This window comes from Haliotis cracherodii, unplaced genomic scaffold, assembly GCF_022045235.1.
Source record: "Haliotis cracherodii isolate W230 unplaced genomic scaffold, xgHalCrac1.p SCAF_13, whole genome shotgun sequence".
Taxonomy (NCBI): domain Eukaryota; kingdom Metazoa; phylum Mollusca; class Gastropoda; order Lepetellida; family Haliotidae; genus Haliotis; species Haliotis cracherodii.
In genome coordinates, this window is record NW_027266268.1 from 20596696 (window position 1) to 20740874 (window position 144179).

The window sequence follows — 144179 nt, forward strand, 5'->3', positions numbered from 1 at the left end:
AATGACACTAGGATATATACTTCGCAAAAGAAGTTAAAGGACACTGATATTACTGAGTTACAGTTCTTTAACTTCTTTTGAGTAGAACTGTATTCGACGTAATAAGCGCCCAGGGCACTCTGAAAAATTGGAAATAGGGGACTCTTATTATTTGGTGAAAAAAAAAAAGAGTTCACAAATACATTTCGTGGTTTATGCTGACAGCCTGAAATGTTTATATACAACAGATATATTTTTCCAGAATTTAACTGCCCATAATTAAGGGTGCATATAACACACGAGTGTGTATTATACGCGAATAAATTAGTCTTGTGTACATTGATCAATTGGAAGGGGTGCTAATTGGGATTGTTCACTAGCCAATATATCAGCAAATATCGCCGTGGGTGCTTATTAGAGCAGGGCGCTAATTACGCGAATACGGTATATATTGATGACTCGTAGATTCGGAAATGTCTCAAGGTCAATGTCTACATGGCACAAAAACAAAAGGGATGTCAATGCTTTTTTTCAGTTAAAGAGTGACTGAGTGAGTGAATGAATGATTTGGGGCACTTTCAGCAATATTCCCGCAATATGGCAGGGGGACACCAGAAATTGGCTTCACACATTGTATCCTTTTGGGGGTTTGAACCAGGGCCTTCGGTGTGACGAGCAAATGCTTCCATTACAAGGCCACTAAGCCACCCCTTAAGTCAAGCTTCTATGACCATAAAAATATATCCTCAAATTTTATATCAAAGAAAAGAATGTTGAACTAAAATGTCGTTTGAAACGTATATATAGGATTGCGCTTTCTTAGTGAAGCGCAATTTCTAGTACTTTTTTGGGGGGAACAGTCCAATCTGGGATTCGAACCCTCACTTTGATAGTGAGCCACCTTATCACAAGCCTTGGTGGCGGAGTGGGTTAGGTTGATGACTTTGTGCTGACGATGAGGTTCCTCGCTCTGAAAGTGGGTTCGAATCCTGGATGGGACTCAACCCCCCAAACATACTAGAAATTGCACTTTACTTAGAAAGTGTAATCCCAAATATAACACACATTACATTTGACCACTTTTTTAAAGGCATAGCATTCATTAATGTGGTTTGTTAACCTATTTGTAAGGAAAGGGCCTCAATCAAATAATTCCACTTCTGATTTTCTGTCTTAACAATGGATAACAGGTCTGTCAGAGGCTTAGAAATATAGATCAATGCTGTAGATCACAAGGATCTTTTTAATATTTGCAACATTAAAGATAAAATTCAAAACAACTTAGAACTAAAATTAATATAACTGGATAAAAAAATTCTTGAGCATATAAGAAGCCACGTCAGTTCATAGCAGGATCAAAAATTAAAATATGCACAAAAACATAAGATCAAACTTTCTAAGGCTACATGCAGGTGAGCAGTGGTTAAAAAGGACTATTTCAAAATAGTTCCATGTTTGAAATCTAGTGATGTCAAGATTCACGGTACACCGGTGCATCGTCGGCAAACTGCACGATACGATTCATTCAAGTTGGCATCGATTCACATTGAACTCCATATCGATTGTCCATGTTGATCTGGCATTGATATCAATGAGCAAGTACAAACATTTTTCTAATTCTTCATAACTTTCTTGGCCATCTTTTGGAAATAAAACTTCTCTGACCAGCTTTTCCTTGCTGCCTGTCATAATACAGTACGTAAGTTTGTTTGTTTGTTTCTTATTATTTTCTCATAAAGAATACTTGACTTGACTCAGTGTCGACTGATATTAGTCAGGTGTCCTTGACCTTTATGAGTGAGCCTATGGACTTTTCCCAGTCAAATGACTGGGTTTTCCACACAAAATGTCATACATGCCGTATCAAGATACATATCGTATTGTGGCTTCTGTAATGAGAAAAGTAACGTATCGTGTGACACTTGAATCGCGACATCCCTATTTTAATCGTATCGGCTTAAGACACCATTGCTAGGACCAACCATGTCCATATTCAGCTTCATAGTCCTGAGGTATCTGACATAAAACAAGAACATGAATGTCTGCATCCACAGCTGGGATGTGTTTTACAATGTTCCATCTTCCTGCAGTAACCCTTGGATTCCCTTAAGACGCAGACCAATCTCATTAGAATCCGATCTAAGTTCTTGCTGCCGCTGAGGGCATCCCATTACGGTTCACGTCAGAAAGACCTTTCGCGAACTTTGACCGACCACTGAAATGACTAACAAGAAGTCGACATCAACCAATTTGACCGACCACCGAAATGTTTAACAAGAAGTCAACATCAACCAATTAGAAAGCAGCTTTCTCAAGCTTTATGGCACTCGTTTCAACCTTGCGACTTCCATTTCAGACCATGCTTGAAAAATATGTTGACACAGTTCTAGATAAAAATTATGAAAACTGAACAAACAAACATTCCGGAATGTCTAATATATGGTTGAGATTGTACGGCAGTGCTTCCCATGTACTTTGTAACGTCTCCTATGTTCAAACGTTTATCGCACGGAAGTGAGAGATAATGTTGACGGAATCAGACGGGCCGTAACTGTCGTTCGGAATACCCCGTATTAAAGTTTTCGTGGTTGCATGATTAGACACATTCCGACTGTCACTTTCATGATCTGGTAAGCAACACTTTGATTGGTCAGATGAAAGGTCGTTCTGACGTGACCCATAATTGGACGTCCTCAGATCTTTGTTTAGCGAAACGAGAACTAAGATCTGATTTGAATGAGATTGGATGCAGACTAACCTTGGATTTTAAAATTTTCAATGTTACAAATTTCAATCTTTACTCTTGTCACCCTTGGAACCCCATCACAATTATAATGTAAGCTTTTACCCAAATATTTACAATTATTCATCTCCACCATGTGTCCACCATATTCCCCCTCAGCCCCCCTTTGCAATCTTCAGGTAAGCTGTGATCTAAAAATAATTAATTTACAAATTTTCATCTTAGGCTAAAAAAAGAAAAGAATTGGTTCTCAAGCAATGGCTTTTGAAAATATAGTGCGGGCCGGTGGGGGGTGGGGGTGGGGGTGGGGGTGGGGTGTATGTCAGCAAATAAACACTTGTGTAAACAGTGGGAAAATGTGTGTGTGTGTGCGATGTGCGTGTTTGCAAATAGACAGTTGTCTGACCAAATAGACAGTTGTCTGACCAAATAAACAGTTCTGTATAATCAACCTGTGAAAGGGCCTCCCTACAAAAATGTATTCCTTGATGAATAACATACTGGAATACAGTATTTGACTACCGCTGGAGTTGGAATATTTGAGGATTTGTTTTTTGTTTAAAAACGAAAAATGTGCAACGGACATTATGATGATGCGTGCGGTGCCTGAGAACCAAGACAATTATACAATACAGGATCGTCACGATACGATATGTATCACAATACATAGGTCACAATACGATACGTATAGTGATACACATTTTTTCGTCAAATCCTGTGGAAACTTCTTGACTCTAAATATTTCAGAACAGGTTCAAAAGGAAAGGCTAGCTGTAGGGCTATTATTACAAGTGAACTTGAAACACTAATTACAATTTTTTTTACTGTATTTGTGCGACAAAAACGCTTGGGGGTCATTAAATGAGTAGTAAATAATTAGTTTCAGTATCGATACAATAAAAAATGGATCGTGTATCATATTGACACATGAAAACACGATGCATCGGTGCACTGATGTATCCTTTCATCCCAGATAAGGATACAGTGTTAAGCTGAGATATAGCTGGAGTATTGCTAAAACCAGTGAAAAACCGAACACACTCACTCATGCTATAAATCAAAGAGCTAAGGGTTCCCCAGACTCATATACTATATCAGCAAACCTCAACAACCCCAGGACCCTCCTAACTTCCGACACTCCAAGTCGTGGGTGCGTGAGACGGCTTTGACTCGCTGTGAACAGTATTTTTAGTTACATCACAGTGAGAGAGTGATGGAAAGTCCAAAGGGATAGTGGGTAGGTCTTGGATGTCGACCACCTTTGTTTCTCGGGCTTGGTATGGTGCTTACAAATCAAAGATCGGAATTAAGGTAGCCTGGATTCAAACCCCAATCAACAGATCCTTCTATGAGCAAGGGACGCAATTCTACACTGTTATTACAGTGTTAAAATTATTACTATTATAACATATTATAAAACAACTTTTTTTAACCAACTGTGCATAATTAAAACTAGTGAATTAGGAAGTTACAGAAACTAATACGGCAACATAATTGACATCCTCTGTATCTCCAGAGCTTGCAGATCGGTAAACAATCCCCTCGACTCAACCCTGTGGTTCTCAAATTACCTGCCCTTGATTTTCATAAACATTCAATCTCATTAAAATCAGATCTTAGTTCTCGCTACCGCTAAACAAATATCTGAGGACCTCCCATTACGGGTCACGTCAGACCAACCTTGCGTTAACTTTGACCGACCAATGGAATGACCAATCAGAAGGCAGCTTTCTCGTGCTTTATGGCACTAATTTCAAATTGGCGACTACGCTTTGAAACATATTTTGACAAATTCTCGATAACAAATTTGAAACCTGAACAAAAGAAAATTCCTGGAATGGCTAATAGATGGTCTAGATTGTATGGATACAGTCGTTAAACCCGCAACTATCATTCAGAGTTAAAGTTTTCGAGGCTGCATGATCAGAAATCACATTCCGACTGTCACTTTCATAATCTGGTAAGCGATGCTTTGAATGGCCGTATGAAAGGTCGTTCTGACATGACCCGTAATGGGATGTCCTCAGATCTTTGTTTAGCGGTTGCGAGAACTGAGGTCTGATTTTAATGAGATTGCATTAACATTTTACCCACCAATCAAACGTCAAGATCAGGAAAAAGAAAATTGGTAAGGGAGGTAACTCATATTGCCTAGAAACCAAAGCCACCGCCAGTTTTGATTGACATGAAGACATCCTTTCCTTCAAAAAGTGTTTTAGGTCTTTTTTTTGCGTACCAGTCAGTTCGTCAACGTTGAATTTCACAACCACTATCGTAATCAGTGATTGGCTGCTATGTTGTTGATATCGCCAACTCAACATTGAGGATGGTTTGTAACTGATTTGGATTGGTACGTTAGACCTTGTGGTGTAGCTATCAAATTGGCTGAAGGAAATCAAGAGCGGGTAATTTGAGATCGCAAGAACCACAGGGATGGGTCTATGGGTAGTGGGTTTACCGAAATATGAGCCCTGGATTGAGTGAGTATGGTTTTAGCAATATTCCAGCAATATTACAGCGGGAGACACCAGAAATAGGCTTCACAGATTGTACCCATCTGGGGAATCGAACCCAGGCTTTTAGCTTCGCTTGAACCACTAAGCTACCCCACCGCCCTGGAGATACAGAGGATGCATTATTTAAACAACAATAAAACATAGACATTATTATTGGATCATCTTGTACAAAAGGTGACAAAGTAGCACTTGATACATCAAAACATGAGTGTTCAACATAGATTGCCATTGTGTAGGTAGTCACTGCCCCAGTCTATATCTGTTTGTCCCGGGTGACACTGATACGACTCTTGAGGTATTTTTTACTGAGATGCATCTTCGCCAGTGCCACTTCCGCCTTCTTTGAGGGCATCGGCATTGAGTCAAGGGTGTAGCCAGCGTTGGCTGAGTCCGGAAAGCGGATGATATGTATTGAATCCGACATTGTTCTGTTATCGTCACTGGTGCTCGTCCCCTCTCCCTCCTCGTACCCCCCCACTAAGTACAAGTTGCCCTCGTGTTGAAACACACTGAAGTGAGTGAGCTCGGGGAGGTTGATAGTCTGGATGAGGTTGACGTGTACCAGATTACACACGTCCATGCTGCTATTGTCCAGTTTGAACAGCTGTAGGCCCTCAGATTGGCTGGATATGACGTACACATCATCATCGATAGTCACAGCCTTTAAGTGTTCACTGAGAGGAGAGGGGAGGTAACCAACCTGACAAGCGGTTTTCTTGGACACATCGAAGTACTGAATCGCACTGCTGAAGTTGCCATCTTTGTCCAGCCCCCCAAAACAGAAGATCTTTTCGTGAAGGACGGCCATTCCTGCTTGGTGTACGGGGACTGCGAGAGTACCGGCCTGATGCCATCTCTCCCCCGAGATGTGGTATTCATCTATACAAGCCACAAGATCACTTTCAGAGTCAAGCGAGTCTTTCATTCCTCCGATATTGTACAAGCGGTCGCCCACGGCGACAGTGACATGATGCCACCGGCCGTGTGGCATGGCCTCTCCCTTTATCCAACGACTTTTCTCGTATCGGTACATCACTTTCACATTTTTGGATCCACCAGTGAGAAAGAGGCTTGATCCGTGCACACAGGCTGCGGAACCTTTCCCGATATCACACGGCAGGTTAGTCAAACTGTACCACTCGTCACAAGTAAAACTATAACAGTAGACACTTGTCTGGTTCTCGTTTGCACGATCTGTTGCACCACCTATGATAAACACAACCTCTTCCGTATCGGCAGACTTCCGCGGTGTCGTCCTGGGACTGCTAAAATCTTGTCGTCGTGCAGGCATCATCTGGAAATTCTTCGCTTCTTCGACAAGATCTTGAGCTTCCTTACTCTTCCGGACGAGATCATTCTGCTCAACTTTGTGTCGAAGGTACTCAGGGGTCGTCAAGGGCAAACGCACAACCTCCAACAAATACGAGAGCTGAGTTTTCCGCCATTTGTTGTTGCCGTGGTCCGCCTCGACCCAGCTCAACACAGCATCAGCCACAGCCTCTTCTCCACAAATGATGAGCTGGTCACTTTCAATGATGATCTTCAGTTCATCGGGCGTCAAGTCATTAAAGGACTCAGACGACACAAGTTCCTGGAATGATCGACAAATGGTTTCGAACGCTGTGGTGTTCATTTTCTGGAAGTTATGCATCTTGGACATCCTCCAGAGGGAGATGCAGTTGTTGACTCCGATCTTCTTAGACAGGAACTTCTCACAGTAGTCCTGGAGACACTTGATCTGGAGACGGGACGCCACCAGGAGGACGTCCTGGGCCGTGTCCATGTCCACGATGTCCTCACACTGGTACATGAACAGAAGGATCCTGTAGAACACATCGGCGTTCACATCCGGTAGATTCACACGATTCTCAATACTTTCTCGCATCCCTGATGTGAACATTGCCTCGAAGTAACACGAGAACAGAGACAAAATGAATTTGTGGCATTTGAACTCTCGGCCTGCAACTGTAACGATGACATCCGAAAATTTCTCGTTATTGAGTAGGCCGCTAAGTCCTCGCCTGATAGTCTTTGTGTGCTCGTCTTCAGGGAAGCCCATCTTGTCTCACAGTGGCAGTATGGCTGAAACAGTCATTGGGGTTGAGACATGATAAAAATACGTAGAAGCAAAAAACATAAAGCTGTTTGGTCTGTTGGTTTAGCATCCTCTTTATCTCCAGAGCTAGCATTTCCATAAACCTCCACTAATCCCTGGATCCTATCCTGTGCTTCTAGTGATCGCAAATCACCCACCCTTGATTAACAATTTACTGACCAATCAAATGTTGACATAAGGGTAAGGGAGGTAACTCTTATTATCTAAAAACCAGAAACACCACCAGTTTTAATGGACATGAAGATTTCCTTTCCATCCAAAACATTTTTGGGCCCATGGAGGGTTTTCTCTTGCATGCCAGTCAGTTTTTCGATGATGAATTTGCGGGAACCACGGAAATGGATCCAGGGTTAGTGTGGGTTTACCGAAATGCTAGCCCTGAACATAGAGAATGTTGGTTTAGTACAAAAAACTAAATGGTCATTGTTTTAATTACAAACTAAGAGGTAATTGTTTTAATAAAAACTAAAAGCTAATTGTCTTAAATACAAAGCACTTTTTAATTATTCTAATTATAAACTAAATGGTAATTATTCTAATTACAAACTAAATAGTAATTGTTTTAATTACAAACCAAATGGTCATGTCTTAACTACAAACTAAATGGTAATTGTTTTAAATTCAAACTAATTGGTAATTGTTTAATTAAAAACAAAATGGTTCTCATTAGGTGTTCACAGTGTTCTAATAAGGTGTTCTTACAAGGTGTCCTCATAATTAGGTGTTCATGTGGTGTCCTCATAATAGGTATTCATGGGATCACAGAAAAGCCGCCGTTAGTTTGATCGATTATTTAAAAAGTAACTGTCATGTTTCATGTCTTTAATTTTCAGGAAGCCCTAAAACAAATTGAAACTATTTTTTAAAAGTATTTTCTGATTTTTCCATTTGGCTTTGGTTGTTAAATCAGTAAACTGATATGTGAAGTGTCTCCAAACATTTCAGATGCTTGAAATATGCTCAAGTGCAAAATTAACTGTGACCAGGTTCGTATTTGTCATACTGTGATTTTTTATGTTTGTTTGTTGTTTAACGCCGCACTCAGCAATATTACAGCTATATGACAGAAGTCTGTAAATAATTGAGTCTGGACCAGACAATCCAGTGATTGACATCATGAGCATCGATCCACGCAATTGTGATACGATAACATGCATCAACCAGCTCAGTGAGTCTGACCACTCGATCCTGTTAGCATGGTTAGTCGCCTCTTACAACAAGCATAGTTGCCTTTTATGGCAAGCATGGGTTGCTGAAGACCTATTCTACCCCGGATCTTCACCGGTATGTGTATGAATATCATTTCTTGACATATACATATGTTCATAATAGTGCTGGCTATCGATATAGATAATAGAGATCGATAATCGCTAACTATATATCGATCAATTATCGATAAATATCAGAGAAGTAACTTTTAGCAAATATGCAAGAAAGTCCTGAAAGAAATCAACAGATTGAGCAGCGACACATTTATGCATGGAAATACCTTGTGGACATTTGAGATATAAGAAAAACGGTTGCTTTCCGTCTTTGACAATTAGTGACAATAACACAGCTGTTTCGGTCAATATAAACTTTATTTTGGTCAATATAAACTTTATTTCATCACAATAGTTTTTATCGATGACAAAAATTTCATCTTGATAACCGTTAATATTTCTTCCTATTGACGATAATTCTCATTATCTATCTTTTTAGCCAGCCCCAGTTCTTATGCTGTGCAAGACAAAGCTTTGTCTCTTTCAAAGAGATTACTTCCTGGCTTTCCTGGGCATCTGAAATGGAAGATAGAGGCGTCATTAGCAAAACATAGGCATTAGGATAGCATACAGCATCACTGCATTGTATCTTTACATGTCTTTTGTAGATGAGCCCAAGTTTCAGCCATATCTGAAGTGCTGAGGTAAACATCAGGACTGAATGGTGTTACAGGTGTACTGCGATACGCTTTTCAAACGATGATGTAAGCAATAAAACAAATGTTTGTTTGTTGTTTAACGCCAAACTCAGCAATATTCCAGATATATGACAGCGGTCTGTAAATAATCGAGTCTTGACCAGACAATCCAGTGATTGACATCATGAGCATCAATCCACCATGTCAGCGAGTCTGACCACCCGATCCTGTTAGTCACCTCTTACGACAAGCATAGTCGCCTTTTACGGGAAGCATGGGTTGCTGAAGACCTATTCTACCCCGGATCTCCACGGGTCGGCATTATTTTTAGTTTGGGAGGCTTCCTACATCTACCGGTAGTTGTTTCTGAGCGCTGGCAAGGGAGTACCAATGAAGAAATATTTCTGTTCTGTGTCAGCATGGTGAGTTTTATTGGTACAAATTGAAATTTACAAATCAAGGTGGTGAAAAATTGAAGCTGAATCATTTTGGAAAGGAGTTTAACCATGTTGTTAACAATGACATAATTAAGAGATTATCATTGATTATTGCTCTCGTGTGTTTCTGCAACGTGAATATCATATCAAGAATAAACAAGGGAAAAAGTGAGCAGGGCTCACTAATATTACCCCAGACCTCGACTCCAACATATTTTCAAGTACATGAGAAAAAGCAATATTTTCTCAGAAAATCCACTTCTTGAAATCAAACTATGCACTGTACCTCTCCTATAGGTATAAAACTGTACCCACAATTGGAAAAGAATGAATGAATTTGTTTTAAGTTATAGGTCACACCGATTTTAAGTAAAAAATATACTTGTTCAAAACATGAAATAAATCATATCTTTTCAGAAAATACACATATTGAAATTAAACTTTGCACTGCACATCTCCTATCACCCCTATTAGTATAGAAACTGTTTCCTAAATGTGATAATTTTCAGTTATCATGGTTAAAGGTCACACAAATGATTGAGTAAAAAAGTCCAAAAAATGAAAACTAGCTGTATTTATTCAGAAAATCCAAATATTGTAAAACAAACTTGGCACTGCACCTCTCCTACCTGTATAGAAAGTGTTCACCAAGTTTGAAAAGAATCTATGAGGTAGTCTTCAAGTTACAGGTTTGCACAAAAAAATGTCCTCGGAAGAACAACAGCCCTTTCAGGTGGGGAGTACAAAAATTATGTATTGTGCGCACCAAAAGTTGGCATATACAAGTTATATTCCTAATAATATTTTTACAATATGGAAAAACACTTGGCTAATTATCTATTTATGAACTAATGATCAAGATGTAAATAAAATCTCCTGTCTGTTTTCCATCTGATCTGACCATGGTGAAAACAACATCTCAGTTTTGACAGAATGTTCAAAGTAATTAAAGACAATTCTTACCTTTCCTGGCATCAACAGAGATGAATCTGATCTGCAGCCCTCTGGATGTGACACATAGCGTACATCCAACACAACTGCAATGAGGCAAGTGGCCACTCCCTCATATATACCATTGTATACACCATTATCAGAACACTGATGAACTGGCACCAGGCCATGGAGAAATTACTGTGCATCGATAGTTTGATATGATATCCAGAAACTTCCAGGGATTCATCTAGACCTGCTCAGTGACTGATATTTGGCCCTGAGTTGGAAGCAAATTTCAGGAAAAATCCTCAAGCTGGAAATAAAAATTTGCCAAGAATTGTTACTATAAATATTGAGATGGCTAGTATTTCCCTGACAACAGGCTCCATACACAAGAAGAAAAAACTTTAATGTTTAGTTTAACATTTTTGCATTGAATGAATTATAAAAACACAACATTATTCAAGACATTTCTGACTTTGAGCAACATTACATTTTCTCCCAGTTTGTCCTGGGCGTATACTGCATACATCACCGTTAAGATGAGTTTCTCTGTAAGATGTGTGTTTGACCTTGACCATGTTGACTCTGTCAGACGAGACTGATAGGCATGGCTGATAGGTTAACTCTCGGTTGGTTTACCATAGAAATATACCCTGGGTACAAAACAATATACAGAGACTGTGAGCTATACTCAGATTTTTGTTGCCATATTTTCTCGTACACCTGTCCAAACACGGCTCTTAGCATCATTTTCAGTAAATGTTAGCGTTATCATGTGGTGTTTTATTTTATTAGCTCATGTTACTAGACCAATCAGGATTTTACTAGACTCAGGCTTCAGACCACACCTGGACCAGTTGCTTCAGTCGTGCACTGGTCTGGTAAGATTAATTGGGCAGTTTAATACACTGATCCCTAGTTCCAAAATGATTTATCTCAGTACACCAATATCCTGACATACCCTATATTCGAACATTTTATCAAGCGACAAATCACTATTAAATACTTTTGTTCAAAATTAAGTGTTGTTCGAAAATAGGATATTTAACAATATATGCTCAAATTGAAAATGTATTTTGTCAAAAGCTATGAACATACAAACATGAAGTGGATCAATTTTCTCACTGTTGCTGCATCCTTAAACAGAAACAGCAGCCGAGGCAATAAACTTGACATGTTTTAAAGAACAGGTTCACATTCATAATTGAAATATTTGGTGTACTTAAATAGTTTGGGAGCAAGGGGCATAAACATATCACTGAAAATCTGACGTGCACACTGGTCCATGCAAAGTAAGATTCAGATCTTCTTAGAATGTTACGACTGAGTGAAACCCAGTTATCCAGAAACCAGGTGATGCCGGAAAGTAAAAACAGAGCAGTAGCCATAACAATGATTTACGTGGAATACCAACATTAATATAAATAGGGATAGGGATTAGATCTAATAAAAAGCAGTCATCATTTCAAAACATATGGGACACATATTCCCCCAGATGAATTGGGTAATATTCAAGAAAACATATAAGGGTAATTTTGTTTGGGGGCCATTTTTCATTCTCGAGGAGTATGACAACAGATCGGCTTATGTCAATGACCCAATAACTCGGTAAAATTCGGTGAATAAATAACTCGCAGCTGGCCAATGTAGCAAGTCCAACAATCCTCCCTATTGTCGCGGTACAATAATCACGCACAACACATACTGTTATAATTAACCCGTTGTTACAGGCCTATCGCTCTTGACCCACACGGCATTCTGACAAATGTGACGTGACAAAGCGTGGACTTGGTGGATATGAATTTTAAGGAAAAATAACAGTTCCCATAACCCACATCTTCATGTGTGTGATAAACTTACCATAAGCAGAACAAGTCAATGTATCTCCAATCTATACAATTCACAAAAACAAACGTAGTTTCGCACTGTTTGATCGATCCTGGTTAACCGTGGTGCAAGTTACTTCCGGGGTTGGGTAAGTAAAAAGTTACAATCAAAAGGAAACGGAAAAGGCATCCTTGATAATACAATGCCTTTCTCGAAGTGTCTGTCCACAATCTACTGGCATCTCAGGCGTATTTTTATTATTGGACTAATGGAGGTTGCATTAACTGGTGATTGTTACAGCTTAATCGCTTTTTTAAATCAATTTCACGGAGGTACTATTGTACTGTTTGGTACTGTTCGTATATATATTTGTAGAGGAAGGAGGTTTTAATGGGTTGGGGAACCATCCTTCCTGCTGACCATTACTGGTCGATGTTTTGACTTTGTTAGTGACCCGCGTGAATTGAGACATCGTCCCTGTATTAAGAGCAATCATTAACTGCTTGATCGATCTATCTGCCGCGACTGACAAAGGCTGCCTGTAACCTAGTCCCGTACGCGTCAGGAAGAGGCATGTCATCTCCGGGAACTGGACAATCCGTCCCCACGGGCATCCGTACACCCAGACGATCTTGGCGGACGCGTACACATATGTTGGATAACCCGTACCCACTCGTACCTCATAAACTGGATGACTCGTACCCAACTGTTGGATAACCCGTACCCACTCGACTAATTACAGACCGCCGTCATATAGCTGGAATATTGCTGAGTGCGGCGTTAAACAACAAACAAACATTATACATTGTTTTAATAAAGTGATATTGCATATTTATTGTATGCTGTGCAGTGTTCACACCCTACGCATCATGCTCGTGGCACTAGAAATAAACTGATAATATAAAATGAGTGAGTGAGTGAGTGAGTATGGTTTTACGCCGCTTTTAGCAATATTCCAGCAATATCACGGCGGGGGACACCAGAAATGGGCTTCACACACTGTACTCATGTCGGGAATCGAACCCGGGTCTTCGGCGTGACGAGCTAACGCTTTAACCACTAGGCCCCGAGAATATAAAAGAAATACGAGTTGTTTTATTTTATGTAATTTCTGTTCAGTGAAGACTTGGGTGTGAAATGAATTTACCGTGTTTGAAATGTTGTAAAACTGTGCCCCCCTCCCCCCTACCCCAATTTTTTATTTTATTGATTACCAAAGATAAGTGTCTAATACATCCGTGAGCAGTATTGTATTATGCGAATTTTTAAAAATAAAAAAATAATATTTGAATTAAATAACATTTTAAGAAATAAAACCATGTAGAAGTAATCTCTGAGAGCTGTCTAAGCGCCAGTACAGTTATTGTTTTGGATATAATATAGTTAACTTAACATAATCTCATTGTAAAGATAGGATGTGTCTAGTGTGCGTCATTTCCAGTAGTGGCCTTGTTGTGGGAAACAATAATGAATGATGCGCACATAAAATATTCCCGGTCCTGTGCAGCCAATATCTCATCACACATTGAGGATTTTCGTGCAAATGAGTTTCTATGACGCACATTTCCAAAGTTCATTGAGTCTTTTCTTACTGTAAGTGAGTGAGTGAGTGAGTGAGTGAGTATGGTTTTACGCCACTTTTAGCAATATTCCAGCAATATCACGGCGGGGGACACCAGAAATGGGCTTCACTCATTGTACCCATGTCGGGATTCAAACCCGGGTCTTCGGCGTGACGAGCGAACGCTTTAACCACTAGGCTACCCGACTGCCCCTTTATTAATGTAAGAAGAGTTGGTGTCCGGAACACAAGCGGAGACACAAGTTCAGTTAATGTATTGTGGAAACGACGCGATATTATATAGTACCGTCTGAGGCGACATAAAGGGGCGCTGGGGTTGTCTAGTGGTTAAACGTTCGCTCGTCACGCCAAAGACTCAGTTCGATTCCCCACATGGCTGCACTGTGTGAATCTCAGTGTTGGTTTATCCGCCGTAATATTGCAGGAATATCGATAAAAACGGCGTAAAAACCATACTCACTCACACAATGCTTTTAGTACCTGTCGGGGTCCGTGCCGAGTTGGGAAAACTTGACAGCACTAGATTCGTCCAAACGGCACCAGAGCCTCGTCCTGAACACGAACATCAGTTGGAAGGAACACGGACGACACAAGGCGCTCATCCTAACCCTTATACTACCTCCACGATGGTGCGTCATGTCCCTCGCAGTGATATTGCTGGAATATTGCTAAAACCGGCGTAAAACCATACTCACTCACCAAGACCAATGAATGTGTCATTTGTAAATATTAGCGACAGTGCGTTGACGCTTTGGGCTGCTCCCTAAACAATGAAAACAATGGCACAACTGGCGTGAGCTAGCTCCGCAACATGACGTGAGAAACATTAACCTCAGTGAGAAGTACTGACAATAATTGTACAAATAAGTACAAATAACATAGAGTGCGCTGAGAAAGGTGCATTTTCTTATTTATGCCATGAGTGAGAATGTCAAATGTTTTATGAGACGGGATGAAATTGTTATTTGCTGAGAAAAGCCAAACGATCTATTTAGTGCGTATTTTCTCACACCATGGTGTTAATCGGGCAGACATAAAAAAATCCGACACGAAAGAATTATCGATTTTATAGTGATAAATAGAGGTTATTACGTGAGTGAGTATTTGGGATGGTGAATAAATTGTATAAGAATTAATATTGCATTTAGCATTTAACTCTGGGTAGGAGGATGCTCCGCTACCAGTGCCGAGTGATCCATTGTCTTTATAGCAGCAAACACGATGCTCTACAGTCCGACTCCGTTTATTACACTCATAGTAGGTGAGGTGAGGTGAGGTGAGGTGAGGTGAGGTGAGGTGAGGTGAGGTGAAATTGGGTTTAACGTCGCGTCCAAGATTATTGCTCTTATATAGCGACGTGCATGCACGTGTATGTATGTGTGTGTGTGTGTGTGGCTGCTTGTACTAGTCTGGACTGATGCAGATTTATAGTGCTAGCACACTGAGATACCATGCCGCAGTTTAACATGAATACCCACTCAGACACAGTATACTGACTCCGAGCCGACCAGTCCTCGTTTTACCCCCTTAATGCCGAGCGCCAGACAGGGTAACAACGGGTACCATCTACCACTAGACCACGGAGGCGGTCCCACACACTTATAGTGTGTGCGTGTGTGTGTGTGTGTGCGTGCGTGCGTGCGTGCGCGCGTGTGTGTACTAGTCCGTACAAATGACGGTTTGTCTGCATGCTCATTGACATACCATCCGGCAGTTTTAACAGCACTCAGACATGTTTTGACCCCGAGCCGGACCGTCCTTGTTTCATCCCCATATCACCAGGCAGGGAAACATCAAATGCCATCTTTTATCGACGTTTGGTATGACTGTTCTCCGGGTAGACGAGTTAGCAGGGAACGATGCCGCCACGATTAAAAGCGTTGCAATGAGTTGAACAAATCTGTGCGTTAACATCCTTTAAAGTGAGTGAATAAATTATGTTTAACGCCATTTTAAACAGTATTACAGTTGTATCACGGCGTGTCAGTTTAATGCGAGAGGAACGCCCGAAGTGATGCTTTTCTTGGACGTTTACCGCGTTACTTATACCCACTTGCACGGGTATGGTGATGACAAACATAGAAACATATTCGGGGCGGGGCGGTATCGAATCTACAATCATAGGTTTCTGGCGTACCCAAGAGACGCAACTCTGCACAGCGCTATGTAGCACCTTAAATGACCGGGTCACCCTTGTCCCCACATCCTTAAAACAGTGTCCGTCTTTTTCAGATGATGCATACTCACAAAGGACGAAACTGGAATAGCTGGAATATTGCTGAGTGCGACGTTAATCAACAAAGAAACAAATTTCATATTACTATAGTTAATCTGGCATGGCATGACAGCAGATTATCCAGTAATAGTGTGTTAGTGAGTGAGTGAGTATGGTTCTACACCGCTTTTAGCGATATTCCTGCAATATCACGACGGGATAAACCTGAACTGGGATTCACACATTGTACCCGTGTAGGCATTCAAACGTGGCTCTTCGGTGTGAGGCCTCCTCCGTGGTCTAGTAGTAGAGCGTCCGCCCGGAGAACGGAAGGTCTGGGGTTCGATTCCCGGCCGCGTCATACCCAAAGATGTTAAAAGATTGTACTTGTTGTTACCCTGCCTGGTGCTCGGCATTAAGGAGCTAAAACCAGGACTGGTCGACTCGGAGTCAGTATACTGTGTCTGAGTGGAATATTCATGTTAAACTGTGGCATGGCATCTCAGTGGGCTAGCACTAAGAAATCGGCATTAGTCCGGACGAGTACAAGCAGCCACACACACGTGCATGCACGTCGCTATATAATCTTGGGGGCGACATTAAACCCCATTTCACTCCCACCTCTTCAGTGTGACGAGCGAACGCTTTAACCACGAGGCTACCCCCCTCCACTTAGTAATAGATAGAATGATTATTTTATTGGAATATAAAGGTACAGCTGCGAGAACAACGGGAGCGGCTAATCCCAGCTTTATTGTTCTCGGTAACAGTTCCGTTTAATCCTAACAAAGAACTTTCACGAGTCCCCGGTCTGTCTTAGAGCAAAGCCGAACTATTCTAGTTCCACGAATAACAAGGCGTGTAGTGAAAAACGTTACTTTGCTCGTGACAAAAATATTTCACCGATGCATCTTTGTTGGCGACAAATATATTTTACTTATGCATCTTTACTCGTGTCAAAAATATTTGACCGATGCGTCATTGATGCGTCGTGATAAAGATGTTTGAGCGATGTCTCTTTTCTCATGCCAAAGATATTTGATCAATGTATGCTGACCGAAATAGAAACGAATAAATGTAACGAAAACAGCCCAGTAATGAAAGGGTTAACCTCAAATACACATTGTAGTGTAAATCAATTCCTATCATTGCATCCAAACTGCTTAAGGTGTTAAATGAAAGCTATATTCAAACATATTGTTTTGTTAATGACGGTTCTCGGGCAATAAACGTTTTATGAAAGGATGTTTTTCGCCAGTCGCCTTTCCGCCCATCTTATTACTTCGGTTCATTTCATTGAAACGCCAATAATAAAGCACCAAAATGCAGTAACTTCATACAAAGTTACAATTTTGATTAACAATAGGGCAATGATTGCCACACAGATCTCGGCTTTGAACTATTCATTTCAAGGGATAGTCCTGCTGGGAGAGTCTTGAATCACGATGCCTCGAACGTCCCTGGTCGTCTTGTGTGGACTACTTGCCGTCACGGCGAGCCGAGGTACGTAGACTGCATGAGTGAGTGAGAGGTTGTTTGTTTGTTTGTTTGTTTGTTTGTTGTTTAACGCCGCTCTCAGCAATATTCCAGCTATAGGACGGCGGCCTGTAAATAATCGAGTCATGACCAGACAATTTAGTGATAGAGATCATCGATTATCTCTATCATCGAATAGAGATTCATCAAGCCTGACCACCCGATCCCGTTAGTCGCCTCTCAAGTATCCTAGGTAGACGTTGGTGCTCTACCGGATATTTCTCTTATGACAACACACAAGTCCGTCTGTGGGTCCACAACGTTTATTCGTGATCTTAATATGTCTATATAACTTCATAGTAGTATGGCCAAGCAGGATCTCTGAGGCGTAAGAGTGCCAACCTGCCTAGCCGCTGTCCGAGGGTCAAGTCCCACTCACAGAAAGCGTACTATCTTTAACTCTCACTGTCAGACTGCAATGTATCGTGTTACGTTACATACATGGTCAGCCTGCAGTATCCCGCACCTCATCCACAAAGTTCAGCTTCAGTGGCCAACCGGCCATTCTCTGGCATTAATTACAACCCGCTGACCCGCACATGACTCTGTGCTGCTGGCCATGGTAATGATACCCCATGCTGCTGTTATAATTTGTATTGGAAGCACTTTGTTTATTTAAATAGATATAATCAACTTACTTAATTAAGGGAAGATATAAAACGTATATACACTCCCTGTTAAAATATATAGACTCCCTGTTAAAACCTATATACCCTGCCAACTGCCTCTGATACAAGCTTAGCCGCCTGTTACGGTTGCTGAAGATCTATTCTAAGCGGGATCTTCACGTGTGAATGAGTGCGTTTGGTTTTATATCGCTTTGAACACTACCTCTGTTAAATAGCAAGTCAGCTTGATATGGAAGGAAAGCCCAGATAGATGCAGATCTCAGACGTTTACTAATTTTGGTAAAGCCACGGGTATGATGCGGACAGACCTCGAAACAAATTCGATCTGGGATTCCGAACCTCGAACATAATTCCTGTCACGTCGAAAGGATACATCTCAACCTCAGATGACTTGGTCTACAGCGGTTCTGTGAAAAGAGTAATGCGTTTCAAATAAGTCTTCAAAAGCGGTAATTTTGTTTTGTTTGTTTTCATTGCTTATAGTTGAAGAATATTTATATTGATTTTAAGATATACGTTGATTAAGATATATTTCCTGACAGAAAAATGTTTTTAACGCCGCACTCAGCAATATTCCAGCTATATGACGGCTGCCTGTAAATAATCGAGTCTGGACCAGACAATTCAGTGATTGACATCATGAGCATCGATCCACGCAATTGGGATACGATGACATGCATCAACCAAGTCAGCGAGCCTTACCACGCAATCTCGTTAGTCGCCCCTAACACAAGCATAGTCACCTTTTACGACAAGCATGGGCTGCCGAAGACCTATTCTACCCAGATCTTCACGGGTCGGTAATTTGGTAATATATATATATATATATAGTATATGTAGACATGTTAAGGGACGCAAGGAAGACGAGGTATGATCTTAATTTTCTCATATAAATTATGATAATTCAAGAGTCTCAACTGATAGCATGAGACAGCTTGGAGGATTGTAGCCTGTGACACCACCCTGTGGGAGTGTGTTATCCAACATAGCCCATCACGGTCTCCCGGACAGATCCAATAAGAACCCCCCGTGTCTCTTCACAGATCATAACAGCGCTGACGGAGGGAGGGACAGGGGGAAGAGGTCCACTGTCATGTGTCCCCCGGACTGGGAGTCGGGCACGTTCATGTGTTACAAGGTCGTCCTGCTCAAGGTCAACTGGATCAACGCTCTGGTAGGTGTACACGTTGTTTGGTGGACGTTTGTTTAACGCCGTAAAAATTTACAGATACGACGATGACCTGTAAATAGTAGTGTCTGGACCTGACAAACCAGTGATTGATATTACGAGCAACAATCCACCCCTTTGGGATACGGGCCTAAACACCCGATCCATTAAGTCGCATCGTATGACGGTGTCGGTTGCTAGGGACCAATTCTAACCCAGAATCCCTTAGGGGGGTGAGGGTGTAGGGGGGTTGGGGTGGTGGTCTGTGGGTGTATAAGCGGGTGTACTTCTAGATGTATCTGTAGGTGTACCTATGTATCTGTAAGAGTCCATACACCTATATCTGTAGGTGTACTGTATTGATGGCAATCACATGTTATATGGAAGTTTGTGCAGGGGATACAAGCTGGTAAGACTGCTGGTATGTAGGCTGGTATTCTGGTTTGTATTTTCTATGTATGCGTGAATGTTGGTATGTATGCCGATATGCTGGTATGAATGTTGGTATGTATGCTGATATGCTGGTATGAATGTTGGTATGTATGCCGATATGCTGGTATGAATGTTGGTATGTATGCCAATATGCTGGTATGAATGTTGGTATGTATGCCGATATGCTGGTATGAATGTTGGTATGTATGCTGATATGCTGGTATGAATGTTGGTATGTATGCTGATATGCTGGTATGAATGTTGGTATGTATGCTGATATGCTGGTATGAATGTTGGTATGTATGCCGATATGCTGGTATGAATGTTGGTATGTATGCCGATATGCTGGTATGAATGTTGGTATGTATGCCGATATGCTGGTATGAATGTTGGTATGTATGCCGATATGCTGGTATGAATGTTGGTATGTATGCTGATATGCTGGTATGAATGTTGGTATGTATGCTGATATGCTGGTATGAATGTTGGTATCTATGCTGATATGCTGGTATGAATGTTGGTATGTATGCTAATATGCTTGTATGAATGTTGGTATGTATGCTGATATGCTGGTATATGCTGGGATTTAACGTCGCGTGCCTGCGTGTGTGTGGCTGCTTGTACTAGTTCGGACTGATGCCGATTTTATAGTGCTAGCCCACTGAGATACCAGTTTAACAGCAATATCCCACTCAGACATAGTATACTGACTCTGCGTCGACCAGTCCTTGTTTTAGCCACTTAATGCCAGGCAGTGTAACAACAAGTGCCATCTTTTAACGTCTTGAATGTTGGCATGCATGCTTTTATACTGGTATGTATATTGATATGTGTGCTGATATGCTGGTATGTATGTTGGTATGTATGCTAATATATAATTTCATCTACAGGCGTATACTTGTTATATGTGAAAGAGTATATGTCTTTTATGTGGAGGGGCATGTATGTACATGTATACGAGTAATATGTTTTATGTACAGGATTGTTCGTGCTCTATGTGCAGGTGATGTGTTTTTATGTGCAGGTATGCACGTGGAGACTGTTGTGTTTGTCAAAAGTTTATACCTGTTTCAATTGTAGTGAGTGAGTGAGTGAGTGAGTGAGTGAGTTGGGTTTAACGCCGCTTTTAACAGTATTCCAGTTATATCACGGAGTGTCAGCTTAATGTGGGAGGAAAGCCCGAAGTGATGCAGGTCTCAGACGTTTACCACTTCGGGTATGGTGCTGACAAACCTTGAAACATAATCGGGGCGAACCGGGATTCGAACCCACAATCATAGGTTTCTGGCGTGCCCAAGGGACGACTTAGACGACTGGTCCTCCCGTGCCCCAATTTCAATTGTAAAGAACCTGGGACCACACCGAGGTGGACACATAGCACAAGCACTGAGTACGATTGCGTGCAGGCCGCCGTCAAATGGCGGGCGTTCTGCTCTGCGTCGTAGGGCACCAGACACATACTTTTCATTCAAATTCCGTGAGTGGCGGGTGCCACCGGCAGGCCAGGACAAGCTTCGGGGGCACGGTTGGCCCAGTCGTCTAAGGCACCGCGATTCGCTGTGCAGAGTTGCGTCGCTTGGGCACGCCAGAAACCTATAATTGTGGGTTCGAATCCCGGTTCTCCCCAATTATGTTTCTAGGTTTGTCAGCACTATACCCGTGCTCGTGGGTTTCACCGAAGTGGTAAACGTCTGAGACCTGCATGACTTCGGGCTTTCCTCCCACATTAAGCTGACACGCCGTGATATGGAATACTGTTAAAAGCGGCGTTAAACCCAACTCACTCACTCACTTTACCCTTTACACGAACACCTGGTGTCGTCACAGGTTCTCAGTGATCCATTCCTATAACTGTCACCACCATTTTGCAGCTTACGCCCAGAGGAATCTGACGTCTCATTCTCTGGCGTTGACGTCTTAATAGCTTGATGCTTTACTTAATCTACACAACTGTTAGAACCAAACCTAGTGTGTACCAGTATGTCAGTGTAACGGTGCTTGTGGTGGCCGATAGTAGTAGCCGATATACTATCTAAATAATCACAAACAGCTGTGGGGGTGAGGCTGATGACGTTTATTTATATATTGTAGGTACGCGTGTACGTAGGTCAGTCTTAAATAATGAGTGAGTGTGTGAGTTTGGTTTTACGCCGCTTTTAGCAATATTACTGCAATATCACGGCGGGGGACACCAGAAATAGGCTTCTTTCAATGTACCCATGTGGGGAAACGAACCCGGGCCTTCGGCGAACGCTTTAACCACTAGGCTACCTCACCGCCCCCTGAAACAATGAAATAACACACATATATATATATATATATATATATATATATATATATATATATATATATATATATATATATATATATATATATATATATTTCACTTTCATTAAAAAAAATAGCACGTATCTGTACAATACAACACACGTATCCGTTCAATACATCCATATACACAGATACAAAATATATTAATGTATATTATGAAGTGGTAATGAACATACTTTATGTAACTTTAGGAAGTATTACAAATCATAGAATATATCGAATAATGTGTCAGTTCAGTAATGCGAGCAAGACGCATTCACATCATCGCATAGGATGTGTCATGCTCGCGTTAATTCCACGATTTACAGTACACCTATCTCTTTATGCAGATGCACTGCGGCGCGATGAGGGCTCACCTTGTCGACATCAACTCTCGCGGGGAACAGATGGAGTTGGAGAGGTTGCTGCGCACTAAACACACAGGTGAATATACTGACTAGCCTTGTACCCGAGGTGCTTGTTGTTACCCTGTCTGGCGCTCGGCATTAAGGGGCTAAACAAACAGGTGAACATACTGACTAGCCTTGTACCCGAGCTGCTGGAATATCTCCCCATGGTACTTGTTGTTACCCTGTCTGGCGCTCGGCGTTAAGGGGCTAAACACAGAGGTGAATATACTGACCGGCCCTGTATCTGAGCTGTTGGAATATTTCTCCACATAAAGGGAAAGTTAATAATCATCCCTCTTGTCATCCTCTCCGTGGATATTTTGTCACTCTAAATCTTTGAGCTCACATCTAAATATGAAACATATGAAGCGGTCTCATTGGTCTCTATTATTTCGAGTTCAGGTGGGTAAATCAGCGGAAGGGTATTGGCTGTTTGACAGTTGAACGATATATCACGATATGTCACGACATATCACGATATATCATCGATATACCTAGAGTTTACGTCTTGGACAAATTCTCTTGGCAACCCGAGAAGAAATTCCTATTACTATTCGTAAAGAAACATGTCAGAAACGATAGGAGCACAGTTGGCGCCCATGGGGATGCCTTCTTCTTGCCTTAATGTCATGGATGTTACCATTGTCCAGTATTTCACATATTGTATCATTTAACCTTAATGTCATGGATGTTACCATTGTCCAGTATTTTACATATTGTATCATTTAACCTTAATGTCATGGATGTTACCATTGTCCAGTATTTCACATATTGTATCATTTAACCTTAATGTCATGGATGTTACCATTGTCCAGTATTTCACATATTGTATCATTTAACCTTAATGTCATGGATGTTACCATTGTCCAGTATTTCACACATTGTATCATTTAACCTTAATGTCATGGATGTTACCATTGTCCAGTATTTCACATATTGTATCATTTAACCTTAATGTCATGGATGTTACCATTGTCCAGTATTTCACATATTGTATCATTTAACCTTAATGTCATGGATGTTACCATTGTCCAGTATTTCACATATTGTATCATTTAACCTTAATGTCATGGATGTTACCACTGCCCAGTATTTCACACATTGTATCATTTAACCTTAATGTCATGGATGTTAGCATTGTCCAGTATTTCACATATTGTATCATTTAACCTTAAAGTCATGGATGTTACCATTGTCCAGTATATCACATATTGTATCATTTAACCTTAATGTCATGGATGTTACCATTGTCCAGTATTTCACATATTGTATCATTTAACCTTAATGTCATGGATGTTACCATTGTCCAGTATTTCACATATTGTATCATTTAACCTTAATGTCATGGATGTTACCATTGTCCAGTATTTCACATATTGTATCATTTAACCTTAATGTCATGGATGTTACCATTGTCCAGTATTTCACATATTGTATCATTTAACCTTAATGTCATGGATGTTACCATTGTCCAGTATTTCACATATTGTATCATTTAACCTTAAAGTCATGGATGTTACCATTGTCCAGTATTTCACATATTGTATCATTTAACCTTAATGTCATGGATGTTACCACTGTCCAGTATTTCACATATTGTATCATTTAACCTTAATGTCATGGATGTTACCATTGTCCAGTATTTCACATATTGTATCATTTAACCTTAATGTCATGGATGTTACCATTGTCCAGTATTTCACATATTGTATCATTTAACCTTAATGTCATGGATGTTACCATTGTCCAGTATTTCACACATTGTATCATTTAACCTTAATGTCATGGATGTTACCATTGTCCAGTATTTCACGCATTGCATCATTTAACCTTAATGTCATGGATGTTACCATTTCCAGTATTTCACATATTGTATCATTTAACCTTAATGTCATGGATGTTACCATTGTCCAGTATTTCACATATTGTATCATTTAACCTTAATGTCATGGATGTTACCATTGTCCAGTATTTCACATATTGTATCATTTAACCTTAATGTCATGGATGTTACCATTGTCCAGTATTTCAAATATTGCATCATTTAACTTTAATGTCATGGATGATACCATTGTCCAGTATTTCACATATTGCATCATTTAACTTTAATGTCATGGATGTTACCACTGCCCAGTATTTCACATATTGTATCATTTAACCTTAATGTCATGGATGTTACCATTGCCCAGTATTTCACATATTGTATCATTTAACCTTAATGTCATGGATGTTACCACTGTCCAGTATTTCACATATTGTATCATTTAACCTTAATGTCATGGATGTTACCATTGCCCAGTATTTCACATATTGTATCATTTAACCTTAATGTCATGGATGTTACCATTGCCCAGTATTTCACATATTGTATCATTTAACTTCAGATGATATTGCTTTCATTTGTGACAAATTGCCCTGACATGTTGCAGATATAGATGCAACGATATCAATGGTCACCACGTTTAGTGACAAATTGCCCTGAAATGTTGCAGATATAGATGCAACGATATCAATGGTCACCACGTTGAGTGACAAATTGCCCTGAAATGTTGCAGATATGGATGCAACGATATCAATGGTCACCACGTTGAGTGACAAATTGCCCTGAAATGTTGCAGATATGGATGCAACGATATCAATGGTCACCACGTTGAGTGACAAATTGCCCTGAAATGTTGCAGATATAGATGCAGTGATATCAATGGTCACCACGTTGAGTGACAAATTGCCCTGAAATGTTGCAGATATGGATGCAACGATATCAATGGTCACCACGTTGAGTGACAAATTGCCCTGACATTTTGCAGATAAAGATGCAGTGATATCAATGGTCACCACGTTGAGTGACAAATTGCCCTGAAATGGTGCAGATATAGATGCAGTGATATCAATGGTCACCACGTTGAGTGATAGATTGCCCTGAAATGTTGCAGATATAGATGCAACGATATCAACGGTCACCACGTTGAGTGACAAATTGCCCTGACATTTTGCAGATATAGATGCAGTGATATCAATGGTCACCACGTTGAGTGACAAATTGCCCTGAAATGTTGCAGATATGGATGCAACTATATCAATGGTCACCACGTTGAGTGACAAATTGCCCTGAAATGTTGCAGATATGGATGCAACGATATCAATGGTCACCACGTTGAGTGACAAATTGCCCTGAAATGTTGCAGATATGGATGCAACGATATCAATGGTCACCACGTTGAGTGACAGATGCCCCGCTGACCAAGTTTCTCGGTTGGGATCATGGTATACAAAGTTGAAAAATCAAATGATTTGACATAATTAAGGGAATTATAAAGAAAGTCCATTATATTATATTTATTACATTACATTACATTACATTACATTACATTACATTACATTACATTACATTACATGTTATGTTATGTTATGTTATGTTATGTTATGTTATGTTATGTTATGTTATGTTATGTTATGTTATGTTATGTTATGTTATGTTATTTTATATTCCGCTCTTATCCAGTTCTCGTATCTGTTCAAATGTGGTTTCTTTGTTCCCCGAGCAGTGGATCCGTTTGCATTCTAGTTATCATTCTCAACTCCCTGGGGATTGTGGTTAATCTTTAAGACAAGGATTTAGTGGTACATTAGGCGAACCATCAGTATATCTGTCAGTCAATGAAAGGCCTGTATATGCTCAAGAAGCCGCCCATGGTCCCTTCCACAAAGCCACTCTAGCGCTACGACTACGACAGGTCAGTGTTAATATAACACGTCAACGTGAGAAAACAGTCATTCTCTGCCGAAACAGATTCCATTGGGCGTAAAAGGCAACATATGTTGAAATGGGATATGTGAAATGGGAAAGGTTGAGTACACCTGCCCTACCGGTAGTACCCGCAACTCACACAATCCTGCCCTACCGGAAGTACCCGCAACTCACACAATCCTGCCCTACCGGTAGTACCCGCAACTCACACAATCCTGCCCTACCGGAAGTACCCGCAACTCACACAATCCTGCCCTACCGGTAGTACCCGCAACTCACACAATCCTGCCCTACCGGTAGTACCCGCAACTCACACAATCCTGTCCTACCGGTAGCACCCGCAACTCACACAATCCTGCCCTACCCGTAGTACCCGCAACTCACACAATCCTGCCCTACCCGTAGTACCCGCAACTCACACAATCCTGTCCTACCCGTAGTACCCGCAACTCACACAATCCTGACGTACCGGTAGTACCCGCAACTCACACAATCCAGCCCTACCGGTAGTACCCGCAACTCACACAATCCTGCCCTACCGGTCGTACCCGCAACTCACACAATCCTGCCCTACCGGTAGTACCCGCAAACCACACAATCCTGCCCTACAGGTAATATCCGCAACCCACACAATCCTGCCCTACCGGTAGTACCCGCAACTCACACAATGTGCATGAAAAAAGCAAGTGTTTGTTTCTTGTCTGACGCGGTACAGCTGTCATACGACGGCGGAACGAAAACAGAGAGACAGGGAGAAGTTTTATGAGGGTTCAGAACATTACACGTAATCAAATTTAAAACCAGTTTTCAATTACATAAAAAACAAACAAGCTCTAATTTCTTTTTGCCCATCAGTTCAAGCTCATTATTGAGACGTCGATATTGGCCTGAGACCGAAGACACATTAAAAGAACATATACGCATAGTAACAATCATATCTTCAATGGTGATGTACATGATCACGTTTCAACTCAATGATTTATGTGCAGACTTTGGACCATAAAAACATCCGGACCACAACAGTCGTCCTTCATTATCTGAAGCATTACTAAAATCACTCCACGACACCAGACAAGGCGCTTTCACCTCCTCAGTTGATACAGCATGATACACAGGTCAATGTAAATTTCGTCTGGTATCCTCGATTATCCAGGGTAGTTTATCTCCATTTTTACGATTAATATCCTAGACCCTTTTATCCCCACAGCTTCGTTCTCTCATTCTCGGAAGAAACCATTTTTTTACCAAACGAGTGGACTTTCTATGGTATCTCAGTGAGCTATCACTAAATATCGGCATCAGTCCGGACTAGTACAAGCAGCCACACAAACACACACAAGTGCAATAATCTTGGCCGCGACGTTAAACCCCATTTCACCTCACCTCACCTGAAACATCGTGATACGCCATTAAGTCTTTGTCTTACATGTTTTGAGTTAGTCGCCGTGGGACACACCTAGTACACTTTGGGAATCAAATCCCATTTCACCTCACCTCACCTCACCTCACCTCACCTCACCTCACCTCACCTCATTGTAACATCTGTATGCACCTGTTGTATACCCACCAGGCTTGAAGACCGAGAGGCTGTGGATCGGGGGAAGTGACCTGTCCAGTAGGGGTCAGTGGCAGTGGATGACCGCCCGGCAGAACATGTCCTTCACCCACTGGTACCAACACACACAGCCCCCCGTCAACAGGGGGCTGAACTGTGCCCTGCTCATGGGGGCCACGTCTCTGTGGGGGGCCAGTGACTGTACGGCACTCCATCCCTTCATCTGCGAGGCAGGGTAAGCCAAGGAGACAACACCCTGGATCTCCCCTAACGCGAAAACCATAGTACCATTTTGCATAGGGTTTAACAAACAATGTAAGTTGTGGACCAATACCATCACATAGAGGGAATTGCTTCAGACCGCCACTAGTGATGATGTTACTCTTTAGAGTTATTATTTTTTAGACATGACAACATTTCTCTGACATGTTTCAATGTTTAGTTTTACATTTTTGCATTGAATGAAATGTCAACATACTCCTGAATTTAAGAAAATACGAACTTATGTTTTTTTTCCAATACGTCTGCCAACATCTTCCCGAGACAAGAGAGTTAACTGACTTTAAAAGTCCAGTTCCCACCCTTGCCGAACTAGCTATAGGCTGGAATTCCTGGGCTCGATCGTAGCGCCACCAGTGGCTATTACGAGTTATGTCCCTTCTATGCCTCTCCTATTGACCAATCAGATTCCATCTCTCGTATCACTTGCATTTGCTTCAAACAAAACGGTGGCGAACAGTCAAGACGATCTGATCGATAATCAAGATCTATATTGAGATAAAACGAGTCTTACATCGCGAAGTGCATCAAATCACGTGAGCATCTTGATTAAAAAAATGAAAAGATTTAGAAAATATCTGTTGACAACGAGTTAGCGATGCACATGCTTTGCAAATCCTGCAGTCGACCGAAACCTGCATGACACTTTACGAACCGGATTTCGATTTCTGTGCGCGATTTTGATTGGACTACGCATAGACTCGTTAGTCCAGCCAAAATATAACTCCATAATACCAGCCTAGTTCGGCAAGGGTGGAAACTGTGCTTTATAGTCAGTTAACTCACTTGCCTGGGGAAGATGAGTTAAAATATGATGCTCTGCACTGTCATTAAGACACAACCTGCTTTAAAAACCTACATATGCATGATATAGACAATATTTCAGTTCAATACTTGTATTCTACAATCCGTATTATTTGTTTTACATTCAAAGAGCACAATATTTTTAATTTGAAGGAGTTGGGCTTGATATGTAATATTATGGTTTCAGACCCTCGTTGGTGATGGATTCGACTGACTAGACGCTAGATGTACAACGCTGCCCCTTTGACAGGCGATAAAGTATCATTTTAATCACATAAACTGAATAAAATGTATGATGCAATAATTTTTATGTAGTTGTTTTCCGTTAAATTTGAACCGGCCGATGGGTGGGATGAAGGGGCCATGCGCAGCTGAAGGAGTGTTTGTTTGTTTGTTTGTTGTTTAACGCCGCACTCAGCAATATTCCAGCTATATGACGGCGGTCCGGAAATTATCGAGTATGGACCAGACAATCAAGTGATTGAGATCGTGAGCATCGATCTACGCAAATGGCATACGATGACATGCATCAACCAAGTCAGTGTTCAAAGCAGCTCAGTCGCACACAAATATGTTGACACGTCGTGGTACAACTGCAATGCAGCTGAAAGCGTGTTAAATCCCTCACTCGTTACACATAGCGGTCACTCTTTCACTGTTTTGTGTTTGTTTGTTTGTTTGTTGTTAAACGCCGCACTCAGCAATATTCCAGCTACATGACGGTGGTCTGTAAATAATCGAGTCAGGACCAGACAAACCAGTGATTAACATCATGAGCATCGATCCACGTAATTGGGATACGATAACATGCATCAACCAAGTCAGCGAGCCTGACCACCCGATCCCGTTAGTCGCCTTTAACGACAAGCATGGTCGCCTGTTACGGCAAGCATGGGTTGTTGAAGACCTTTTCTCACCCGGCCCATTCTTTCACTGTATCGATCTGGTTCGGGCTTACCACACTGCATGTCAATGGTCCCTCTTCCAGGCAGTTTCGTATACGCACAAACATTACAAACAAACCAGCCTTGTCGTCGATGCGCTTTTGTTCTGGAACGATTTGATTGTTTGGAATTTGGGGAGTGCCCTGAAAAGGTAGGTGACAAAATAATATGTCCGGCCCACTTATTCCTGTTTCTGACTGGAAGTTGTCACAGTTTGTCACGATGATTTTGGAACCCAGCGGTCCGGCAGAACGAGGATGCGTGGCATATTGATTCCAGAGATGTCTGGCTTTGATAAGCTATGGATGCTGGATTCAGATGATGCAAGTATAACCCACACGTGTGTGATCGAGGTGGGGTGCAGAGAGACAGAGAGATATGCATCATAGGAGGGGAGACAGCTGTGCCAAAATTTGTGTGAGTGAATGTTGTTTTACGTCCCGACCCCCAATATGCCAGCTATGATATAGTGCGTGAGTGGGTAAGTGAGTGAGTGGGTGGGTGATTGGGTGGTTGCGTGAGTTAGTGTGTGAGTGAGTGGGTGATTGGGTGGTTGCGTGATTTAGTGAGTGAGTGAGTGAGTGGGTGATTGAGTGGTTGCGTGAGTTTGTGAGTGAGTGAGTGAGTGGGTGATTGGGTGGTTGCGTGAGTTAGTGTGTGAGTGAGTGGGTGATTGGGTGGTTGCGTGAGTTAGTGAGTAAGTGAGTGGGTGATTGGGTGGTTGCGTGAGTTAGTGTGTGAGTGAGTGGGTGATTGGGTGGTTGCGTGAGTTAGTGTGTGAGTGAGTGGGTGATTGGGTGGTTGCGTGAGTTAGTGAGTGAGTGAGTGAGTGAGTGGGTGATTGAGTGGTTGCGTGAGTTTGTGAGTGAGTGAGTGAGTGGGTGATTGGGTGGTTGCGTGAGTTAGTGTGTGAGTGAGTGGGTGATTGGGTGGTTGCGTGAGTTAGTGAGTAAGTGAGTGGGTGATTGAGTGGTTGCGTGAGTTTGTGAGTGAGTGAGTGGGTGATTTGGTGGTTGCGTGAGTTAGTGTGTGAGTGAGTGGGTGATTGGGTGGTTGCGTGAGTTAGTGAGTAAGTGAGTGGGTGATTGGGTGGTTGCGTGAGTTAGTGAGTGAGTGAGTGGGTGATTGGGTGGTTGCGTGAGTTAGTGAGTAAGTGAGTGGGTGATTGGGTGGTTGCGTGAGTTAGTGAGTGAGTGAGTGAGTGGGTGATTGTGTGGTTGCGTGAGTTAGTGAGTGAGTGAGTGGGTGATTTGGTGGTTGCGTGAGTTAGTGAGTGAGTGGGTGAGTGGGTGATTGGGTGGTTGCGTGAGTTAGTGAGTGAGTGAGTGGGTGATTTTGTGGTTGCGTGAGTTAGTGAGTGAGTGAGTGAGTGGGTGATTGGGTGGTTGCGTGAGTTAGTGAGTAAGTGAGTGGGTGATTGGGTGGTTGCGTGAGTTAGTGAGTGAGTGAGGGGGTGATTGGGTGGTTGCGTGAGTTAGTGAGTGAGTGAGAGTTTTTGTTTGTTGTTTAACGTCGCACTCAGCAATATTCCAGCTTTATAATGGCGGTCTGTAAATAATCGAGTCTGGACCAGACAATCCAGTGATTGACATCATGAGCATCGATCTACGCAATTGGGATACGGTGACATGCATCAACCAAGTCATTGAACCTGACCAGCCGATCCAGTTAGTCGCCTCTTACAACAAGCATAGTCGCCTTTTATGGCAAGCATGGGGTGCTGAAGACCTATTCCAACCCGGATCTTCACGAGTGAGTGAGTGAGTGAGTGAGTGAGTGAGTGAGTGAGTAAAACGCCACTGTCAGTAATATTCCAGTTATAACACGGGACTGGGCAAACGGATTCAAGTAATTAACCTCCTTTATTTCAGACAACTTCAGACGCGATTACTCACCGACTCACGACAGGGATAACGACAGCAGCCAAAATGAATCACTCGCTCCCCCTTGATATTGACCAGCACGTCATAATGAATTCTGTTGCCGATATGATGTATCAAGCTTTTGTCTACCAAACCAAACTAGCTGTTCCGCTGTAGTTGACAGAAATAGTGTGTTAACTTTATAGCTTCTAACAATTGATTTCTCAGCGAACGCTTGCAAATGTGACAGATGGCACCTAATTGCGCATGCGCATAACCCGACTCGCCATCACGTTGATACAACAGCTGAGAAGGAAGGTAGGTGAGCTCTCTGTTTACATCGCGACTGAATATGCACGACAATGGTTAAATGATTTGAAAGAGCTTGAATATCGGCTGAAGACATGTGTGTAGAAGGCGGGTGTCAAGAAAAGTTGACACCGTGGGGCTTTTCTAATTTAAAGTGCGGCAGTGTACAGAAATACTTGTTTATATTTCTAACATTATTGAACATGACGCTGGTTCACTCTCGACAATGACGATGCTGACAAAATGAGAACAAAACAATCAGACATGTAAATAAACCTGTTTAGTCTAGAAGCGCATTCTTCCTGACAATCTTGTTTGTCTAAATATTGTCTCCCGACATTACCCCAGACCCGTGATTAGTTAATCTGGAAAATTGTCAATCCGTACGATTTCTGTGTATAATAAAAATAACAATAAGAACAATAACAACAACAACAACAACAACAACAACAATAATAATAATAATAATAATTGTACGATTCCGACCATATAAGCTTATGTTTTTCCTTATCAAATTGTGATACAGGTTTTCGCCAAAGATGGGCGTATCATAAAGTCAGTGAAATCTAGAATCCGACCATGTCGTCATTGATACGCCAGCTACATTCCATATACTTCGTGATAGCAAACTTCTATTAAATGAAAAAAATGTTTTATATCAACATTTTTTTTAACAAGTCATATTATTTATTTATCGCCGCATTCGTGTTGTGCGATAACCTTTGATCTTATACAAGTTCTATGACGCATATTAATATAATAATTGGATATCATAAGTATCGATTATCTTAATGAGATGGCAAATGTGGAACATGTTTTATAACCCTGTAATTGCTATAGTGTTTCACTGCGTCAGGTCAACGAGGTTTGTGCTGACTCAGATATATATATTCAGTACTTAGCACAACACAACAACACAACAACACGAGCGTGTCACGAATCAGACATATATTGTTTCAGGCCATGGTGTTCCCGATGCGTGATAGCCTACGGCAGTTTGGTTACGGGCCACTAATGGCGACGTATAACCTATACGTATAAACAGGTCAACTGTAGAAGTATGATGATGAATTGCCCTATCTTTCATAGTCAAGTATCATATCAACACCATACAAGGGTTTAGCAAGCTGTAATTATATCTTTGTTGTCGAAATAAAGACAGAGTTACATATCTTTCTATAATACCAAAGTTCTGTTGGTAGAGAGAATAAAACAGATGAAATGAAATTATTGTACAGCGTAGTGTTCCTTTAATTAGTAGTCATACTGGAATAGTTGTAGTAGTTGTAGAAGTAGTGGTAGTAGTAGCTGTAGTAGTAGTGGCGGTAGCTGTTGTAGTAATTGTATTAATAGTAGTAGTATTAGTGGGACCTGTGAAGACCCGGTTGGAAGAGGTCTTCAGCAACCCATGTTTGTCAGAAGAGGCGACTATGCTTGTCGTAAGAGGCGACTAACGGGATCGGGTGGTCAGACTCGCTGACTTGGTTGATTCATGTCATCGTATCCCAATTTCGTGGATCGATGCTTATGATTATCAATCACTTGATTATCTGGTCCAGACTCTATTTTTCACGTTCCACTGCATATAGATGGAATATTGCGGCGTTAAACAACAAACCAAACCAAAACATTATTAGTGGTTGTGGTAGTAGGAGTAATAGCTGTAGTATTAGTATTAGTGCTAGTAGCAGTAGTAGTGGTAGTAGCAGAAGTATGTGTAGTATATGTTGTAGTAGTAGCAGTATTTGTAGTTGATGTTGTAGTAGTAGTGGTAGTAGCAGTAGTATTAGTGGTGGTAGCAGTATTTGTAGGAGCTGTTGTGGTGGTAGTAGCAGTATTTGTCGTTGATGTTATGGTATAAGCAGTCGAAGTAGTGGTAGTAGCAGTAGTTGCAATAGCTATAATAGCAGTGACAGTCGGACTGAGTGCGTATTTGTACCTCATGGTTTGTTGATTGGTAGATATAAAATATTTATGGCAATTTGATCCATATAAAAGCTATCAGCGCCCCAAGAGTTACCTCCCTTCCCATATTGATTTTCCTAATTTTTTAAAATTTAAATTTCTAACGGGTGGAATTATTTAAGAAATCGTTATTCCACACATGTGAAACGTTGGGGTCCGTAAGCCAAGCAGTACGAGAACGAGTTTAAACATAACGTAATCGATAGGATTTAACATATGTATGAAGCATTAATCACACGTACTCAATAGGCTACAGCACCTGTACATAGGCATGGTCAATAAAACCAATACGATCTGAATGATACAGTATGTTTCTGGATGTGCAGACGCAGGCACGGTACACGGCAACATGCAGGACCGTCACAATACACTATTAGGCCTGTGGTCGTTGATTATTACATGTTAACCTACCCGTGAAGATCCGGGGTAGAACAGGTCTTCAGCTGTCCATGCTTGCCGGAAAAGGCGACTATGGATAAAGAGGCGACTAACGGGATCGGGTCGTCAGACTCGTCGACTTGGTTGATACATGTCATCGTGTCCCAATTGCGTAGATCGATGCTTATGGTGTCAATCACTGGATTGTCTGGTCCATTCTCGATTATATCATATAAAACATGAGGTCATCAAGTTGCGAGAGCGTGTTCGAATCTCCAGAAATGCCGTCTTGACAGAACAATGTTTTATCGTGATATAAACCATGCTTCGTTCTTCGTTATTATTTGCGATTTATCACGTAGAGCTATCTTATAAACATGGGTAAAGCATAATCGTATACGTAACGCTATAAAACTACCGCTAATGAATTGTGTGATTGGCGTCTAACGTGCATAGTAGAACTTGCATGGGAGTACAAGAAACGGATGATATCCAGATATCCATCCTTCTCTCGTGATGAGTGAGTGAGTGAGTTGGGTTTAACGCCGCTTTTAACAGTATTCCAGTTATATCACGGCATGTTAGCTTAATGTGGGAGGAAAGCCCGAAGTGATGCAGGTCTCAGACGTTTACCACTTCGTTGAAACCCACGAGCACGGGTATGGTGCTGACAAACCTAGAAGCATAATCGGGCAAACCCGGATTCGAACCCACAATCATAGGTTCCTGGCGCGGCCAAGGGACGCAACTCTGCACAGCGAATCGCGGCGACTTAGACGACTGGGCCACCCGTGCCCTCCTCGTGATGAAAGATAACGACGAGCAAGCATGATAAATTTGGAACTGGATCCCGTCCGAAGTGGTCAGTGTCCAGCTCTTATCAGTGTTCATGAAAACTGTGCGTGTAATGGACGACCGGACCGGGCGTGACCACAGCTGATAACGGTCAAGAAATCGATGGTTTGTCCACTAATGTAATGTACACATGGCGGATATTCCAATCACTCATAACCCCGCGTGTGTGTGGTCACCTGGACACCGGGCTGGACTTGCCGGACAACGGGGGTCACCCACACACAGGTAGGTCGTGCTGGGATTCTACACGAAGACACGTGTACAGTTTGGCTGGGTACACTGCAGGGGACAGGATTCTCATATTTCTGTAGCCAGGTGAGTTTACGGTACTCCACTGTCAGTTATATTCCAGGCGGTTTTGGCAAATTTCCAGCAGTATCAAATCGAGGGACAACAATGTGGGGAATCGAACCTGGGCCTTCGGTGTGACGAGCGAACGCTTTTATCACAAGACTACCCAAACGCCCCGTTGACGAGGATGACTAAAATGAGATTGATATTTCTTAATGTATGTCATCCATTTAAAGGAAAATCCTCCCAATGCCACCTGGCTAATTTCACGACATCTAACACCGACGCTGAGATACAGTTGCTCCCACTATCAAACACTGATTTTCCAGTGCAAGGCCCAGTATCACTGTGTCGTCCATAAGTGTCTTTAGGTACTTTTAAATACATTGTTTCTATCCAAACTGGAGATATCTCCACGGGAGAGTCTTGGAGACATGGCTACAAATATATTGTACCAAAATGTTTTGCAGACCATTGTGACGTTATTACCATGACGTCACAATCGAATTTAATCACTAATCTATCTGCTACTGAAGCTGGATAACGGTACTCTTTACAATCAAGACACTGGTTACTTCTCTTAACAAACTAATAAAGTAGGAACAATGATGTTGGATGAAAAATATAACGTCACCTTGTGTCTTTTGATATAAAAAATATCAACGCTCGCCGAAAAAATGCTAAAAATCCTCGGTACGTTTCGGAGTATTAAACCTTTATTGACGACAGTGATATATTTGATATTAAATCCTGAGAAGGAAATTGTGTTTTGAAGTCACACACACACGCACACACGCACGCACGGACGACCGCGGGCAACTGGGAATAGTCTGTTTTTTTATCTTTAGGTAGTATATATATATACAGTTTATGTTAACTGGTATTCTAGTGTCCTAGTATCTGTAGGTGCGTGTTACAGACCGCTACTTGTACTTTGTCCATGTTGGACACTCACGCCCGACGAGACCCAGGTGTTCTATACCACAACAAACACCTGCATCAAACACCGTTATCGTGTACTCTGACCACACTGAACACATTCTTCACCAAAGGTTTGTTCCCACCCAGGTACGTGGGGACAGGTCATGAGTAAGGGTCGGGGGTCAGGTTCGTGAGAGGGTGCTGGTAGGGGGTGAGGACATCGCGTGGGCGGTAAGGAGGTATATAATACCTTCCCCGGACGCCCTCGCTATTGTTTCCTGTTCATCGATTGGAGTTTGACAGGGAGGAGCTCTCTGTGGTATGTTATTTATGCTATCAGGTGACGTTCTACTGTAAACGATATCATATTAGAATTGCAAGCTTATGACAATTTTATGTATATCCCACATTCTTGTATATTATTTACACAGTGTTTGCCTTGGTTTACGGACTTAAAATATCGCAAATGTGGAATATAATATAAAAATAACGGATTTATTTTCTTACTGTCGAGTGTAACTATTTTTTGTTATGCAAAAACTGCAACGTATTCAGATAAGGCGCGAAACAGTTGTCGGCGAGGAACACCTCACCCCACGTTTATTGTTTCCAGTATTACATAGTTGTCAGGACGTCAATGTACATGATATAATCTGAATAAAATCAGATAATTTAATCCGACTCAATACCCTTCCTCGGAGGTCGCATCAGCTGATATAAATGCCAGGGTGGTGGGGAAACCTGGTGGTTGAAGCGTTCGTACGAATTGTATTAAGCAGATTGGTGGTGCTATGGGTAAAAGCAGGAAGAAACGATTTGATTTTATTCCTGAAAAGAGTTCCGCGAAACAAGCAGTGAAAAGAGGCACTATAATGTAGCCCATTGTTCTGTTACAGGTTTTAACTTTTGTCCGATCTCTGACCTTTAAAAAAAATATTGATTCATTTGAGTATCCACATATTTACGATGAAGCTTCAGGGACTATCAAATGACCGCTTGCCTTGCATCTGTCTCGTCCAAGACGCACGCTTACGTAATGTTGAGCGCATATATAAGTCATTTAAAATGACAATATCATAATATTTATATTAAAAGTTACTCAAGAATAACAGATATCTTAGGAACTATATATTTGAGATATTTTAGAATATCATTTAACAAATTCCTGAAATATCACAGTTTTTACGTGTACATAGTATCAATTTTAAGTGTTTTTTTTAGAACGAGCTTAATTCATAAACTTAATCCTCTTAACCATCTTGACAGGTGACCTTTGCTTTTGTAGACACTTGCGTTTGTGTACCTATTGCTGTTTATTAAACGCCGATGGAAAATTATTAAATTAGTCCCTATACAATCCCCCTAACAATATCACTAATGAAATAGTGTAACATATTAACATGAATACTGTAAATAATCACGTCACTCGATAAGTTTACCTGCGCGATTGTCTTCCTGTAACGCGAGATCACGTGACTGTCAGTACGCTGGGGCGGTGGAGCGTGTATCACATATATATTTCCAGAGGAGACTGGGTGGAGGGTTGTTGACTAGCTGTCTTCTCTATTGCTAGGTAAGTCACTAAGAACAGTTTGAACAAGTAATATATACCTAAGCCATATCGTGTGTTAAAAACAAAAGCTATACTTATTTCCAGCTTGATATTGAGCTATTATTATATTCGTGTTATCTTGGACTCTATCTGGCCGTGCTGTGTTCCGCACACTGACAGCGCTGATATAACTGACGGAAAAAAATAAGGTAAGAATAAGCATTGAAGAAGAAAGTTCACCAAGTTCAAATATAAACGGGGGCGGTTGGGCAGCCTAGCTGATAAAGCCTTTGCTCGTCACGCCGAAGACCGGGGTTCCCAATATGGGTGCGATGTGTAAAACCCAATTCTGGTGCCACCCGCCGTGATATTACACTATTGCTAAAACGGCGTAAAATCATACTCACTCAATCAAATATAAATGCTTCAAAATGGGAAGCCCAGTGGTTAAAGATTCCACTCGTGACGCCAAACAACCAGGTTTGATTCCCAAAGTGTACTAGGTGTGTCCCACAGCGACTAACTCGAAACATGTAAGACAAAGACTTAATGGCGTATCACGATGTTTCAAATCCACAATTATCCAGTGTATTACATCTCCATTCTGTTGTAATTTATAAAGTTTCGTTTTGAGACGGATTCCAACGGCGCGACGCTAAATATAGACCTCCAATCAGATCACTCTCATGACCGAGAGAAGTTTGCGATAGAGGAGTGAGTGAGTGAGTGAGTTTGGTTTTACGCCGCTTTTAGCAATTTTCCAGCAATATCACGGCGGGGGACACCAGAAATGGGTTTCACACATTGTACCCATGTCGGGAATCGAGCCCGGGTCTTCGGCGTGACGAGCGAACGCTTTAACCACTAGGCTACCCGACCGCCCCTTGCGATAGAGGAGAGGTTGAGGCGGTGACGTCATTTCCGCACGAAATTATGTTGGCGAATGGCTCCAGGGTATTTATGAGGATTTATGATGAATGGAGGATGACTATTATTCCAAATTGATGCCTCTCCTTTCGGATGTCCCGGTCTGTTGAGTACATTAGTGTTAAAGCGTTCGCTCGTCACGCCGAAGGCCCGGGTTCGATTCCCCAAATGGGTTCAATGGAGGAAGTCCGTTTCTGGTGTCACCTGCCATGATATTGCTGAAATATCGCTAAAAGCGTCATAAAACCATACTCACATACTTGTTCGGATGTCCCCTTATTTCATTCTGTGCCACACAGAAATGGCGTTCAAGTAAACAACTTTCAGAGGATGACAATTATAGCATTGCAAATAAACGAGCACAAATATATTTTTATATTACAAAGAGTAATAATTGTGTTTGTTAAGGGAAACATCTGTCGGTGGTCTGGTTGATACAAGGCCAGGCTTTTAATAGTGATATTGATATTGGGTGACAGGTGCGACCAGGAACACCTTGCCAAACGTAGAAGGTGCTCCAGACAATCACAGTTGACACGACATAACTGTGTATGATATATAGGGGAATGTTGGGTAGCCCAGTGGTAGGAACATTCTCCCGTTACGTCGAAAACCCGTGTTCGAATCCCAACGTTCATTTGTATGAAGCCCATTGCTGGTGACATGACATCCCTCACTGTTCATGATGAATGTGGCGTCATACCTATCACTGTTCATGATGAATGTGGCGTCACATCCCTCACTGTTCATGATGAATGTAGCGTCACACCCCTCACTGTTCATGATGAATGTGGTGTCACACCCTTCACTGTTCATGATGAATGTGGCATCACACCCCTCACTGTTCATGATAAATGTAGCGTCACACCCCTCACTGTTCATGGTGAATGTGGCATCACATCCCTCACTGTTCATGATAAATGCAGCGTCACACCCCTCACTGTTCATGATGAATGTGGCATCACATCCCTCACTGTTCATGATAAATGTAGCGTCACACCCCTCACTGTTCATGGTGAATGTGACCTCAAACGTTTCACTGCTCGTGTTGAATACGGCATCATACCTATCATTGTTCATGCTGAATTTGGGGCGGTCGGGTAGCCTAGTGGTTAAAGCGTTCGCGCGCCACGCCGAAGATTTGGATTCGATTCCCGACATGGGTACAATGTGTGAAGCCCATTTCTTGCGTCCTCCGCCCTGATATTGCTGAAATATTGCTAAAAGCGGCGTTAAACCATACTCACTCACTCATGCTGAATTTAGAGTAAAACCATGCTCTGTTCATGATATCCGGGAAAGATTAATCAGTCCATGTACAAACGTCAGAAAGAAGCCCACGTATATCCAGAGGTGTGGGATCCCAAGGAGTGTGTTTACGTTGTTCCGCCTTATCAATGTCGATCAGGACACATAAACGTTTCAATATACACGATCACGCCTTTGAAACAATCGGTGGTTCGTTTGACTGAAAAAAAATATAGTCCAGGTCGATTACCGTGTTCGTTCATGTCAAGGTGATCATTGCCTGTACACAGAAATATGTATCAGTGACAGAACTGACTGGAGTATACACGTTGAGACATGAACATACATGTGCCATAAACAGTATCCTTTCGCGTGTTGCTTTGGTGTAATACAGTTGTGACAAGCCGTTTTCAATATTCTGTACCGTACATACTTGACTAATATTATTATAAGGAATTATATATCCTCGCTGGGGGCATTTGGAAATACTATAGCTGCTCTTATTTTACATAATGTGTTACCGTATTCGACGTAAGACACTCTTATTAGAATGTTAATTTGTCGAAAAAAACAGAGTTGAAAGATATATTTCGTGGTTTATGCTGAGAGCCTGTGATGTTTATATACGAGAGATATATATTTCCAGAATTTAATTGCCCATAATTAAGGGTGCATATAACAGACGAGTGCATATTATACGCGAATGAATAAGTCTTGTGTACATTGATCAATCGGAAAGAGTGATAATTGGGATTGTTCACGAGCCAATATAATAGCAAATATCGCCGTGGGCACTTATTGGAGCGGGGCGCTTATTACGTCGAATACGGTAATTGTCCTGAAGGTGTAAAACTGTCTATGTAGAATATGATATATTTGTGTTTTAAATATTGTAACCTACAGTGTTATTTATATAAGATACACACAAGCCGCCAGGGCAGTAGCTCTTGAGACCTCGAGACACGGTTGTGGCAAAGTATTCCTTGACTTCATAACAGCGGATTTATGGTTTGTAGATTCATTTAACTAAAAAATAGACTAGAAATGCCTAGATGACCCATCAATAACTTTGCGGAGACCAATATTTAAAAAACAAGACTGAGTTGTTTGGATCGTTCGATTTATGTTGAAAATTAAATGCTGATTCTATTTAAAGCGCGGGTTGTTTACTAATTTATAATGCCGTCGTCTAGATAAGTTTCTGCGAGACTAAATACATTTAAAATCGAAAAGAAACATTTCCATATTTCCATTTCCTCATCTCACCTTAATTGAGATGCCCCAAAATTGATTCGATAGGCAACCATCAATAACCACTGAAGGTATGGCGGTATGACGGTATGAATGAAGATATGACAGTATGAAGGTAGATGTGACAGTATGAAGGAAGATATGGCAGTATGAAGGTAGATATGACGGTATGAAGGTAGATATGACAGTATGAAGGAAGATATGACAGTATGAAGGTAGATATGACAGTATGAAGGTAGATATGACAGTATGAAGGTAGATATGACCGTATGAAGGTAGATATGACAGTATGAAGGTAGATATGACAGTATGAAGGTAGATATGACGGGATGAAGGAAGATATGACGGTATGAAGGTAGATATGACAGTATGAAGGAAGATATGACAGTATGAAGGTAGATATGACAGTATGAAGGTAGATATGACAGTATGAAGGTAGATATGACAGTATGAAGGTAGATATGACGGTATGAAGGTAGATATGACGGTATGAAGGAAGATATGACAGCATGAAGGTAGATATGACGGTATGAAGGTAGATATGACGGTATGAAGGTAGATATGACAGTATGAAGGTATATATGACGGTATGAAGATATGACGGAGTGAAGATATGGCTTCATCTTTTCAAAAGATCTGTACGCAGTTAAATCACAATACAGCACGTGTGGAATTCTTTTATACATTCTGGTGACTATCTGCGCATGCCCAAACCGACTCCACCAGTCATGTTACATACGTCTTCGGAACCATTAAAGGCTGAATGTTGGTCAGTACAAACCACACCATAAACTACTTTAAACATCATTGTCTTCTGTCACAGTTTTATGTGGATGTTGATATGAGTATTTATGAGTATTGTTATAAACCTGTTTGATTAACTCCTGGGAGAAGAACCCTAAGATATTTACAACGTATTGCAAATATCTTTCCGAATAATAATGTATGGCAGAGGTCACGCAAAATATATGAGCGTTGTTTTTGTGACACTTCATGTAAAGGTCGACACTTTCCTTAAACTTGGAATTAAATATAACGACGCGAGGACAGTTGTTCTTCTTCCGCCATGTTAGTTAACTTAAGAAGAAGACAAAAACAATGGTACGGTGCTGCGAAGCACTTTGACTTTGACAGGTTTGTCAATAAGGTTTTTTCTATATTTTTTGCAATACGTCAAAGAGATTACTAATTTAAGGAAGCCTTTAAGGGCCATTTGTTGTTTCTTTTTTTCTATTGAAATATCAAGATTCTAAGTTGAAAGTTTAAGATACTAAGTTGAAATTTCATGGTAATAAGTTGAAATTTCAACTTATCTTAAAATTTCAACTCATTAGCTTGAAATTTCAACTTATTAGCTTGAATTTTCAAGATACTATGTTGAAATTTCAAGATGCTATGACCGAACTTTGACCGACCAATGAAATGACAAACAAGATGTCGACATCAGCCAATCATAAAGCTGCTTTCGCGAACTTTACGGCTTGTTTCAATTCCAGGCTACAATCGAAAAATATTGATTCAAAATTTGAAAACTAAACAAAACAAATCATGGAATGTCTTACAGATGATTGTATGGGATTACTTCCCACTAGAAGTCTCTTCCGTTCAAAATCTATATCCCATTGATGTGAAAGTTATACGTACAGACCTAACTGTCGTCAGGAATACACCGTGTAAAGTTTTTCAAATTGCATGATAAGAAAACACATTCCGACTGTGACTGTCCCGATCCGGTAAACGACGCTCTGATTGGTCGGATGAAAGGTCGTGCTGAGGTGAGATCCGTGATGCTATGTCCTCAGATCTTTGTTTAGCGGTAGTGAGAGCTGAGTCTGTCTTACAGACCCTGATACAAATATATATCAAATACAGCCCATACAAGTCTATAATGTGTGAAGCCCATATCTGGTGTCCCCCGCCGTGATATTGCTGGAATATTGCTAAAAGCGACGTAAAACCATATTCACTTACTCACTATAATGTTTGGCAAGTCTAGATTACTTCAGTATCTGGAATGAAGAGAGTCACTGGGTTCCCTTTTATTATATTTTTATTAAGATAACTAAACAACTATTTTTTCTGTACGATATGTTCATTTCAGAGACTAGATGTTAGTCTAGTGAGAGCTAAGATCTGATTTTAATGAGATTGCATCACACCAAACCATAGCACAAGATTCACCCATCCCACCTCCCCCAAAGACAGGTCATGACACGCTAAATGGAAATACATGTACACTCTTAAATATTTATGACCTATCGAGCGCCTGTTTATTAAGTTACTGTCAGTATAAACACATTGTATCTTGGTGTCTCAAGTTCTATTGTTAGCTTAGCGTTTAACACTGTAATTCCCTGCCCCTATTGCTCCTCCCTAGAACAAACAGTCACCGCGGACCCAGCCCACGACATCAGGTCCAGTCGTACTTATTATACACCCTTACCGCCTCAGTGGTCTAGTGGATAGAGCGTTTGCTCAGAGAACGTAAGGTCGGTGGTTCGAACCTGTGGTTGCGTCAAACCAAAAGAGGTTACAAGATGGTACTTGTTGTTCACCTGCCTCGGCACTAAGGGGATGAGACAAGATTTGCTCGGTTCGGAGTCGGTATACTGTGTCTGAGTGGGGCATTCGTGTTAAACTGCAGCATGGTATCTCAATGTGCTACCACTATAAAACCGCATTAGTCCAGACGAGAGCACGCAGCCACACACATAGTGAAGTAAATCAATGACGTTAGACGCGACAATATACACACAGTGAGCCTTCATCATACCCAGTGCTATATTGTATTGCCTTTATCAAATGCATTGTTAACATGATTTCCTGCATAATCTTGATTCTTGAACTGAATCCTGTGAATAATGTTTCAAAACGATCCATTAAGTCACGTGATCCAAATGGGGGGTGGGTTTAGTCGCGGGCGGGTGTGTGTGTGGGCCGGTGGGGGTAGGGGGGGGGGGGGGTAGGTGCAGGGGTGTTGGGTGTTGGGTGGGCGTTTAGTTGAGGGCGGGTATGGTGGGTTGTTGGATGCAACCAGTCCTTTACAATTGCCTGCCATTACTCTGTCCAGATAGATTTTCACAGTTACATCCATGTCATCAATCGTACATGTAACAACGTTTTAGATTATTCACTCAGTGGCGGGTCCAGATGGGGTTCTGGGGCTGGCCAATACCCCATTTTAACATCTGATGACATTTTATATGCGCATTTCCAACCATGGTAGCATGTTGATTTGGTTTACATATGGTCTTTTTGAGTTTTGGGGTAGACACCCCCAACCCCCATCTCGCATTCGAATGTAGTTTGATAAGGTGGCTTTTTTAGCGTCGTATCATTCGAAAGGACTTAAAACGAGGCCCAGTGTATTTACCAAACAGATGGGAGTATAATAATCTGTATAATAGAGGATGGTTAAAATCGATGTTGAACGAATCACATCGAAGTCTGAAACACCATACAGTTGAGTTCCCGGCGAGTCTGGCCAGTATCAAATTAACCTGTTCTCGATCAAACGGTTTCATTGCAATAAAACGACCCAGCCGATTAGATTGTGTTACATCCAAATGAATATTTATAGTCCTACGCATATGATATGTTCATGTGTACAAGTGATTAGATTATTTGTGTATGTCTGACGATTCTTAAAATACCAGTGGGAATTTTATAGCGCATTCCAAAGAAACTTATTAACACGGGTTATTTACGACGAGGGACAAGGTCAGTATCGAAGAGGTTAAGTGTGTTTGCTTAGAGTGTGTTATCGGTGAATGGCTATCACACGTACAGAGACTGTTTTCAGTCTCCGTTGACCCGTGGTCATTGAAGCCATCCCAGTTCGAAATCTCAGTGTCGAATCTTGTTAGAGGGCTAGAGGGCTGAAACAAAATGCAACCTCCCCCCCACCCCACCCACACCCCACCCCCACCCCCACCCCCGTCCCTTCCATAACATGTTACACAGTTAAATGAACATTTGGGTTGAATACCGTATTAATTTTAATCATTTTTACATCTGATATGTGGCTACGTGTAGCCCAGTCGTCTAAGGCGACGCAATTTGCTGTACAGAATTGCAAAATCTGTGGTCGTGGGTTCGAATTCCATATTCGCCTTATTGTGTTTCTTGGTTCGTCAGCATATTGTTCTCGGTGGTTTCGCCAAAGTGGTAAACGTCCATGACTTGCATCAATTCGCGTGTTTCTCCCACATCAAGCTGTCATGTCGTGATAACACTCAAATACTGTTCGTAGTAGCATTAAACCCAACTCACTCAATTATATTTGATGCTGTGATTGTTCCATGAAGTGGTAACTTTGAACAGTCTTACATTTCGTCACACCTAGTTACATGGCATGGCATATAAAATTTATCTTGACGTGCACATTGCGATGCTATCATAACGGTCTTAATGCGGGCGTGCGGGGGTTCATGATTTCGCGTTAGCGCACACGCGTGTTTATTACAAATATCTATGTTATATTTTAAGACACAAGTGCAACTATACTTTCCTTATACTAAAGAAGACAGCTGTTTACCTTATGTCTTGCTGCAAAGAAAAGTTTTATCCTAACAAACGGAGTATGTGTCAATGTCGCTTCCCACAATAGAAAACACCAGGTGTCTCTTGATCATGTTTCTATTCAACAAAACGTATTTTCACAGAAAAACCTTTACTTTGCGTATACATGTTGATACCGATATAATAATATCGTAATATAGCAATCTGAAGAAGCTAAAGAGCACCCGACTATTTCATTGGTCAATAGTTAATCTGTCATGGTTTCTGGCGAATCCAAGGGACGCAACTCTGCACAGCGAATTGCTTCACCCTTTTGTTTAAAGAATATGTTGTTGTTCACAAGTTTCGGTATATAATAGCTTCGTATCCTTAACAACCTTTGAGTAGTATTGTCAGAAAGAAAGGACTTGAGTTGTATTGTTCGGCTGAAATCAATATCGCTGGAACGGATATTGTTTTTCAAAGGCTGCTATTTGATAGGTGGCATGTTGCAGATTGTTATACAGACAACAGTGCACATATGCATTCTTTCAATCGTGTCAATTTTAAAACAGACTTGTCCGTCTAGTTCTAACTGTCAGTTCCCGAGGATACATAATGGGCGCGTCCATTATGAGAAGGGGAGATCGGAAGATACCATTATTAACGAACTGTATAGCAGAAAATGTACTCAATAGAAATTCTCGCTGTATCATAGCTTAGAAATGATAGATTTGAGAGTATGATTATTTTGAAATATTGTTTTGTTGTGTTGTTTGTTTTGTGGATGTTTCACCCGATCCCCATTTGACTATGCTGTGTCGTCATGTAGCTTAACGGTGTCATAATATCAACCACTGGTTTACCTTACTCGATTATTTAAAGGCCGCCTGACCCGTGAAGATCCGGGTAGAGAAAAGGTCTTCAGCAACCCATGCTTGCCGTAATAAGCAAATATCCTTGACGTAAGAGGCGACTAAGGGGAGGTCAGACTCGCTGACTTGGTTGATGCATGTCGTGTCCCAATTGTCTGGATCGATGCTCATGATGTCAATCACTGGACTGTCTGGTCCAGACTCGATTATTTACAGACCGCCGTCATTAAACTGGAATATTGCCGGGTACGGCGTAAAACAACAAACAAACAAACAAATAAAGACCACCTTCGTATAGATGGAATAGGACCCGTGAAGATCCCGATCAGAATTTGCTTCATTCTAATATTTGTCGTAAGAAGTGACCAACAGGATCAGGTGGTCAGGCTCAATGACTTGGCTAATGCATATCATCGTGTCCCATTTGCAGATCGATGCTCACGATGTCAGCAATATTCCAACTGTTGTTTGTTGTGTAACGCCGCACTCAGCAATATTCTAGGTATATCACGGCGGTATGTCAAAATAGGAATCTGGACCAGACAATCCAATGATTGACATGCCTCCCGCGTGAACCCCCCACCCCCAAAATGTCTCTCCCACTCAGACCTTTGGGGGACCGTATCCATTTCTACTGCGACAAGTCTGACACAATAAATTATTTCGGAGTTTGATAGACAGCGCATCAATTAACCCACATGCATGTTATACGTTCTAAGTTCCATACAAAACATGATACATGGACAGTTTGGAGTGAGAATGAAGTATAAAGCGAAGTGAAGAACTGAGCGGGAAAAAAAGTGTTCACCCAGAGCGTGGAGGAGATATGCTTAAGGGAAGTAACTCGTCGTGTATTGTTGACTGAGCATTGTTGTTTAGCGGCAGGGTGCCCACATAGGAAGCGCCACAGCTTGTCATCTATCTTCTGTCGCAATCCGCCATTGACCTGAAAGTAATGGACTTGACCATGGCTTGTCTGTTGTTCGGCCGTTTGTCTGTTTGAAATGTCACCTGTGACAATTGAAGCTTTTTTGTCCTAAGAGTTCTCGTGATTAGTTGGATGTTGATAGTTACCTGAACTTGGGCCATCAATTAGTGGTAGTGGAAGTTGTAGTAGTAGTAGTAGTAGTAGTAGTAGTAGTAGTAGTAGCAGTGGAAGTAGTAGTAATAGTTGTAGAAGTAGCAGTAGTAGTAGTAGTAGTAGCAGTGGAAGTAGTAGTAATAGTTGTAGAAGTAGCAGCAGCAGCAGCAGCAGCAGCAGCAGCAGTAGTAGTAGTAGTAGTAGTAGTAGTAGTATAACAGGTGGTGAGGTGAGATGGGGCTAACGTCGCGTCCAAGATTATGGCACTTATATAGCGACGTGCACGTGTGTGGGTGTGTGTGTGTGTGTGTGTGAGAGTGTGTGTGTGTGAGTGTGTGTGAGTGTGTGTGTGTGTGTGTGTGTGTGTGTGTGTGTGTGTGTGTGTGTGAGATACCTCGCCACAGTTTAACATAAATACCCCACGCTGACACAGTATACTGACACAAAGCCGACTAGTCCTTGTTTAGACCCTTAATGCCGAGCGCCATCTTTTAACGTCTTTTGGTACGACGCGGCCGGTGATTTCCCCGGACTTTGCGCTCTCTTGGGCGGACGCTCTACCACTAGACCACGGAGGCGGTCAGTAGTGCAAGAAGTAGTAATAATTGTAGTAGTAGTAGTAGTAGTAGTAGTAGCAGTGGTTGGAGTAGTGGTAGTAGTAGTAGTAGTAGTAGTAGCAGTGGTTGTAGTAGTAGTAGTAGTAGTAGCAGTGTTTGTAGTAGTAGTAGTAGTAGCAGTGGTTGTAGTAGTAGTAGTAGTAGTAGTAGTAGTAGTAGTAGTAGTAGTAGTAGTAGTAGTAGTAGAAGAAGAAGATCCGGTGTAGAATAGGTCTTCAGCAACCCAGGCTTGCCGTAAAAGGCGACTATGCTTGTCGTAAGAGGCGACTAACGGGATCGGGTGGTCAGGCTCGCTGACCTGGTTGATGCATGTCATCAATCTCAATTGCGTGGATCGATGCTCCATTGCTGGTCCAGACTCGATTATTTACAGACCACCGTCATATAGCTTGAATATTGAGTGCGGCGTAAACAACAAACCCACCACCTCCACTAATTCGGCAGGGATCTACGCTCATGGATGTACCCTCAAAATCGGAGCTATATTCTGCCCCGACACACCCATTGGTCGTTAATGTGTGTGTGTGTGTGTGTGTGTGTGTGCGTGCGTCTCTGTGTGTGTGCGTCTCTGTGTGTATTCGTGTGTGTGTGTGTGCGCGCGTCTCTGTGTGCGTGCGTGTCCTCTCTGTGTTTGGATGTGTGTGTGCGTCTGTGTATGTATTCGTGTGTGTGTGCGTGCGTGCGTGCGTGTGCGTCTCTGTGTGTATCGATGTGTTTGTGTGTTTATGTTTGTGTGTGGATGTGTGTGAGTGTGTGTGCGTGCGTGTGCGTCTGCGTAACCGTGTGGGCGTCGCGTTTCACCGACACTTGATGTCCGATAGTACTTCGACATCCACTTGTATGTGACGTATGTAATGTGTTTGTGCGTACGTGCGTCTGCGTGTGATGTCCGATAGTAAAGCCGAACAGTACCTAACGACATTAATATCGTCATGGTGTTGTTGGTATCAGTAAACTGGCAGCATCTAGTCAGTAACAGCCCTAGGGAAGGCAGTATACATTGCTTAATGAAGTCAACCGACCTGCGTGCCGAACCGTCACCACGTAGGGAAAACAATCCCTGTCAAGCCAGTACACCTACCACTGAGCACACACCTGCCCTACAACCACCACCAGTGTTGACAAGCGTCCTTATACGACCGGCCGCCTTGTACCCACGCACATCAAACCTGCTCACACGGCAATTTCGCCCCCTTATTTACCTGACACACAAAAAGTGCAACTACGTTTCTTCTCAGGCTAATAATTTTTTAAATCCTTGAAAAGAAATCTGTTGTTAATGGTGGTGCTTGCAGTACCCCTATTGACACTTTCTGTACAGGTGTTCGCAATTCGTATTGATGTGCGTGATGTCGAAGTACCGTAGCTACTCTTTTAAGCTTCTTCGTCGAAATTATATTATTATATTTTTTTAAATAAATTAAAAGACTAATTCGAATCACGATAAGTTTATCCACATGGTAAATAAAGATGGTCTATTTGTATATAGGTTCACGATGTTAATCGTAGTATCTAAACAAGCAAATACAGTCGAACCCCGTTATCTTGAGCCTAGCGGAATATCGAGATATCTTCGAGATATCCGGACATTCGAGGTAACAAGAAAAGGACATCCAGACAGATCCATAGCAATACGATTGCATATGCGATATACTACTATATGTGAATGTGGCTTTTCAATAACCATCCTCGCTTATCTACTGAATAATATGTATTCTATAATGATATAGAATTGAAATAATATACACTGGAATAGCGAGGATGTGTAGTACCCTATATTTTATCTTGGAAATATGTTCATATGTGTCTTACAGAAAATCGACTTATTAGAATATAATCGATATCATCTTATATTCCTGTTTCTCATTAATCGTTGAGTAAGATTAGGGTGATTTTAAGCCCTGCAATTTGTAATAGTGTTTATGAATTAAAAAGGGTAGAAATAATGAATTACACATTCAATTGGGTTTAATAAAACTATTCTCATTGAATGTGTAGTCAGGATTTCTGATGTAGTAGTATTCTTATGACAGTCCTCGGAGCATGCTATTTTCCCTTCCGCGGAGCCCTTACTGCATGGTAGGCTATAGCCCCAAATGAAGCAAGGCTAGATTTTCCAGTGAAACTCACATCTCACTGGAGCTCCTATTCAATTTATATGTAGTTGCTTGTTGCTTATCAAAATTTGATACTTCAGAGACTCAGCGTTAGTCTACAACAGGATGTTAAACAAAACAGGGTCTCAATGGCATGTCAGGTGTTGACTGCATTTTTATTCATCGCAAGGAACAAAATTCCTTCTCATCACAAAGGGAGCCAGATGTTGCTCTTATTCAAAGATAATACTCGGTGATAATGGTCTAATGTAAAATCACTAGTTTGAAACGTCTTTGGATTCCCACGAGGTATCATTATGTTCTGTCAGGGTGGCCACAGGTACACCCCGGGGTGCCGGAGAATGACCTAACAAGCGCGAAAGGAATTTCTTAATGACCTGTGACAAATCTACTATGACGATATGAGACTAAAGAGTAAGGATCTGCATCACTGAGAAGGTCAAATAATGTCTCGCAACAGGTCATCATCGCGGTATTGTGCAACAGTTGAGTAGAGTCACCCCATAGTGGCCCATTAGTGTAGAATTAATTCCACAGTACAGAGCGTGAGTCCTGTCTTGCATTGTAAACAGACAACCAGCGACTACAATAGCTGGTCCTTATACAATAATAACACACCCGTTGTCCAACTGTTATTAACCACAGACAATCATTGGCTAGCTATCCAGCCAGTCTTATACAATAATCACACGCCCGTTGTAAAACTGTAATTAGCCATAGACAATCATTTGATAGCTATCCAGCCAGTCTTAAATTCGATCGTGGAAATACAACCATGACATACATAAGATGAAATACGGTAAGGGCGATTCGCAGCCTTACGCCGAAAAGCGTCCACAACAATACACGGCATTTCTGTTGATGGGGAAAACCAGCATGGTGTGATCTGCCAACTGCTGCATAAAAACGAATATCCTTCAGCCTCAATGTGTGGACCTCGATTTAACACGTTCAGCGAGGACAGTGAGCGTCATTTGTTGGTTGTCGTCTGCTCGAGTCGTGCAGGAAGACGCGAGCTGGGGCTGCTGATCGGCTAGCAGACGACACAGCAGCCATGGCGAACGTCGGTATACCCTTGCTGGCGCTGGAGCCAATGTCCTACTGTCGTGTGAAACAATATTACATATGGAAAAAGGAAAACGGAAAGGTATGTACATTTTAATGTTTACATTCAAAACGAGTCGCTTACCAGCTCAGTGACCTGCTTTCTTAATGCTCGGAGCTATCAATGTCAGTTGCCGATATTCAGTCACAGGTGGCGTGGTAATAACGCTTTAGTAGAGCCCCTGGTGAATATCAATGCCTCCGCGCTTAAAATGGTGTATGTAATTAATGTCGTCTGTTAACTTTCTGAATGGACAACTTTTAACGTTAACACTCTAGTCCGTGTTATTGTCAGCATCTGATGGTACAATCAACAGCCTAGCTTGGGTCACGGGGTACAATGTCACCGGCTCGAGGACCATATCCACGTTTTATATTTATGCGTATTAAAACCTGTTCTGCTTGTTTTGTGTTTATTTAAATCATTGCATAAGGGTGCAGTTTAGCTACAGTGGAATGGATGCAGAATACAAAGTATCTTTCAGTTTCATGTCCATACAGTCCGTCTCCACTCCCACGTGTCATAGTGGGAGGTATGTAAACATGGTTAAATGATGAAATATTTTACTTGTATATTTATATATATGTATACTAGTGAAAATCACTCTCGTGAAACCGGTTGAGTAAATTATACAGCTCATCTTCGGACTCACGCACGCACGCACGCACGCACGCACGCACACACACACACACACACCCACCCACACCCACCCACCCCAACCTCTAACATGCTTAAATTCTAAGTATGCCTAGATTATTGGGATGTGATGTTTACGTTGTGCTTAGGCTGTGAGAAGAGAGCTCATTTCCTATGTTTAGACCCTAAACATGTTAAGACAGAAAACACCAAATGCGTATGCCGTTTTAAACACATCCCTAAACACAAAGATTTAAACACATCCCTAAACATATAACATATCTTGTATGTGGTTACAATCTAAACACATTTTTGTGTTACTTTGTAATCATGGCAACGTCAATGTAATAATTACATAATACGTTTCTCTTCTAGTTGCTCGTATTTAAATTCAACAGCTCATTTGTGTAAATGAGTATGGCGATGTTTAATGGCAATAGATGACACCGTTCTTTACAAAAAAACACACCCCATAACGTGTATACTGTATACAGGGCTACAATACCTACGAAACATTCGACGCGATTGTAACTAATCATGCTACCGCCATAGCTTGCAACATGGGAAAACAGTAAACTACGGTTATAACGAACTCGAAGGGACCACAAACTTTAGTTTGTTATAACCGTAGTTCGTTATAAGCATATATACAACATAACTAGAGCAAAATGTCGGGACAATAAAATCAGCTCGTTATATCCTTCAGTTCGTTATAAGCGTGTTCGTTATAAACGTACTTTACTGTACATATAATTGGAAGATCCAACCTCTGTGTATATAGAAACACACGAAGATTCCCACTCACAACACTGCCTGATGAAATGTACATAATAATTATAATGTCACCCCCAGTGCCTTCTTTCTCCTACCGTCATAAACCAAACTATATATCGTCACCCGATACATTGTCTTGTCCACTGTAGGTCAATATACCACACCAACCAGTTGTCCCCAATTATGTACGTATGTTTGGGCAAGTTAAGGTTGCAAAGTAAGGGCTCCGCCCAAGTCGTATGTTGCGAGTACTTGTCAAACATGAACGGAGGTCAGGTGTGGTTACAATACCTCGCTAGTTGTAGCCTGTCACAAATCTAACTGTGATTGTTAAGTTGTTATTGCGAGGGGTTATGCGTTGCTGAATTGACAATGCTTATTGAAAGAAGGTTAAGAGATCATGGCTTACATATAACTAGGTTAAGCCTTGTCAATATAGCCCGGAGTGATATGTGAACCCGATATATAACCGTTGTTTCGTATGAGACAAGTCGATTTAACAGTACAGGGGAATACGTTCACTGAACATTTACTCGATACAGTAAACTACGGTTATAACGAACACGCTTGTAACGGACTGACGGATATAACAAACTTTTTTTTATCCCGACTATTTGCTGTAGTTATGCTGTATATATGCTTATAATGAACTACGGGGCGGTCGTGTAGCCTAGTGGTTAAAGCGTTCGCTCGTCACGCCGAAGACCCGGGTTCGATTCCCGACATGGGTACAATGTGTGAAGCCCATTTCTGGTGTCCCCCGCCGTAATATTGCTGGAATATTGCTAAAAGTGGCGTAAAACCAAACTCACTCAACCACTCACTATAACGAACTACGGTGATTTCGAACTAAAATTAGTAGTCCCTTTGAGTTCGTTATAACCGTAGTTTACTGTATATGGTTTAGGCTGATGGACATTTGAGGTACTGATACAAACAGATTAATTGTCCGCACTGTGTCAAATTACGGCTGTCCGTTTGTCTGGAAACACGGGCAACTCGGTATGTTTTCAAGTAGGGTAGCCGAGTGGTTAAATCGTTCTCCCATCTAGCCGCAGACCGGCTTTGAATCAACTAACTATAAAAGTCCAGTTTCCACCCTTGCCGAACTAGGCTGGAATTATGGAGTTATAACTTGGCTGGAGTAACAAGTCTATGCATAGTCCAATCAAAATCACGTAACGAAATCGCAATCCGGTTAGTAAAGGAATCTTATTGGTCAACAGGGGGACATAGAAAGGACATAACTCTGAATAGCCACTGGTGGCGCTACGATCGGGCACAGAAATTCCAGCCTAGCTCGGCAAAGGTGGAAACTGGACTTTTACAGTCAGTCAACTCCCCTGCCTCGGGAAGTTGTGTTCGATGCATTCATTTAAGGGCCCCAATTCGTCATGGGTTCGAATCTCTGGTCGTCCCGATTATGTTTCTAGGTTTGTCAGCACCATACCCGTGCTTGTAGGTTTCATCAAACTGGTAAACGTCTGAGACCAACATCATGATCAAAGCTTTCCTTCCTTGTTAAGCTGACTCGCCGTGATATAACTGGAATATTGTTCATAGCGGCGTTAACCCCAAGACACTCACTCATATCGAATCAATATCAAACACATTCAAACTGAATGCAATTAACCCGGTGCTGTGGAACGCTGCTGTAAAGGACATTCCAAGTGATGAATACATTGCGCTATCCGAACCGTCAATCACCACCAGATTGACGACGTGTCCCATACCGTAAGCAGTTATCAATAACGTGCGTGATATGTTAGTCTCCAGTCAACAGTAAACACAGAGAGATTTCCGATACCGTTAACGACGTGCCGGCCATCTGGCGTGCTGGTCGTATCTTTTGATCTTCCGCTTGATCAGTTTATATAACTTGTCGCGTTATGGATTGAATGCTTAGTTATATTTCCAAGTCACTTAAAATTAATATGTAGTATTTAATAAGAAATATGTCCGAATAAACATGTCAATATATAAGGACTACTTCGTGGTCTGTCCTCTATTTCTGTATAGAATTAGACGCTGTGATTATATAGTACAACACCCTTGGAGATACCTGGTTAGAGTTGGTCCCAGCAACCAATGCTGGCCGTTAAAGGCGACCAAATGGATCAGGTGGTCTGACTCCCTGACTTGGGTTATTGCGTCATTGTACCCCGAAGGTGTGGATCGTCTGGTCCAGGGTCCATTATTAAAAGATCGCCGTAATACATCTGGAACATTGCTGAGTGCGGCGTTTACCATATATGAAACTGAGACATCGTCCCTGTGTAATTGGGGCGGTCGGGTGGTTAAAGCGTTCGCTCGTCACACCGAAGACCCGGGTTCGAATCCCCACATGGGTGCAAAATGTGAAGCCCATTTCTGGTGTCCCCCGCCGTGATATTAGTGGAATATTGCTAAAAGTGCGTAATATCATAATACTCACTGACAGACTGTGTAATTGTGTAACCATTAACTGCAAGACATGCTTGACAGTGGTATCAGGATCTATACCGAAACGTCGCCTTTATAGTAAATAAGGAAGTTGTTTCTGTCTTTACTTTGTCATCCGTAAACTTCTAAGTAATGCCTATAAAACAATTGAAGACTGTTTAAAACACAGGCTCTCATTAAGCTGACATACAAAGCAGTGTTTTAATAATTTACACGAAACACGACTACGAATTCGTCAGCGCTTGTTTTCATTTTTTGCTATACAGTTTTGTTATTATACCCCGCCCAACGAAGTTGGTGGGGGATATAGAAACGGGCTCTGTCCGTCCGTCACGTTTCGTTTCCGGAGCATAACTCAGAAACCGTTCAATTTTTTTTCATAAAAATTTGCAGGTCTGTCAAATACATGCTGAACTGGTGCCTTTTGCTGTTTAGACATTTTAGAAATTTTAATTTTTACGTTTCCATGGCAGCAAGATGGACTTAGGTTCTGTGAGGGTAGGGTTCGTTTCCGGAGCATAACTCAGAAACCGTTCAATATTCTTTCATGAAACTTTGCAGGTTTGTCAGGTATATGCTGAACTGGTGCCTTTTGCTATTTAGAAATTTTAGAAATTTATATTTTTTACGTTTCCATGACAGCCAGATGGACTTAGGTTCTGTGAGGGTAGGGTTCGTTTCTGGAGCATAACTCATAAACCGTTCAATATTTTTTCATGAAACTTTGCAGGTCTGTCAAGTACATGCTGAACTGGTGCATTTTGCTATTTAGAAATTTTAGAAATTTATATTTTTTACGTTTCCATGGCAACAAGATGGACATAGGTTCAAAACTCTTCTTTTTTTTACAATTTCCACCTCGGTTAAAAAAGGTTAGGGTTTGTTTAGATTTAATTATGTAATAAATTCTGCAACAGGGGCGGGGGATATAGCCACGCCAGTGGCAGATTTTTTGCTTGTATTTATGTCACAATCAAAGGGGTTAATATCGTGTGAGTATTTCTGCTGCGTAAGCAAGTTTGTAAATTCACACGTCTGAACTTTCACCTTCGTTATAAGCTTATAAATGCAAGGTCACATGAGTCTGCCATTCAAGTTTTTAAACCATAGCTTCAATGTTTGTCGATATATAACCCAGCACTAGCTCTATAAATCAGTGAAGGGGATGCTGTCATGAAGATATTCTTCTGTTGACAAACGTAACCTGAATGAGGCTTTCACTGACGGCTGATATCTGCCCCGAGATATACAGACTTGCAGGTCATGCTCCACTGAGGAAAGTAAATTATGTCCGCTAAAAGCCGCTCATTGGCTGCCACCCTTGGCTGATTGCTGCCATTGATGACTCATAGTTGTCGCGCAGAGCTGACTGACGTTTTATCTGTTTCATGTGAGTGACTGGAAAGTATTACCGTATGTAACTCGATAAACGTGTTTAGGATTACTAAGATCGTGTTTCACTAGTCTTGTTTGTGGCATGAGTGTAATATTATTCGAAATGTGAGTTAAATGTGGTCTTGTGAATAACTGAACACACACACACAAACTCACTCACTCACGCACGCACGCACGCACGCACGCACGCACGCACACACACACACACACACATACATACATACATACATACATACATACATACATACATACGAAGAAGACCCGTGAAAATTCCTAGGTAGAATAGGTCTTCAGCAACCCATGCTTGCCGTAAAAGGTGACTATGCTTGTCGTAAAAGGCGACTAACGAGATCGGGTGGTCAGGCTCGCTGACTTGATTGATGCATGTCATCGATCCCAATTGCGTGGATCGATGCTCATGATATTAATCACTGGATTGTCTGGTCCAGACTCGATTATTTACAGACCGCCGTCATATAGCTGGAATATTGCTGAGTGCGGCGTTAAACAACAAACCAACCATCCAACCAACATACGCAGAAAATGATTCTTTGCACAACAATTCATAGTTTTATTTAAGGTAGCATGTGTTGTTACAAGTTTTTCATCAGACAAAATCAATAAGTGACAGCTTCAATCAATGTACATTTGCTCTTAAAATACACAGTATCACAATTTTACTTTAAACGAGATGACGTGCCAAGAAAGATAGAGCCGCTCTTCATTGTGTGGAGCTTCAGCTGGGATATGTCGGATTACATTTAGGCAATGATTTCTGCATTTCTCTCTCTGAAATCACCATTGGGTTGTCAACATTCTCACAGTTAAGGGGGCACGGGTGGCCCAGTGGTCTAAGGCGCCGCGATTCGCTGTGCAGAGTTGCGTCCCTTGGGCACGCCAGAAACCTATGATTGTGGGTTCGAACCCTGGTTCGCCCCGATTATGTTTCTAGGTTTGTCAGCACCATACCCGTGCTCGTGGGTTTCACCGAAGTGGTAAACGTCTGAGACCTGCATCACTTCGGGCTTTCCTCCCACATTAAGCTGACACGCCGTGATATAACTGGAATACTGGTAAAAGCGGTGTTAAACCCAACTCACTCACTCATAGTTAGGTTTAAAGAGAGGCGGGGGATTATGTCTCAAAACGTAAAGAATTCAATATTTTATTGGTCATCCAGCTTTTGAACTTCTCCCTCCACAATTTGACAACCATGTATCCAATGTGCTCTTCCCATGTTTCGAAGCAGAGACTGGTGGACAGTAATGTACTAGTATACCAATACCGACGCACATGGGAACTATGCGCTGTTATTTTGCCCATTCTAAGATGATATATAATTCCGCATTTAAGCACTGTTCTTATAGCATATTTTATTGTCTTACTCGTTGTAGATGCTTCTACTGCTTATGTCTTTATATGGTATGTATTCACTGGGTATCCAGGGTGGGGGGATGCAGTGTGTGGCACCCGCTTATTTTTCCGACACCTTACACTTATTGAGTGATTGAGTCAGTGAGTAAGGTTTTACGACGCTTTTAGGAATATTCCAACAATATCACGGCGGGGACACCACAAACTGGCTTCAAACATTGTACCCATGTGGGGAATCGAACCCGGGTCCTAGGGGTGACGTGCGAACGCTTTAACCACTAGGCTACCCCGCCGCCCCAATTACACATTAACAATGTCTTAGTTTCATATATCATAAACGTAACGTCGTGACGTGGGTCTAATGTGCACCCCTGTTTGAGAATCCTGGAACTGCCTCAGTGTGTTTACGAGTGAGCCGGAGATGGAATGTTCTGTATACATACATCGCAGGCCATGGGCCTATTAGTGAACCCAACGCGCTCCGCCCGTCCTAACAGAGGCTGTAATGACATTGATCATACTTATGATACTTAAACACCATTATTATTTGAAAGCAATGGCAGCTGGGACATGGCGATGTATCGTGCACTTAAACAGAGATAACTGCTTTTGTATACAGTGAATAAATTAATGGTAGATACAGTAAACTACGGTTATAACGAACTCAAAGGGACCACTGATTTTAGTTCGTTATAACTGCTGTTCGTTATAAGCATATATATATACAAAAATGAGGTAAATGTTCACTCGGTGTACATGTAATATATGATAAAATAATAAAGTCCACGTTAGTCCATCATCTTCTTTATATCAGTTTCATATATATACAGCATATAAACAACAAATAGACGGGATCAAAGAGAGTTCATTATATCCGCCAGTTCGTTATAAGCGTGTTCGTTATAAACGTAGTTTACTGTATACAGGTCAAGGAAAGATTTTGGAAGATCAAACACCATGAACATACGAGGTGTTAAAAAGTCTTGCAACATTAATCGTGATATTACAACAAGTGTGGGGGAGTTTCTGGCATATGGTAGTCAGTCAAATGCTGATTACTTGCTGGCACATTTAAAGATGTTCCCTTTCGCGAACACCACAGTGACACCACAGACTCTCTGTGATCCAGTCATATAATTATGCCTCCATAATGAATTTCAGCAACTTGGAGCAAAGTTAGAGCAAGGAGAGATCGTGTAGTCTTTGACCAACAGTGTGATTTAAATTATTTAAATCATAGATATCGAGATAGCCAAACTTCGACCCTTCCTATCTCGATAGCTCACTATATATGATTTAAATAATAATTTGAATAACACCATTTTTAGTGAAAACGAAACCCGATATTCTCACTCACAACTTATGCCAAATTTGAGTTTATCATTGTGATTTAAGTGTGCATGGACGATGAATCACGGCATGATTAACCATCACAAGTTGACGAACGAACTCCACTTGACTGTTTCCCGTCCCCGCGTGTCACTGCAACCTTTGACCTCAGTTCAGCTGCTAAAACGGAACTAAACGTTGTTGTTACTTGAATCTACGTTATTCACCCAACCTTTGGTATATCGAGGCCAGCTACCAACATCATGTCGCGATCTACGTTCAAAATACACATTTCTCCCAAATTTCAGGTCAGTACAATTTAGTTCATATTAGGACGTGTCTTATGATTAACGTATTGCTTACGAATGAGGAAGTAGAATTTATTTCCGTGTTTGGACATGCAGTCCATGTGTGTTGTGTTTTATAATTAATCAAACATTTGGTAATAGGTCCTTCTCAACCTATGCTGGTCGTACGAGGCGACTCAATGGATGGTTTGATTGTGTGTCATCGTACCCCGACTGCGTGGGACGTTGTTCATAGTATCAATCACTGGATTGTCTGGTCCAGACTTGATTATTTACAGGCCTCCTTCATATAGCTGGAGTATTACTGAGTGCGGCGACTGACAAACAAACAAGAGTAATCGCTTAATAATTTGTATTTTAACGCCGCACTCAGCAATAATCTAGCATAATGACGGCGATCTGTAAATATTCGAGTCTGGACCAGATCTATATGACGGTGGTCTGGAAATAATAGAGTCTAGACCAAACAATCCAATGATTGACAGCATGAGCATCGATCCACGCAATTGGGGCACGATGGCATGCATCAATCCAGTCAGCGAGCCTGACCACCCGATCCCATTAGTCGCCTCTTACGACAAACATAGTCGCCTCTTACGACAAGGATGGGTTGCTGAAGATAAAATCTAACCTTGGTCTTTGAGGGGGTCGACTGAATGGAAACGTTTACAACGTGGGACAGTATATAGTTTAATCCTCTAACATTAATATGATGTACCGTTATATAAATGAAATACAGTGAAACCTCGTTAATACGAACACTGATCATCGGAAAACCTCGCCGGCGGGACGTTACTACCTGGAACACTTGCATGTATGAAAAGGGTGATAGTGACCCGACGATATGGACTGCACAGTGACAAAGGTTCCGTAAACATGTTTCGTTAATCCGACATTTTGTTAAAGCGAACCCTTTCAGTAGGACAATTCCGTCTGGATTAACAGGGTTGCACTGGGCTGTTTTCGAAGCGACGTCAAACACCATGTCACCTGTCTCATATGGATAATCATTTTACCATTTAGCACATTTTATTGTGCTAACAAAACCCCGAAGAAGATATTTCAATGTCTGTTGTATGTTTCAACAAAGATAACACTATCAACAAGGAAATCGGAAACTGACAAGGCCGCCGTTCTCCAAATTCGGTGTATGTTTCACAGATTACTGCGTTAACATCCCGACTTCGAACTAGCTACGACGTTGGATATTTAACCACCAAGGAATGCGGATCCCCGACCCGAAAGAACGCAGTATTTTAACAGAGCATCCGGAGCATTCCGGTGTGCGTGCGCGCGTGCGTGCGTGCGTGCGTGCGTGCGTGCGTGCGTGTGTGGCATATGAAGAGTTTGTTCAGAAACAAGCCCAAAGCGATTAGTATGTTGTCAGTGGGGAAGAAGATAAAGAGTTTATCTTGTGGAAAATACCAGACGTCAACATGTTTGTGTTAATAGTTAGAATGAATAGATTGTTTGGTGGAGCTCGGTGTATATAGTTAATTTGATAATGGATATAGCTGGAAAAAAAGAGATTGTTCTATAAAACACCCCATCCCCCGCCCCCAGCGAATCAATGGATGCTAAAGGCCACTTTTACCCACTGGTACTGGTGCTGCATACCTTTAAGAATTAGGGAAACCTTTACAAATCATCATTGAATTAAGATAACACATGGTTTCATTTCAATGAGAAAAAACTTGGTTCTTTTCAACACTTGCTTGTTCTTGACGTACTTTGTACAGCGACGATTGAGTGTGTGAGTGAGTACGGTTTTACCCCGCTTTTAGCAATATTCCAGCAATATCACGGCGGGGGACACCGGAAATGGGCTTCACACATTGTACCCATGTCGGGAATCGAACCCGGGTCTTCGGCGTGACGAGCGAACGCTTTAACCACTAGGCTACCCGACCGCCCCTTGTTCAGTGACGATCGGCGTAGATGTTAGACTATGGTGTGTCAAAAGGCTGATTTAGACGTTTTCCTGATTAGTAAACAAGAGCCGAGCTGATACTCCAAGATGTAGGCAAAGGCAGTTCAAAGTTCAAAGTTCAAAGTTATGGTCACGGAACTGTTCACAGATTGTTTCTGTCGAAGTTCGAACGATCGTCCTGTTCACCGTACTTATGTACTCAATCATGCCATAAGGCCAACGCGCCGAAGACCCGGGTTCGATTCCCGACAAGGGTATAATGTGTGAATCCCATTTCGGGTGTCCCCCGCCATGATGTTGCTGGAATATTGATAAAAAGCGGTGTAAAACCAAACACACTCACTCACTCCAAAGGCCCACGCCCTGCAAGTTACACAAGGAAACGAAGGCTTGAGGTCAGTCATGTGACTCCGATAACTGTCACAACAATGGAGTATCCGTTTCGTTACTTTATAATTGCAAATGTCAGAGGGCCGCACTGGGTCCTGTCCCCCTTACCCTTACACAAATGCGAATAAATCCCAGTCAAGACGGTCTGTCTTATTCTCGTAGATATTGTTATTGAATTTGTATAACTGACAATATATTGGCCATGATCAGTGTGGGACGTCTAAAGCACACCTCTTTAATTCACGCAACAGAAAACATTTTAAGATGACAGTTTATTTTTAAACATAGACATTTAGACATTTACACCCCGTAAAACATGTGATTATTGAAAGGAAATATATCCTTATGGACGTTTCTTGTTAACGTGAAAGGCTGTCTGATCACTAAAAGCTTATTGGTAAAGACGTTGTCCGTCTCGTGACACCTGCTGTTGAGTTCATATTAGTGCGTGCAGCATGCATGTCTCGTGCAGGGTGATATATGGTCTATACATAAGTGTACATATTGACATTTGGTGTTTATTGACATATATACATGTATGTGTTTGATTAGACTTACATTTAGTCCCAGAGTAAAGTACTTAAAAAATCTTCAAAACAAAAAATATAAACCACATAGAGCCCAGAACGATGCTTAATTTGTCAACACTTGCCAAATGATTTTTAAACTTGATTTGGATTCCTTTTACACCGTATTCTCTAGGGTAAAAGTCCCACCAATAGTCTCCACATACTTGTAACGATTGCCCTCGTGGGAATTCCGGGTACAAATGGCCCCTAGCAACCTATGCTGGTCGTAAGAGGCGACTTAATGGTCGGATGGTCAGGCTCGGTGATTTGGTTGATCGCCTTTCATCGTACCCCGACGGCGTGGATCGCTGCTAACAATACCAATCACTGGATTGTCTCGATTATTTACTGACCGCCGTCATATAGCTGGAATATGGCTGAGTGCGGCGTTAAACAACACAAAAACAAACCTAGAGGAAGTAGGCTAATGTTTATGTTGTGTGTGTGGGATACGTGTGTGTGTGTGTGTGTGGGGGGGGGGGGGGGGGGGGGGGGGGTTAGACCACGAACCGTGCCAGGATTCGCTGGTTCTGTTCCCCTTGTGTGTCATCCTTGAACTGTCACACTTTTAAAGTTACTGAACATAGCAGTATGTTGTAGGCAGTAAAGTTATCTGAGAGAGGATTTGATATTTTGAACCCTTCCTTTGCAAAAGTCCTGGATCCGCCCTTGATGTAGACGTTATTTCAGGCATGACGGGATTTTAAACTATGAAATACTATTGATAATGTGATTTAGTAAATATTATTTAATAAACCTTGATACCTATCATTGTTGAGATTCATACAGCCTAGACTACATCCAACACAACCAAAGTGTATTCAACGTCAACTTGCCAATTTGTGAGGTCTTTGACCAAGAAATTTATCTTAAGTCAAGGCGTGTTTGTTTTATTGTATAAATTATATCTGGCTATGAAACATGGTTCATATCTCAGCGCCTGCCTATCTCCGTTGATATGTTGTGCATGCTCTGTTAAGAACTTGTGCACAAACAAAGATCATTGTTCAAGGAAGGTTTTTTGTTAATGACGTCACATTCACGATAACTCGGATTTTACTAACGCTTCAATCTCATTGTTATAACCTTTCGCCATGTGAAGACTCGACTATCGAGCAGTATAGTTTCCATAACGCTGTCCTGCTACCAGGATCATTGACCAGCCACGATCAAGTCACAGCAAACATTGGAGTTATGATTGTGATAATTAGAATAAATATGAAGAAATATACACACAAATTAGATCGATAATTTTGAGCAAGACGTTGTAAAAGTATAACTGAACAGGCGCAATCCGAGTCGTGCCAGGATCCGATGACAGTGAATTGGAATTCCAAATTGGTAGTGTTAATAGGTGAAGATGTCATATAGCTGAAATACTGCTGAGTGCGATTTTAAACAACAAACAAACCAACAAACAAAACACACAAAAGCAAAACAAAAACTACTTTTAAAAGCGTATTCGCAGACTTGACCAGAACAGTGGTCAGTAACCAGAGCACTTCACAACACTACCGAGCATCTTTTCACGGGTATCAGATATTGGAATCATCGTTTTCATGTTTGATTGGAAGGACAAAGCACTACAGGTGTACGACACATAATACTAATTGCATTTATTAATATGTTTTCAGGGACAAAACATGTCCGACCGGAAGTTCATAGACGAGGTGGTCAAGGCTCACAATGAGTACCGGTCTCGCCACCAGGCGCCGTCACTCTCCCACAGCAAAGACCTGTCATCGACGGCGCAGAAATGGGCGGACCACCTGGCTCTCACAAACACATTCCAGCACAGCAACGCCTCTTTGAAGGGAGAACCATTAGGCGAGAATATTGCCATGAAGTGGTCATCTCGACCTGATGCGTACACAGGTAAACTTATGTCTCATTCTGTAATCCACGTCTCATCGTTGAATGACGCTTATGTGGTAGCCAGATGACGTTGCGGTGCGCTTGTTTAACGCCGCTCAGAATCTGGACCAGACAAACCAGTGATAGATAGACAAACGTCCATACGTGTGTGTGTGTGTGTGTGTGTGTGTGTGTGTGTGTGTGTGTGTGTGCGTGCGCTCAGCTGTACCAGGATTGCACATATTGCACAACCAGTTTTCATTCGATTTTAATAAATCAACTCTGTTCAAATTCAGATGTACAATAAAACAATAACGCGCCACTTAAACACCAAAACATCATGAAATGCAATTGAGGAGAACAATGTGTCTTATAATTATGGAAGCCTCTCTGTGTGTTTGTTTGTTTGTTTAACGCCGCTGTATGTCGGCGGTCTGTAAATAGTCGAGTCTGGACCAGACAATACAGTGATTGGCATCATGAGCATCGATCCACGCTGTTGGGTTTCGATGACATTCATCACCCAAGGCAGCGAGCCTGACCACCCCATTCCGTTAGACATAATCGCCACTTATGACAAGCATGGGTTGCTGAAGACCTATTCTAACCAGTTTATGCATGTAATACCGTCACATGCCACATGTTTGGAAAGAGTGAGTATGGTTTTACGCCGGGAATCGAACCCGGGTCTTCGGCGTGACGAGTGAACGCTTTAACCACTAGGCTACCCGACCGCCCCCAACATGTTTGGAAACATCCGTTAGGGGTGGATCACTCGAAATTGATTTCTTAATGTAAGGCCATGGGCTCAAAACGCAAGGGCTCACATATGAGGTGAAGGCCCCAGTATGTAATGTGGGACCTGGCTGACTGCACTTTCAATACGGTTTGTCTAGTCCACAGTTCAGTACATAGGAACCGTGGTGAAAAACCACGTAGTAAAACAGCATTCACTCACTCACAACGATTATAGGCTAAGTCAAATGATATATTGCATTATTGAACCACACCATCTCAATGGATGTATTGGGTATTCAGCAATCCATGATTGTTGTAAGAGGCGACTAACGGGCTCGGGTGGTGAGACTCGCTGACTTGGTTGATGCATGTCATCTTATCCCATTTCCGTCGATCGATGCTCATGATATCAATCACTGGATTGTCTGGTCCAGACTCGATTATTTACAGAAATATTGCTTGGAGTGCGGCATTAAACAACAAACAAACAAAACAATTGACGTGTAATTGTGATATTCGTGTTGTGGGAACGATATTGTTTCTGATATGCCATGACAATACTCTTAACGATAGACACGTTAAAGTTGAGAAGAATACCTTGAATGCAGTGGAGCTTTTACTCTAATACATTGGAACACCTTTGCAGAAATTCTGTGATAGAATAAACGGTCAAACAAATTAAACGATGGTTCTCATGAGATGTGAGACTTTTTGGGGGCAATTCCTCGGTTAGTCGATGTCAGAATATAATTATTAAAAACTTATTTTAAAACCTTGTCTGTCAAGTAATATCAAAGAAAGGATAAAATGATTTGCTTTTTTTTGGTTTTAATAATGTGATTAATATTTATGGCACGTCGTGTTTACAGGTCAGGAGGTCACTGACCAGTGGTATAGCGAGGTGAAGATGCATGCATTCGGCGGAGAACCGCGAAGCTTGAGCTCAGGTAAACATCGCATATAAAACATACATTGCGTGCGTGCGTGTGTGCGTGCGTGCGTGCGTGCGTGCGTGCGTGTCACACATCACGTCAACGCATCTAAAGTAAGGAAATACAGGTCACGGCCAAAAAAACTTTACCGTAGTAATTTAAAAAAACACACTCACTAAGATAGATGCATGAAGAAAAAATGTATTGAAAAGATCAAAATCTCAACGAAATCACCATTGGCAGTCATACAGCAGGTGAGGTGAGGTAGCAAAAACAAACTTTCAACGTAATGGACAAAGGGTATACACATCTAAAATCATGTTCAGTGACACGTCACATTAACGAGACACGGAAAAACTCTCCAGCGTCACGTGGGATACGTCGCCATTCTTCGTGGAGAGCCTGGATCAGTTCTTGTCGATTGGCTGAAGGCTGTGGTCACTGACGAACACGACGATCCATGACATCCGAGACGTCTTCTATCAGCTCTCAACAGACAGAACCGGCAGTAATGACGACCCTCTGTACAGCCCGGGCCAATCTCAATCTCTGACGGCGATGTTGCGCTGTCAATAACAGTCGCGTGTAAGGTCTGTAAGCCATAATTCCTTGAACACTGAGTCGCCTGGCCACAGATTGTCGACTAACTATAAGCCCTTAGGCATTCGTCGCTGATCACGTCACTGTCAGGAATCGATTCTGGAGACCCAAGTACCGGGCTTCATTGGGCGTAGTTACCCTGGGTCTGCCTGATTTGGCCTGTCTGATGATCAATTTAGTTAAAGCAACATGGGAGCAAGGAAATGTTCAAGCAATGCTGGCATGAGTGGCCCCCATCTGTATTATACCCAGGGCCCGCTCGCGTTGTTCGGGTGTCAGTCGTAGTATCTTTGGGGTGGGATTTTATCGGTGTGAGTGTCTTACTTGCCGTCCGTATCATATATATATATATATATACCCTTATTGTAGGTGTAGTTTCGGCTGCCAAAGCGGCACGAGTTTTTCGCCTTTTCGTATTTCTACAAAAACAGATGCCGTGGACGTGTATCACTTTCTGCATAGAGCATTTTTGTGTTTGGACGATGTGTTTTGCATTGATTTAGTTTCAACTTGTGTTTTTAAAGTTTGCAATTTTATTTATGAAGTGGTATAATTTCATTTGGCCGTCAGTATATATTAGGTAACTGTCTTGACGGCAAACTAAAATTCTATTGTGATGAATACACTGGACCCAACAGTCCCCACACCCTCATTTCATAGGTGACGTCACTCTCTCCATCACTCTCTTCGGTATGTGAGTTCAGTCAGTCGAAGTATGACGTCAATGATACGACGCTAAAATAGCCGTCCAATCAAATAACTCTCATGAGCGAGATATATTCTGTGCTATGTTACCGATATGAGAGAGGGAGGTATTGACGTCACTTGAGGTCGCTGTGATGACGAATGAGTCAAGGGTATTAATTGTAATAACACTGAAATAATACACTTGAGAATCGAGGATGGTCGCTGACGGCCTTGACGTGTGTATCATCTTCTGCAGGTCACTTCACCCAGGTGGTGTGGAAGGGCAGCAAGGAGGTAGGGGTGGGGAAGGCCCAGACTCGGGACGGGAAGATCATTGTAGTAGCTAACTACCGCCCAGCCGGCAACATGATGGGGGACTATGCCAGGAACGTCCTCCCTCCAAAAGACGGCAAAATTGTAATCAAAGAGAAAGCACGTGAGTTAATGTTATGCATATCATCAATGTATAAATCAGATGGATAAAAGTTGTTATCTATAAAAAGTTTCATGTCTTCGCGATTTCGTTGCAGCATTTGTTTTTGATTGATTTCGTATAAGAACTGTAACAATGGTGCTAAAGGGTCAGCATCGGGTCTTAGCAAGTTTGGTTCAAGTCGATTTATCCCTCTCACCCACATTTCATGATTTGTACAATTCAGCAGTTAACGGTTAAGGTAATTACGCAGATTCAACGTCCCTGTTTCACTCTTGGCATACAACGTCTAGACCTAGACAGGAATAGACCGTAGAGTATATTCACTCTTTAAGTGATGAGCGCATGAAGAAATGTACACTTTGGGACTTTTGATATGATAAGTAATATTGAGGGGCAACATGTTTTTTAGTAGAAACTAGTTTGTTCTAGAAAAATAATTAGTCCACAGGTTTTACAAAAGAAAATGCATATGAAATGGTAGGTCTCTTACTATGAAACACCGGCCTCGTTCCTCAAAGCGATTTTACCGTTACTACTACGGTAAGTACATGTTAAAGTATTGGAGTTACGATAGTCGTAGAACTAAAATGTCCCATTGAACCGCCAGAAACCTATGATTGGGGGTTCGAATCCCGGTTCGTCCTGATTATGTTTTCTAGGTTTGTCAGCACCATCACCGTGCTCTTGGGTTTCACGAAAATGGTAACGTCTGAGACCTGCATCACTTCTGGCTTTCCTCCCACATTAAACTGACACGCCACGATCTAACTTGAATACTGTAAGAAGCGGCGTTAAACCCAACTCACTTACACTTAGAACTAAAATTGTTGTGTGGAACGGAGCTCTGGTTATCTGATGAATAACAATGTATTGCTTCTCTGTATTCCAGCCGACACAAAGCCGGCTAGCGGCTTCAGCGATGGAGGAAGGCATGTGGCGACACACGACAGCGGAGGTCCTTTCAAAACACGATTTGAAGACATGCGCAGAGACTTCTTCAAAGACAGCTCTTTTTCTAGTCAACCCACGCAGAGCAGTGGGGGGTTCCGCAAGTCGGAGTCGCGGAGCGTCAGGACGTTCACAGTCACGGAAGGGGCCGGGCCCAAAAAGGTCACCAAGAAAGTCACAGAGGAGACGATCATCAAGCCAGATGGAGAGAAGATAGTCAACCGGAAGGAGGAAGTGACGTCAGGCGGAAGTAGTAGTAGTTATGGCGGAAGTGGTGCTATGGCCGGAGACCCGTTCAGGGATTTTGATGTGAGCGGATTTAAACATCTCATAAATTATCCCTACCAGTTGTTTTGCTCAACCAAAGGATTTTGATTGTTATCATAGTCATGTAACGGACAATAGATGCCACGTCGACAACCATGTTTTGTATCAAAGTTTATTTCGGCGGTAGGGTAGCCTAATAGCTAAACCGTTTTCAGACCAGGGATCGAATCCCCATGGAATTGCTTTGAGGTTGCGCCAAGTTTACTCCAAGTTTGCTCTGGGATTGCTTAAAGTTTGTTCAGAGGTCGCTCTGAGGCAGCTCAATGTCGCATTATGGTTGCTGTTAGGTTGCTGTTAGGTTGCTGTTAGGTTGCTGTACGTTTGCTCTAAGGTAATTCTAAACTTGCTTTCATGGGATGATCACAACAGCAACATTTTCTTTCTTCCTAATCCCATCTTGCTGCATCTGAATCCGAGATAAGCTATAAACCAGACCAATATAATTACTAGTTTTACTGAAGCATACGTCACAACTGTCATCTTCAGTACGAACTGGAAATATCCAAGCAGTCTCACAATGTACAGTTACATGACATGTTGACTGCATCTGTTTGTTTGTTTGTTTGTTTGTTTTTAACGCCGCACTCAGCAGTATTCCAGCTATACGGCGGTCTGTAAATAATCGAGTCTGGATCAGACAATCAAGTGCTTGACATCATCTACGCAACTGGGATACGATGACATGCATCAACCAAGTCAGCAAGTCTGACCTACCGATCCCGTTAGTCGCATCTTACGACATCTGTTCTCCGCCCTGACAAAGACTTAACCTTAACCTAAAGTGAAAGGGTAGCACCGTCTCCAAATCAGTGAACCGACACACAAGAAAATACGTTAATGGGCACAATGCAATAATCAGTAGGCACTGAATATTTAAAAAAAAAGATATTTGTATGTATTTTCCTTCCTCCTTTTGGGGACAAATATCTGTGAAACGTGTTTTGATATTGGTCTTTTCTTGTGTGCACAAAACAACCACATCGATGTGTTGGGGTAAGAAAGGAATATTATATTAGTAGTTGCGCTCTACCTGATACCGATGCCGGTAGGACAGGATATGCTTACCCTTTTCGAGGACACCTGGTGTCATCACACATTTTCAGTGAACCATTTATATAATTTTCACCGCTATTTTGCCTTTGGTGCCAAGTGAGGTCTGTTTACGTGGATAATAGATCCTGGTTATTCTAACGTTTTATGTTCACACACCAGACTCGATTATTTACAGACCGCCGTCATATAGCTGGAATATTGCTGAGTGCGGCGTAAAACAACAAACCAACCAACATATACATACTTCTATAGGCTCGGGTTAGTCCTGATCCCACCCCTGTTGTCACGTTGCTGAGAAGTATATAAAGTTATAACTAGGATATACAATAATCCATTGTGTTAAACATGAAGGGGCGAGGGGTAGCCCAGTGGTTAAGTGTTAAAGGCGAATATTTCTCAGATCAAGTCTGAGGGGAATGCAATTGTCGAAATTATACTTCGGTTATTTCTGTATTTCGTGTAATGTCATAACTTTATAAGCACCCCACCTTCACACTGACTGTTTCAGAGCAAACTACGCATCGGGAGGTCTCCGTTTAAAGGTTCTAGTCCGCAGGGGAAGAAGAAGGGTCGATCAAAGGTAGGTGGAACCTTGAACTATGTATACGTCCCCACCCAGAGACCGCCTCCGTGGTGTAATGGTAGAGCGTCCGCCCGGAGAGTGGAAGGTCCGGGGTTCGATCCCCGACCGCGTCATACCAAAAGACGTTAAAAGATGGTACTTGTTGCTACCCTGTCTGGCACTCGGCATTAAGGGGCTAAAACAAGGACTGGTCGGCTCGGAGTCAGTATACTGTGTCTGAGTGGGGTATTCATGTTAAACTGCGGCATGGTATCTCAGTGAGCTAGCACTACACACACACACACACGTGCATGCACGTCGCTATATAAGTGCCATAATCTTGGACGCGACGTTAAACCCCATTTCACCTCACCTCACCCCACCCAGAGAATGTTTTGGGCCGCAGTAGCATTCCAGCTATATGACGGCGGCCTGTGAATGATCGAATCTGGACCAGGCGAACCAGTGGTTGATTGCCTGGGCCAACGCCACCAGTATATTGATTGTCTTCCAGGTAGCACATTGTCAACCTCCGTATTTACATCAGTATTCGGCCTGTGAAGATTCGGGGTAGAATAGGTCTTCAGCAACCCATGCTTGCCGTAAAAGGCGACTATGCTTGTCGTAAGAGGCGACTAACGGGATCGGATGGTCAGGCTCGCTGATTTGGTTGATGCGTGTCATCGATCCGAATTGCGTGGGTCGATGCTCAATATTGCTCATGATGTCAATCACTGGATTGTCTGGTCCAGACTCGATTATTTACATACCGCCGTCATATAGCTTAAACAACAAACAAACAAACAGTATTGGGCATTGGGAGCTTATGTTTCCCGGTAAAACAAAAGGTCAGAAAGCCCCAGATTTCCAATGACAATCGAATTGGCGCCCATTTCGACTTATCCCCAGATGAAATAAGATGAATTTGCAGAGTATTGCCGATATGACACAGTTTTGACGTTTCCCCATCACATACGCGCCGGAATAGTTTACAAGTGCTCCTAAGCTGCAGTAATTTAGGGTTCCTAGGGTCCTTATCTTTAACCGACGGCCCCCGCGATACCAGAAAATCGATACCACTGGCTTATATTCCGATGTGTTTGGGCTGCGGGCTTAGAGAGAGACAGTGCCCATATATCTGTAACCACTAAGGATAAAACATGGATTTCCGAAAAAAGGTAAGAATAATACAGGGTGTATTCTAACTTGGAGGATTATAGCGTATTGAGATCAATCGATGTTAAGCTACGCTTCGTGTAATCTCGTCCTCTTTCAAGGCCGGCTGCAGCCGGTCAGTGGCTGATCGTCAAGGTGTTACATTCAGACGCTTCGTCCCCGCCACATCCAGTCTTTGACTTACATTCAATCCTTGTCGTAAACCCCATGTTTGCCCTACACCCCGTCCTTGTTCTACACTCACACCCTTGTTCTACACCCAGACGCCATGCTTTCCCTGGACCTATTCCATGCCCTACACCTCATCTTGATATAGGGTAGAATAGGTCTTCAGCAACCCATGCTTGCTGTAAGAGGCAACTAACGGGGTCGGGTGGTCAGGCTCGCTGACTTGGTTGATGCATGTCATCATATGCCAATTGTGTGGATCGATGCTCATGCTGTCAATCATTGGATTGTTTGGTCCAGACTCTATTATTTCCTGACCACCGTCATATAGCTGGAATATTGCTGAGTTCGTCGTTAAACAACAAACAAACAAACAAACAAACAATATGCGAAGCCCATGTCTGGTGTCCCCCGCTGTGATATGCTTGAATATTGCTCATAGATGCGCAAATCGATACTCACTCACTCACTCATTTACAGACAGGTACTTCTACAATCATGTTTTGTGATACGATGAACCCCGCTAAATCCGCACGGAAGCGTTGTCCGGATTAACGAATCATTAGTACGGATGATGTCACTTTGTATTCATATAACAGTCACCAGCGGGAATCGTCCACTAACGCGGGTTCCCGTGTTATCGAGGTCCGGACTAACGAGTTTTTTTTTTACTGCATATGCATGAATGTCATAGTGAATGTTTTTTTTTGCTAAGCACATATTCTAATTGCTATGCCATCTAACATAACGGCCTGTATTGCACTGCCCTAACTGACCAAAGTCAATAAATCGATGCCAGACAGGTCATTTACTGGTCAGTAGGTCGGAGTGACCGCTGGTAAATATGCTGACTTGGCACTCTCTGGAGTGGTCAATTACCAAACATACTGTCGATGCCCTTGAAGCATTGCGTGGAGTCTTAGATACTCCTATCTAGTATGTGTTTGTTTGTTTGTTTGTATTGTTGTTTGACGCCGCACTACAGTTGTGTTGCGGCTGCCCGTGGCCCAATGTCAAAACATCAATGACAAGTCAAAATGTCCATAATTAACATGGATGTTAGACTACTGGAAAAAAACGATGAAATATACTGTTCATCATAAACCTGCTAATCATGTACTTTTCCATTCATCTTAATCAAAAATATTTCCTTGAAAGGACACTTGAGTATCCATTCAGACATTCAGAATGAGTGAGTTAGCGCGTGAGAAGATGTTTGCGACGCTTTTTGCGTTTATTTATTACACGAGGGGTAAACACCAAAACTTGTTGGGATTCGAACCCGTGTCATCGGTGGTGAGAGCTAACGATTTAACCCCCAGGATGTTAACCACAGATTACAATATATCGATTTGTCAGACGTAAAACGTATTTACACTGAAGTTTCACATAGACTGTCCGTACTGTCAGTGTATTCAGAGCTCCAGATAAGTTGCGTATTTGCGTACAATACGCAATATAAATCACCAATCCCCCCTTAATGAGATGTTTGCGTAGAAATACGCACTGGCGGATTCATGGGGGCTGGGGCTGGGGGGTGTTGAGTGCCTGAGGTTTTTATTAAGGGAGTGCACACACCCCTTTTCTCAGTTCCATGTTTACCCAAAAGTTGGTATTATGTGCAACCCTCCCCCCCCCCCCCCCAACCCAAAACCAAACCCCTCTGTTTGCAAAGTGAATTATACTGCTGTGAATGATGCACAAATGTTCCAGAAAACCGGATGAAGTATGTTGTAGGTAGTAAAATTACTGGTATCTGAGGGAGTATTTTGATATTTTGGTCCCCTCCCTTTTAACAATGAGGGATCTGCCATTATTAAATTGGTTATGATTGGTATAAATATACGCAATAGACTGGACCCAAGGGTATAAAAATGTACTGATTACCCAAAAGAAAGCTATAAATACCCAGTGTGGCGAAATTATGTCATTAAACACTCAAAGGCTTATAGATTCGTCTGGATCCTTGTCTAACACCATGCGATCTGTGTCTACAGAGTAGCAGCTCAAGCGATTCATCACAAGAACGGAAACCCAAGAAGCCCGAAAAAATGAGCGACTTCATCGACGGCGTGGTGAAAGCCCACAACAAAGTGCGAGACAAACATGGCGCCTCCAAACTCAAGCACAGCAAGGAACTGAGTGGGCATGCGCAGAAGTGGGCGGAGCACCTGGCATCTACCGGCTCCTTTCAACACAGTCAGTGTATGCTGAACGGGGAGCGGATCGGGGAGAACATCGCCTGTAAATGGTCAACCGGCGGTGGGGATTATTCTAGTAAGTTACAGTTATTGTGTAAGTGAGTGATGGAGTGGGGTATTACGCCGCTTTTAGCAATATTCCAGCAATATCACGGCGTGGGACACCAAAAATGGGCTTCACACAATGTACCCATGTGGAGAATCGAACCCGGGTCGTCGAACGCTTTAAAACAAGGCTACCCGACCTCCGTTACGAGTGAGTGACTTATGTTTTACGCCGCTTTAAACTTGATTAATGTTGTATCTGTGATCGTCCATGTTGTAATGTTGCTTGAAAAAAGTTGAACGTCCCAAATAACGGGGATAGACATTGACCGATTTGGTGACGTTATATGAAACCGGGGCTGTATTGTCACTTCCGTTTTCCCAAAATATATTAAAAAAACCCAAAATCCCGGGCTATCGGAGGCTCGGTGCCTTATCGCTAGATAGGCTAGAGCTAACTGTTCGTTCACGGCAGGAGTACCCTGGCCGAGCATAATCCATAAGCTATCATTGTGACAATCCAATTCTCTTTTTACTCGCCATTCCAAGCAACTATAGCGAGGAATGGTTTTCGGTGGAATTCCGATGGTCTGATCCCAAGACGATACCTTCATAACACAGAATGACGTGGTACCGTGAAGACCCGGGTCAAAATTGGTCTTCAGCAACCTATGCTTGTCGTAAGAGGCGACTAACGGGATCGGGTGGTCAAGCTTGCTGACTTGGTTGATGCATGTCATCGTATCCCAATTGCGTAGACCGAAGCTCATTATGTCAAGCACTGGATTGTCTGGGCCAGACCGCCGTTATAAAGCTGGAATATTGCTGAGTGCGGCGTTAACCAACAAACAAACAAACAAACAAACAAGGATGACGTGGGTGCTGCATTATCACGTGTGTATTGCAGGTCAAGAGGTGTGTGACCAGTGGTACAGTGAAATCACCAAGCATGACTTCAGATCGGACCGCTCTATGGGATCAGGTACGTCCACCTCTTTTCTTCAGCACATTCTCACTTCTTACACCGCAAAGATATTAAACTGTGAAATTTCAGATGATTCAAATACAAAAAATGGCCATTGAAGAAGCCATCTTTGTTTCATGATGTAACCCTCTGTCCTGCTACACTTCGTGAGTGATTTTACGCCGCTTTCATGGCCAACGATAATAAAAAGTACAAACAAATTGTCTATACATTGTAATTATCCTATATGACAGCGTTGACGTTGTATCGTTGTCAAATGTAAAAATGTTTCAAATACGTTTCGACCCGTGAAGATCCGGGTTAGAATAGGTCTTCAGCAACCCATGCTTGTCGTAAGAGGCGACTAACGGGATCGGGCAGTCAGGCTCGCTGACTTGGTTGATGCATGTCATCGTATCCCAACTGCGTAGATCGATGCTCATGAAAAATGACTGGATTGTCTGGCACAGAATCGATTATTTACAGACCGCCGTGATATAGCTGGAATAGTGCTGAGTGCGGCGTTAGCAAAAAAAACAACCCCCAAAAAAACCAAATCAAATACGTTTCAAATAGAACCACGACTTTGTTACAGGACATTTTACCCAGATGGTTTGGAAAGGAAGCAAAGAACTCGGTGTTGGTAAGGCCAAAGGTCAGGGTGGAAAGGTCATCGTTGTGGCCAACTACAGGCCGCCCGGCAACGTCATCGGACAGTACAGGGACAATGTCCTTCCAAAGAAATAAGTTCCACACAGACAACCAAGGACCTCATGAAATACATTCCAGACGCACAATGTCCCTTTGCGACGTAGTACGTCCATCTTCCAGATGACTTCCTCGCTGTCCTCTGTATTACATTCCTATCGTGTGTGTACGTGTCTACCAGTTGACACATAGTTATTGAAACATTTTGATTATCGTGACTCGTTTAGGATTGTTTTGAACTGATGTTAAGAAAAGTTATTGTGAAATTTTTTTTTGTTTCTTAAAAAAAATACTACTGAACTTTTAAAAAAATCATCATGTTTCAATTGATTAATATTATTCTATATAAACTGCCGGGTAAAAGAAAGTATACACTCGAAAATCGGTTTTAACCAAAAACTTTAATGTTATCAAAACGTTACTAGGCTGTAGTCGCCCAAACGCTGCAAACTTATGATACTGGTATCGAATACATCACCATCGAATAACAATTTCTTGTTTGTTTTATTATTTTGTTTTGCCACCATCAAACATGGGTGTATACTTTATTTGCCTGGCTGTTTATCTTGGCTACTTATAAACAATGACAACCACTGACACACATGCAATGTAAGACAAACATTCTTGTCGTAAATATGTCATACTGCCATGAGTAATGTAGAAAGCAATACTCCTGTTCCAGAGGCCTGTACGATGTGTTCTTTTATTATTGTACCTTCAGACGGGACTGGGAGCATTTATAGGTGGCGCCAAGTAGGTTAAGCTACGAATGTGAACATATCTTTCCAGTGGGTCGGGCTGGTTACTTGTTGAATGAATATGGGAATAATTTACAAACAATGGAAATACTCTGAAAGTATGAAAGAAAATTGTACACGAAATAACTGCTTTCGTGTTTCCTCCTCTTTGACATCATGTGCTTCATGAATAGAGTGAGTATGGTTTTACGCCGCTTTTAGCAATATTCCAGCAATATCACGGCGGGGGACACCAGAAATGGGCTTCACACATTGTACCCATGTCGGGATCGAACCCGGGTCTTTGACGTGATGAGCGAACGCTTTAACCACTAGGCTACCCGACCACCCCATCATGAATAGAACGTTTCACCGAAGCGGTAAACTTCTGAGACCTGCATTACTTCGGACAGTCCTCCCACATTAAGCAGACGCGCCGTGATTTAACTGGAATAGTGTTAAACCCACCCACTCACTCACTCACGAATATAACATTTAAAGTATAATATTCTAATGTTTTAACTCTGGTGATCCACAGATAATGTTATCAATAACAGCTGGACGGTAATAATGATGAAGATATGACATACCAAGTAATATACAGCAAATGTTTAATGAAAAAAATATATTATATGAATAATGTGATATTGTGGAGTTTTATTTATCCATGAAAAACACAAATCGTGTTTAACCACTGTTAACCCCTGTTGAGCAGACTTTTATATACATGGCTTCGAGAATTACTTAATGATCACGTGACCTTCTTTGGTGCATTTACCTCAATACCGAGTGGTTCCATATCACGTGCAATACTCACTACGGTCACGTGACGAGGAAATACACGACGTGCGAAGTATTTAGATGTTATATGATTATAAAAATTTTTTAAGAAATGTATTCGGGTTCATAGTGAAATATTAGATTAAAACCGGTAAAGCAAAAATGAGGTCAACGTTACATAGGTCCAGATTACTTCAGCAAATAATTTTGTTTTCTCTAACTACGGTTAAGTCATTATATTTCCGATCCCATGACTTTAAATGAGTCTTCGCTGTGCAGATATATTCAGGGAGACAGTTTCCTGTGAAGTCCTTAAACATTCGGGCTGTCAGTTCTGGACGATCACAGAACGATCTTTGCTCTTTGACAGCCGTGTCTCCTATAGTTAACATATACAGTAAACTACGCTTATAACGAACTCAAAGGGGCCACTTAATTTAGTTCGTAATAGCCATGATTCGTTACAAGCGTATATACAACACATATACAAGAAATGGCCGGGACTAAATAATAAGTTCGTTATATCCGTCAGTTCGTTATAAGCGTGTTCGTTATAAACGTAGTTTACTGTACTTATGATCGTGTGTGAATGGGCCATTAATTTCTGTTTAGATGTATGTTTTCATAGTATATGCCAGTCTGTATAAGATGATTCTTCCTAATGATATACACTTGTTGCCGTATGACCAATTCATGTCTTTTCATGACCAATTTATATTGTGTTGTTATTTTATTGATTAATGACATTAAACATCTTTCTCAATCAATGTTTCGTTTTTTTCCATGTGTGTATATATGGCTGTGGGGTGGCCAAGTGGTGAGAGCGTTGGCTCGTCGCACGGGTTTGATTCCCTGTTGGTAAAATGTGTGAACCTAGTTCTGGACTTCCCAGCCCCGATAGTGATCAAGGCCGTAGTTAACTTTTTTTGACAGGGAGGGCAAATATTTGTACAAGTATCACTTGTCCCCAACTTGATTCAAATAAAACTGTTTTCTATAAAAAAAATCCAGGGGGCAACTTCTAATTCTGACTACTATACACCATGGATGGAGGATGATCTGGCACTACTCTCAGGAAAAACGAAATGATTCGACTTAAAGGACGGTAAAAGTCATATTTGTTGTTTAACGCCGTACTCAGCAATATTCCAGCAATATGATGGCATCCTTTAAATCGAGTCTGGACCGGACAATCCAGTGATTGATAATATTAGTAACGATAGTCGCCGTTGGAGAACAGCGACAGGCTCGTCCAAGTCGCCGATCCTGACTCCCATTTGCCGATAAACCCATCACTCCCCCCATGAATTCGCGACATAGCAGGGGAGTTAACTCTAGCGGGACCACTACTTGATGTTCGCGGGTCGGAATATAATAGTTTAACAATTTAATAGGTATGTGGCTCATTCTATCGACGGTTCAAATCCTTAGTTAATACAAGGTATGCGACCATTTCGATATTACGATTGTACTGAAGGTGCAAAATCTTGTTTGCACATTTTTTAGATAAATATTGCTTGTGTTTTCACATAAGCGATAAGAGTATTCCTATTCGAAGCGCCAGTAATATCCCCAACACAACCAATTATTTATTCAACGCCACACGTATTTCAGCTGTTTACAGGGGCATCTAGATAAGTCTGAACAAGACAAACCTGTCACATTTATATTCATATTTATATTACAGTAAACTGCGGTTATAACGAACTCAAAGGGACCACTAATTTTAGTTCGTAATAACCGTAGTTAGTTATAAGCATATACACAACATATATACAGCAAATGGCCTGGACTAAATAATAAGTTCGTTATATCCGTCAGTTCGTTATAAACGTAGTTTACTGTATATTGATACTGACATCGTGCAATCGTGTCAGCGAGCCTACCCCCGATCCACAAAGTCACCTCTTACGACAAGCACGGGTTTCTGGGGAATCCCCACTTGGGTAGATGTGACAACAAAGACGAATGTGATATGCTACTTTCTATTGACTGTGGACATGAACTGTCGGGCAAATTAAAATGTATACACTTGAATATTGGATTGACTAAAAATTTACAAACCTTATCAAAACGTTACAAGGCTAAAACAATCGCCGAAACACTGCAAACTTAAGGTCCACAACACGACTTTGATACCTATATACACGGCCATCGAATAACCATTTCTTGTTTTATTTTTAGCCACCATTAAACTTGGATGTATGCTTTCCTTTTCCCGGCAGTTTAGTATTGTTATGTTATACAGGTAAACCTACAACAACGAATGGCGTAGATATTTTAGCGACGTAACTGACGAGCGTAGGTTCTTATTATTTTGTTTTGTTTTGTTTGTTTGTTTGTTGTTTAAAGCCGCACTCGGCAATATTCCAGCTACATGACGGCGATCTCTAACTAATCGAGTCTGGACCGGACAATCCAGTGATTGACATCATGAGCATCTATCTACACAATTGGAATACGGTGACATGCATCAACCAAGTCCGCGAGTCTGACCACCCCATCCCGTCAGTCGCCTTTTACGACAAGCATAGTCGCCTTTTACGACAAGCATATTCGCCTTTTACGACAAGCATGGGTTGCTGAAGATCGATTCTAACCTGGATCTTCAGGGGTCTGTTATTTTGTACCGCAAAATACGCACAGCATTGAATGCAAAATTTAAAGAATATTTATAATAATGGATACTAATGAATAGTGAATTTAGTGAAATGTGAAAATAAGTGAAATAAATGAAGAAGGTAAATTGGAAACTTTTCAAAATATGTTTTACATTTAAAGGCGTATTACTCCCAAAACGAACATGGGGACCCAAATTTTCTATATAATGTTTTGAATTCGCCATACGCGAAAGAACAAAAAAAGACTATCTAATTACTTTCATTGCTAGATTGGCTCTGAAATCTGCTAGATCAGCTCTGAAATCTGACTGCGGATAACTTTTTCGGAACCAAAACCTAACGCCCCAACACCCCGAAACATTGCACATTGATGATGCCATTCCTTTGTGCACGTGGGTAGGGGGTCATTCTTGATCTTGACACTTCGGCGCAAGGTCGACAAATCGCCCTTGGCAATTAGCATTGTTAATTTTCATTATCCAAAGTAACACGTAAACTCTCTACTCTTTCTCCAATGCAGTATTTGTGATCAGCTTGAGATGAACGCCTGAGGCTATTTGCATACATCAAACTGGGAGAACGCAGCGTGAGGTAGCCATTATGTTCAACGTGTCCTAGTCTGCAAACTGCTAATAACTAGTCCTGCACATGGCGCCATAGGTCAACATCACAAGTCCAGGGTGGATTAATCAGAAACCAGGCTTTACGACATCGGGCCCAAACAACCACCCAAACCGTTGCTTGACTTACGCCAGGCCATGGGAGTTCATGACTGCCCAGACTTTAACAAGTCGACACATTCTACCCAGACGCCAATGATGTTCAGGGTATAGAAAGTGGGAGAATCGCTGATCGTCTCGTGTATTGTTTTCAAACGACTCCAGATTTCAGGACAGGCAGGACTGTATGTGGAGGTGTCCTAACGAACGTCATGCGAACGTCAACGTAAAGCAACGTGATAGAATTTGGGATCGGTCTGTCATAATATGGGTCGCCATCACTATGACTGCCAGAGCGCCATTGCATATTGTCCATGAAGGTCACTGGACAGTACTACAGAGACAACAAACTGGCGCCAATAGTTGTACGATTTGTCTTCCAAGATGGTGCACGTGTCGTGCCTGGGACATGTTTGGGCGACGTGTACAACGGCGTCAAAGGTCACCCGCTACATCAGCAGAACTGGGCCAGGCGCTGCAAGGGGGGAGTGCACAAGACTCTCTCAAATCGTCATGGGGTGTTTGATTCGGACCATGCATAGCTGTTTTAAACGAATGTTTGACCAATTGTAGGGGCGTTGATTATTTTGCCACACCCCTATCGTCTTTCTTGGTGGTTTGCACCCTAACAATTTACCGCCAGTATGTACTGTTGGTTGTCATGTTCCACCTAGTCCTTCCTTTATCTTATCAGTTCGCCCCTTTTATGTTTCTAGGTTTGTCAGCACCATAACCGTGCTCGTGGGTTTCACCGAAGTGGTAAACGTCTGAGACCTGCATCACTTCTGGCTTTTCTCCCACATTAAGCTGACACGCCGCGATATGACTGGAATACTGTTAAAAGCGGCGTTAAACCCAACTCACTCACTCAATTTTTCTTATCCATCCACTACCATTACTCTTTGTATTTCTGTGATCATTTGTTATTTTGGATATCCCCTACGTTTTGGGAGACTATATTAAACAGTCAGGGTCCACTCACCCTCGATTATCCGGTGCCTTATATATCCTTTCCACCATGAAGAATACCTTTTGTTCCGGAAGTGACGTCATCATATCTATGTTATTGTTTGCACAGTCGTGAGTGAGTGAATATGGTTATATTCCGCTTTGAGCAATCTTCCAGTAGTATTCCACCGGCGGAGACCAGAAAGAGGCTTCTCAATGTTACGCATGTAGGGAATCGAACCCGGGCCTTCGGCGTGACGAACGAACGCTGCAACCACTAGGCTAACCCAGCATCCCTTGCACAGTCGCAACTCCAATACCTTAACATATACGGTACGTGGTCGTAGCACTAAGGCCTGTTTGTTAGGGCTGCAACCGTTCACCAATACTTCGATTCGGTTCGATTATTTCCATTCGATTCGATTATTTCCGATTCGATTCATTAGTTTAATAATATACAATGATCCATGTATAATATGCATACCGGTAAATAAGTAACAAAACGTGTATTTACTTTAACTTTTTTGTTGAACAGTGCAACACTGTGCACCAACAGGACAAACTCATCACCTCAGACTGTGAGGTCAATCAGGTCATCAGGGATGATCATGTTTTTGGATAAAAACACAAGCATGTCTACATTCTCACTACTGAGGGAAGCCCTCTGAGCAGTCACAACATCCCCGGCTGTTGAAAAGACCCTCTCACTAGCCACACTTGAGCCCAAACCTTAGATTTTAGATGACTTGGGGCTGGTGACAGCACGTCGTCTGCCATGCTTTCAAAAGGAGGTCACTCTAATCTATTTTCGTTTTCAAGTGACAGTCGTCAAAAGTTTCAAACAAATGCATTTTTGGACATTTTCATTTCGTCGATATGAACGCAAGTCTTTTAATTGTTTAACTGACTATAAAAGTCCAGTTTCCACCCTTGCGGAACTAGGCTGGTATTATTGAGTTACATTTTGGCTGGACTATCAAGTCTATGCATGGTCCAATCAATTCGGTGTAGGTTCTAACACTTGCCTGATAACGTCGTTAGAACCTACACCGAAACGTCGCTCTTAATTGTAATAAAGAAGTTGTTCATCCATAAATTCTTATCCTTACTTATCTATCTATCTGTCTAACTATCCATCATCTATCTATCTATCGATCTAACTATCTCTCTCTCTCTATTTATCCAACTATCCATCCATTCATCTATTCATCTATCTATCCAACTATCTATCCACACTAGTATACTGTGGTAGGGTGGAGTGTTTACCTGTTGATGCTCTTCCGTGTATTCCCCCCCCCCCCCCCCCCCACCCCTTTCTCTCCCTGTCCCCTTCTCCCCTCCCTTCAAGCCTTTTATATTTATTCAAACAAATATGAAATTGCACCCCTCTCCACCTGCCACCACCATCCTAATCTCCATCCTGGATCCAGTCTCCGGTGTTCCTCTTAAAGGACATTTCATTGCGTCTCTCAGTCGTGGAATCTGCTCGGTATGCGCCTTGATAATTAAAATTCCAGAAAGGAATACGGGGGAACGGATGAATCTTTTGTGTTTGAGTTTACATCCAGGGCTCCAGGTACATACATATATATATATAATGGTATATAATGTCTGTCACTGGTATGAGTAATTGTTAAGTTATCTAGGTCACCTCTGCTAACTGCATCAAACATGTTGTAAGCGACCAAATCTGATACCTGCACCTTTGTCATCATGATCAGTGTAACGAAGCAAACACGATGAAATATATCGTGTTTTAAGTAATTGAAATACGCCTGCTCTTTCAAAAATAGGACCAGTCGTCATTTTTTTTCCATCACAATGAGTACATTGATATTGTATTTCTTCCATAACGCATAGCCGTGGTGGCTTTTATTCATATATTGTACGTGATACGATAAACACAGGGTCAAAATACTGCCCAAGATAAAAGACTCTCCCGACTTCATAGATCGCATGAAGTTCCGCTACAATGATTTCTCCCTATGTTTTCACCAAAAGCGCAGTGAACCCTGGGATAGCTTTGTTATCAGCAACCTAAATCACTCACGCATTGCAATGCAAATCCGAATGGCATCCCGTTAAGCAAAGGGAGGTAACTGCATCAGGCATGAATCACACTTCGCTCACCAGGTGCGATTGGTGTGTGGAGTTGAGTAAGCGGGCGACAGACAAGACTGGATGCCGTTTCCTGAATATAACCGTCCATACATACAATGACATATGACTCACTGTTACACCGGGTCATGAATGCTTAATGGGGTAAACTGCACAGACACAGACCTCACACCTGAGAGTTTCACCTGTTGAGAGTAAACTGCTCGGGACATTGTTTACCCAAACATCAACAGAGACCAACTACTCGCGACAGGTAATCGATTGAAAACTTCTTATTCTGTTGTTTCAGTAACGGATGTGTTTAGGTATGACAAGTGTGTGATTGCGTATAAACTCTTATCAGCGTCAACGGTCATGTTAATATGGCGCGTCTTGTCAAACTGTTATAATAATTTTAGTTCCTATTCAAGCTGTTGCTATCAAACACACGTAATAATTTCATTTAGTTCCGCCACGATCACAACGCTACCATATACCTGTTCACCGTGCGTGATTCCGAGAAACGTTGTTTAATGCATAGACTTGATATTAGATATTGACTTGCGCATTTTCATTAACACGTGTGAATATGTAGTTTTCGCCTTTGTTAATGTCGATATGATAAAAAAATGCGACTGTCATGCGTGACGCAAAAATCCTGCACCTGCTTTGACGACGCTTGTGTGTTTGAATTTTAGGGTATATATGAGGTAATTGAATTGATTTTTCATGACATAAATCTTGTTTGCCATAAGACCTGTACACATAGTATTATTAATAATGCACGTGGAAGAAGGGAAATTATTTTCATTGTTTCAAACCAAAGAGATCTATCGTTCGTTTCCGTTTTGATTTCCTGTGTATGTTTACTGATAATACGGACGTTGTCACATTCACGAAGCACGCATTCACCAACCCCAGGATGTATACAGGAAGAATAATGTATTTAACAACATCCCGCCTCTAACGTTGCGGTCACGACCATGTGTTTATATATCTATAAGAAAATAGAGGAAGAAAATTATTGTATTTAAGGGTCACATATTGCTATGCAACAGTTTGAGTCCATAAAATAATGTAATATCCGACCTTCGGGCGTATGACACACTAAATCTATTACACACTGTATTAAAATATAAATTACATGTTATACAGTACGGTACCAATAATACTATCACATATACCTTTCTGCACACACTGTAAATTGTACATTGTATAACATCACGAACAGTTGTACATGATGTAACTTCACACAGCCCTGTTATACACGATGTATTATACATCCGTTATACAGACATTTCGCATGCATGATGCAATTCTGCTCGCACGGCCGACTATACCCGGTATAGCATGCTGCAGACACTAGCATCACGTGGACCATATTTAACATTCGAATTACCTGGAGCCAAGACCTGTGTCCGATACTTGTAAAACCCGTTTTGGAGAATGCCAATTCGAATTAATATTATCCAGGAATCCTTATTTACATGGTTGAAGTCCTTGTTTACATTTAGTAAACATTACCTGACAAAAATGTAATTAAGGTAGGCTATTTTTTTCGTCCGCATTAATAAATGTATTGTTAGGCAATGAGGTGATTATTCTAAGATTTCGTATCTGTCACAGCCGCCGCTAGGGTATTACGGAGTGCCGCGTTAAACAACAAACCAACAAACAGTCAGTAACATTTGTAATGAGTAAACACGTAACGCAAATGTTGTTATGTCAGGTCGCATGTCTGAATGCATTGTAAATTACCCATGCCAATATGAATATGGAGGATAAGCGGTTGATTGATGGCTAGACACGTACGTCGTACATTATGGATGGGATAGATACATGTAATACTGTATACAGCCTTCAACTCTGGTGGATCACACACGTGATCCAATATCGACACTTGGTTACCATGGAGACGGCGTGCTATTTATTTCGAGGCAATGTGGACTGGCATGTGTATGCGTTATTGTACATTTCACTTTTGATGTAGAAGTGTCACTGTCATGCACTGTCTGTATGGGGTTAGGACCGCCATGTGTCGAACTCTCTCTTACTCGAACTCAACCCTACCGAGTTTCCTAAAGGGATGAACGAAACACCTTAGAAAGACAATAGAAACTACCGGTATATCAACTTATCCATAGTTCGAGTAAAGCGGAGTGATTTGAGATCACAGTGCCGATAAGAATTCAGACAAGACCACAAAGAGTTACGGATGGGGTGACCAAGTTGTTTAGGCGTTCGCTGGTTAACGCCGAAGACCAGATTCGATTCCCGACATGTGTACAATGTGTGAAGCCCATTGGGGGTCCCCTGACGTGATATTGCATTAATGTTGTTTAAAGCGGCGTAAAACTTCACTCAGTTGGAGTTACGCATTATACGTAACGTGAATTCATGAACTGAATTATTTTTAAGTATTCATGTCGAAAATATTGTCACTACGAGTGTGAGTGAGTATGGTTTTACGCCACTTTTAGCAATATTCCACTAATATCACGGCGGGGGACACCAGAAATTGGCTTCACACATTGTACCCATGTCGGGAATCGAACCCGGGTCTTCGGCGTGACGAGCGAACGCTTTAACCACTACCCGACCGCCCTTGTCTCTACGACCCGCTAGTCAAGTACTACATGTATTTGATTTTTGCATATAATGCTGCGATATATGTTTATCACATCCGTGCGTGTCGTGTTCGACAGATTAATGTAGGCATTGATTCACGAGTTCAAACTGCTGTACACTTATCGACTGAACGTTATCTATGTGTGGGGTCACGCTGACATTGTGGAGATATATACCGTGATCTAATAACTAGGGTATCTGTGTTAGTGTTAAGACCAAATACTGGTGTTGTCAAGTGTCGGGGTTTAGTAGTATTCTTCCCTTATTACAAAATACCTGGCGGCTGTGAAATATAATGACCGCCAATTGGCGATGGTTGGTTCCTGAGTGGCAACCATGCCTCTGGGATTAAAACAATAATTAAGCTCTAGACTGTGGAAATAAAATGCAATTACCTGCCACAAAATTAAATTGTTGCAAGGTGTTTTCTTTAAAAAAAATCAGGCTCAAGTTTTAAATAACAAAAATATCTGGTTTTGTAGCAGTAGCTGAAATATATCAAGTCGTGATACAAAACCCCAGCTCGGCATTCCCAAATTGTGTTGGATCGGTAGTCAGTGATCTCATATAAACGTTGTAGCTTTGGTTTATTTGATACGAGTAGAAAGTTTGGAAAGACCATTGGTTGGTTGATGCATGGCATCATATCCCAATTGCGTGAATTCCCTTCCTGTCTTAGCCTATTTTGATTTGACGGGAATTAAGGCAAAAAAACCCCATTTAATGTCATTCCATATTATTTTGTTTCCTCTTTACAAAAGACGCCACCTTCACTTACCGTTATTTGACATCATGCACATTAATGGTGTCCCCTGCAGTGATATTGTTAGAACAGTGTTAAAAGGCGGCGTAAAACCATACTCACTCACTGACATCCGTGCCAACTAGACAAAAACGGCCGTTAATTCTGTCCCATTCAATAACACGATGGTACAATTCACATCCACAAAACCGTTTATCCACAAACATTCACCGTTCAACATTTCATTACCATTCTCCTCCCTTTTGTATAGTATTGCTCCGATCGGCAGTCTTTATCACACACGAACAGTTAAAGATTAGATTGAAGAGTGACAGCGGCAAATATTGATCGACCGGTAGACGCATCGTGTCCTTGTAATTCTTTGGTATCCCAACTTTATTATTTGCTCAATGTTTGTGGTTGACATTGTTCGCCTTTATCAGCAGAATAGTACATGCCATGTATTTCCAGCGTGCCTCGCCGGATGTCGGGTGAAATGATTCATGTACGGCTGGTTCGACAGGCCATAACACGCCGTATAACATGGTCATGTCAAGAGCCGTTTCGTGGATGACGGCTGTGTTAAGAGCATGTGCGTTATGCTTTATAGGACACGCTGACCGGTCTGATATTTACTGCCTGAGTGTGGCTGAAGTTTTGTTGTTTGCTGAAGACCTGTTCTATTCCACTATATTGCAATCAGCAATATTCCAGCTATATGACGGCGGTCTGTAAATAATCGAGTCTAGACCAGACAATCCAGTGATTGACATCATCAGCATCGATTCACACAATTGGGTTATGATGACCATCATCAACCAAGTCAGCGAGCCTGACTACCCGATCCCCGTTAGGCGCCTCTTACGACAAGCATGGATTGCAGAAGACCTAATTTAGCCCGGATCTTCACGGTCCCGGAAAACGACCAACACTCTGAGAGTACGGTGATACGCTATTACCCAGGTCATCTAGCCTGACCATCAGATCCATCTGGTCGCCTCTTACAACCAGCGTAGGTTGCTGGGGACGTATGATTACCCAGAATCCCCAGTGACGTTGTGCGTGAGTGAGTGAGTGAGTATATTTTACGTCGCTTTTAGCAATATTCTTGCAATATCACGGCACCAGAAATGGGCATCACACGTTGTATACATGTGGGGAATCGAACTCTGGTCTTCGGCGTGACGAGCGAACGCTTTAACCACTTGGCTACCCTACCGTCCTCGGTGACGCTATCGACCAAGAGCAAAAGTTCAACGTCTGGGGAAATTGTTACGTACATTATAGGCCCCCGTGACACAGCTGTAACATACAAACAACGTTGTTTCACTCATTCGCCCATCGTCTAAATACCCCGTGAAACTACCAACACCCCGACGGCGATTTTCTTTGCTCTTTGCTATCAATCACTGGTTCGTCTAGCCCCTGGGGTGGTGGGGTAGCCTTGTGGTTCAAGCGTTCGCTCGTCACTCCGAATACCCGGGTTCGATTCCCCACATGTGTAAATTTTGTGAAGCCCATTTCTCGTCTCCCCCGCCGTGATATTGCTGGAATATTGTTAAAAGTGGCTTAAAACCATAATAGCTCACTCTCTCGTATTGCCCAGATTATTTACAACTCTCGTTAAACAACATTTTCATAATCTCACTTCCATAATCCATCATGTTTTAGGTGACGTGTTTGTATTTTTTAACGTTACACTACAATGGCAATCGTTCATCACTGTAATTCTGTCGCAATAGGAGTGATAATCGGAACATATTTAGATACTAGTCCCTGGTCTGTTGGTGCATGGAGGGCATAGCTAGACCATATTTCAGTTGGAACATACTTGATCATGGTCTGTTTGTTCTTGAAGGAAACAGCTTGACAATGTTTCAGTAGAAACATACTGAGATACTAGGCCATGGTCTTGTTGTTCATGGAGGAAATAGCTAGACAATGTTTCAGTAGGAACATACTGAGGTACTAGGCCATGGTCTGGCTGTTCATAGGGGAAATAGCTAGACAATGTTTCAGTAAGAACATACTGAGATACTAGTCTATGGTCTGGTTGTTCATGGAGGAAATAGCTAGACTATGTTTCAGTAGGAACATACTGAGATACTAGGCCATGGTCTGGTTGTTCATGGAGGAATTAGCTAGACAATGTTTCAGTAGGAACATACTGAGATACTAGTCCATGGTCTGGTTCGTGGAGGAAATAGCTAGACTATGTTTCAGTAGGAACATACTGAGATACTAGGCCATGGTCTGGTTGTTCATGGAGGAAATAGCTAGACTATGTTTCAGTAGGAACATACTGAGATACTAGGCCATGGTCTGGTTGTTCATGGAGGAAATAGCTAGACTATGTTTCAGTAGGAACACACTGAGATACTAGGCCATGGTCTGGTAGTTCATGGAGGAAATAGTTAGACTATGTTTCAGTGAGAGTGAGCCTTGAAACATGGTAACACTATCGCTTGGAGGAGCTTGCGTTCACAGCTCTGTATGCTCAATAAGATGTTGTGTTTACCTGAGCGGGGGGTATTTACTCTGCGAGACAAACAACACATTTTCTGCGGAAATCGATGTGGCTTTTTTGGAAATGTTAAAAAATACCCCCGGCCGCCCCGATTCAAACAAAATGCTGAAAATAGACGAGTTTGTGTGTTGGAGAAGAATGATGTTATAAGGATGAGCATACTTCCCATTATTGTGACGATACTCGAAACCGGTTTGATTTGTGAGAGGTAGGAAATAGTTAACATGTAAATAGATTCTTAAATATTAACAAAAATTTAGAATTAAAAATATCGACATTATTGTGTGAGTTCCCAGTGTTGATATCAGACGGTGCATATATAGTGGAATAGAACAGGTCTTCAGCCACCCATGTTTGCCGTAAAAGGCGACTATGCTTGTCGTAAGAGGCGACTAACGGGATCGGGTGGTCAGGCTTGCTGACTTGGTTGATGCATATCTTTGTATCCCAATTGCGTGGATCGATTGTCATTATATCAATCACTGCATTGTCTGCTCCAGACCGCCGTCACATAGCTGGCATACTGCTGATTGCGGCGTCAAACAAACAAACAAACAAACAATGAGTGAGTGAGTGAGTATGGTTTTACGCCGCTTTTAGCAATATTCCAGCAATATCACGGGGGGGACACCAGAAATGGGCTTCACACATTGTACCCATGTCGGGAATCGAAGCCGGATCTTCAGTGTGACCAGCGAACTTATTAACCACTAGGCTACCCGACAGCCCCACAAAGAAAAAAACCACGGTCAGAAACACAATTTAAAATGTCTCCCTTGTAATCCAATTCCAGTAAGGAACTTAATATTGACTTCTATACAGCTCAAATATTGATAAGAATTGCTATTACGGTCATTATTTATCTTGAAATAAAATAGGTGAGTTAGTCTGTATTCTATGACTTCGCGCGGACTACCAGGGCTCTTCTCTTTCACATAAAATATAAAGAGGGTCTCTTCAATTTATTTGGAATCGATTTGAGTTCTAAAATTTGTAATGTAAAGATTGTAACTTCAAATTTGAAGCATAATAAATTCTAATTTCAGAGAATAGTAGGGCTGATAAAAAAACCAATCGCTAATGGGGTTCGCCATGTTTTATACTGTTCAAAGTTTGCTAAGGACCACACTTTTGACTTCAGCAAATGTTTTGTATATGTTTAAACTACCATTGATTTTGCCGGAGACAAATAACATTAACCCAATGTTTTATGGACATCCTTCTGTATGTTTATCAATTTACTAAAATGAACATTTTGTAGACATTTTGGATAAGAATCATTGTCAAAGAATATACTTTTGTTTTTTTTGTTAATGCCGCAGTCGGTAATATACCACCTATATGGCGGTCGTCTGTAAACCGTCGAGTCTGGACCATACAATCCAGTGATTGAAATCATGAGGATCGATCTACGCACTTGGGATACAATGACATGCCTCAAACAAGTCAGCGAGCCCGACCACCTGGTTCCGATAGTCGCCTCTTATAACAAAATGGGTTGCTGAAGACCAATTCTATCCGATCTTCATGGGGCCAAAGAATTAAAACCGTGAATATGAATCGAACTGAAACTATACATATTTTGTATGTCACTGTTATTTGTCTGAACGCCTATCACCACATTGAATCCCAGGGTGCTTGTTGTACTGGTTCTTTCCACGCGCAGCGAAAACGCAGTTTTTAGTATTGATACAATAATTACCACAAAGGCCAACATGGCAGCGGGGCCAATCAACACTTGACATGTCGTTATGGGTGCCGGGGGCCACTGCTTCAGCTAACACTTCGGATGACGGTATAGCCCGGGGCTAGTTCTTCGCAAGGCTTACGTATACATTTGATCTGAAAGATCATTACAGGGAAAACAACTTGAGCCGCGGGTCATGCACGCTTCAGTGAAGGTCAGATCCTTAATGTCAACATGTACATCTACACAACGCGGAAACAATTTCGTGTGAAAGAAAGTTGAGACTTGATGACTTCACGCCTCTGTAACCCTGTGACGCAATCCCGTAATCGATATTTAATGTGTGGCTGAAATGACGCAACGCCAACGTCCATCCGCGTGGAGCCGCCATTGTTTCTTCACGTGACGTAATGGGATTTGTGCAAGTCGTGGTTAAAAACCTGTGGTCGGATTTCGCCGCCGGTTTGTCTTCTTGATCTGTATTGTGCTCTAAGACAGCCTGACCGGAAATGTCAAGTGGCATTCCCAGGTTGGTAAGGACAATGTCGGAGTATTCACTTGGTACAGGACTGGCGCATGCTCGTGAAATTTGTGTTTTCTGTTGTTTAGCGTTGAACGTTTGTTTGTTGTTTAATCGAATTGGACCAAACAATACAGTGAATGACATCATGAGCATCAACCAAGTCAGCGAGCCTGATCACCGGATCCCGTTAGTTGCCTCTTTCGCGGCAAGAATAGGTTGCTGAAGACCTTTTTTACCTCGGATCTTCATAGTATATAGATGAGTGAGAGAGCAGAGTTTTCCGCCGCTTTTAGCAACATCACTATCACGACGGGGTTGTCCAGAACTAGATTCACACATTGTACCCATGCAGGCCATCAAACCCGTGTGACGAGCTAACGCTTTCACCCCTTGGCCACCCTACAGCCATATATACACACAGCAACCATGGGTTGTTGAAGACCAATTCTAATCCAGATGTTCATGGGTTTTGCATGGGACGACCTGCATGTTAACGGAAATACTGTACCGAGTGGCTTCTTATTCATCTCACTAACGATTTTTGCAGTAACTACCAACTCGTACATATAGTTAATTGCACCAGGAATAGCAGACACGCATGACTTGGCCATGAACGCACCTCGCTGACCTAAATATTGTCGATGCTTTTTATCAATTTGTTTGCAAGTAATAACAGGAACGGGGGCCCTAAGGCGCCGCGATTCGCTGTGCAAAGTTGCGTCCCTTGGGCACGCCAGAAACCTATGATTGTAGGTTCGAATCCCGGTTCGCTCCGATTATGTTTCAAGGTTTATGCCATACCTGTGGTCGTGGGTTTTACCGGAGTTGTAAACATATGAGACCTGCATCACTTCGGGCTTTGATCCCACATCAAGCTGACACGCCGTAATATAAATGGAATACTGTTAAAAGCGGCGTTAAACCTCACTCACTCACTCAAATAATAATAAACAAAAGTAAACATGGAAGCGTGCGTGTAGGCCAATGTTTACATTTCCACAATATCGCTGTAGGTATTGCAAAGTTGAAACATTTGTGTTTATGTAGAGACGCTGAATGGGAAGAAGGTAATCTTCGTTGCACAGCTACTTCACCCCCCTCCCAAAACTACGACAAAACGAGTCCTAAGTTCACTCGACCCTTGAAGATTTCGGGGTAGAATAGGTCTTCAGCAACCCATGCTTGCCGTAAAGGGTGACTATGCTTGTCGTAAAAGGCGACTAACGGGATCGGGTGGTCAGGCACGCTGACTTTGTTGATGCATGTCATCGATCCCAATTGCGTGGAACGATGCTCATGATATTAATCACTGGATTGCCTGGTCCAGACTCGATTATTTACAGACCGCCGTCATATAGCTGGAATATTGCTGAGTGCCGCGTAAAACACCAAACCAACCAACCAACCAACTAAGTTCACTCAGATGGATGAGTCTGGACAATACTCCTGATAAGGATGCTGTGCTAGCTCACACTCTCACGAAAGTCAGGAGAAAATGTTTATTTTTTCATTATAGCTTGAAACATGCGACATGTCCATCCCAAGTCGCATCCTACTCGTACAACCTCCCCAGACATCCAGTGAGATTTATCCCCCATCTTGACACTCAGAATGTCCTTATCAAATGTTGAGTAGAATAGTGGATGTTGTCCTGTATGTTTCAATAGATTGGCGTAGATTTCCTTTCACAAAAATATAATGTTAATTTCCTCGCGCTGTTTATTTCGCAAATTACACATATTGACGTCACACGTTTCCTCACAGCTGTCACTGGGTGCGGCCCGTATCAGTCATACAGGTGTACATGGATTGCACGCACCACCTGTGCAGCATATTGGGTTCGTATCAAACATATTGACAGACATGTATGACGTTACTATGACAATGTTTTGTATTCGTTTGTGGGGTTTTCCCGCCCTTTCATGTTGGGCGAAGATCATTTAACATATACACCTTGCATCGACAGCCAAGGCCAGAGAGTACTTAATGGCTTTCAAGTAGCAAAGTAGAGATGTTTTGACATTAACATATATTTTATTGCCATGTCTAGACTATTTATTACGCTGCCCCCTTTTCAGATTATTGACCTATTGTGATCGTAGGTTTGTTTGTTGTCTAACGCTGCAGTAGTCTCCTATGTGACGGCCTGATCATAGGTCGGTTTACAAGATTTGAGTGGTTGGTTTGTTGTTTAACGCCGCACTCAGCAATATTCCAGCTATATGACGGCGGTCTGTAAATAATCGAGTCTGGACCAGACAATCCAGTGATTAATATCATGAGCATCGATCCACGCAATTGTGATCCGGGGTAGAATAGATCTTCAGCAACAAATGCTTACCGTAAAAGGCGACTATGCTTGTAAGAGGCGACTAATGGGATCGGGTGGTCAGGCTCGCTGACTTGGTTGATGCATGTCATCGATCCCAATTGCGTGGAACGATGCTCAAAATATTAATCACTGGATTGACTGGTCCAGACAAAACAACCAATCATTGATAAGTACATGGTTATTCAAGATGGCTAACTATTTTATGCAGATGTTTGCTGTTTGTGTTCTTAATGGTGAATGTTACAAGAACGGGAATGTCCACTGAATGTTAGCAGCCTGCCGTCTAAGCGGTTTGTCTTTGTTATTAGTCATTCGTGACTAACTCGTGTTATTCCGGGACAAGCCGAACAGCGACTCGTGCCCCTCTCGTGGCCATTTTTGCAAACGGGCATAGTTAAAAGGATTGTAACCTGGTGCTGGTCGCGAGAGGCAGCTAATGGATTGGGTGGTCAGCCAGCTAGGCCAGGTAGACACAATTTATGGATAACAACTTCTTTAATACTATAAAGGCGACGTTTCGGTACAGATCCTTATACCGATGTCAAGCAATGTCGGTCATCCGTCAACTTCTAAGTACATGTAATGCCAAGCAAACCACGCAGCACGACTAGGTAGATAACAAGTGATTTAAGTGTAACATTACAGAGTAGTGAGTGTGGTTTTACGCCGCATTAAGCAACATTCCAGCAATATCACGTCGGGGGACACCAGAAATGGGCTTCACACATTGTACCCATGTCGGGAATCGAACCCGGGTCTTCGGCGTGACGAGCGAACGCTTTAACCACTAGGCTACCCGACCGCCCCGTAACATTACAGAAAAAAACTAGCTCGGAAAACGAATACGCTATAACCGACCATGGCACCATTCCTTCCTGAAGGCTTACATTCACCTCGGCTGACCTTGATAGTTGGCCCAGCTCCTAACCTCAGGCATTAATGATAGCAAAGTCAGGCAGTACTTGACCGATACCCACAGAATCAATATTGACAGCAAGTATCATTATGGCAGGGCCATGACCCAGGGCAGGTAGTCATTAGATGAAGATGCACGGGAGTGATGTGACTTGCCCGGGTCAGACATCTATCAGCCCACAGTGCAATTATACAAACATCTATACTCACCGCCATAATAAACACGAACCATAGAAACATATAACGTATGTACGTTAAGAAGAGCTGTTCCCTATGTGTAACAATTTATGACAAAACTAACAATCAGTCAAGAGTTACCACAAAGTGTCTTTATTCTTATCACGATATGCTGCACGTGATTTTACGCGCCAATCTTGCACGAGACAAATGGTGCATTTAGAGTCATGGATCACGTGATACGTTCATGAGCGTCGGTTCATACAACATACCAGTATGTTCGTTTGTGCATCGAACCAATCTAATCTCACTTGAATATGGAGCGGTCAGGTAGCCTAGTGGTTAAAGTGTTCGCTCGTCACGCCGAAGACCTGGGATCGATTCCCGACATGGGTACAATGTGTGAAGCCCATTTCTGGTGTCCCCCGCGGTGATATTGGTGGAATATTTCTAAAAGCAGCGTAAAACCATACTTACCCACTCACTCACTCCCTTGAATATTAAGAATTCTTCATATATTAACCGACTCGTATGGTAGTCGTGTTTCTTTTGGCGGTGAGTATATATAGTGTCAAAGTAGACACAATTTAAGGATGACTTCTTCAATACAATACAATATACGAGACGTTTCGGTACAGATTCGAGTACCGTTGTCAAACAAGATTTTGTATAATGATCTATACCGAAACGTCGCTATGACAGAAAAGAAGTTAATTTCCATAAATTGTGTCTCCTCTATCATCCGTCAACTTCTATGAGATGCCTATCAAACAGTTCATCTTATGTAGTGGTTGGTTTGTAGTTCAGGGTCTGTATATTATCCAAATCAGGTGCGAAGTTGATTAGACATCATGGCGGATTGGTGAGGTTATCGGCACTGATACTTTGCAATAGGTTTAAACTTCAGTCATCATATACTGCTAGGTGTTTACACAAACAGCTACGACCTGGCCGTGGGTTCGAATCCAAGATTCGCCGCCATTGTGATATTTAGTGTTGGTACCATTTCCGTGCTTTAGGGTTTCACCTTGTCTGAAAAACGTCTAAGACATGCGCCACTCTGGCATCTCTGCTTTATGAAGCCGATCTCATTAATACAATTCCATCTCAGAGCTCGCTTCCGCTACATAAAGATCTGAGGACATTCAATTACAGGTCTCGTCAGATCGACCTTTCGCGAACTTTGACTGACCTTGAAATGTAACTAACAGGAAGTCAACATTAGCCAATCAGAAAGTAGCTTTCTCGAGGTTTATGATAGTATTTTCAAACAGGCGACTTCCATTCCAGACCACGCTTTGAAAAATATTGTGACAGACAAATTTGAACGAAGGAAAATGGCCGAGATGGACGACATTATATCACAGTACTTCACACGGGCTATTGAAAGTGAACCGAGAGATTGACTATAATTTTGACGGATCTGTTGTTCGGAATGCCATGTGTTTGGTGGTTTCATGATTAGAAAACACGTTCGGACTTTCCCGATCTTGTAAGCGAGGCATGTCCTGTAATTGGATGTCCCAAGGTCTACGTGCAGCGGTAGCGAGCCCTAGCATCTGATCTAGGGAGACTGACATCAAGCGTGAGCGCTGGAATACTGTTCAAAGCGACACTTGATCAAAACTCACGCAGTCATCAAGGCTTCTCATATTTGAAGTTGTGGGAAAACGTGAGAACAAACTTTTTAACAAAAATCCCAATATATGGTTCTGCGGCACCAAGAGTGAGTGTGGTTTTACGCTTTTAGCAAAATCCCAGCAATATCTTGGACGGGAACACCAGCAATGGGCTTCACATTTTGTACCTTTGTGAGGAATCGAACCCGGGTAACCACTAGGCTGCCCCACAGCCCCCAGAACCAAGAGGGTTAATGATATCCAGATGGACGTTGGGATGATATGACACAGAAACATATTTTCACGTATGGTATTATGTGCAGCGTAATAGTCGTGGTCGCAGTGATGGTCGTAGTCGTGGTCGCAATGGTGGTTGCAATGGTGGTCGTAGTCGTGGCCATGGTCGTGGTCGTGGTCGTGGTCATGGTCGTGGTCATTGTCGCAGTGGTGGTCGTATTCGTGGTCGCAGTCGTGGTCGTGGTCGCAGTGGTGGTTGTGGTCGTGCTCGTGCTCGTAGTCGTAGTCGTAGTCGTTGTTGTGGTGATCGTGGTCGTGGTCGCAGTGCTGGTGGTGGCGGATGTTGTCCACGCAAACCCTTACAACGTTCAAGGTCACGTCCCTGTATGCTGTTTAATGCAATGTGCAAATATCCCTTATCAAAATATAACCATGATCAATAAGTAATACGATAAACCTACTTCTAAACTCGAAGCAAAACATCTTACAACAGTATTTCTTTGGAGAGGTACCTAAGACTGCATTATCTACAAAATATTGGATGTTATTTTTATGCATTAATCGTCGAGTACCTTCAACACATACTGCTATGTATTATTTACAATAATATTACACCTAGGTATACCGTAAGAGGCGACTTACGGGATCGGGTGGTCAGACTCGCTGACTGGTCCATGCATGTCATCGTATCTCAACTGCGTGGATCGATGCTCATGGTGTCAATCACTGGATTGTCTGGTCCAGACTCGATTATTTACAGACCGCCGTCATACAGCTGGAATATTGCTGAGTGCGGCGTTAAACAACAAACACACACACAAACCAAGATATACATGACGAATTACTTTAATTTGAGCAACATTAGAATGTAAAAATGTCGGTTCGTCATTTCAACTCTTTGACTAAAGGATAGAGACCTTAATAAAAAACTGTAATTTTTTGGCTCGTGTGCAAAAACCTTAGTGACAATATGATTCCTCGCTATTCATGTGTCAATATTAATCATATAGTTTAATCACATAGTAACTTTCGCGACGCACATGGGAACGAGAACTGAAAAGAGACGAGGGTAATGACTCAAGAGGGCGTGTCTCTGATTGAAATGAGGTTTTCATGCCTTCAAGTTATCAGTAAGGGAGTTGCCTCCCTTAGGTAAACTCATAGTTCCCGTACAGTGAAACCTCGTTAATTCGGACTCTTCCGTCCCATGCCAGACCGTCCAGATTAACTAGTCACGGGTACGTAGTAACATCCATTTGAATTCATATTGTCGTTCCGGGGCGGTGGGGTTGCGTGGTAGTTTAAGCGTTCACCCGTCACGCGAGGGCCTGGGTTTGATTCCTTACATGGTTCAAATTGCTGGAATATTATATCACCGGGATAAACGGGGTTTCGAGACTAACGGAGTCCAGATTAACGGGGGTTCGAGACTAACGGGATCCAGAATAACGGGGTTTCGAGACTAACGGGATCCAGAATAACGGGGTTTCGAGACTAACGGATCCAGAATAACGGGGGTTCGAGACTAACGGGGTCCGGATTAACGGGGTTTCGAGACTAACGGGGTTATGTCTTTACGGGGTCCGGATTTGGGGGTTGCACTGTGGTTGTTCACAGGAGCTAAAGGGTGCTTTCTGTTACCGCAAGGTATTATTGTATATTCACAGAAATACGATCAGGATGCCGTTCTGAAAACGGTCTAGGCTTGACATCCTTCCGTGTAATCTCGCTAAAGAATGCTGTTGAATTATGCATTACTAATCCATATTGTTTTTACTGACGCCGATGTAACAATGGTTTTCCATAATAAGGTAGAGTATATCTAACGAAGGTTCCATATGGGACAGTGGAGATTGCAACGATCGACTTGTGCGATGAAAGGTTATTTTTTGTTTCCATGGTGATGGCGTTTTATAGCGTGCACACCTGATTAATGATTGATCCGTCAATTAAGATTGTGAATAAATGCATTGAAGTTATTCTAAGGATCCGCGCTCAGGTGTGATATTCTAACATTCGCTTTGTGAATATTTAATTTAAAGCCATGAAATCGCTCAACGTGGGGGCTTTTGTGTGATTTTGTTGTACAAAAAAGTTAATGTTTTATATGCTCATAACAAAGGGGCAGGCTACTGTGCTGGGAATACGATGTAGTCCCGCGTGCCTCATCCCGACGTCATCTTGGTCAAGACGTATTTAATTCTAAACGTTAGTATCTTTAATACTGCACGTTTAATACTTTATTAACTTTGGTACTGTAATAACTTTGATACGACAAAAAAACGTTTATGCTGCAATAAATTTATTACTATATTAACGTTAATAGTATTAATACAATCATAATTTAGTTTCAGTTATTCATCCTTGATGATTATTGCAACGTAAACCTTGTTCAAACACTCGTAGTAATTTTTAAATTTTTGTCTTAAATATTTAAATACTAACAGAAAAACTAACTAACTGACTGACTGACTGACTGACTGACTGACTGACTGACTGAATGAATAAATAAATAATTGGTTTTTGATAAAAAAATAGTACTTAATAAATATTAAATAGATAAATAAAATAACTAAATAACTAGATGAATGAATGAATGAATAAATAAACAGCTTTCCAAGCGCAGTCCTGCGTACTTCATATCCCTTCAGGTAATGTTGTTGTATCAGCTGTTCGTATTGCCAACAATAGTCATTGTTTGTTATTGTCTAACAATGGAGTCCAGGTAACATGAGTATCAACACCAACATTGTCGCAGCACCGCACGAAACCGCAGACCTCGGAGACTAAACATATCAATCTAGCACAACAGACCCTTGTGAATCCGGACGCAGCCACCTCACCGTCGGATGAATATTGGATGATGTTTACAGTATTGATTCGGTTTATAGGCAGTGACCCGTCACGGCGAACCGTGGGAAGCTATGTACGGTATTGTCTACCAACATCTCAGTCAGTTCAAGTAGTATTGATGGGCGGAGGCGACGGGCGGGATTGGCTGTAAATAGAAGGAAATAGGTGCGATTATGCGAGGACGTTACGATGTGGATTCATTGATTGCGGGTAAGTACCTGGGTCCTTGTGGTGCAAAACTGTTACGAGATAAGCGCATCTTCATGACACACAAGGAATTATCGTTGCCTTAGGAACCCCTGTGACAGGTGAGCCTTGGGATTCTGAAGGTTGAGATGGTAGTGTGTATGTTCTTTATTTGCATTTTCCAAAATTTATTATTTGATGTTCGTGATAATTAATTTATCATGCTGAAACCGGAATGGCGATTAAAAGCTCACATCGTGCAATGTGTGAAGCCCATTCGTGATTTTGACGGAATATGGTTAAAGAAAAACAATTTTAAAGTCTCATTATGGGCTTAGTGTAATGGCGTATAGTATAAAATGACATTTCCATCAATCAGAATTTACTCAGCTGATGAGCATTGATATTTTAGTTGTTGTAAAACCAGTTTGTTGAAATTCTTAGCTACTCTGCAGTATGTGACTTACGTCAGTTACGTGTCCCGGTACATCAGACGCTGTCCTTGACAATGTTAACATGCGGTCGTGATGACACCGCCATGGAGTGGATATTTGCAGAACACATATTCCCGTCCGATTTGTCGGATACTTGCTTCAATGCTTCACATTTCTGACACAGCGAACCCTCGTTTATCGGGACCCCTCTTGACGGGAAATGCTCTTGTTTATAACATACATGATAGGTGAGGTGAGGTGAGGTGAGGTGAGGTGAGGTGAGGTGAGGTGAAATGGGGTTTAACGTCGCTTTCAAGATTATACTATACTATACAAGATTCTGCTTGAACTAGTCCGGACTGATGCCGATTTTATAGTGCTAGCCCACTGAGATGCCATGCCGCAGTATACCGACTCCTAGCCGACGGGTCCTTATTTTAACCCCTTAATGCCGAGCGCCAGACAGGGAAACAACAAGTACCATTTTGTAACTTCTTTTGGTATGACGCGGCCGGGGATCGAACCCCGGACCTCCCACTCTCCGGGCGGACGCTCTACCGCTAGACACTCCACGGAGGCGGTCCCAGTGTACCTAGTCTGACTCGATCCGATTACTTGGACTGTCGACGTCGAGTTTCACCAAAATGACGAACGTCTATACGTCCAGCGTCACGTTGGTCATTCTCCGACGTATTCTAGTATATACTATAACAGAATCTACAGACCAGCGATTTGTTTATCCGGACGATTAATCCAGGAACGGCAATGTCCGGTTAAACGAGGTCACTCTGTATACATTGAGGTGTTATGTACATTTTTGTAAGTATTATTAATGATGGCAGTTTTTCGTGCAAAAAGCAATTAATAAATGACACAAGGACAACGCCCAATAGCAAAATGTGTATTTTTGTTTTATGTCGTAAATGATTGACTTTTTGATAATAAGGTCACGTATGTTATCTGATAGATCTGTAGGATACAGCCCCGGGCTGCGTCGGTCTACGCATTCAGAATTGACAACGCATGTCGGTGTCGCATGTCAACACGCTATCACATTACCAGCGAGGCAGTTGTGGGACGCTGGAACGCGTTCATATTTACTCCTTTAGACGAATGTTGGCTTCGATCTGTCAGATGTTAAAAGCATATTTTTTGCCCACTCTTTCTAGATTAAAGCCGACGCATGCTTTGGTAGTTAGATTACATCATCAGATCCGCCTGCGATTATACTGTCCGCGATGTTATTTGAAATGACAATCCGGTTAATCTTCTTACACACTTGAACCCCGTTATACCGAATGGTGTTGTTCCTAGTCAGTCCCCCGGATTAACGAATCATTGTTACAGAGCAGAGTTGTGTCTGAATTAACGAATCATTGTTACACAATATTGTCTGAATTAACGAATCATTGTTACAGGGTAGTGTATGAATTAACGAATCATTGTTACACAATAGTTTCTGAGTTAATTAATCATTGTTACAGATTAGTGTCTGAATTAACGAGTCATTGTTACAGAGTAGTGTCTGAATTAACGAATCATTGTTACAGAGGAGTGTCTGAATTAACGAATCATTGTTACAGAGTAGTGTCTGAATCAACGAATCATTGTTACAGAGTAGTGTCTGAATTAACGAATCATTGTTACAGAGTAGTGTCTGAATTAACGAGTCATTGTTACAGAGTAGTGTCTGAATTAACGAGTCATTGTTACAGAGTAGTGTCTGAATTAACGAGTCATTGTTACAGAGTAGTGTCCTCTGTACGGCGAACATTCAGCGTTTGGAAGTTCCGTTATTAATGGGTCATTTATACGTTTCTAATATTTGTAAATCAGGACGATTTTACTGGGAGCGATACTGTCCGAAATATCGAGGTTTCACTGCGAATATGTTTTGGTTGGGTTTGTTTGTTGTTTAACGTCACCCTCAGCAATATTCCTGCTAGATGACGGCGGCCTGTAAATAATCGAGTCTGGATCAGACAATCCTGTGATTGACATCGTGATAAACGATCCACGACATCGGGGTACGATGACACGTCATCAACAAGTCACCGAACCTGACCAACCGTTCAACTATTTTAGGTTGCTGGGGAGCAATTCAACGCGGCTTCCCCACGGGTTCATTTGTAATCCCACCAAAGATAATTACAAACAATTCACGTGGCACGGGTAGCCGGGTTTGACCATTGCCTCCATGGCCTGGTATCTGTTGGTGATTTGTCTCATTGTACTGTGTGCAATTCGCGGTATCATTAACTGATAGATCGATACCTATAATACTGTTTGATTGACCTGAATCACAATCGCCAGGACGCCAACTGGTCCGTTTCAAACATGTTTTAGTTATACTAATCCGTTTTCCTCAAGCCCAAATCTATGTATGGTACAGTACCCAGAATTAGGAACCTGTAGATACTAACAGTACGACTCGCGTGAACCACACTGTTGGTTGGTTGGTTTGTTGTTTAACTCCGCACTCAGCAATATTCCAGCTATATGACGGCGGTTGTAAATAATCGAGTCTGGACAGACAATCAAATGATTGATATCATGAGCATCGATCCACGCAATTGGGATCGATGACATGTATCAACCAAGTCAGCGAGCCTGCTCACCCGATCCCGTTAGTCGCCTTTTACGACAAGTATAGTCACCATTTACGGCAAGCATGGGTTGCTGAAGACCTATTCTACCCCGGAATCTTCATGGGTCTAGAACCACACGGGTATTGTATCGTGTTTGCGTGTGAATGAGACTAAAGGTAGGCATCAAGCGTTCATTATAAGCGATGCTTTATCTCAAAACGAGGCTTCTGACTGGTAGACATGTGGAGGACATTCCAGATTTGACGCATCAATGACCAACATGATGTCCGATGCCATTGCCTATTTTGACTTCTACCATATGTTGCCGTGTTTATTTAAGTGAACATTTGCCTTGCCTTTGCATGTGTTGGGGCAGGGTAGGCCCACGTTTTCGCTATCAGCTGGTATCGTCACTATTTTATAGCGATTCATAAGCACCTACTCAGGATATCGGCGGACGCGTACACTGGATCTTGCTCTTAGTAATTTGTTTGAATGCATGAAAATGGCAAACTTTTTCCCCTTTGTTTCATGATCGTGTCAGTGTTAGCCTTCTCTACACGTACGTCCTAACTTGCACCGTGCCCTTACCATTGTGACATATTTAGGTCATTTGAGTCTTGAGGCCTTCCAGCCTTTTGACTTGCTCGATTCATCAGAGAAATGTCGCTGTATACTAACCAAAATAAAATACATGTATACTTGAGACATGCAGCCTCGTAAGGACCTCCTCCCTACCCCCCCCCCCCCCCCCCCCCTCCCACACACACACACAAAATAAAAAATAAAATAAATAAAAAAATAATAAAATAAAATAAATAAAAAGAAGAAGAACGGAGTCAAGTTTATGGTCTTTTAGTTTATTCTAAAATGATAAAATGATGATACGACACAATTCACAAACACTGACCAGGGTGCCGTTGTACAAAACAACCTGAGCGCTACAACTGTTGTTAACATTTGTCTATGTTAAGGTATGGAGTTACGATCGCCTCAACTCTAAGATGGCACCCTGTACAACGAGTGGGCTAAGAGTGTAGAATGCCCTTTTCGCAGCGAGTTCAGTAGAGTGATGTCTAACCTGCACTTGACAATCCAAAAAGCCAACCTTGACAGACACGACATACGTATGCACAGTTTTTACCCTCATTTTTGAGAAAGCAGGTTAGAGTCACCTTCCCTTGGTTGAAAATCCGGAAAATAGAAAAAAACACCAAAAAACCCGACGAGGCGGGGACCCGAAATATAATGTGTTTCTGGCCTAACGCCCAGGCCACCCGTTATGATTTACCCAGCTTTATTCATGTTATTGTGCAGGGATAATTTACCATACAACACTGTGTATTAAAGATCTGTAGATCGGACAATATACCATTGTGTCACCGCTACAGAGCAAGGACCCCAGGTGGCCCGTAGACGTGTGTGTAATTGTGTATACAGTTTATGTCTGGCGATAAGTAGACTTTATCCTTATGCTAATACAGAGGGCATGTAGGTCAATGGCCTTGATACTGTGTCACCGTAGTAATGGGTTTAGCTGTAGCGTAGGTTGGCCTTAAAAGCCTCCTATCTCGGCGATGACTAGGGTATGTTTGCCTGACTAATGCGGGTGGCACGGGTGGCCCTGTCGTCTAAGGCGCCGCAATTCGCTGTGCGGAGTTGCATCCCTTAGGCATGCCATAGAGCTATGGTTGTAGGTTCGAATTATGTTCCTAGATTTGTCAGCACATACCCATGCTCGAGTGTTTCAGCAAAGTGGTAAACATATGAGACCTGCATCACACCACTTTAAGCTGACAAGCCGCGATACAACTGGAATACTGTTCAAAGCAGCGTTAACACCGTATTCTCTCACTCATACCAAAAGCACGTTAAACAAGGACTGGTCGGCTCAGAGTCAGTAATTTGTGTCTGAGTGGAGTATTCATGTTCACTCAGTAAGTCAGTACACTGTGATTTGAGGTGAAATGGGGTTTAACGTCGCGTCCACGATTATTGCACTTATATAGCGACTGCATGCGTGCGTGTGCGTGTGCGTGTGCGTGTGCGTGTGTGTCTGTGTGTGTGTGTGTGTGTGTGTCTGACTGATGCCGATTGAAAGTGCTAGCTCACCGAGATACCTTTCCGTAGTTTAACATGAATACCCCACTCAGATACAGTATACTGACTCCGAGCCGACCAGTCCTTGTTTAATCTTTTAAGGTCTTTTGGTATGACTCGGCTGGGGATCGAACTCCGGCCCTCCGGTTCTCCAGGCGGACGGTCTACCACTAGATCACGGAGTATACTTTGACTCGATCCGATTACCTGGTCTGCCGACGTCGAATTGCACCAAAATGACGAAAGTCAAAGTCCAGCGTCACACTGGTCATTCTCCGACGTCAAGCTAACATGCTTCCAATGGCGTGAAACCCAACTCAATGATCCGCGTTTTGTAAAAATGAGTTAGGTTCCGTTTATATCGGACTCGAATTAGATAATGGAGGGGACATGCATGTACAATCTGATAGATGTTTGTGGTGTGAGCAGTATTTAACAATATTAACAACCCATGCTTGATGTAAAAGGCGACTATGCTTGTCACAAGAGGCGACTAACGGGGTCGGGTGGTCATGCTCGCTAACTTGGTTGATGCATGTCATCATATCCCATTTGCGTAGCTCAATGCTCATGATATCAATCACTGGCTTGTCTGGTCCAGATTCGATTATTTACAGACCGCCGTCATTTAGTTTGAATATTGCTGAGTGCGGCGTTAAACAACAAACAAGCACACAAACAAACAAACAAACAAACAAGCATCACTGTTGCGGAACACCCGATCCATAAGGTCGCCTCTTACAACATCGTTAAGTATCAAACAGCAAGCGGTAGCCTGTGCTATGATGTACATGTTCCAATGAGCTTGCCATGTTCATAGATGCACCCTCTGTGTATGTTCATCACTGGTTCTTGTCTTCCAGACACCCTGTCATGATGTAGAGGCCTCACAGCGCCACCCCCACCATGCGCCCCTCCGTGTATGTTCATAACTAGTTCTTCTTGTCTTCCAGACACCCTGTCATGATGTAGAGGCCTCACAGCGCCACCCCCATCATGCGTCACTCCGTGTATCTCCACGTACTCTCGTCCTTCAACATCATCCTCATTGGACTAGCGAGTAAGTACACTATTGACTGGTCAAGCACTGTATGGATGTTCGTTATTTGTGAACGAGTGGGAGAGTATGGTGTTAAGCCGCTTTTAGCAATATTCCAGCAGTATCACGGCGGGGGACACCAGAAATGGGCTTCACACATTGTAGCCATGTTGGGAATCGAACCCGGGTCTTCGACCTTTTAACCACTTGGCTACCCCACCGCCCCTGTTCGTTATTAAGTCGTCTGTGAACATATATACTTTGTTCAGGGTTTCAAATGAAGCAGGGGCGGTCGGGTAGCCTAGTGGTTAAAGCGTTCGCTCGTCACGCCGAAGACCCGGGTTCGATTCCCAACATGGGTACAATGTGTGAAGCCCATTTCTGGTGTCCCCGCCGTGATATTGCTTGAATATTGCTAAAAGCGGCGTAAAACCATACTCACTCACTCACTCAAATGACGCAGTAGCGTGTCACCTCTAGTGTACACATCTCGGTGTTAACATGTGAGGACACCTCTGTAGGAGCTCGGGGTATTTCTAAACTCTCAAAGGGGAAGTAACACATGGTAGTGTATTCGTTCTGTAGAACAGAAATCAAATTAAAAAACATTTCCTGACTCTGAAAACAGGATCCAGACAACGCGCACGTCCATGTATTTGTGATCATGGAGACAATAATTACCTACAACACATCCATCAGCTTACACGACGTTCTTTGATTTGTGTCGATTCTTTTAAATCTGATAATATCATTTTTCATTGATGAATAAGAACTCATAGGAGGGGCTTTATCGAACCACACTTGCAGGTATTCGATATATGCAGTGTTGACTGGAACATTAATACGGAGCTGTTAAAAAGTTCGAAGTCGGATGAAACACTCTATTTCTCTAATTTTTTTAGCCATATATCCCCTTAAATAACGAAAGTGCTGAAATGTTCAAAGAGATTGTTGGTAAGAAAAACACAGATATCATTGCAGAATTGCGTAAATATTATCGATTCCAACACACCAAAGAATGGTTTTGAACTTGGACGACCTTTTTTGTATTTCATTACGGTTTACCTACGACAGTGATGCTGTTAAGTACAAATATAGCTGAGTCAGAGCTATTAATTATTGACTTGTATCATGGAAAGTTATTTAGGGACACATCAACCCAAAACATCAACAAAACAACAACAACAACAAAGCAACAAGTTGTTTTCGATATTAAACGTTTGAACGCCCTCATGTGAAATGAAAACTTTGAATGTCATTTTCATGTTGTTGTTTTCTTTTACTTGCAGCCAATGGAAGCACATACTGCGAACACGTGCGCTGTGAGAATAACAACCCCTGCAGAACTATCTTCTCTCACGGCACGGGGGACAGCCATGTTTCCGCCGAATGTGTGTGTCACGGGAAGTGGGCGGGGACACTGTGCGAGTCCCAGATCCACGTGACACCCGGTGCCATCACGTCCTCCAGTGCCGAGGTCGTCATCAGTATCAAAAGTCCAAACACAAACACTCCGCAGCCCAGCCAACATAGTTTCTCATACACCCTCATGTATTGGAACAACAGCACAGACCACGCCTGCGCACTGCTACAGGAACTGACGTCACAATCCTACGATGTTGTTGGTTTAGAACCAAGTACAGATTATACAATATGTGTTGAAAGTGGGATGGTGGAAACGTGTTTCTTGACGTATCACAACGATACGACGTTATCCACAAACTGCCTCGTTATAACAACGGAAGGGTTTACAAGTCGTTCTCATTCCAATAATGCAGCGGCCATTGCTGCCAGCATACTCATCGTCATTGTCGTTCTAGGAATAATTTTCGCTGCAATTATTTTGAGAAGAAGACATTTTTTATTAGTCGACAACTTATTTGGGTTGTGTCGATGTGCATGCTGTCGAAAGAGGCGCCCCCGGGCGTCTATGGCAGCTACTGACTTAATTGTCTCCCCTGATTCACCGTTAATGGAGACTTCGACAAAATTAGACTTTGCTCCATCGAGTCCCGGGAAGCCGAAACATCGGTTATTAAAACAGCGGTCCAGGGGATATGCTGCGTATTCAACGAAAAATGAAAAGAAAATAGTTCTGACAACCGTATTAGAATATAATCAAGAAGGAGAGCTGTTAGAAAGTGATCCATTGTCACATATAACTTGAGTGCAATGTTTGTGTATTGACGATGTTCTTGATCAACACTGGTGCTTAAACAATGTTTGGGAACGGTTGGCCCCGTCGTTTAAGGCGCCGCCATTGGCCCTGCAGAGTTGCGTCCCTTGGGCACGCCAGTAACCTATGACCGCGGGTTCGAATCCCGGTTCGTCCAGATTATGTTTCTGGGTTTGTCAGCACCATGCCATGCTTTTGGGTTTCACTAAAGTGGTAAACGTCTCAGACCTGAATCACCTCGGGCCTAATACACAAGTTGCTGTGATATAACTGGAATACTGTTTAAGGCGGCGTTAAAACCCAACTCACTCACTCACTTACTCTAAACAACGTGCTTGCTGCATCTGTCTCACTGACCGAATCGGTAATTATCATGTAAAGTATTTGAACTACATGTATTATATCAAAAAATAAAATATTTGCTCTTTTTTATATATCCAGTTGTTAAACAGAGATTGGTAAAGACGATGGTATTATTCAAAAGGTTGTATATTCCAGTATAGAATTGGTGACATGTAGCCATCATTTGTTTGTTTGTTGTTTAAGGCCGGTAACAGCAAGTTGTTGTTGTTTGTTGTTTAACGCCACACTCAGCAATATGCCAACTATATGACGGCGGTCTGTAAATAATCAAGTCTGGACCAGACAATCCAGTGATTGAGATCATGAGCATAGATCCACGCAGATGGGATACAATGACAAGCATCAACCAAGTCAGCAAGCCTGACCACCCGATCCCGTTAGTCGCCCTTTACGACAAGCATAGTCGCCTCTCATGAAAAACACAGTCGTCTTTTATTACAAGCATGGGTTGCTGAAGACATATTCCAACCCGGATATGTAACCATTAGCACGGTCAGAGGTACATAATGGATCGTGTGGTAAGGCTCGTTTCATCGTACCACGATGGTAAGCAACATTGCTCATAATATCAATCACTGGGTTGTCTGGTCGCTGGTATAGCAGGAACATGGCTGACTGTGGCGTTGAACAACATAAACGCTTCAACTTAGGAAAGCGACTCCCAAAAGCCACGGCAAGCACTATTACAATCGTACTTAAAAGATAATTATCACGCCGTCTGTTTTCGATGCCACTCACTCAGGAAGCCTGCACCATTAAGTCAAGGACAAGACGGTCCATCTGGGGGTTTGATGAGATTTGAAGTCCGGGGCCGGTTTCACAAAGCGATCCAATCGTGACGACAGCTTTACGTCCTATACCGTGACATGAACTTATAGTGCAGCCGTTTCGTGAAACATTGTTCGCTGTGATAAAAGCATGGAACTTGGTGATGACATTCCAAATATTTTCAGATAACCCAAAAAATCTAACATGGCCGCCAAATCCAATATGGCCGCCATGGAGGAATGTAATTCTTGTAAAGCTCATGTGAACATGACCCACAACCTAGATATTTAATGTAAAATGAACGTTTTGGAATGTATTTACCCAACACCATATCTGTAAAGTAAATAACTGTATGATAATAGACTTTATGTTGATTTAGGTAATTCAAAGTGTGAAAAAAGTGAAAGAAGTATGATTTCCTTCTTTTTCGATATCTTTAAGAAATACTTCATTAAGGCCGATTAACTATACCAATACTGTATACTCATATGGTGAAGACAATGACAACAACAGTATATTTTAGGAACAATATTTGTATTTATAAAATATGCTGTAATGGCTTATGGTTTTGGTTGGTTCGTGACAATCAAATGTGATAACCGTTGCCACCCCATTTGCAAAGTGGTGTGCCAAATAAACGTGCCACAACACAGTCACACCTTGCTCTGCACCCCCTCTCAGACTTCCAAATACATCTCAAAAGCTCTTGGCAGAACTTAGAAGCTTGGGGGGCACGGGTGGCTCAGTCGTCTAAGGCGCCGCGATTCGCTGTGCAGAGTTGCGTCCCTTGGGCACGCCAGAAACCTATGATTGTGGGTTCGAATCCCGGTTCGCCCCGATTATGTTTCTAGGTTTGTCAGCACCATACCCGTGCTCGTGGGTTTCACCGAAGAGGTAAACGTTTGAGACCTGCATCACTTCGGGCATTCCTCCCACATTAAGCTGACACGCCGCGATATAACTGGAATAATGTTAAAAGCGGTGTTCAACCTAACTCACTCACTCACTCTTAGAAGCTTGTGGTCGTGTAGTCCACTATGGCTCATAGCTTCACATTCGCTCGTCACGCCGAAGACCCGGGTTCGATTCCCGACATGGGTACAATGCGTGAAGCCCATTTCTGGTGTCCCCCGCCGTGATATTGCTGGAATATTGCTAAAAGCGGCGTAAAACCATACTCACTCACTCACTCACTCATAGCTTCACCATTACGACAGTCTTGGCGCTACGGTAAGGGGAAATTAATCCACGAGCAGATCAGGGCATAAACAGCATGATAGTCCCCAGACTCGTGAACATCCGGGTAGGATAGGTCTTCAGCAACCCATGCTTGCCGCAAAAGGCGACTATGCTTGTCGTAAGAGGCGACTAACGGGCACGGGTGGTCAGGCCCGCTGACATGGTGGATGCATGTCATCGTATCAAAATTGATCGATGCTCATGATGTCAGTCACTGTATTGTCTGGTTTATTATTAACAGACAGCCGCCACATAGCTGGAATACTGCTGAGTGCGGCGTTAAACAACAAACCAAATCAAAACTTAAGTCCAACCACCTCATCAAAGGGGGGTAATTCCAAACACCTTCGTGTCGAAATTGTCATGTCATCGAACACTGGATCAATGATTTTACGTGCGCATCTCCTGGTATATTTGTCGGTTGTTCATCGCTTTTACGGCGTCATGTTATTTAAGAAATAAACGACGAGTTGTTTATCGTACAATTAAAGAGTGAGTGAGAGAGTGCGGTTTTACGCCGCTTTTAGCAATATTCAAGCAATATCACGGCGGGGGGCACCAGAAATGGGCTTCACACATTGTACCCATGTCGGGAATCGAACCTGGGTCTTCGGCGTGACGAGCGAACGCTTTAATCACTAGGCTACCCGACAGCCCCACAAAGAAACAAACCACGATCAGAAACACAATTTAAAATGTCTCCCTTGTAATCCAATTCCAGTAAGGAACTTAATAATGACTTCTATACAGCTTAAATATTGATAAGAATTGCTATTACGGTCATTATTTATCTTGGAATAAAATAGGTGAGTTAGTCTGTATTCTATGACTTCGGCTACCCGACCGCCCCCGTAAAATAAATCACTGCAGGGAGAATAAATCACTCAGGTCCGGTATATTCTCCATGCAGTGTTTTAATGTGTTTTACAGTGTTTTAAACAAGACCACGAGTCATTTATTTCTTATAATAGCTATCAGCATTATGTACAGCCTCTTTAAGATGATAAAATAATGATAAAATGAACAAGCTTTAAATATATTTACCCGTAAGTCCATTTTATGCACAGGTGGATATTTCCCGCATATTCTCACAAATCCTCACGTCGATTACCTGTACCTTTTCTCCCAGTACCGATTGTCATCTCTCTCCCGCTTTTGGATGCAATCGTTCGGCCATCACTTTTATCTGCGTTGCCCAGCTACAACAATAGGTTGACGTCACTGGAGGTTTATAACTATGAGGATCAACTCACTAGACACTCTCCTCTCAAAAATAACATCGTCCAATATACGTCATCAAGTTGCGAGCGCATGTTCGAATCTCCAGAAATGACTTCATGATAGAACAATGTTTTATCGTGAAATATACCACACATTTGTTCTTCATTGTTCTTTGCGATTTATCGCGTAGCTATCTTATATTCTGGGATACGTAACCGAACAGCATTGTTCCAATGTGTATTTAGAGTAAGCGGCCAGCCACAAGCTCCTCACAGCGCTATCCCGTTCGCGGAGCTTTCTTTACTATCGCTGCCACCAGTGGAAAATTCCTCACTGTGATAGGTGGCTAAAACCATGCATGGAGTTGAGCAGCTGACTGACCGTTATGTATACAAAAAAGTGATGACTGCTGTGACGCCCAATACTCTCACCCCTGCTAAATTAATTTGTTTGTCAATTTTTTTTTGTCAATTTGAATTTCTGTTTCATTACAGCTATCATGAAATTGGCATAGTAACAATGTAATTTGATCAAACAAAAAGGTAACTTCATCTGAGAAATATGGTAAGTTATAAACCTTTTCAAAATCCACTATGACGGCATTCTCAAACACAGAAATAAAACATTTGGGGTTAGAGGGCAAATTTCAAGATTCTAATAATGGCCGCGCTCACACTGGTTGAAGCAATGTTACCGAGAGTGTAACGAAGGTGTCACGCGCTTGGAAGGAGCTTGCTCAAACCTATGATAATGCGGTTTCGCCAAGAAAACAGTTAAACAAGGGTTTATTCATTTAACGTGGGTACGGTTGAAAGCATATTTTACCCAACACCTTCCCCGTTCAACACCAGGACTTGCTTATTACAATTTTCTTAAATCCCTTTTATCAATTTTAGTCACACTTACTCACTGTACTCCTTATTCCAAAACTGCCGGCGTCTAGACGTTAAAAGATGGTACTTGTTGTTGCCACCCGTGAACATCCGGGGCAGAATAGGTATTCAGCAACCCATGCTTGCCGTAAAAGGGGACTATGCTTGTCGTAAAAGGCGACTAACGGGATCGGGTGGTCAGGCTCGCTGACTTTGTTGATGCCATCTTCCCGAGACAAGAGGGTTAACTGACTATAAAAGTCCAGTTTCCACCCTTGACGAACTAGGCTGGTATTATGGAGTGATATTTTGGCTGGACTAACGAGTCTATGCATAGTCCAATCAAAATCGCGCACCGAAATCGAAATCCGGTTTGTAAACTGTCATGCAGATTACGGTCGATTGAAGGATTTGCAAGACATGTGCACCGCCAACTCCTTGTCAGTAGGTATTTTCTAAATATTTTCATGTTTTTAATCAAGTAGCTTACGTGATTTGATGCACTTCGTGATGTAAGACTCGTTTTATCACAATATAGATCTTGATTATCTCTCAGATCGTCTTGATCGGGCGCCGCCATTTTAAGCAAATGCAAGTGATACGAGAGGTGGAATCTGATTGGTCCACAGGAGAGGCATGGAAGGGACGTAACTCGTTATAGCCACAGGTGGCGCTACGGTCGAGCCCAGTAATTCCATCCTAGTTCGGCAAGGGTGGAAACTGGACTTTTAAAGTTATTAACTCTCTTGCCTTGGGAAGATGGGTTGATGCATGGTATCGTGTCTTAACTGCGCGGGTCGATGCTCATGATGTCAATCACTGCCTTGTCTGGTCCAGACTTGATTATTTACAGACCGACGTCATATAAGTTGGAATATTGCTGAGTGTGGCGTTAAACAACAAACAACAACAAACAACAACTTGTTGTTACCCTATCCCGTTCTGCATTAAGGGGATAAACCAAAGACTGGCATGCTTGGAGTCAGTTTACTGTGACGTATTACAAGCAGACAGAAACTTTGTATAAATGATTCCAGCTATAATAACAGCACTAATAGGATTCGATCCGGCGGCCATGTTGAAAATGTCATTGTAGGCAATAACTCATTTATTTCTGCATGTGCCGTAATGAAATTTGATATTTTTAGAAAAAACCCCAAATAATACGTTTTTTGACATCGTGTGATCCAGGTACGACCCTTGCACATATTTTTTCTAGTGTATATACATTTTTGACATCTCCTCTGATACTACAAGCTATGGTGCCTCTAAGACGGGCTCATATACACCTGGTCCTATGTTAATCATGACCATCATTGCACCTATATTTAAATAAAATGCCAGTTTGCCGTTTATGCAGCTTTTTCTGCATGTATTTTAACATGTGCCATGTGGAATGACATCTAATACGTTTCTTTCGCTCGTCACGCCGAAGACCCGCCGAAGACCCGGGTTCCATTACCGACATGGGTACAATGTGTGAAGCCCATTCTTGGTGCCCCCGCCGTGATATTGCTGGAATATTGCTAAAAGCGGCGTAAAACCATACTCACCCACTGATACGTTTGTTGTCATATTGCGATCCAGCTTCAGTCATTGACGATCACAACCCCGGTTTTTTCTTGTGTCTGTGTTTTTTGACAGGCTCTCTGAAACTACAAAACTAATGAAGCTGAACTTTTGCATGAATGATCAGATGGAGTCTCTTAAACGTGCTAGCAGAATGCAACTCCGATTCCATCAAGGTACCCATATTAGATAAAACCTCAACGCCAGAGAATATCAGTCTCGATTATCTGCCGATATAGATTCTATTTGGCGTAAAAATAGCGGTGAAAATGATATGAATGGATCACAGAAAGTGGGCGTTTCCATAAAACTAGTCTGTGATTGTTTGATACCATTACGGGGCGGTGGGGTAGCCTAGTGGTTAAAGCGTCCACTCGTCACGCCCGGGTTCGATTCTCCACATTGGTACAATGTGTGAAGCCAATTTCTGGTGTCCTCCGCCGTGATATTGCTCGAAAAGTGCTAAAAGTGACGTAAAACCACACTCAATCACTCAATCACACAATGATACCATTACTCGGCCTATGTTGACTGCCTGGTCCAGAACCGATTATGTACAGCCGGCCATGCTATAGCTGGAGTTTTGCTGACACGATCAAATATATTCGACCTTGTACCGTAGAAAAGTGAATTACTGTGGCAGAATAGCGCCCCCTGTTGTGGTAATGTCGGTCTATTTCAACTGTAGCGACAGCAGGGCATTCTTTAGCAATAATACGGCAAAGACACTCAAAACATTCCAAGGTTTGTATTAAGGGGCAAATGAGAGTATAAGATGGACATTGTTTCTTTGTGAGTGAGTTTTATTGAACCATCATTTCAGTTAGAGGAAAAATGTTGTGTCACACATCTTCACAGCCACACGGGGAAATGTCAACATGTTTTGTGCAGGCTACACCTTGTTCTATAGCTCACTAGCATGCCTTCCTCCCTGACGGCTATACAGCGTTGCTCATATGTGTTGACAAAAACTCAATTGTTTACAGGCCGACGTGAGTGAGTGAGTTGGCTTTAACGCCGTTTTTATTTGTATTACAGTTATATCAAAGAAATGCAAATAATATGAGAGGTGGAATCTGATTGGTCAATAGGAGGGACATATAAGGGACATAACTCGTAATAGCCACTGATGGCATGACGATCGAGTGAGTGAGTGAGTGAGTGAATTATACAACGGGGTGTCAGCTTAATGTGGGTGGAAAGCCCGAAGTGATGCAGGTCTCCGGATACCACGAACACGGGTATGGCGCCGACAAACCCACGAAACATAATCAGGGGGAACTGGGATTCGAACCAACGCTCATAGATTTACCAAGGAACATAACTCTACAGGCAATGCGGCGCCTTAGACGACTGAGCCATCCATGACCTGCAGACCGCCGTGAGGTATAAGTACCTGAAATATTGCTGACTGAGGCATTAAACAACCTCTGTCATACTCAGTTGATATTGGCAGACAGCTTGAGTGACCAGATTAGAATATGTAGGTTATCAGATAGATCATACGCTCAGGGAACTTGAATATATGCTCAGTATCACGTGAAATATAACCTATATTCATGTAATATTCGAAAATTAAAACGCATATTAACCCCATTATAAATTATACACGCGGCAATTTTCGCCACCTAGCCCCCCAACCCTAACCCCCAGCTGTCCTCGATCAACCGGCTCGGAACGCTCATGAAAGTAAACGCTCCAGTCGTCGAAAAATACTCTTAGATACTGTGTTTCCAGGGAGTCTATATTAGACTTCTATTTTAATCACACAACACAGCAGGGACAACTCCCATGACCAATGAGATGTGAAAGGTTGGCCTTGGACAGGGAGACTGGGGCGTCAAGCATGGTAACAGTTGTCACCAAATAGCTCAGTTCCTTCGTTTTATTTGATTGTACTGCCGTCTATAGTAGGCTTTTAACAACTCCCTAGGGTAGGGCAATTGATTGTGTTTAGGCTCTACGTCAATTCCGTGGTTTGGAATACCGTCACTGTCAACAGAATCGAAATCTGTGACAATGTCAAGGTGACACCTCCTGCAGTAATTCTGTCAGTTTGGCATCGGTTTTATGATCGAAGTGTTTTTATTATTTATCGAGTTGTTCAATACATGTACATTCGGGTATAAAAATGTTCTACATTTATTAAGTCCCTGAGAAATATCTTGCTATGTTATTTCAGTGAAGTGTAAATAGTTTTCATGATTTTTATTATTACATCATAATTAATGTGGTGTGGAGATTGTGTGGTCACTCCGGAAAATGCATATCATGTGCAGTGTTATCTGTTAATGCAAATTTCATGTAAAGACTTGTTTTGCTTACAAATAATCACCATCAAATAAAAGCACTACTACTACTACTACTGCTGCTGCTGATACTACTACTACTACTGCAACTACTACCACCACCACCACCACCACCACCACCACTACTACTACTACTACTACTGCTGCTGCTGCTGCTACTACTACTACTACTACTACGTGAATTATGAAATATCTGCTAAAAATAGATTCCATTGTCTTTGTATCTATGATATTAAGATAAATATATGAACTTTATTATGTACAATAAAATTACTAAAAATCTACCTGTGCGTTTCTTTTTTTGACGAGTGTATATCGTAAACCTGTGTTTAGGAATACATATTCAATATGGATGATACCAGGTGTTCTCTAAAAGGTTGAGCGTTTCCCGCCCCACTGGTGGCGCCCGTCACAAACACTTGCAAAGTCAAGTCAATTGTTCACCTTAAAAAGCACGGAAAGATATGGCACAAGTTAAAATAGGGAATTGCATCGAGCATAATTTTTGTCACTGATGCGTGAAATGTTCCCCACATGTCTACCATAAAGCGTTTCAGAAGCTACACTAATTAAGGGCTTGAATGTTTTGAAAGTTGTGGCATGTAGACACCAAGGGCTGGAGTTGCTGGGGTATTGCTCGACATATGCACAGATCTAAATATGACACAGATGACACGGTTTCAGCGGTCCCTTTAATTTCTATTTCAGGGGGGTAATTCAGTAGAATTGAGTGAGTGAGTTGTGTTTAACGCCGCTTTTAACAGTATTCCAGTTATATCACGGCGAGTCAGCTTAATGTGAGAGGAAAGCCCGAAGTGATGCAGGTCACAGACGTTTACCACTTTGGTGAAACCCACGAGCACGGGTATGGTGCTGACAAACCTAGAAACATAATCGGGGCGAACCAGGATTGGAAATTCAGTAGAAGGGAATGGGCTATTTGACCAATATTGAACGATATGTCGATATACCTGGGGCTTAATTAAAAACCTTTTGGCCAAATTCCCGTGCTTTGATTTTACCAATCCATGAGGGTTCCTATTCTTAAACTTGCAGAAACAGATCAACAAGAAGAGCACAACTGGTGCCCGTCGGGTTGACGTCTTTTTGCCCAAATGGCATACCCCAAGTTCACATGGATGATACTGGTGAGGAAGTCCACCATTTCGCATATTGTTTTCACAGGAACTTGGCATTTGCTTGTATTTTGGACAAATTGACCACGTTTAGTGAGAATGCCATATGGATCAAGGAATGAATTTTGTCTTGAAGTTTGTCATGTGGGATAGTGGTGTACAAAGTTGAAAAATCATTTTTTTTACATAATTGGACATTGGTTGTTTTCTGAGATTGCATTAATTCAAACAAATCCTCTTTGAGAATCCACATGGTACTAATTCTCTTTATGAATATGAAGAAAATCCTTTCTTGGTCGCATTAAGGATTTTGTTTAATCTTTGAGACAGCGATTTGGTGATCCATTGGCTGGACCCAGTAATATATATCTATTTGTACGGACATTTCAGGTGCTTTGGGATCCAGTGCAAAAGAAGAATCCTCAGGTCAAAAATTGAAAGTACTGATGCGTTGTTTTGGCAGAAATATAGTGTAGAAATGTCATTTTCCAACTATAATTTGGTGAATGAGCCGTATTAAACAGGTGCAAAAGAAGCCCCTCTCCTCTAAAAGTGCACAGCTATCAACACTATCAACATCCACCCTACAGCGCCAAGGAGTACACACCAATTGGGTGCTAAAAAAACAATGTTTACTGTATACACAGGCTGTTGATTATTGTGAAATGTTTAATTATTTGTTGTGCTTAAAGCGTGGTTATAACTATACAAGTGGTGCAACTTTGATACATGTAGTTGACACGAAAAAACAAATATTTCTCTGTTTTTGGTTGTTTATTTGTTTGTTGTTTCTGCGACACCCATGAAACTATCAACTTTGTCACTTGATGAAATAAACATATAGCTTGACATGAAAGCCTCATCCTCTTTATATAGCCTTATCCTATATGTATATTTTATATATGTATATGTAGCTGTTATGAATAGGTCCAATCTTGTAGAAGACAAGATGACGCAAAATGTGTTTAAAATTTATGCTGGAGCCAAGACAGATCAGATCTGGAAATTTTTACAACCAATACAAAATCCACACACATTTTGCCTAATAATCAATAGAAACAAACTGTTTCGTGGTGTATCATTTTGTACCACCCACTAGCATTGTACTGGTATTCGCTTCTTTGGTGTATACAATCTCACACTGTGACATATTTAATATCATTGTTTAGAATTTGGCAACAGCTGACACGAATTCATTACGCAAGGATTCTTTCGAGGAGAATATGGCGCGGTGGGGTGGTCTAGTGCTTCAAGCGGTAGCTCGTCATGCCGCAAAATGAGGGTTCGATTCCCAGTATGGGTACCGTCATCATGGGGTTCGATTCTCCACTTGGGTAAAGTGTGTGAAGCCCATTTCCATTGATAGTGTTGGAATACTGCTAAAAGCGGCCTAAAACCACACTCACTCACCCACTGGACGCCATGGCTGTAATAGAGTTGAAAGTTGCGTAAACCATACTCACTCTTTGTCGATATACATATATATATATATATATATATATATATATATATATATATACTAGTATGTGTCCTATGCCAAAAACGTAGGAAATATTTTGTTTTGAGGTGAAACTCCTGGAAAATACACCAATGTCTGGTAATGAAAGTGATATATGTAGCGAGAACATTTCCGAAGAAATCAATTTCCCAACAACAACATAGTATGAAGTACATGACATCGACAGCACGTGCAAGGGGTTGTATGCCAGATTTACCATTGTCACTCAGATTCGGTTGTGAGCAGATGCATATAGTTTTCTTGGAACCAAACGCTCAAAGACACTTTATTAACCACATTTAAGCACGTCAGTCCTGACCTTTCCCCCTTTGAACACGTCTGGGACGTCACTGGCAGACGTGTACGTCAACGTCAAAATCCACCACCACTCTCAATGCTGCTCTCACTGACGAGAAGGTCAAGCTGACAGTGGTCGACTCATCAGAAGCATGCCTCGAGGAACCCGTACATGTCTGTCCAACAGAGGTTGATTTACCCGAAGTTGGTGACGTTGACTGCAAATTGCACATTTCAAATTAGACCATGTTCTTATTTCTTTTATGTTTTACATATTATGCATCCCATGTTTGTCGTAAGAGGCGGCGAAGCCCATTTCTGGTGTCCCCCGCCGTGATATTGCTGGAATATTGCCAAAGGCGGCGTAAAACCATACTCACTCACTCACGTAAGAGGCGACTAACGGGATCAGGTTGTCAGGCTCACTGACTGGGTTGATGCATGTCATTGTATCCCAATTGCGTGAATCGATGCTCATGATGTCAATCAGTGGGTGTCAATTATTTACAGACCGCCGTCATATAGCTGGAATATTGCCGAGTGCAAACAAACACAGTAATACAGGGAAGGGTAGAAACCGAAGTGACATCGATGGAATATTGCTGAATGTGGAGTTTAACAATTAAAAACGAAGCTGTTTTGGAGCAGGAACGTTCAATACAAGGACATCAATACATGGCTCGTGAACGCATGTTTCAGTCTCATTCCCACCCAAGTAGGAACTGCATAGCTTCAGACGCTCGGCCATTATTCCAACACAGGATAATCATTGACAACACACTGGTAAGTGTCTGTATAAGTATCATTTCCATAATCATAGGATACATCTACTAAAAGTCCATTTACGATTCCTAATATTCCATGGCCATGTGTTTACGAATCATTATCTAATTGTGATGGGGGGTACGGGTGCCCCACTCGTCTAAGGCGCCGCGATTCGATGTGCAGAGTTGCGTCCCTTGGGCACTCCAGAAACCTATGATTGTGGGTTCGAATCCTGGTTCGCCCCGATTATGTTTCTAGGTTTGTCAGCACCATACCCGTGCCCGTGGGTTTTACCGAAGTGGTAAACGTCTGATACCTGCATCACTTCAGGCTTTCCTCCCACATTAAGCTGACACGCCGCAATATAACTGGAATAATGTTAAAAGCGGCGCTAAACCAAACTCACTCACTCACTCACTCACAAGGTGAGCGTATCCTGTTACACCGATGGCACCGTCACAAACACATGCAAAGACAAGTCAATTGTGTACAATACCATTTCTCGTTGGAATAGTCGCTGACAGAAACAAAACATCTGCTTTTTAAGCTAAATAGCATCTCGTCACTTCCATCTGATAACCCGCAGGGAACACTTGTAGCCTTGGTTGCATCCGCCGATGAAGCTGAACATATTCTTATTTCTTTTATGTTTTACCTATATTGAAAATTCTTTGTAATTTGTTTGTCCATAAGTATTTTATTGAAATATTGGGGCGTCGGCCCCGAGGGTTTATCCCAAGGATAGGAGTTTTAAATATAATAAAACCCCGAGTGGAAGTGTTTTATCTAACTTATGAACCAAAAACATTTATCAACATTTTTATTTTCAAACAGACTTTCCATTAACCTTAGAAAACGGGCGTAAAATATCTGTTCCTGGCGTACGATTCTTGAAAAAGACATTCTAAAAAAGAATTTGTGAAAAAAATGTCATTTGATTTTACATTTCATTACATGTTACAATATGAACGGAAATCCCCGGGATATTACATCATCCCTGTTTATGAGATTTAACCCGACTGGAGAACAATAGGATGACGTCATTGGAGGTTTATAACTATGAGGAACAACTCACTAGACACTCCCCTCTAAAAAATAACGTCGTCCATTATGCGACGTCATCAATTTGCAAGCGCATGTTCGAATCTCCAGGAATGACGTCATGATAAAACAATGTTTTATTGTGAAATAAACCAGGCTTTGTTCTTCATTGTTCTTTGCGGTTTATCGCGTAGTTATATTATATATCTCCATCGTAGGATGATAATATCTAGATCCATTCCCCAAAAGAGTTTACGTTTCGCATGTGACGTCGACATTCCCAGCTCACTCATCACTAAATTGGGGGCACGGGTGGCCCAGTCGTCTAAGGCGCCGCGATTCGCTGTGCAGAGTTGCGCCCCTTGGGCACGCCAGAAACCTATGATTGTGGGTTCGAATCCCGGTTCGCCCCGATTATGTTTCTAGGTTTGTCAGCACCATACCCGTGCCCGTGGGTTTCACCGAAGTGGTAAACGTCTGAGACCTGCATCACTTCAGGCTTTCCTCCCACATTAATCTGACACGCCGCGATATAACTGGAATACTGTTAAAACCGGCGTTAAACCTAACTCACTCACTCACTCATCACTAAATTATCACAGGATTTCTCTCGCTCATTAATATAACGTGATTGGTGCCTTTTAGAGACGTACCTTTTGAATATGGTTCAAAACGAAGCTATGGTGGCGAATGGCTGCTGGATTTGTATCCTCACAGAATGAAGGTATTATACACTTGGTTATCGAGGATGAGACGTGTAATAGGTATTTGAATGTCAATTGAAAGAATTGACGGCATTTTGTTTTACCCCAAAGTCAGCAATATTCCAGCAATACCATCACGACGGATTGTTACAGAGTTATTTCCCTTCTGCGTATTTCCTTCCAAGACAGCTCAACGCGGATTTGTTTTCGCAAACGCCTGGTGTCATCACTGATTTTCGGTGATCCATTCACATAATGTTCACCACCATTTTGCTTTATTGGCTCAACGGAATCTGTTTCGGTGGATTATCGAGACAAAGTAAACCCTGACGTCTTATTTTATGATGATTATGATTGTTATGTGCTTGTATTCAAATCGAATTGCGTGATATAAACATGTTTCATAAATACAGTAAACTACGGTTATAACGAACTCAAAGGGACTACTAATTTTAGTTCGTTATATCCGTAGTTCGTTATAAGCATATATACAGCATAACTACAGCAAATAGTCGGGACTAAAAAGTAAGTTCGTTATATCCGTCAGTTCGTTATAAGCGTGTTCGTTTTAACCGTATTTTACTGTATATATATTTCAGGTTGAACATGCGTGTGTGTCTTGCCTTTCTGTGTTTGCCATACCTGGGTGTCTTGCCTGGAACACGGACAAACACGATACCAGTGGACTCTGGGCAAGAATGCGTCATCTCGAAACTCGTCGTTGAGGAGGGCGGTAAAAATGTCTCGTTCAACAGCTTTAAAGGAACATTTTATTAATTGTTTAAGGACATAACCATTATTTGTTTAAAGAGGAAAGTAGGGTAAAAACCATTCGTTAAGACAATTTTGTATGGAATTAGAACTGATCTTTAGCAACCCAAGCATGTCGGGTGGTCACGCTCACTGACTGGGTTGATGCATGTCTTGATGCTCATGATGTCAATCACTGGATCACTGCTAAGCCAAACTCACTCACTCACTCACTAAACCCTTCCAAGCATGCTGAGTAGCTTTGTTTGCGTGTTTCTTTGCACCACAGCGGTCTGTAAAATCGAGTCTGGAACAGACAAGCTAGTGACTGATATCATGAGCATCAGTCCACGCACTTGGGATACGATGACATGCATCAACCAAGTCAGCGAGCCTGACCCCCTGATCCCGTTAGTCGCCTCTTACGACAAGCATGGTCGCCTCTTACAGCTAGCAGTGGTTGATGAAAACACGTATTTGCATGGTGCTGCTCTATGTTGGGAATGGAACCCGTTCCTTTGGGGCGAAAAGCGAACGTCTTCACGCGAATTTAAGGGGACAGTGATATTTATTTACACATAGGCTAATGATTCCTTTTAGGAAAGATAACATACCAAATAAGATATGTCTTTAACAACGTATTTCTAATTACAGAACAAAAGTGTGAAATCATCAATCGGACGTTTAATGAGGGGTCAACCTTGTCCGTCCAAAACTGTTCCGTGCAGCTGGACTTACGCTGCTACACGGGGCATCTGTATATTTGTACCAGGTGAGTCCACACACACACACACACACACACACACACACACACACACACACACACACACACACACACACACACACACAGAGTTGTTATACTTTCGCAACTGAAAGTACCAAAATTTCAACAACAAAAATACCGTCGTTCCAAATTGTGGTTATATAACACAGTCTATCTCTAGGCTGCACAACCCGAGGCAAAACATACAAAACTTGTATTTAGCGACACAATAGCCAAACCATACGGACCAAATTGACAACCACTCCCTCCACCACCCCTCGATTACCTGGGTTTGCAAAGATTCAACTGTGCAATAATATGTGTGTGTGTGTGTGTGTGTGTGTGTGTGTGTGTGTGTGTGTGTAAGACGTTAAAAGATGGTACTTGTTGTTACCCTGTATGGCGCTCGGCATTAAGGGGCTAAAACAAGGACTGGTCGGCTGGGAGTCAGTATACTCTGTCTGAGTGGGGTATTCATGTTAAACTGCGGCATGGTATCTCAGTGTGCTAGCACTATATATCAGCATCAGTCCGGACTAGTACAAGCAGCCACACAAACACACACACGTACATGCACGTCGCTATATAAGTGCAATAATCTTGGGCGCGACGTTAAACTCCATTTCACCTCATCTTAATGCCGAGCGCCAGGGAGGTTAACAACAAGTGCCATCTCCTAACATGACTCTGGACAGATGCTATACCACTAGACCACGGAGTCCGTCTAAAGGAATGATGAAGCAGAAAGAGAAGGAGCATGCGCTGAAATGTTCCGAGCTACGGAGGATGTTTTGTACACCCATGTATCACATAGAGTACTTCCCAGGCTTACAGGCTGCATTTGAACCAAATACAAAACCAGACAGAAATGTTCTGCAGGCATCAAAGTGACTTGGTTTTCTCTGTTGGCTACCCATCTTCCCGAGGCAAGAGAGTTAACTGACTTTACAAGTCCAGTTTCCACCCTTGCCGAACTAGGCTGGAATTCCTGGGCTCGATCGTAGCGCCATCAATAGCTATTACGAGTTCTATGCCTCTCCTGTGGACCAATCAGATTCCACCTCTCGTATCACTTGCATTTGCTTCAATCAAAACGGTGGCGCCCCGTCAAGACGATCTGATCGATAATCAAGATCTATATGGTGATAAAACGAGTCTTACATCACGGAGTGCATCAAATCACGCGAGACTCGTTAGTCCAGCCAAAATGTCACTCCATAATACCAGCCTAGTTCGGCAAGGGTGGAAACTGGACTTGTATAGTCAGTTTACTCTCTTGCCTCGGGAGGATGGTGGCTGCCACGCTGTCATCAAGTATCTCCATATCAGAGCACCCCTACTGGTGGACTATCTCCCGAAGGTCCAGACCATTAAGAGCCAATATTACGCTAATCTGTTGAGGCTACAGCGTGAGAATATCTAGGCTAAACGTCCTTGAACACTGCCGGAAGGTGCCTGTATCTTTGTTGTCGTCGTCACTGCAACCCATGACTGTGGCTTTGAACTTGTTGAACATCCTCCCTATTCACCAGATTTGGCACCGTCAGATTTTCCACAACTGGAGGAAAGAATTCTTTGGCAACATTATGCAAATGATGATGACGTCATTCTGCTGTGAAGGACTTTTTACATCACCAGGAAGCCTTCTCCAGTGGGATACAGGCACACAAGCATCCTGGGCGTAACTTTGACAACCTCAACCATTTTCATGAACAGTCCATCATATTTAGGCTCAGAACGTTTCGGCCAGCCCTCGTAGGTATGCTGTAAAAGGACACGATGTCCGCGTAGGAATACTGGCCAAAGTCGCAATGGATCAGGAATCTGTGCACTGGGCTGAATACTACACGCTAGGAAAAACTCTTTAGATGTCTTTGATGCACAGATGTACTGAAAATGTTTCTGGTTTGTTGTTTAACGCCGCTCTCAGCAATATTCCAGCTATATGACCCTCCCTTAATGCTTGTCATATTTTTTGGATGACCCTCCCACGTCCATGTATATTTTTACCCTCCCTGAGAATAAAAAATGCAAAAGTACTTTATACTTGTATGATAAAATATCCATTTTTGCATGACCTTCCCCAATATGAGTTTTATTTTTTATGATTCTCCCGTAGAGACAAACATGTTTTGGTGACCCTTCCCTGATCCCACCCCCTATAATAAACGGCCGGCCCCTACTGATTAACACAGAGTAACTTCACAGTCCCGTGGGTGACAGGGAGGCGTTCATCCTGGTTGTCCTGCCATTGGTGTAACCATCACCAACGTGTCAGGATGTTGTGTTGTGAATATTTTACGTACGTTTCATCTACTTCACTTTCCGCTGTCATATTATCTGGGACAGGTGAATAGTTTCGGAACGCTTGATGTATCGGTCGACGCACCGCAGTGTGTGTGTGTGTGTGTGTGTGTGTGTGTGTGTGTGTGTGTGTGTGTGTGTGTGTGTGTGTGTGTTTCAGAATCCATTGTACGATTGTGTTTATGAATCACAAAAAATAGTGATGATACCAGATTTTCGCGAAAAGGTGAGCGTATCCTGCCTCACCGGCTGTCACAAACACATGCAAAGGCAAGTGTCACATATGAATGAATAGGATAAGGAAAAACTGAAGCCACATAGGACAGAACTACGGAGACTGTATAAATTGAAGCGTAAACAAATCACTGAATCACATTAAGCCTTTTTGAAACTACGTCTCCTGTTGTAATAAAGAAGTTGTTCATCCATAAATTCTTATCCTCCAACTTCTAAATGCCTATCAAAGAAATTATACGTCTCCTGTTTCTCATGACCTTACAACAAATATTGCCCCATTTTTTACACACACAGACAGACACACACACAGACACACACAGACACACACAAAGAAGAAGAAAGAAAGTAAAGAAATTCATATAAATTCATCTTCTTTTGTAGGGCCGACCCTCCCGCGTGCAACACGTTTTCTGACTCTTGCACTAAGCTCGTCTACACACGCTCCAAAGCTGTCCAGAAAGTCGAGTGCGACCAATCTGAATATGTCGGACGGTGAAACAGTTTTGAAATAAAACCTATAAGGTTATACATGTACAACGGACTTTGTTGTTTTGTTTTAATACATATTCCTAAATTTGAAGACTCTACCCCGATAACATCCCCGACATACCCTCCCGGACATCAGTGAGTGAGTGAGTGCGTGCGTGCGTGCGTGCGCGAGTGAGTGAGTGAGTGCGTGAGTGAGTGAGTGAGTGCGTGCGTGCGTGCGTAAGTGCGTGGGTGGGTGGTTGAGTGAGTGAGAGTGCGTGAGTGAGTGAGTGAGTGCGTGCGTGCGTGCGTAAGTGCTTGAGTGAGTGAGTGAGTGCGTGCGTGAGTGAGTGAGTGAGTGAGTGAGTGAGTGAGTGAGTGAGTGAGTGAGTGAGTGAGTGAGTGAGTGAGTGATTCCTAGATTCCTAGAACTCGTGACGAACGCACGCCTTAACATTTACTCTACCCGCCGCCTCATTAACATGAACACACAGAGAATATAAAACAAAAGCAGAACAATATGTCAGACAGCAGAGTAATGTGTCAATAAAAGCAGAACAATGTGCCAGACAGTATAACAATGTGTCAATTAAAGCGGAACAATGTGTCAGACAGCAGAACAATGTGTCAGACAGCAGAGTAATGTGTCAGATTCGCCCTGACTAGATTTCTAGGTTTCTAGGTTTCTAGGTTTATGAGCAACAAACCAAAGTGGTAAACATCTGAGACCTGAGTCCCACATCAAGCTGACAAGCCGTGATATAACTGGAATACTGTTAAAGCGGCGTTAAACCCAACTCTATGGGGGTATGTTTGAGGTTCTTATTTAATCCACTGATAGTTTTATGAATAACTTGACAGGGTATTGATTCAACACTGTAACACTTAACCATTCGTAGAGGACAAACTTAATGCATTTAACGGGGGAGGGGCCTTGGATAGAATGTCTGTCGCCGGTTCAGATGTTGCTGACAGCGTGGTACATTGCGGTATCACATCACGTGAACAGACAAGCTGGTGTTACGTGACCTTCATTACCGCCCACTTACACGTTCTCGTCCAATCAACGATCGTCATTTAATCACGTGCTGTACACTGCTCTCCTGACAATTTATACCCTGCTTCGTTCCCGACCAGCAATGTTCTAGAATTGCGTAGGATTCAGTGTCACATCTGGCTAGGTTACGCCTCCTTTGAATTTTCGGCGAAGTGCCTGAAAATGTTTATATACCAACAATATATAATCACTCATTTTCTATGGATTTTATATGAGCAAGTGTCTATTGTTATCGCTGGCGAGACAATCATCTGCTACTTCTGGGCCTTCGCCGAATCCCATGCGTCTTAACATTGTGCCATAGGGAGTGAGTGAGTTTGGTTTAACGCCGCTTTTAACAGTATTCAATTTATATCACGGTGTGTCAGCTTAATGTGGTAGGAAAGCCCGAGGTGATGTAGGTCTTAGACGTTTACCACTTTGGTGAAACCTACGAGCACGGGTATAGTGCTGACAAACCTGGAAAAATAATCGGGGCGAACCGGGATTCGAACCCACAATCATAGGTTTCTGGCTGGTCCAAAGGACGCAACTCTATACAGCGAATTGTGACGCCACCCCTCGCTGTGCCACTGTGGTACTCATTATCAGCATTCGCTCGTCACGCCCAAAACCCGGGTTCGATTCCGACATGGGTACAATGTGTGAAGCCATTTTCTTGTGTCCCCTGCTGTGATATTGCTGGAACATTGCTAAGGGCGGCGTAAAGCCATACTCACTCGCTCATTATCAGCAATTCAGTTTTGAGCCTTAGCCGGAAAGGACTAGCCTAGTTGTTCAAGGCTCGCACGTCACACGAGAACTCGATTCCCAACGTTGGTATACCTTGTAAACACAATTCATGGTGAGGAACGGTGTGGTGGTCGTAAGTTTTAAACACCGGCTCGTCACGCAGAAGACCAAAGTTTAGTTCTCTACATGTACACAATGTGTCTTGCCCATTTCTGGTGTCTCATCACCCCCAACCCGGCCACCCCCATCCCATGACACACCCACCAATCATCCCGCCCGCAGGAGCATATCCTTTGAATTTATTATGTTTTTTAAAAAATAATTTGTTTATTTTTCTATAACATTTACACGGCTTTGCATAACAATACATTCAAAGAAATTAAGCATGACAGCTTGACCAAAGTTTACTAAAGTATTCTCTATTACAATCAATGATGGAAGGATGCTTTGTTATCATATAAAATTCAGTGAGCTCCTTCTGTATAAACTTGAATGTTGGTAGATGGTTATTATTTCTAAGGTTGAAAATGATTCGTTTTGACAAAATAATGATTTAAAGATTGTTATTTGTCGATAAATAACCCAAAAAGAACATTTCATATGGCCATTGTTACCGGACTTTACATTTTGTGCGATATCCAAATTGGAATATTGTATAACTGTAATAACTCACTGTCTCACTTGTTCATAGAGTCCTCCATTGAAGAATTACTGAAATATTGCTACAGGCGTAAATCCCGCTCACTCACTCACTCACGTTGGCATTGCTGAAATATTGCTACAGGCGTAAACCACACTCACTCACTCACTTGTTCATAGATAACTCCATCGAAAAATTACTGAAATATTGCTACAGGCGTAAACCCCGCTCACTCACTCACTTTGGCATTGCTGAAATATTGCAACAGGCGTACACCCCACTCACTCACTCACTCCCTCACTTGTTCATAGATAACTCCATCGAAGTATTGCTGAAATATTGCTACAGGCGTAAACACCACTCACTCACTCACTCACTCACTTGTTCATAGATAACTCCATCGAAGTATTGATGAAATATTGCTACAGGCGTACACCCCACTCACTCACTCACTCCCTCACTTGTTCATAGATAACTCCATCGAAGTATTGCTGAAATATTGCTACAGGCGTAAACACCACTCACTCACTCACTCACTCACTTGTTCATAGATAACTCCATCGAAGTATTGATGAAATATTGCTACAGGCGTAAACACCACTCACTCACTCACTCACTTGTTCATAGATAACTCCATCGAAGTATTGCTGAAATATTGCTACAGGCGTAAACACCACTCACTCACTCACTTGTTCATAGAGAACTCCATCGAAGTATTGCTGAAATATTGCTACAGGCGTAAACCCCACTCACTCACTCACTTGTTCATAGAGAACTCCATCGAAGTATTGATGAAATATTGCTACAGGCGTAAACCCCGCTCACTCACTCACTTTGGCATTGCTGAAATATTGCAACAGGCGTACACCCCACTCACTCACTCACTCCCTCACTCACGTTGTCATTGCGGAAATATTGCTACAGGCGTACACCCCGCCCACTCACTCACTCACTCACTCACTCACTCACGTTGTCATTGCGGAAATATTGCTACAGGCGTACACCCCGCCCACTCACTCACTCACTCACTCACTCACTCACGTTGTCATTGCGGAAATATTGCTACAGGCGTACACCCCGCCCACTCACTCACTCACTCACTCACTCACTCACGTTGTCATTGCGGAAATATTGCTACAGGCGTACACCCCGCTCACTCACTCACTTTGGCATTGCTGAAATTCTGCTACAGGCGTAAACCCCACTCACTCACTCACTCCCTCACTTGTTCATAGATAACTCCATCGAAGCATTGATGAAATATTGCTACAGGCGTAAACCCCGCTCACTCACTCACTTTGGCATTGCTGAAATTCTGCTACAGGCGTAAACCCCACTCACTCACTTTGGCATGCTGAAATATTGCTACAGGCGTAAACCCCGCTCACTCACTCACTCACTTTGGCATTGCTGAAATATTGCTACAGGCGTAAACCCCACTCACTCACTCAGCGTCTTGATACAGCGCGTCAGTATTGAACGTTATATATATATATATCTCTGTGCACGTTAAACTCTGGATTACTAAATGCGGTAACAGCAGCATCCAACTTTACATATAAATATCCCGCGTCTTGCTTTGAGTCAATTCTGTGTCGTGCTCTGCGGGACAGCGTGTTCAGAGAGCATCAATACAGCCAGATGTCATCTAAATAATTACCCAATCAATCGCTCAGATCAAGGCCGCAAGCACGTGAAACCTTCAACACTGTACATATTAGTTAACATGGGATCGGAAGTTTTGTATGGTGACTGATGCGTGTTTTTATTGGGTTTTGATTAAAATAACATTTGTCGTGCACGGTTATTTTTTACACATACAGTTCACTATATCAATCTATGAATGCACAAACCTACACGTACCTATAAAAACCAGGACGAAATATTTCAAGAAGAGTGAGTGAGTTTGGTTTAACAGTATTCAAGTAATATCGCGGCGTGTCAGCTTAATGTGGGAGGAAAGCCCGAAGTGATGCAGGTCTTGGACGTTTACCACTTCGGTGAAACCCACGAGCACGGGTATGGTGCTGACAAACATAGTAGCATAATCGGGATTCGGGACCGAACCGGAATTCGAAGCCACAATCATAGGTTTCTGGTTTTCAAGAAGATCTTAGCTGTTGTATTTTGAAACTTTCCTATAGGCAGGGTTTGCTTGTGTTAATATCTTCTTGCGTGTATGTATATCTGAGTGAGTGAGTTGTGTTTTTTTCGTAGCTTTTAGCAATATTCCAGCTTCACAGAGTGATTTGCAGGACTTAAGATGACATTCGTCACAAATTAGGCAGCATCTTACATAGTAAATATAAAATAAAGATTGAAAACAACATTTATAGATTCGAGAAAACAAAAGTCTGTGTAAGAAAGGTGATGGTATGTAAAATCCGACTAAAGCGATATGCCAGCTGTGGGAAATTATAAGGATAAAATCGACACGAACCTGAACATTCTACAGTACTTGAGGCAGTATGTCACACATTTTGACGACAGACTAAACGATACCTGTCAGCACACACCTCAAACGGGAACAGATGTTTGTTTGTTTGTTTGTTTGTTGTTTCACGTAGCACTCAACCCTATTGGGATACGGTGACTTGTATCAACCAAGTCAGCGAGCCTGACCACCCGATCCCGTTAGTCGCCTCTTACGACAAGCATAGTCGCCTCTTACGACAAGCATAGTCGCCTTTTACGACAAGCATGTGACCCGTGAAGATCCGGGGTAGAATAGGTCTTCAGCAACCCATGCTTGCCGTAAAAGGTGACTACGCTTGTCGTAAAAGGCGACGAACGGGATCTGGTGGTCAGGCTCGCTGACTTGGTTGATGCATGTCATCGATCCCAATTGCGTGGATCCATGCCCATGATGTCAATCACTGGATTGTCTGGTCCAGACTCGATTATTTACAACCGCCGTCATATAGCTGGAATATTGCTGAGTGCGGCGTTAAACAACAAACAAACAATCTTAAGACAAGCATAGTCGCCTCTTACAAGCATAGTCGCCTCTTACGGCAAGCATGTGCAGCTGAAGACCTATTCTCCACCCGGACCTTCACGGGTCCGGAACAGAGGTACGAAAGGGGTGTCTCTTGAAATTCAGGATGTCAAACCGAAGGCTCTCAGTTGAAACGGGAAGATGGTATACGGCCTACAAGAAATGCACAACCAGTAGTGTGACTGATAGTCGTGCTGAACAACGCCATCACTTCATCTGTCGATTTTTCAAACCCTCCAAAAGCTTTTACCTCAATCCAAATAGTGTAGAAATATCAATCGGAAATAGTCAAAGCTGTGCCAGCTCATCACGACTGTTGTACCGCTGTTTGGAGCTTTTTGCATAAAAGTTGTAGAAAATCGATGTTTTTGTATGTTTCTAAATCAATGATAACGGATGGTCATACACAACATAAGTTCCTTTCATGACTAAACATCACTATCAATAGGAGTATCTGGTTGTTCAATAACACAATTACTCCTAAACATCACCTTGTAACAGCTATAGCGAGAACACCGTGAAAACAAATGATATTTTATTCCATCAATCAAGACAAAGCCGTCATCAAGCCATGTTATAAGTATTATATCATCGCCTTAATGCCCTTGTCACTTCAACACCAATAAATTGAATAATCTGTTTTCTTATTTGCATGAATTATTTTCAGTAATAAAATACGTTATTGACATAAGACCTTACACGCTGAAATGAACACTTTACTATATTTGTCTTCAAATAACATATTTGCATTCTCGTCAATGTCATTTAATCATCAAACTTCGAATGACGACCCGTGAAGATTCGGGGTAGAAAAGGTCTTCAGCAACCAATGCTTGCCGTAAAAGGCGACTATGCTTGCCATAAGAGTCGACTAACCGAACTTGGTTGATGGATGTCATCGATCCCAATAGCATGGATCGATCCTCATATCAATCACTGGATTGTCTGTCCCAGACTCGATTATTTACAGACCGACGTCATATAGCTAGAATATTGCTGTGTGCGGCGTTAAACAACAAACAAACAAACAAACAAGCAAACAAACAAACAAACAAAAACATCGAATGACCGTCCTCCCTGGTGATAATGCCACCTTTCCTCCAGGGTAGTGGGAGTCTGTTTGGAGACAAGATATGTTTTCAGCTGCAGAAGCAAAACCAGATATTTTTTTAACAAATAATTAAAACAGTTCCTTTTTTTCCAACAGGTTTAAGCAAAATTATATTTTTCAAGCTTTTCTGAAACGTTTTTTTCCAGAATATCAAATGGCCGGTCCCTAAAAACCATGAAGAAGAATTTTGTTTTCAGAGGTTCTTATGTGACTGTTGTTTTGGGCTCTGGCACTGGTAAACCAAATGCCTGGCTGATTTTGTCCTTCCTGCTGATGCCTTCACCGACATTTACTAGAAGATCTACCAGAGTAGGGAAGCGGTTAGCTACTCTTTGATCTTTGATGAGGAAACTTAAGATGTGATGGTATAAACTGGGTGATTTCTCTTTATTTCGCAATGTATTCGCAAACCGCGTCGATTTGGTAGCCATAGTATCAATTTAAATTAACGTTTGATGTATTGATATTTTAACTAAAGATACAGCAGTATTGATAATATTATATATTTACTGTTACAAGCTTATAATATTTAAATTGTAGTGTCAATGAAAGCAACAAAACACTTTCCATAATTATTCATATTAGTCCATTGTACCATGACTACAATATCATGATCATATCAAATAGTGATGATACCATTTGTTTGCGATAAGGTGACTGTATCCTGCACAACCGGTGTCACCCGTCACAAACACATGCATAAGCAAGTCAATTGTCCACCTGAAAAAATTACGAACAAATATGGTACAAGTCAAAATAGGACATAATGTTTTGTCAGTAATGCATCAAAATTGGAAATTCCTCCCCGTGTCTACAATAAAAATGTTTTAAAGCTTTTCTGAGACTTTGAATGTTCTAAGTTTGATCAAACAACTTTTGACCAAACTTCGTATGAGACTCTTTGAAATCTTCGTATATAGAGCATACTCGATTGTACCTGAAAAGTTGTGAAATGTAGACACTAAAGGCAGTAACTGCTGTAATATTGCTTGAACATGAAGAGAAAGTTGACTATTGGAAAGATACAGTCATCCCTCTTGTCATACTGTCTTGTGGAGATTGTTTTGTCACTCTGAATCTCTATGCATAGATCTAAATATGATTGTTTGTTTGTTTGTTTGTTGTTTATCGCCGCTGAGCGGGATTTTATGCGAGCCCGCTTTGTGCCTGAAATATGTTTGTGGAAGGTTGAAACATTCTTTCTATAAGTAGCGAGGCCAGAGAAGGTTGTGCGACGGGTATGTTGGTTGGTTGGTTTGTTGTTTAACGCCGCACTCAGCAATATTCCAGTTATATCACGGCGGTCTATAAAATAATCGAGTCTGGACCAGACAATCCAGTGATAGACATCATGAGCATCGATCCACGCAATTGGGATCGATGACATGCATCAACCAAGTCAGCGAACCTGACCAACCGATACTAAAAAAATATGAAACAGATGAGCGGTCTCACTGGTCTCCTTTACCTCCAGTTCAGGTGGGTAAATATCAGTGGAAGGGAATTTGCTAATTGATGGGTATTAGACGATATCAGAGTATCGTGATACCTGAAGCTTAAGTTTATCTTCTTGTCCAAATTTATTTGTTTCGACGTTTCCAATTCAAACAGAAAATCCGATTCATTATTCATAAAGAAACATACTTGGTTCCCTTGGGGATGCATGCTTCTTGTCTAAATATCTTCCCCCCAAATACATAGATGTTATCAAAGTGAAGCCCAGTATTTCACATATTGTTTTCTCAGTAAGCATCAGATGGTATCTGCTTTCATTGTTGACAAATAAGACACCGTGGTAGGATACAGCGACTTCACCTCATCGCCTCTCTCTAAGATGCTCCGTGGTCTTGTGGTAGAGCGTCCGCCCGGAGTTGTTGTTACCATGTCTGGCGCTCGGCATTAAGGGGCTACAACAAGGACTGATCAGTATACTGTGTCTGAGTGGGGTATTCATGTTAAACTGCGGCATCTCAGTGAGCTAGCACTATAAATCGGCATCAGTCCGGACTAGTACAAGCAGCCACATACACATACGTGCATGCACGCCGCTATATAAGTGCAATAATCTTGGACGCGACGTCAAACCCAATTTCACCTCACCTCTAAGATGCCCGATCATGAATTGATTTGCTGCATGTATATTTTCTCATAAAGGTGACTATGCTTGTCGTAAAAGGCGACGAACGGGATCTGGTGGTCAGGCTCGCTGACTTGGTTGATGCATGTCATCGATCCCAATTGCGTGGATCGATGCCCATGATGTCAATCACTGGATTGTCTGGTCCAGACTCGATTATTTACAACCGCCGTCATATAGCTGGAATATTGCTGAGTGCGGCGTTAAACAACAAACAAACAATCTTAAGACAAGCATAGTCGCCTCTTACAAGCATAGTCGCCTCTTACGGCAAGCATGTGCAGCTGAAGACCTATTCTCAACCCGGACCTTCACGGGTCCGGAACAGAGGTACGAAAGGGGTGTCTCTTGAAATTCAGGATGTCAAACCGAAGGCTCTCAGTTGAAACGGGAAGATGGTATACGGCCTACAGGAAATGCACAACCAGTAGTGTGACTGATAGTCGTGCTGAACAACGCCATCACTTCATCTGTCGATTTTTCAAACCCTCCAAAAGCTTTTACCTCAATCCAAATAGTGTAGAAATATCAATCGGAAATAGTCAAAGCTGTGCCAGCTCATCACGACTGTTGTACCGCTGTTTGGAGCTTTTTGCATAAAAGTTGTAGAAAATCGATGTTTTTGTATGTTTCTAAATCAATGATAACGGATGGTCATACACAACATAAGTTCCTTTCATGACTAAACATCACTATCAATAGGAGTATCTGGTTGTTCAATAACACAATTACTCCTAAACATCACCTTGTAACAGCTATAGCGAGAAAACCGTGATAACAAATGATATTTTATTCCATCAATCAAGACAAAGCCGTCATCAAGCCATGTTATAAGTATTATATCATCGCCTTAATGCCCTTGTCACTTCAACACCAATAAATTGAATAATCTGTTTTCTTATTTGCATGAATTATTTTCAGTAATAAAATACGTTATTGACATAAGACCTTACACGCTGAAATGAACACTTTACTATATTTGTCTTCAAATAACATATTTGCATTCTTGTCAATGTCATTTAATCATCAAACTTCGAATGACGACCCGTGAAGATTCGGGGTAAAAAAGGTCTTCAGCAACCAATGCTTGCCGTAAAAGGCGACTATGCTTGCCATAAGAGTCGACTAACGGGACTTGGTTGATAGATGTCATCGATCCCAATAGCATGGATCGATCCTCATATCAATCACTGGATTGTCTGTCCCAGACTCGATTATTTACAGACCGCCGTCATATAGCTAGAATATTGCTGTGTGCGGCGTTAAACAACAAACAAACAAACAAAAACATCGAATGACCGTCCTCCCTGTTGATAATGCCACCTTTCCTCCAGGGTAGTGGGAGTCTGTTTGGAGACAAGATATGTTTTCAGCTGCAGAAGCAAAACCAGATATTTTTTTAACAAATAATTAAAACAGTTTCTTTTTTTCCAACAGGTTTAAGCAAAATTATATCTTTCAAGCTTTTCTGAAACGTTTTTTTCCAGAATATCAAATGGCCGGTCCCTAAAAACCATGAAGAAGAATTTTGTTTTCAGAGGTTCTTATGTGACTGTTGTTTTGGGCTCTGGCACTGGTAAACCAAATGCCTGGCTGATTTTGTCCTTCCTGCTGATGCCTTCACCGACATTTACTAGAAGATCTACCAGAGTAGGGAAGCGGTTAGCTACTCTTTGATGAGGAAACTTAAGATGTGATGGTATAAACTGGGTGATTTCTCTTTATTTCGCAATGTATTAGCAAACCGCGTCGATTTGGTAGCCATAGTATCAATTTAAATTAACGTTTGATGTATTGATATTTTAACTAAAGATACAGCAGTATTGATAATATTATATATTTACTGTTACAAGCTTATAATATTTAAATTGTAGTGTCAATGAAAGCAACAAAACACTTTCCATAATTATTCATATTAGTCCATTGTACCATGACTACAATATCATGATCATATCAAATAGTGATGATACCATTTGTTTGCGATAAGGTGACGGTATCCTGCACAACCGGTGTCACCCGTCACAAACACATGCATAAGCAAGTCAATTATCCACCTGAAAAAACACGGACAAATATGGTACAAGTCAAAATAGGACATAATGTTTTGTCAGTAATGCATCAAAATTGGAAATTCCTCCCCGTGTCTACAATAAAAATGTTTTAAAGCTTTTCTGAGACTTTGAATGTTCTAAGTTTGATCAAACAACTTTTGACCAAACTTCGTATGAGACTCTTTGAAATCTTCGTATATAGAGCATACTCGATTGTACCTGAAAAGTTGTGAAATGTAGACACTAAAGGCAGTAACTGCTGTAATATTGCTTGACATGAAGAGAAAGTTGACTATTGGAAAGATACAGTCATCCCTCTTGTCATACTGTCTTGTGGAGATTGTTTTGTCACTCTGAATCTCTATGCATAGATCTAAATATGATTGTTTGTTTGTTTGTTTGTTGTTTAACGCCGCTGAGCGGGATTTTATGCGAGCCCGCTTTGTGCTTGAAATATGTTTGTGGAAGGTTGAAACATTCTTTCTATAAGTAGCGAGGCCAGAGAAAGTTAAACTGTGCGACGGGTATGTTGGTTGGTTGGTTTGTTGTTTAACGCCGCACTCAGCAATATTCCAGTTATATCACGGCGGTCTATAAAATAATCGAGTCTGGACCAGACAATCCAGTGATAGACATCATGAGCATCGATCCACGCAATTGGGATCGATGACATGCATCAACCAAGTCAGCGAGTCTGACAAACCGATACTAAAAAAATATGAAACAGATGAGCGGTCTCACTGGTCTCCTTTACCCCCAGTTCAGGTGGGTAAATATCAGTGGAAGGGAAATGGCTAATTGATGGGTATTAGACGATATCAGAGTATCGTGATACCTGAAGTTTAAGTTCAACTTCTTGGCCAAATTTATTTGTTTCGACGTTTCCAATCCAAACAGAAATTCCGATTCATTATTCATAAAGAAACATACTTGGTTCCCTTGGGGATGCATGCTTCTTGTCTAAATATCTTCCCCCCAAATACATAGATGTTATCAAAGTGAAGCCCAGTATTTCACATATTGTTTTCTCAGTAAGCATCAGATGGTATCTGCTTTCATTGTTGACAAATAAGACACCGTGGTAGGATACAGCGACTTCACCTCATCGCCTCTCTCTAAGATGCTCCGTGGTCTTGTGGTAGAGCGTCCGCCCGGAGTTGTTGTTACCATGTCTGGCGCTCGGCATTAAGGGGCTACAACAAGGACTGATCCGTATACTGTGTCTGAGTGGGGTATTCATGTTAAACTGCGGCATCTCAGTGAGCTAGCACTATAAATCGGCATCAGTCCGGACTAGTACAAGCAGCCACATACACATACGTGCATGCACGTCGCTATATAAGTGCAATAATCTTGGACGCGACGTCAAACCCAATTTCACCTCACCTCTAAGATGCCCGATCATGAATTGATTGCTGCATGTATATTTTCTCATAAAGGCGACTATGCTTGTCGTAAAAGGCGACGAACGGGATCTGGTGGTCAGGCTCGCTATCTTGGTTGATGCATGTCATCGATCCCAATTGCATGGATCGATGTTCATGATGTCAATCACTGGATTGTCTGGTCCACACTTGATTATTTACAGACCACAGTCATATAGCTGGAATATTGCTGAGTGCGGCGGAAAACAACAACCAATTTGAAGAGAACGATGCTGCAAGTCTGGAGCCAGTGGCCAGTTTTGTTGTGGACGTAGCACATTGTGTGGTCACCGTGGTTTATATTCGACTCCGCTTTATACAGAGATTTCTAATGACAATGGAAAGGGTTTTGTTCCTTATATTTGTATGAAGAGATCGGGAACATCTTAATGGGGGAAGGCGACAATCTCCACCTCCTCCCATATTTCTGATCTCGAGGGGACATGGGGGCCAATTGGTCTAAGGCGCTCCAAGTTGCGTCCGTTGGGCCTGCCAGGAACCCATGATTGTGGGTTTGAATTCCTGATTCTCCCAGTTTCTAGGTTTTCCTGCTCCATACCTTCGTTCCTGGGTTTCACCAATGTGAGACCCGTGAAGATGCCGGTGTAGAATAGGTCTTCAGCAACCCATGCATGCCGTAAAAGGTGACTATGCTTGTCGTAAAAGGCGACTAACAGGGTGGTCAGGCTCGCTGACTTTGTTAATGCATGTCATCGATCCCGATTGCGTGGATCGATGCTCATGATATCAATCAGTGGATTGTCTGGTCAGACTCGATTATTTACAGACCGCCGTCATATAGCTGGAATATTGCTGAGTGCGGCGTTAAACAACAAATCAACCAACCAACCAATCACCAATGATAAAAGACCCGCATCCCCCCTCTCCCCCAATCAGGCTAACACGCCGTGCTATAACTGAAATATTGTTTGGCTTTAAACCCAACTCACTCACTCGTGACCAGGTTGCAGGGTGACCCTGGTATTGAATCTGCCGCAGCTTTCAATGAAATGAATAGGGTTCTTGAAAACTCTCTGCTGAGGTCAACAAAGAAGAAAATGAAGGAATCCGACATCAATAATATCCAACAGAGAGTACTCAATCAACTGAAGACGGATCACCATGAGTGTATTTCTAAACGCAGAATATAATCTGTCTCAAATGTCTGCCGAAACAAATACCATAGTGCATAAACGGAAAAAATAGTGATGACACCAGGTGTTCGCGAAAAAAGGTAACGCATATCCTGGATTAACGCCTGGTTTAACGCTTAGCTGGTTTTGGCGACACCAAGGATAACCTTCACACAATATAACCACTTATGTACTCGAAACCAGATCGTCGGCATGACGAGCGAACACTTTATCCACTCGGCTACCCACTGTCTCACGCTATGACACATATACATTTTAATTTTCGAGACAAGTTGATTTTGTCATCACAAATTATCCGCGGATTTCTCGCTAATATCTGAAGAAAAACTTATTGATTAGTTTTTGGCCTTAGGGGAAATTATTTTATACGTACTGTTCGTTAAGGACTATGACCATTGCCAAACATTACATATAAATACATGTGTTCTAATGGAATTAAATCACAATATCCAACAATTCACTGGTGGCACATTGTTTCATTGTTTTGCCGTTACATCAGTGGATCGTGGGTTCAAATCCCAGACTAGGTATGATTAAAATGTTCGGTTTGTCAGCTGTGTGCTCGTCTATAACCTAAGGCTATCGCGTTTGGGGATAACTGAAAAACACTTCAGAACGGTTCTGAACCAAACTCACTCACTCACTCAATAGGAGACATCCGACACGGTAATCTCGAGGTTCTGTCGCCAACGTTAGACCGTCGTTATATTTGAAATATTATCAACGATGTAAATGTCTTATCACCCAGACGCTAGACAAATGAAGGAGTTGTATTCATGAGATGCAAATCTGCGGTAACGTCTGGCGTCTGACAGACGGTCACCAAGGTCAGATAGCCAGCGCATTATCAATCGAGGCGTGTCGGGACATACAAACATACATACACATACAAAAACACTTTTTAACACATGTTAATCAATGAAAAGCCCAACCCAACAAGTATAAATCTAGTTGCCTCGTAGCATGATTGTTAAAACGCTGAAGGCATGGGTTCGTTTCTACACATGGGAACAAAATGTGAAGCCTGTCACTCACTCACTCACTCACTCACCCATCCACCCATCCACCCACCCACCCACTCACTCATTCACTCACTCACTCACTCACAAGACGATGCTTGTGTGTTACGATTAACTGCAAGATTAATATGCATATTTGTTTTTAAAGAAAAAGGACAGTAGGTTTTGAATGACCTCGATCAAGGTGACTAGAATTGTCAATTATCAAATGGCAAGTCACACTTTGCAGAGAGATTTTCACAGTGGCAGTTGCCTATTTTCGTTGACTTAAATGTCATGTGTGTAAAAACGTATGTCCCGACACGCCTGTGCATAATAATCGACATCTTTGATTGAATAATGTGACATGCGGCATGGACAGTGTGCCTTTTTGCCACGCATAGGTTTTCACCCTTGGACAACACCAGACTCATTTTGGTCATTGACATTTCATTGACACCTACCTATTTCAGTTGGGAATATTTACATAGAACCGCCTGACGCCAGCGACTGATTCATCCATACCTTTTGTTGATATTAATGAGCTGATCCCACTTCTGTCGTCAAAGCTTCTACGTGATGAAAGTATATGCTAATATGCAAACTTTTGCGTGACAGTTGACGTATGATTGGCGGCAACACGTTGGTTGTAATAATTAATTGCAATTGATGTGATAAATATAATTATCGATTACAACAATAAATCTGTACTTGTGAATAGGCGCGGTGATATAAGACACTGGTTTGGACAGGGATGTCAATAATCTATGTAGTTCGGTTCAATGCCTCGCCAAACCAAACAAAAATCTTAAGCCGCCCAACATACGTCATCCAGATGGTGCAAACGGATATTGAAATTCGGCATTAAATAGTACATAACGGGTTCAGTTATAGCGATCTTTGTATTTCACTGAGGGATCTAGGGAGTACAGGCACCGTCCAGTGAGTATGACATATACAATACAGTAAAGTACGGTTATAACGAACTCAAAGGGACAACTAACTTTAGTTCGTTATAACCGTAGTTCGTTATAAGCATATTTACAGCATAACTATAGCAAATACTCGGGACCAAAAAAGTAAGTTCGTTATATCCGTAAGTTCGTTATAAGCGTGTTCGTTATAACCGTAGTTTACTGTAGTTAAGACATTAAACGTCTTGTCATCATTGGTGTGATGTTTATAAGATGATGTTTAGGCTCTGATTTATTATATTTAATATAGTGTACATCAGGGCAGATGATCGGCCGTTGTCGATAAGAGCTATCCTTGGGATATTTTAAGGGCAGTGGTCTCATAGAATGCTGCTTAACTTTGGCGATTTCTTTGTCCAGTGAGTGATATTATTTCAAATGGATCTAAATTGACCCCGTATCAGATACCACTGAGGCATGACAGTTATTTGTGTGACGATGAGATAAATGTGTCTCTGCGCGCGCTCATATCGTGATTGTCTGACTGTCTGTCCCTTAGGTACGCCAGAAACCAATGATTGTGGGTTCGAATCCCAGTTCGCCCCGATTATGTTTCTAGGTTTGTCAGCACCATACCCGTGTTCGTGGGTTTCACCGAAGTGGTAAACGTCTGAGACCTGCATCACTTCGGGCTTTCCTCCCACATTAAGCTGACACGCCGTGCTATAACTGGAATACTGTTAGTAGAGGCGTTAAACCATACTCACTCACAATATGCAGGGGGCGGTCGGGTAGCCTAGTGGTTAAAGCGTTCGCTCGTCCTGCCGAAGACCCGGGTTCGATTCCCGACATGGGTACAATGTGTGAAGCCCATATCTGGTGTCCCCCGCCGTGATATTGCTGGAATATTGCTAAAAGCGGCTTAAAACCATACTCACTCACTCACTCACAATATGCAGAGTTACGTCCCTTATCCAAGCCATGATCCGTTGATCGTCGACACGATTGGTCCAAAGTTGGTCCTTACTGTCTACGCACCATGCATACCAAACTCATTGCCCCCTTGGTTACACATCTGCGACACAGTTCTCTCCTCCCTTCCCACGCCGCGATATGACTGAAATACCTTTCAAAATGGCGTGAAACTCAACTCACTCACTCACTTGACATTCCTTTATTTCAGCTACAACAATGAGACTTCTCTTTGGTATCCTGCTGCTGGTGACCTGCGCGTTCTGTAATGACTGTCTTCTGAGGAACCTGGTGGTAGTCACAGGAGGTAGATGCATAGCTGAAGTATAATCACAACCAACACTACCTGTGTTTTGATTTATTTGCTGCTAAAATATGATAAATAGAGAATCTCACCCGAGTGTCTTTTGATATCAAATATATCAACACGAGTTGATAAAAGTGGAAAAATTCCGAGTCTTGCCGAGGATTTTTGCCACTTTTATCAACGAGTGTTGATATATTTCATGTCAAAAGACACGAGGGTGAGATTTTATTTATCATCCAACATCATTCTTCC

General features: G+C 42.1%; 4 protein-coding genes across 9 annotated transcripts; 3 read left to right on the forward strand and 1 right to left on the reverse strand.

Moving 5' to 3' along the window:
- Positions 1 to 4783: 4783 nt before the first annotated feature.
- LOC139459722 (kelch-like protein 24a) lies at positions 4784 to 12585 on the reverse strand. The gene is made up of 2 exons (XM_071241366.1): positions 12488 to 12585; positions 4784 to 7320 (listed from the first exon to the last, which is right to left on the reverse strand). The coding sequence occupies exon 2, from the start codon at positions 7295 to 7297 to the stop codon at positions 5492 to 5494; it is 1806 nt and encodes a 601-aa protein (XP_071097467.1). The 5' UTR covers positions 7298 to 7320; positions 12488 to 12585; the 3' UTR covers positions 4784 to 5491.
- Positions 12586 to 17669: 5084 nt separating this feature from the next.
- On the forward strand, positions 17670 to 29374 carry LOC139459747 (C-type lectin BfL-1-like). Its single transcript, XM_071241407.1, has 5 exons — positions 17670 to 17754; positions 19460 to 19590; positions 22674 to 22767; positions 28052 to 28271; positions 29307 to 29374. The coding sequence occupies exons 1-5, from the start codon at positions 17697 to 17699 to the stop codon at positions 29335 to 29337; spliced, it is 534 nt and encodes a 177-aa protein (XP_071097508.1). The 5' UTR covers positions 17670 to 17696; the 3' UTR covers positions 29338 to 29374.
- Positions 29375 to 32221: 2847 nt separating this feature from the next.
- Positions 32222 to 76735, forward strand: LOC139459728 (uncharacterized). Of its 4 annotated transcripts, none has more exons than XM_071241374.1 (9): positions 32222 to 32243; positions 64699 to 64939; positions 66526 to 66603; positions 68132 to 68311; positions 69201 to 69568; positions 71148 to 71219; positions 74543 to 74822; positions 75699 to 75773; positions 76351 to 76735. In XM_071241374.1, the coding sequence occupies exons 2-9, from the start codon at positions 64708 to 64710 to the stop codon at positions 76500 to 76502; spliced, it is 1437 nt and encodes a 478-aa protein (XP_071097475.1). In that variant the 5' UTR covers positions 32222 to 32243; positions 64699 to 64707; the 3' UTR covers positions 76503 to 76735. The 4 variants fall into 4 exon arrangements, with proteins under 4 accessions (XP_071097475.1, XP_071097476.1, XP_071097472.1 ...); XM_071241375.1 differs by lacking the exon at positions 32222 to 32243 and adding an exon at positions 38195 to 38217; XM_071241371.1 differs by lacking the exon at positions 32222 to 32243 and adding an exon at positions 51682 to 51959.
- Positions 76736 to 84411: 7676 nt separating this feature from the next.
- Positions 84412 to 109544, forward strand: LOC139459742 (uncharacterized). Of its 3 annotated transcripts, XM_071241397.1 has the most exons (4): positions 84412 to 84639; positions 100644 to 100815; positions 106777 to 106973; positions 108242 to 109544. In XM_071241397.1, the coding sequence occupies exons 3-4, from the start codon at positions 106910 to 106912 to the stop codon at positions 109117 to 109119; spliced, it is 942 nt and encodes a 313-aa protein (XP_071097498.1). In that variant the 5' UTR covers positions 84412 to 84639; positions 100644 to 100815; positions 106777 to 106909; the 3' UTR covers positions 109120 to 109544. The 3 variants fall into 3 exon arrangements, with proteins under 3 accessions (XP_071097498.1, XP_071097497.1, XP_071097499.1); XM_071241396.1 differs by lacking the exon at positions 100644 to 100815; XM_071241398.1 differs by lacking the exons at positions 84412 to 84639; positions 100644 to 100815 and adding an exon at positions 100863 to 100913.
- The last annotated feature ends 34635 nt before the right edge of the window (positions 109545 to 144179 follow it).

Excerpts from the sequence above, each read along its gene's own strand:
- LOC139459722 (XM_071241366.1), bottom strand. The coding sequence starts at position 7,297 with ATGGGCTTCCCTGAAGACGAGCACACAAAGACTATCAGGCGAGGACTT.
- LOC139459747 (XM_071241407.1), top strand. The coding sequence starts at position 17,697 with ATGCCTCGAACGTCCCTGGTCGTCTTGTGTGGACTACTTGCCGTCACG. Across the intron at positions 19,591-22,673 it reads TCAACTGGATCAACGCTCTG|ATGCACTGCGGCGCGATGAG; the intron begins GTAGGTGTACAC and ends CTCTTTATGCAG. Across the intron at positions 28,272-29,306 it reads CCCTTCATCTGCGAGGCAGG|ACCCTCGTTGGTGATGGATT; the intron begins GTAAGCCAAGGA and ends TTATGGTTTCAG.
- LOC139459728 (XM_071241371.1), top strand. The coding sequence starts at position 51,867 with ATGGCGAACGTCGGTATACCCTTGCTGGCGCTGGAGCCAATGTCCTAC. Across the intron at positions 64,940-66,525 it reads TCGACCTGATGCGTACACAG|GTCAGGAGGTCACTGACCAG; the intron begins GTAAACTTATGT and ends TCGTGTTTACAG. Across the intron at positions 66,604-68,131 it reads ACCGCGAAGCTTGAGCTCAG|GTCACTTCACCCAGGTGGTG; the intron begins GTAAACATCGCA and ends CATCTTCTGCAG.
- LOC139459742 (XM_071241397.1), top strand. The coding sequence starts at position 106,910 with ATGCGTCACTCCGTGTATCTCCACGTACTCTCGTCCTTCAACATCATC. Across the intron at positions 106,974-108,241 it reads CATCCTCATTGGACTAGCGA|CCAATGGAAGCACATACTGC; the intron begins GTAAGTACACTA and ends TTTTACTTGCAG.